General features: G+C 44.7%; 1 protein-coding gene across 2 annotated transcripts; it reads left to right on the forward strand.

The window, feature by feature from the left end:
• Window positions 1-3468: 3468 nt before the first annotated feature.
• On the forward strand, window positions 3469-81620 carry LOC119649818. 2 transcript variants are annotated; one of them, XM_038052149.1, is made up of 6 exons: window positions 3469-4021; window positions 40406-40446; window positions 73843-74420; window positions 80124-80226; window positions 80408-80430; window positions 80576-81620. In XM_038052149.1, the coding sequence occupies exons 3-6, from the start codon at window positions 74018-74020 to the stop codon at window positions 80806-80808; spliced, it is 762 nt and encodes a 253-aa protein (XP_037908077.1). In that variant the 5' UTR covers window positions 3469-4021; window positions 40406-40446; window positions 73843-74017; the 3' UTR covers window positions 80809-81620. The 2 variants fall into 2 exon arrangements, with proteins under 2 accessions (XP_037908077.1, XP_037908078.1); XM_038052150.1 differs by lacking the exon at window positions 40406-40446.
• The last annotated feature ends 62559 nt before the right edge of the window (window positions 81621-144179 follow it).

Raw genomic sequence — 144179 nt, forward strand, 5'->3', positions numbered from 1 at the left:
ATCTAGAGCAAGGTATTCCCTGATATACTGCCGTGCAGCATCCTGGTGAAGATGGTCCGAGAGTTCCAGATGTGGACGGAATTTCCGGAGTGTTGTTGTACTCCAACACATCATTCGGACATTCAGTAGGAGCAACGCCAAGCAACGCAGTTTCTTATTTAATTGCAGCGACTAAATGTACCACCGGATGCACATTTAATACAACAAAAAAATAGGTTCACTAGGTCCCTTGGCGACGGCTACCCGAATCGCAGTGCCACGTCGCCTCACAAGCTTCGACCCCCTAAGCAGACGTTGCTTCCTGATCGACACAGGCGCGGAGGGTCTCCCTGTACCCGGTCCGAACATCCTATCTAATTCCACAAAACCTTCGACTAGTGGCCGCGAGCGCCCATTCGCACCTATGACTATAGACAGGTGGACTACGCAGCACGTTTTCGTGGCATTTCGTTCTGACGGACATTCGCATCCCTATATTAGGGGCAGACAAGGCTTTCACAGACCCCGCAACCTCAGGGAAAATTTCTTCCTGCCAAAGTGACACTGTTTCGATAATTTTCGAGGATGTTGCCGAGCAGCGCTTTTGCGCACTCCTCAAAAAGTATCCCAGCATTACTGCGGAAAGTAGTTTCTTCCACCCTGTTAAGCACGATGTGCAGCACCAATTTCACTCCAGAACCTTGCAGTTGAAAAGAAATAGTTTGAAGATTTGATGAAACAGGGTATCTGTAGACCATCCAATAACTGTTGGTTCTCTCCACTTCATTTGGCCCAAATGGCAAATGGCGGCCACGCGGAGATTATAGGCGTCCGAATGCCTAGACAGTTTTAGATCGTTATCCAATTCGACTCATACATGATTTGTCTTACGAACTTTTATTTTGCCTGGATAGATGATGTTTTGGTCTCTTCCTTTTCAGAATCTAAACACTTGGAACATCTCGAGTGCATTTTTAAACGTCTCATTGAAGCCGGGCTTGTCCTAAACGTTGACAAATTCAGCTTCCTCCAGAGGCGAGTAAAATTTCTCGGCCACTTGATAGCCCCCGATGGTATCAAACCTGACTCGGAAAAGGTTGAGGCGATAAAGAGCTTTCCCCTACCTTCCACCGGAAACGATCTGCGAAGGTTCGTTCATCACCAGGGGATCCTGAACACCTACTTGTCTGAGCCCACAATTAAAGACTCCCGCGAGACTGCGTGAGTTCATGCATTTAAGTCGGTCAAACAACAGCTTGTCGATGCAACACTGCTTGCATTTCCTCAGCCAGATGCACTTGCAGCTCTGTTTGTCGATGTCTCAGATATAGCGCTCTCCACTAACGGGTGAATCAAATTTGGCAACCATTGAGCTTTTTTTTAAAACAGCCGCGCAACAGACTCGCACGGATTCAAGTATTACCTCACAATCATCGACAGGTTTACGCGATGGCCTGAATCAATACCTTTGTCTGAAAATACGGCGCAACCATGTGCCGCCGCTCTCTGTCGAGAGTTGATCCCGCGCTTTGGTGGTGCAGCCGTTATCATCACGGACCAGGGAGTGCAACTCGAATATACTCTTTTTGCGAAGCTAGAAAAGCTCTTGGGTTTCAAAGGGCATAGGACTACTACATATCATCCACAGTCTGATGGTATGCTGGAACGTTGGCACCGGACGCTGAAGGCGGCGTTATTGGCTCCCGTCGATCTGTCGTGGTCGCGGTCCTTGCCTTTCGTCCTTCTCGGCCTCCGGACAGCCAACGAGAGGAGTTCGCGGCCAGCCCCGGGGAGATCAGAGCAGAGTTAGGCGACTCCGGAATGCTGCGTGTGCAACATCGGAGGTCAACACCTCCAGGGATCTTGGAACGTGTAGACAGGTCCTCATTAGGGTGGACGCTTCAAGGAAGCACCTGTAAAGCCCCGGATTCGGCAATGATCCCATTGGCGGTAACGCGTGGAGGTTTGCCCCCCCGGAACCCCCGCGGTTTCACTTGGGGGCGGAGACGCGAACCTAAATGCCATCACGAATTTCCCTCTACCGTTGTATTGGACAGCCGTGGAAAGAGTTGACGGCCTAATAGGAGACCGAGACGAAAAATGTCAAGATGACAGAGACACCGGCGCGACAGGAGATTTATTAAAAAGTAGTCAAATAAAGAAGAGTGTATCTCCAAAGTAAAGTCAAAGTGTTGTTATTATCAGAGAACGAATTTTAAATAGATTGGGGGAAAACTTGTCCGCCAAGATACAATAAGCTATTGTCAGCTATCAATCGGGTTATATATTCAATTTGAAATTAAATTGTCATTGTTGACAAACAACAAACAAAAGTAATCGATAACAAACCCTAATTGAAAATAAAAATCGACTAAAAAAGAGTTAAATTGAATCAGAATTTGTGGAAACCTAAAAGGCACCCGCACAGCAAACAAACAAGGGGCGTCTATTTTCAATAAGAAATTGCCAGAAAAAATTCAAGGAAATTCGCTGAGGACTGAAGGTGTTTACTCGAAATGGATTCTAGGAATAGAATCTTTTCATGATTTTCTGGTAACTCAATTTGCTACTATGGCACCTCATCCTGGAAGGTCTTTTCCCACTCGTAAAAAATGCGGTATACTTTTCATCCTACTTTCCACATCCCTTCGGCTCACTGGCCCTTCCAAACGGACAAAACGCCTTTTTTTACATTACCTGATAATGAGAATATTGAAAAGATTAATTACGGGGCTAATTGACAATTTCTATCTTTTTGCCCCCACTTACTCCCACTTGCGCAGTTGTTGCCTCCTTGTAATAATTTCAACCCCTTAAATTACTTGGATCTTCTCCGTTGAATGTTTCCTTCAAGGAGCTCGCCTGGTCCTTATCACCTACCCAGAAGTGTTTAACATTATTTAATATCTAATCATATCAAGAAATATTAAAGGGGTCTAATGATGTCTTAAACTTTTGCTGCCATAATCTAACTGTGATTATCTCAGTCTTTGCTTCTTTATTGCCATCTTCATTTCGAATTTATTGGGGACAATTTCCCGCCTTAATTACAGATAAAACCAAACGTTTAAGTGTAGGTAAGCATCTTTAAGGATTATAAGATTTATTGAGTGGAAGGATAGCTACCGGGATAACGAACTTAATATAAAGCAAACAAACCAGGCCTCATTCGAACACCATTCGCAGCCTGAAAACTGTTATACAAAATGAACACTTCAGTCCCTGATGTCTCCATGTTCATTTCTCCATTTCCATCACTGGAAGTCCGCACTGGGAGAGACTCTGCAGATACTCAGGTGCGATAACACACCTGGTATCTCCTTCGTATGCGTTACTGGTTGTATCTGGCTGCCTTGTTCACCTGTACAAGGTCCCATAACAGTTTGAAGAGTGTATCTTGGTCTGCTGGTATCTGTGTATTCAGTAATGTTGTCTCTTCTAGACTTCTTGTGCCAGGTAAGTATCTGGTCGTGGTTGTGTTTGCCCAATCGAAGGTTTACCGGCTTTCCAGCGAGCACTGCAACTCCAGTTTGGCCCCAAACTTTGGTTTCTTCAGATTGGATCTCATTGAGTATTGTACGCTTGTAGAGACCGGTTCACGTCTAGGGTAATTTTGAATTTCGCGCGTTGTTTTGCCGTCGCTCTTGCGCTATCTGTGAATATAGATTTGGCTGGAAAGGATTCCTGTGGATTTGGTTTGACGATTGATTAAATGAGTTGTGAGTGTAGGTCCGGTCGTGGTATTTAGGAAGCAAATAGTATAGTCCTACTGCGGAGCAGCGGTTTTGGTTTTGGAAGTGCGTGGGTGATTTATCTGTTGAATTTGTTAATTCAGAAAAGGACGGAGTTTAGGTATATCTTCGGTTAGTGGTGTTTCTCTGGCAGTCCTAAATATCGGGGGTGACTCTATTCCTATTCCTTACTATTGCCGAAAACTTCTCGCGTAACGAAAAGTGTGTGTACTTTCTGTGATATGAAATAAGTTCTTGTGTTAATAACTTCAAGGATTAAAGAGCTCGCAGTTCCGCTAATAAATCTAAAGGTATTACCAATTTTTTTAGTAATTACAGTGGAAATTTAAATATTTTCGGATATCATTTCCTCTTTTCACTCTTTTATTCCACCTTAATTTTTCCATGGCTAAATTCTCCGAGGAACAATACCCTTTTTAGTGAAATATAAATCACCTGAATGTGCCGGTTGCCAGTAAGACCCCCTGCCGACCATGGCTTTTACGTTTTTCATTCAGATCTTGTATCTCTAATTAGTTTATCATCTGCGCTCTTGCATTTCCGTCTGAAGCCACCATTTCATTCTAATTTCGAAATTATTCAAATGGCTGTGGGTGTCTTTTCTATTATTATCGGCAGACGAGGTGTGGTAGGGTTTATCTATCTATTGTGCCAGATGTATTGTATCGTGCTGCAGCCAGTATTCATCAAAGACTGGTATTTACCTGTAACAACTAAGCTAACGAGATGTTTTCATTAGAGACGAGTTCAGGACGACTTGTGTGATAATAATGCAAAGTTTCACTAAAGTAAGGTTGAATAGAAATTTGAGCCGCACATTCAGGAATATTTGCCGTCATGTGGCGGTAATGGCAGTCATAAATTTATTCTTTTCAGTGATAACACTATGGCGTAGCAAAAACTTTAATGGCTTTATTATGAGTGTAAGTTTTGTCTACAGCTAGCCTTCAGGTTCTGCGATTTTAGATTGTCGAATATTCACAGAAAAGATAGATAAAAGTTTGGGAGATTCGTGGTCGCAGCGTGAATGGATTTTCTTAAGGGAGGAGCATAGTGTAGAAGGGCCTAAATGAAGTCTATTTTTGGAAGTTAATCCAAGCTAAAATTGGTAAATTATATATTTATTGTTCAAAGGGATTATTAGCCACATTTTCTTCTATTTCTTCAGTTTTCGTCCCGTTCACAAGCTGGGTCGGCTCGCCATGATCGGTTTCGCCATTTAGTTCTATCAAATCTCTATCCAACATATCAAGCCACTGTTGTTTCGGCCGGTCTTTCGGTCGTTTACCATCGACTTCGATGCTCAGACCAATCTTGGCAAGTGAATTCTCTTTAGCGCGAATTATATGACCATACCATCCAAGACGCCTCTCTCGCAGTTTTTCCATGATCGTTGCAACCCCATATCGATCGAGGATATCCTCATTTCGGATGTGATCAAAACATGTCATACCACTAGTCCAACGCAACATCTTCGTCCCCATTACTGCAAGACGCCGTTCATTGCTTTTTATAGTCGACCAATACTCAGACCCATAGAGAGCGACAGGACGGACGACACTGCGGTAACTTTTAGATTTGACACGTTGGTTCATATGCCGATCACAAAGAACACCAGTTGGGGAATGCCACTTCATCCAGGTTGCGTGAAGCAATTCCATAATGCAGTTCTCCATTGTCTGATACCGTTGACCTGAGTTATTTAAATCGTTAAATTCTGGGCGGGTCACTGCTGCTGACAGTGATAGTGCCTGTTTCATGGGGATTGGTCGTCAAAAACTCAGTTTCATTCAGATCCAATCTGAGACCGTGTTGCATGGGGCAATCATACCATTTTTGGACAGGTTGCTCGAGATCATTTTTGCAATAACAAGGGCAAAGAGGAGTGGAGAAAGGGCGCTTCTTTGATGAACACCAACAGAGACACGAAACGGCTCTGATACACCGGCCATACTTCGAACTTTACTTTTCGGATCGTGATGGAGCAACTGAACTCAGCGCACGAGTTTTTCTGGTACTAAGTGTTGTCGTAGAGCATACCAGATGAGTTCGTGTAGCACATGGTCAAATGCTTTCTCTAGATCCAGAGATGTAAAGAGGGCGATGCTTCTCAAGGTGTTTGTCCATGAGTAACCGCGTAGCGTGTATTGCGCCAGTAGTTCCACAGTTTTTGACAAATCCGGCGAGATCACGGTTATATCAACGATTTCCGGAATAGGGCTGTGAAGAATATGTTCAAAAATCTTCATGGTATGGGATAGTAACCGGGTCGGAGGGTAATTTGAACATTCTGCTGGACTACCTTTCTTTTTGCATATTGGAACAGTGGTACTTTCTTGCCAGTTAGATAATGTTCTTCCTTCCTGAATAACCCGATTAAATAATTCACTGAGCCACGGTGTTGGGCCCAGCTCTTCGCTCTCCAGAGCTCAGATTAGATGTCATCAGCTCTTGTGACTTTCCCCGATTTCATTCGTTTCATTGCCTCCTCGACTTCAGTTGCGCTGACATTTGCAGCTGCTCCAAAAGTCGGCAATGATTGTGGAAGTCGAGGATGAGCAAATTCTTCAGTTGAAATCTGCGCGAAGTATTCTCGCCATCTACCCGTCGCGGCTCGACGAATGGTAAGCAAATCACCGTTCCTGTCATTAACGCAACAGAAGTGTTCGATATCCTGTGTGCGTTCGTTTCGGCTTTCGACAAGTCAATACAGATCTTTCTCACCATCCCGAGTGTCCAATTTATCGTAAAGATTTTTGTAATGGTCCGCTCGGGTGACAACGACCGCTTTCTTTCCTTCCCGGTTGGTATTGTTATAAATTTGCAAATTGGTCAGTGTTTTGACGTCGAAAAAATTGTGGTAGAGGCGATTCTTTTCACGGACCTTCATTTCAAAATCCTCACTCCAAAGCCAAGTATCTCGGTTGATGCACCGCCTACCTGGCTTGGTGACCCAGGGGGTTGTAGAGGGCGCTTTGTGGATCGTGTCTTTCATTTGGTTTCACGATTTTTCCACATTCGTAATGGTTGGTAATCGCGTAAGTGAGATAATTTATTTTCTCTTCTCACGAAATCGCCACCTTTTAACGCTCGGCAGGCCAGTGCTTTCATTACGCTGTTTTATTGGTGGCTTAATTCGCAGGACGGCAATCAACGGCCGATGTTGAGGTTCGATGGTCTCTGGTGGTAGTCGATTTGCGTTTTACTATTCCCACTATAAAATGTAGGAAGATGAGACAATCTTTTGATGAATCATGTATTCATAAGTACAAGGTCATAAGTGTCCGCAAATCGATTATGCGCTCGCCACCCTCATTGCGCGCCTCAATCCCCTTTCCCCCATGGCACCTGTTACCATCTGTGTTTTCACCTACATGACCATTACGGTCGGCGGCTATGATAATATAGGCGTCAGCAGGCACATGACAAGCCTTTTTATCAAGAAGTTGCCGGAAGTAATTTTTCTCGACATCAGGTCGACATGTCTGTGGTGCGTACGCGATGAAGAAGTGAACAGTGCGATCAGCTGATATAATGGTGAGCTTCATCACCCGAACATCAAACCGTTCGATTTCTTTAATGCCGTCACGGAAACCCTCTGAGATGGCAATGCCAACACTGTATTGAGTGTTTGAACTACCAAAATAGAGACGTTTCTAGTCATTTTTACCGCGTTCGCGTTCAATGCCGCAGCTTTTGACACCAGATCATCGACTGTCTTGCAGAGCGTAGATATCAGTGCGCTTTTTCTTGCGAGTTCCTCCGTCTTTCTAGTCAGGGTGCCTACATTAAACGTGTAGACACGTATTTCTTTTGTTCAGGCTAACTTACCTACATCCTGATGCCGTCCATGCGTCAAGAACCCTTGCCCATTTCTCGACAGGGCCGAGTCGCGTTCTGCTAGGCTGGACGCCCTAGCATTTTTCTGGGGCTTATTACTCGATCCTTGGTCGGCCTTTCGCGGGACCTGTAACCAAGCGAGATCAGGTAGGATTTAGCATAGTGGAGTAACTCCAATTATAATCTATTTATCTCTTTCCCTGATCTCAGCATTTTATTTTTGTTTTTCGGAAGACAGTCAAAGTACGGTGCCTCAAATCCTCCTCCTTTACCATGGCTTGGGACCAACGTACTATGTTAACAGCATGGCGGAGCTGGAATTATGAGCCACATCTTTGGCTTCAATTTAAGAAAAAAAGATCTTCCAAATCCGTCCCTGGCCCTCTCTACGTCACAAAACCATTTGGCCCTCCGGTCAGTCTGAAACACAAGTGAGTAAAAATAGGCTAATGTTAGGGGTTCACACGAAAATGGCATGTGCTAGCTGTTATTTTCCGCGAACCACATTAAATTGTCTTTATTTTTACGCTTTGAGGAGCATCCGTCGCTTTGAAAAACGACATTTTGAGAAAAAATCGACTTAAAAAAAGGAGAAAATTCTGTATGAAAGCTTGGATAAAACGATTCTTATCAGTCTGAATCAATTCCCGGGCCGTGCAGTACATTCTCTTCGATGGCTTCCTCCTGAGTTCTTCTCCTCGCTTCTCTAAAGGAGATCCTTGGTTCTTTTGTTGCAGCTACTGCTGGGGCTTCTGACTATGTAATCCTTTTTGCATTTTTCTTTTCCATTGCACTGAAACATTGGCTTCCTATAGTCACACCTAACTCTTCCATGATCTCCATGAGAATCAAATGACCTTCATTGAGCAGACTGACAGTAATATTGCAAGCAGTTTCAACTACCACGTTGTCATTGAACAGTGACTGCTGAGTGCTGAGGGTCATTGTCAGTTGAGGTACGATGGCAATAAGTGCCAATTATGGCCTTCCTCATTTCTTCTACTTCAAAAGGGTTGCTTCTAATTGCATTTCCATAATATTTGTACAACTTGCCTATCTGCTCTCCAGTCAATTTTCAAAGAAGAGTAAAGTTTTACTAAGTTCCTAAGTTTCGAGCCCATTATTCTGCTAACATGGTTAAGATGCTCTTCTCCATATGGTTTAGCCTCAGTGATTGCTTTATGATTTTTTTGTGTCACCATCAGCTGTGTAGTCCAGAGAGCGGAAACCTTTCAAGTCCACTGACCTTTTAAAAATTTCAAAATTGCCTTTGATCTCCATCCCTCCACTGCTTCCTTCATAGTTAGTGTTGCATTCAGGCCAATGAGTATCGACGAAGTCCTTATATTCTTCAGTGCTAAATTTCTTTTAGCAAATTTCACATGCTTGCAAAACGTGCTACTCACTGAAATGTCTATCACTTTTGCAGTCAGCACTCCTATAGCAGCTACAACACCAAATAAAGAAAAAAATCCTCTCTTCATCCAGGATCGATCAATTGAAATTTCAATGTCTCCTGACTTACAACCTGGCCTCAGTATAGTTTTCTCCTTTTCCTTTATAGCAGCTTTGTTCACACAATAATCTGCAAATACGCCAGACGCTTCTCGTATCTTCTTGGAAAGCTAATAGACGCCACTTTCGGCAACTGACATGTCATCAACAACTGCGCAACAACTGGTATCCGGTCTAGGCCTGTCCCTAAAGGCTGTCTGGCGTCCTGACCAAACCATCGCTCAATCTTAAGCAGGGTCTGCCTCGTCTTCTTTTCCTACCATAGATATTGCCCTTATAGACTTTGTGGACTGGATCATCCACATCCATACTGATTAAGCGATCCGCCCGCCGCAACCTATTAAGCTGGATTTTATCCACAGCCTGACGGCTTTGGTATCGCTCATAGATTTCGTCATTCGTCCCTCTCCAACGTGCCCAAGAGTTTGCAACTCGCAGCGGACCAGCTGTCAAGCAGAAAGATCAAAGCGGACGACGCGCACTTGCAAACAAAGGACTGTTGTAGCGAGAATTTTTTGAATTCAGCGCTTGAAGTACCCGCGTTTTGTTCGAGAAGAAATAAAGATTTTTTAAGACCAAAAAAAAAATCGATTTTTTTTAACCTGTACACTGTACTCCCCTCGTAATATTCCCTTTTCATCAAAGGGAATTATTTGTTTGGGTTATGAGAGATCCTAAGCCCGTATTTGTTTGATGTTAGGCCGGACCAGATGAAGATCAATTTACTCTCACTTTTTTGGTCCACGAACCCTTCGTTTTGGCCATAGCCCCCAAGTTTTCAAAAAGTAGAAAGAATGACTATCGGGTTCGTCTAAGGCAAAGGCAGCTGGCCACACGCTGTCTCACCTATGCCCTGGGAACAGCGGGATCGAAAATGGCAATCGATGGAAATGGCTTAGGTTTAAAGTACCAGCGGCTTTAAGTTGGATATAATTCTATTGGCAGTTTAGGTCACATTGCTCCCTGGGCAGAGGTGAGGTAGCGTCTGATGAGTTGCTTCTGTCCTAAACGAAACCGTTGGTCATTCTTTATATTTTTAAAGTGGAATTCCTATTTAATTGATGAAGGGTTCATACCACTCAACATATACTAGGAAACAACCTGAACATTTCAGTTCTGCGAAAATGCGAAAAGCCAAAATAGCTTTTCCCATTTATCTTTTTGAGGGAAACTTCTGCAATCAAGAGCAGCCCTACAGTCTTTTGTAGACTTAATCCACAAGACCTCATCCATTTTAATCCTTAAATATTTCAATAATGATGTTAAAAACCTTGACATTGAGTAGTAGATCTTCTAATCCCTCGATAAGTATCTTTTGAATATTCAAAGATTTCTTCCTTCACTAGGTCTGGGTTTCCTCCGCGAATTGGAATGCTTCGGGCGTAGGTTTCGAATAATCCCAATGCGTCATTGGTAGGAATTTTTGGAAAAATCGTACCTAGTACACAACAGCAGAGTAAACATAAATAATTCCCACATCTCATTGCTGACTCAGGGAAATCTGTAATATTAAAAAAATCGTTCAGATTCTCTTATCTGCAAGTGACTGAAATCAACGATAAGCAAGATAAACATCTACATTCTCGGGAGAAATTTACAATTTATGCAATTGCTGTCGTGGGAATACAACTTATGGGTGTGTCAGTAAAGTGTCAGTTGGAGAATCCTCCGTTGATACAGATTGAAGTTTAGTGATAAGAAAAATTACGTAGGTATCTTCATTAAATTAATCAAGCTTGAAGTGTACAAAGTTTTTATTAAACAAACACCGTATTTCGGGAATCAGTTGTTCCCTTCTTCAATGTTTTCCTCGTTGATGGAAGCAACGTGCGCAAGTTGATCATGACTGTTCATTATTTGTTTATTGGCCCACCTTCTTATCGGAAGTTGATATCGGTGATGTCTTATTGACAAAAACTATCCATTTGCAATACATTCATTGCATAAGGGTTTTACGTTACTAGTGAGAGCTATGTCTCAATAATTTCCCACAAATGCGACCAATTGACCGTTTTTCAATTGTATTTCAGTTATCAATATTTACGAGCGAAGTACTCAGTTCTGGGAAAGAGTGACCTTTAAGACGTGAAAAACTGAGTTAGTTCGATTGCTGAACAGCTGTCCTCTGGTAGCGGTTGACGTAAATGAATGAGATCGATCTTTTCTGTGAACTATTCCTTGATTATCTGTCATTGATATGGTTGCGCTTTTTTAAGTATTGGCCTAATGGGGTTGACAAAAGGTAAGAAGTTTAGCGTTCTCGTCCAAAAATGAGAAAACTTTCTTGTTGCCGCACATGACAGCGTTAGGTCCCTGCTTCTCCGGTTTTTATATTCGCTTTAGTGAAGCTCCAAATTCTCAGTCACTTTTGTTTGCTTATGGTCCATTTTTTAAACATCAGACCAGACCAAATAGTCAAGACATGCAGTGCACTCAGTGTAATGAACCAAAGTTTTCCTGTTTAAGATTGCTGTACTCTGATAGGCTGAGGTGTTTTTGGATATTCGTACAACATTTTCAGGTTATCTGATGCTGCAATATCTACCGGGATGCCATGATCACTAATGTAACTGTTGCATCAAGCTGCAATCTTTGCCCCAATTTAACACGCCGTTGATTCGTCACTTAATCCACTGCCTAGTGTCGTTTTAAAGGTTTTCTGTAAAACAAAACCTTATTAAAATCGGTTTACTGTCTGCCCGTTTTTTTCCGGGGGTGGAAATCTTCCAAGGACACTGGTACACATGTTCCAGTGTGTGTGTCCAAGAACAGACCCCTGTGGAACAACCGTGAAAACAATGTATTCTTTGGTTCCATTGTCTGCGTCGTACCAGAGCCTTCTATCTGTTAACTAGCTGTCGACTAATGCAGTTAAGTAACTGGGTACACCAATCGCCGCCAATGAATTCCTTACAAGGTTCCAACTGGCAGAGTTGGAGTTCACCAAGAGGCTTACCAGGTTTAGGCAACAATACCAACCTTCCTTTTTTCCATGTTTCGAGAAAGATCCCATCCGCCAAGCATGCTTCAAGCGCTATGAATATAGGGCTTTGTTTGGTATGCCGTCGAGGCCGGGCGCTTTGTTATCTCCAAGCCTACTGCAAATTTCCAGTAATACTTTCGACGTTACGGGGGGCGTTACAGCCACATCTAAAGGTGTCTGTAGACTGTAATCGCTTGTGCTCTCCTGAGGGAACAAACCCTAAACAATTTTGATTAATTAGGTATGTGGAGACTTTATACTTAAAGATTTTAAGAAGTTGGGACTGTTCAAGAATGTAGCCGAAACAGGGCTCCCTTTCAAAGTGTCAAATGGCGTGATGGCTTCCTCAGACCAGTAAACGGACACCGATTCAATTTGACTAAAATCTTTGATACTGCCCACATTTAAAGAAATTGTTGTAGTTTTTTGACAGTTTTTGAACGCGGAGTGATCTAGCATTCGGGAGATAGCTGTGAGGTAGAGGATAAGCTTCCTCCACAGTGACACTGCTCATCTTATGCACATGAAGGTAGATACGTAATTTACCAGGCTTCACCACAAGGGTGACCGGCAAAACCCAAACACCTTGCAATTCCTCGATGTCCCCTAATGGCAGCAGGTGATCAGTTTCTGCATAGAGGAGTTTTTCGATGTCGGTAGAGACTGAAAAGTGTCTCTGCTTAATCGGTTTACTATCTTAGAAATTGATGGCATGTGCCACTGTTGCGTTAATAACAGGCTACGGAGGAACAATATGGATTCCGTTCAGTAGCAAAAAGTGACTTTGGCCGAAACTTAGCCTACTGTAGAGTGGTTAATTCCGTCGGCTGTCTTGAGATCAATGCGTAATTCCTCGTATTTGTACCGACCGTCGTTACGTCGTTAATAATTTCCTGAGCGAAGTCCGAAACCAAAGAGCTTACAGTGGCTCTACTATCGTTCAGCCTTGAAGTCGATTCACCCAAGACTATGACATCCACATATAATCATTGCCGGGGCGACTTGTGAGAACGGTAGAGTATTAAGGATGATAGTTACGCATTATTCATTGTCAATACTGGACGAATTGAAGGACCCCGAAGATTCGTTCTTTGGCCGGCTGATATTGTTGCAGTCTTAGGTACAACGGCATCAAAACTGAAATGCGGCTTCTTTGTAACTGCTGGTGGTGGAGTCATCGGATTGATTCGCCACTTTCGATATGGGTGTGAAAGATGTTGTCGCAATATCTACACAGTCCGATGAAGGACGCCGTGATGACTGGGGCTGGCCTCTGGAACTCAACATTTTGGACATAGGAGCTTAGAGGAGTCACGAAGTTCGTAACCGTTACAAAAGGCTTTGGGATCTTCCAAAGGGTCGCCGTATACAAGTCCAATCTGCCGATAATACCAGCAGCCCAAATCATAATCAAAATCTAGATATTTGGAGTGAGAATTTCCTGAGATGGACTGCATGTTCAACTCGCTCCTGATTCAGCAGAATAACTGTGCAATTAGTTCCAGAATCTGCTTGAAACACTCATCATAAATTTTTGCCCTGCTGCACTAAGCTTACCTTATTAGTCGGAAGCAGGGGAAGTTGCCTTTAAACATCGTGTTTCAACCCGTGAAGAAGCAAGTCTATCAGTTTTCCCTTCGTTGACGAATTTTCTAGTCGGACGACTAGTGAATGGACAGTGTCAAGGTAGCTGCGAAAATCTTCGGATATATTTTGAGTCCAAGGATATGACAGTCATCTAATGGGCTCTGAAACGATTGGCGAAGAGTGCAACGGAAGGAGGTCCGCTCGATCCGGCCGACCGTTTGCTGGTAATCCCAGACTCAATCTGCTGCGTTACCTCTGGAAAGAATGTGTGCACCAGTATACAGAAGCCCGAAAACCCCCTGTAGGTTTAAGTTCGTCAATGTTCCAACGTGAAACAGGAACTGATTGATGGGGAAAGATGTTGGATAGCCATTAAAAGCCAGCTCCCAGGGCTCGATTATTTTGTAGATACGATCCACTGAGATGTATTAGGCGGTCATGCATGGCCTCCAAGTAACGTATCGTCGTCCTCTAGTTCGTTGTATCCATACTAGTAGTCAGGTTCGAATCTACCGGACTTATCGCCAAGTCCGTAAAAAGTGTCAACATTCCGTTCACAGTCACGTCTGTCATTTAAATGTGGTGCATGGGTTTAGGCAATCGGATGTCGTATGGTCTAATGCATTGCGTGGGTGTCTGGATTCAAGTACTAAAGCGCCGTCAATCGCGCTTGAACCAATTCTTCAACTCGTGAAGCGATATATGCGCCTGTTTCCTTTGCGTCCTTCGTGGAAGAATTAACCCAACCCATAGGATCTGATGAAGCAATGCAAAATGCAAATGAGATCCGCCACCTTTTCCCCACTCCTACTTTCAAATCAATGTCAATTTCCCGATTTGCCTCTGCCCTGGTAAGAAACCGTAAAGCCGTCGTCGCTTGACTTTTTTTTAGTAAGAGGTTTGACCCCATGATGAGACGTTTCGTACGGAATAATTTTTGTGAGCTGAAATAGGCTCTGTTGGCTGCCAACAATCGTTTCCGGATTTCGTCGTCATAGCTGTTCCGGGTGTTGAATATCATACCAGCGCGTCTCGTATACAGTCACTTGGCTTAAGAGCAGTAAGTGCTGGTCCAAGGACTCTGTGATGCGCAGCAACTTATCTAAGTATGCGAAAACTTGATGGCTCAAGTGTGCAGTTAAGCCCATGGTGTTTAACGTCGGTACCTATCGTGGAGACTTAATCCTACGGTCCTCTTCAGACACGGATTGATTTTGTGAGTACAATCAGAGCCCCGCTGAGACAAGTAACAACGGTACCAGTCTATACCAAGTACATGGCTTAGCATTCATATTGGTGGATGCAAGAATTACCTAAATTTTTACCGAACTAAAGAGTACGGCACTCGTGTTGAAACGCAACACCACGCCGAGGCCCGACGGTCTCTTCTCGCTTGAGCACAACCACAACCACCATGAAACACCCACTAGGCCGCCAACCGCAAATAACCGAGTTGTACTAACATACAACGGAAGTTCACCCGAAATATGAGAGTCCACGGGCTTTTCCGGTTCCCATGGTACCAATATACCCCTGGTAAGGTTTCGTGACCAATTTGCCACCTCAAATGAGTCCCCGTGCAGACTCGGGTCTGATTGTTCTCAATAGGCCTTTGGAGCATTCGCCTACTGCATCACGCCGGCAAACTAAAGAGAGTACAGCGTCCCCCGGTGCCACCACTATGGAGGTTCTCCTCGGCTACTTAGTTTTGGTTTGGCCGACAGGATTGCCGCCCCGTCTTCCTCACCGCCACCTCTGAGCACCGGCTCAAGTGTGCAGGGATTACTTTGTCCATCAGTAGCTGCATAGTTTGAGGTACATTGCAAGACCCAAACGGCATGGGTATGAGCTGAGAGAGCACTCGCCTTGGAACTTTGATGTCAGTCTTATACGTAGATGCCTTATCCAGTAGAATGTGTCAAAACATTTCTTTTAGATCTAGACCTGCAATAGATTGATCATTCAATAGACTAACTATCCCATCGATGAGAGATGGATGATAAGCGTGTTTCACAATCACAACCTTTTATTAGGTTTCACCATAAGGATGATCGGCGAGGACCTGGTGCTTTGCGATTACTCGACGACTCCCAATGGCAGCATCTGATCAATCTTTGGATAGAGGGGCTTCCCAATTGCAGGATGGTTGATGCTATCGAATTTTTCGATTGCACAAACTGAATTGCAAATAAGACCTGTGTGAACTTACGCAAAAAATTTGCACCAAGGTTCAAATTTTGCATTAGCGACGGGATTGGAAGAAACGACGTCAATTTCGTCCGATCACAGAACGTGATGTCAGCCGACACTAAACCTACTATGGAGGGGATAGTACCGTCCTCTTCTGAAGATTGATGTATAATTTATCTCAATCGCATCGACCGTCGTGAATGATTTTCCTAGTAAAATCTGAATCCACAAAAATAACGGTTGCCTCGGTATCGATCAGTCCTGAGCTCCTTTCACCCAAGACTATGACATGTTGACGGATATGATTACTGGGCCGACTTGTGAGACACGGTTGAGTAGCAAAGATGACGGCCAATGCTGACATCAGCGAAGTGGTGAGTGCCTTAGTTTTTACGTCGCTACTTCTACTTCTCTAAAGATTCCTCCTCTAGCCGTTTGATGCTGTTGATATCGTAGGTGTAAAACCCTGAAAACCGAAAGCATGGTTTCCTTGAAATTATTGCTGTTGGAGCCAAATCTGTGTTAGTCAAAGTCAAAAAAACGAAGCGCTTCACCACTGTAAATTTCGGTATGAGTGTAAAAGACATGGTAGCAATATCCACTCAGTCACCTCCGTCTGATGCAGGAATGCCCTGATAACTGGGACTGGATCCTGGAATTCGACATTTTGAACATGGAAGGTTAGTTGGATCTGGAAGCCCGCAACCGTAGTAAAAGGCTTTAGGATCTGGGACTGCGCTCCTACATATGTTCAATCTACCGAGCAAAGTAAATTTGAATCAAATTCATGATCCTTAGGCAGAAGTTTTCCTGAGGTGGACTTCATGTTCACCTCCTCTCCAGTTTCAGCAAAATGGCTGTGCAATTGGTTAGAGAGCCTGCTTGAGAGACGAACCACTAAGTTTTCACTTTGCTGCATTAATTTGTGAAGCTTCGAAATACTCGCATGGACTTTGAGTGCGTCCTCGCATAAATTCCGGGGTATCCCCGTCATTTAATTGATCTTAATTGGCTGGCAAATGGCTTTACGTCCGCTCGATTCTTCCTGTAGATTGGAGGTAATTACAGTACCAATTTGCTGCTCTACCCCTGAAAAGGATGTCTGGATGAAAATACAGCAGACAAAAATCCTAATGTAGGGTGGAGTTAGTCAGTGCTTCCACGAGAAACAGGAACTAGTTGATTAGCAAAGATATTGGTGTGGGAGATTATTTGGTATGGTAGGAACTGGGATGTCCCTCTGGAAGCGCAGGTTTCACAGGAATATCCGCTCAATTTTCCGCGATATGTGTCTGCATATCTGACCTGTAATATCCTTATGTCTATTCGTTTGCAAATGCTGACGAGTACCAGAGTTTATACTTCTATACAGTAAGGAAGCCAGCTATATTTCACTCTCCTGAATATCTTCTACGTCTCTTCCTACGTACACACAATCTATCTCGACGTATCAAAGCTCACATATAAATTTTTCAACAGCTGATTTTTATCTTTATCGCTTCCATTGATTCCACCAGACAGTTTTTCGTGAAGGAAAAATTGACTTGCATACAACTGAGAGGAGTCTGCAAACTGAATTATCGTCCTTCATCCTGCTCATCCCAGCTGACTCCGTATCATCCCCGATTGTCTACATATGGCAAGAAATCGATAAGAAATCTAAACTCGAATCATGTCTATATTTGCTCTTTGTTAGTGCTAAATCTGATCTGATGAGCTCCAGGGAAAATGAAAATTGTAATATTTTCCGAAAGAAAGAAATCTGGGACATTTCTTTCTACACGGACTGGAGGGTGATGTAAAAACGAAATTCGTATGCATATATTCGGCCATCAAGAGTTCTTGTGATGGTTCTGATTCAGCGAAAATTGAGCTTCAAAATTTAATAGGTCGAAAACGCAATCATAAAATGGAAGATACACACAAGAATTTATCTATACAAATATATCATGAAAACCCTCAATCATGTTAAAGAACTTTCACAGTCTAGCAGCTCGCGTAAACGGAGGCGCCAGAAGTACTTATGGCTCCGAATACAACCATTGAATATTTTAACAAGCTCTCTTTACCGGGGGCCATCTATGCACATACAAACCTTTACGCTAATATGAATCCGTGCACCTTTTTCCCGGGATTTCATCTAAAAATTGAATGTTTTCATTTTGAGATTAAGCTACTGAGCATGCAGTTCATTCAAAGGAAAATAACACGCTTTTCATTCGCCATGGAAAGTTTGCGGTATGCATGAATGGTACACATGGTGGTGGCGAGGCGCACCCAAGGGGGTTGAGTTTTAGTGCACCACCCAACTACCCTGGTTAAATTCAGCTGTAGCAATTTATTTACTATTTATACGACGCTTTGTACTGAAACTCGGAAACTTTCAAACATCTCTCCATGTTCCTGTTGCGAGAAAGTTACGAGTTGGATAGCGTCGGGGTAGCTGGCGATACTTAAGAACCCTTTCAAGTATATTGCATTCCCTGTGTTACGTTGAATAGTGGTTCCTCGTTGAAATTACACAAGTAGAGGGCAGGACATGATTCTGGAATAAATCATATGGTTTCAGTTTAAATCTCAATTTCGCTAAGAGCTTTTCGGAGAGCGGAAATCTATGGAGGGTGGTGGGGTCGGGCGTTTTCATAGAGAACCTCTCGAGCTCAGGATGAGGAAATAAATGAACGAATTGGCTCGAATATTTTCCTTTTACCTCAGGTTACTGAGGTAGGATCCAATGAATTATAGCTGGCATTTGTATGTAATCGTTCGTATTGGAAAATATAATAACGTAATAAACCTCCCACTATTGAAGCCCTTACAAATGTACTGCCGGCTCCAAACCTTACATAAAACTTTTGAATCAAAACTTTTAATTCAATTATTTTTTCCAAAGTATGGCATCCCGCGCTGCTTCATTCATTGAACACCAAAAAAGATAACATAAATTAAATGCAATGCAAATGAAGACTAAAAAGATAGCCCGAAGCTCATTATCTTCCAGAATATCTCCATCATTCAAATCTTAGCTCCCAACTACAAAATATAGGTTAATGATTTTTTCGTAGAAGCAAAATTTCGAACCAGACGAGAAGTGGAAATAAGCAATCTTGAAAGCTTAGCAAGTGGGAAATTCACGAGAAAACTCCAAACTTTACTGGTCATCGTTGCAGAACGAGAAGATGCAGAAATAGTTCGCGAAAAAGATGCAATATTGGATTGGAGGGTATATACCCAATGAGAAAATTATATTTAGGCCAATTTTTTCGTAGAGACATATACTTCCCAGTTGTGCTTCACTAACAGCCCCGAAGCCCCTTAGGATGAACATTTTTCAAGGTGGAAGGACATCAGCCGAATTTTACCGGGATGCCTTGAAGGAGGCACATTTTTTCCGGGGATAGGGAGGTGAAATGCATTGTCTCAGACAGACTACCGGCTAAAACACCCCCTGGAGCGTCTAGGTCTCTGACCCGGAACCGTTTGACACATTACCTCAGGTCAGACCTATACAGTATTGGAACAAAACCCCGTGGATTCAGGGAGCCTCAGCTACCCTGGCATCTTTCCTATCCGCCTCCCTCTTTTCCGACTGCCGGATGCCTTGAGTGTAACGTGCCACTCGGTTGCACGTGCCTTCGCTTTGCTGTGTAGCTCAATTATGGTGTTTGGGGACCCAAGACATCCTTCCATCGAAAGGTGATGACGATGGCGCTCCCACCTTCTGGCAGGCATCATCCATCACGTCCTTGCAATAAATTCAATCAGGTGACCGTGATTCTAGCCGCAGTCTTATCTGAGATATTGCGAATCTGCTTGAAGAAACTCATCTTCGTATCTATCATGATGTCCAGGTATTTCAGCGCCAGCTTCTACAAAACCATGGTTTCACCAACCTGAATAGGAAGAACTGTGGGAACCCTCTCCTTGGTCAGCACACTAACTTCAGTTTTCTCCAGAGCGAAAGGGAATTCATGCTCACTCGCCGCACCACCATTCCCAGTGTGCACTGAGCTTTTTGAACCATGCGTCCAGTAACTAGTGCCGCAACATCGTCCGCATATTTAACCAAATGTAATTTATCAGCCATCCCGATTCGTAGAAGGCTATCGTCTAAGGCATTACAAAGGTCCGGACCAAGGATAAGTCCCTGAGCCGCCTTCGATGTTACCTTCATTCTGCGCTGGCCTTCCCGGGTCTCATTTAAATAGTCCCTAAACATCCGCAATAGGGAACTTAGAGTAGGAGACGATTTCCTAGTGCCTCATATATGACGCACTACCTCGAAGAATTATAGGCGTTTCTTACGTTGAGGGTCACAAGGAGCACCATTCGCCGACTGTGGCGACTGTGTGCCTCAGCCTGCTTTACTGCTTGGACCACTTTCTCAATAGCATCAATTGTGGATCGCCGTGCTCTCAAACCATATTGTCTCGGTGAATAATCTCCCGCAGCACATAATGCATCAGCCATTCATGGCTTGATGAGTTTCTCAAGCAGATTCCCAGCTGTGTTCAACATACTGAGCAAACGATACGCTGACGGCGTCTCTGGGCCGCCTTTTCCTTTGCTTACCAGCACAAGTCTCGCAACCTTTCACCGGGAGGAAAAATATCCACTGTCAAACATGCATAGAACGCACCGAGGAGCAAGTTCGGCTTGTATAGTATTCACATACGAGTTTCAATACTTCGCTGGGAATACCATCCGTTCCTGGCACTTTCTTGTCCTTCAGGAACATGACCGCCTCCTCTAGTTCCTTTGCAGTAAAGGGTGAGCACTCCTCAGTGCTCACTCCTTCATCGATAGCGTCAGTTCGAATGGAGTAGACAGGAAAAAGGGCCTGCACGATTTCTTCTATCTCTGCTACCATAGAAAAGGGCGACCGAAGAGCGTTGAGTTTTTTGGAAACCAGCTTATACCCAGGCCCTATAGCTGAAGGGGGTACAAAATTGATAAAAATGTTTTTGGGTTTTATTTAAATTCTAAATATATAAAACTTCAACGATGTGAGTAGTAACATTTTCTTAACTTTATTACCTGATGCAACGCTGTTGTATCAGCACTATATTGGAAAAGGGGATCGGCTAGCTGCTTGACAGCTCCATCTCTCTACAGAGAGCGCATGTTCCATGAGAAAATTTGCAAATCGTTGTTCCGTTGTCGTTACCGGGTTTGTCGTCGTAGAGTCAATTCAGTCCGAGGCTCCTTCTGTCGCTTCGTAATGGGTTTTTTTCCATGTAGGCTTATCAGCTCTTCCCGATCTCCAACCTGGAGGACCGTTGGGACAATTTGTCCCATTTTTAGGCCCGGGAGACTCGCCTCCATCCTTGTCCGTCTGCAGCTTTTCGTTAAGAAAGAGCTGCCAGCGGTTATCACGTGCAGGTGGAAATAAGGTTTGGTAGTAAAGCAGTTGGTGTTGGTTCAGCAGGCGTCTGCCAGGTTTTATGCTCTATCGTGGGTATCAATCCACGTTTTGCCGTGGGACCTATACTACCCTTTGTCCACCTCTAAATAATACTAGCAAATTATTTGAACGTATAATCGGTAACAGATAACTTCCAATTCCCGAAAAGGAAGGCGTTCCGTTTTCGAAAGGGGTGGTCTACGATGGATGCAGTTAGCTTGGTATTTAACAGAACTAAGGCGGAGGATAAATGCTGGGCAGTGATCACACTCGATGTGAAGAGCGCCTTTAATTCGACAAGATGAAGTAAAATACTTGAGTCCCTAATGAACATAGGCAGGCCAAAGTACCTGGTGTGTATCGTTGCCGACTTCCTGATCGATAGGCTTCTGTGCTGTGAATCAGATGAAGGAATGAAGTTATATCAGACCAGTTCCACAAGGGTCCCTCTTAGGCCCACTCTTGTGGGTTATTATGTATAACGCTAGACCTCCCTACTGGGATGGCCTCCATTGGTTTAACGGACGACATGTGTGATGGTTATTCTACGCCTCCTCGTCCAGCTTTGTGCTAATAAAGCAGTCTCTGACATTAACTCCTGCTGGTCTACTTCTCACAGAACATAAAAAGGAAGTAGTGCTTATTGTGATGCAGAGAAAGTGCACAACCATGTTCTGAAGATCAAAGATCAGGCTGAATAATGGACCAGAGGCTAAATTTCAAATCACATGTGGAGTGTGCAGCAACCAAGGCATATAATATTGGATCACTGATTGCGACAATGCTACCAAATATAAGTGGCCCAAGGCCGAGCCGTTGTCTCCTTATTTCTAACATGGACAGTTCGATGCTACTGTATGCAACCCCAGTATGGGCAGATGCTCTGAAAAATACAACAAATAAGAGAAAGATTGGAGCGGTGTATCGCGTGGACTCCGAAGACGTTGCGCTTACAGAACAATATTCGATCACAGGAATGATCCCCAATAGAGATTCTGGTAAGAGAAGGAAAACGAATGAAACGATCGCGTCATGGCAGCAGAAATGGGAAGAGTCAGAAAAAAAACCGCTGGTCCCAAAGAATCATATAAGATATACGCAAATGGATCGAGCGACCCCACGGTCTTTCGATTTGGGCATAATGATTCGCCATATTGTCCAAAGTGTCCGAATATTGAAGAGGACTCAAAACACGTTTTATTTGATTCTTCGCATTTCGCCGTCAAAGGACTGCATTGGCAGTTTCAACTGAGGAGCACTTTACACTCGAAAATATAATGGAACATATGTTGCGTCAAAAAGAATATGGACCGAAGTCGAAAGGGTGATGACGGCCACTGGTAAGAAGCTTAGGTAGGAAGAAGTCACCCGGGATAATGAACGAGAGATAAACATGAATATTATCACGAATGCAGAATAAATTCTGATCCAGCCCCATCACGTAATACCATGTGGGAGTCCCGCAGGGAGAGTAGAAGGAGAAGGAGGTGGTTTTATTAGGTAAGAGTCCCACATAACCGTGTTGTACGAGCCAGCGGTAGTTTTCCATCTTCTATCTCTAAAAAAAGACAGATAGACGGATGGATAGACAGACAGACAGTAAACCGATTTTAATAATTTTTTATTTTATAAAAAAAAACCTTAAAAATGCACTAGCACTCTCGCTGACTGTACTTGGGAAAGTGGGTGCGCATCCATATCTAACCCCCAATGGTTTCGAAAAGTTTTTGACTCTTGAGATTCGGTATTTGGTTTCCTCACTCAAAGGTCACAAGCAATTATTTTAGTGCATTGGTCGCTAGCATCCAGCACCGTCTCCTAATGCCCTATTCTTTACTGTGGGGGGGGGGGGGTATGCTCCTTTACAAACCCGGTACCAGACAATACCTTTATTTCCTGTACACACGCCAATGTCGCGTCGTTTGCAAGTGCATCCTTCACCCAAGTAAAGCGACCATAATTTCGGTATGGTTTACATATAAATATCTTGCCAAGGGAAGCCGCACTGCATTCTGAAAGAAGGCCTAAATGGACCTCGCAGGACGGTTAGGCTACACCTATATGCAGAGCTTGCTACCAACCAGCGGTCGCAAGCATTCTCTTTCCTGTTGTAGAACGAGCGTCTTGTATATTCAAAGTATTCCTAATGAGATGTTACGTATGTCCAGAGTGTAAGAACTGCGGAGAAGAGAGAAATCTCACCAGGGATCAGAAGGATAATGCTTTAATATGGCCGAAATTGAGGCATCTGAAGAATTTCCTTCCTGTGTCAGCATATAATCCAATCTATTCGTAATTTGTGCGCGGAAACCAATCTAACCGCTTTTTCTTCGGAATACCCCAAAATGCGTATCATCATATGTTTTCCTTTCCCCGTTTTTGACAGTTTGATCTATACCTCTAAGAGGTGCTCAAGATGTCGGCGAGAAAGACAGGGCAGCAACCTTGTCGGCTGAGCCAATATAAAAATGGCCGCTGTGTTCGCAATTATTTCCTGGCCGTGATGCAGAAAGCGAATGTCCTGAGGCCTGACATGTCGATTAACAGCCGTCTGGTACAAGGCTGTTGATAAAGTTGTCAAATGCTAGATTAATGTACTTTTACGCTTAACATATTGGGTTCATTTAGTTCTATGAACACAAATCAAGCATGAGGGTCGTATCCGGCTTGCCAGAAAAACTCCGTCTCTTCGGTGAGGAAGTTTGGCCGAAAAGTTTGGGCATTTTTTAGACGAGTGCAGTAGATGCCCTACCGTGTCCCTCTGAGAGCAGTGCCAGCCACAAGTAGTCGAAGAGCGCAATCAGACCCGGGTCTGCAAAGGACTCGTTTAAAGCGGCTCTTGCCACGAACCCTCACCGGAGATTATCTGGTACGATGGAAACCCGGATAGCTCTCTGAGAGCATATGCTCCAGGAAAATTCCTGGAGGATGTGCTCTCGGCCCGGTTTCATGGGGTAGTAGGAGTTTCACGGTGCCTGTGGCTATGTCTACATCGCAAGAGAGCTTCTTGCGAGCTGAAGCGTGGAGTTGCACTGTATAACTCGCGCGCCGTACCCCTTAGTTGCGGCAGAGGTTTTACATAGGCCTCGCATCCACTGGTATGAATGCTGAGTCTGCACTCAGTATAAACAGGTACCGCTGTGCCAGTCATGTTGGGCCTCTGATTGTGGTCGCCAAATCAATCCTTGTTCCTAGAGGACGATGGGATTATGCCTACACGACAGGTAGTCATCTTAAACCCCCAGGACCTTCATGTACCTCCAAGAGTGCAACAACCTCATCTAGTTCTTTGTATTCGATTGTAAAATTTAGCCTTCCGGTTTCAATCCCCTTTTGCTTGGATGACACTGTTTTTATCTTGCCACGAAAACTGTTCGCTTGCACCTAGTAGGATACACTCATGATAGTACAACTGTCGAACTTTCCCTTGTTCGTACGCCCCTGATGAGGAGTTTGGCCTCTTCATACAGACCTGTACATGTTACTTAATTCTAGAATTTTCACACGAGTCAAGTTTCTGTGATTTTACCCTAACATCTGTTTTCGGCATCCCGACGAAATGAATAAGACTGACTAGGCTGACCCTGACCAATGTGCGAGGCCAGATAAAAGCAGCAGGATCACTCTCAAGACCATTCGGCATCAACAATTGGTTACGGTGGGCGGGTCACTTAATCCGTATTATGGATGAGGATGATCCAGCCCGGAAAGTCTATAAGGGCAATATATATGGTAGAAAAAGAAGACGAGGCAGACCCTGTCTAAGATGGAGCGATGGCGTAGGTTAGGAAGCCAGACAGATTTTAGGGATATCGAATTGGTGGACCTGGGCGCAAAACCGGGATGTCTGGAGTTCCTTATTAAGGCAGGCCTAGACCTGATACCGGTTGTTGCGCCGTTGATAATGATGATGATGATCTGTTTTTAAATGGCTGCTATCTCTTGAATTTTACCTGCATGCTTACCCCGAAATTCGGCTCCTAATATGTTTCGCGAAACATTCTGCTCTTTACAATGGGGAAAAGTCCTACTAACCTGGAGGTTGGGCAATTTTTACTTTCTTTAATATCCTACCATTATCAGAACGGCCAGCTCACAAATTTCACAGATGCTTGCCTTTGAATGCCTATGTTGGTAATGTATTTAGCCCTCGCTGTCTCGCCGGGTCTGTCAAAAATAGCAAAGCTCCTGATGCTGCGCAGTTACGCATTGAAGATTTAAGGAAGGCCGTCGGACGTGTGTCATAAAAACCCATCTGGCATACACTTCGTACTTGAGGAACTCATTACTCTATCGCAATCCAAATGGTAAAGTTCCGACCTAGTGGATATATAAAATCGCTCCATGCTTTTGCTGGTGTTAACCAATGAAACACTCGTACGCTACTCCTCTTGTTATTGACACTGCGGCACGGGACATCTGACATTCACCGCTCTACGCACTACTCCCTGTTGATGATGTTTTCCTGTCGTCTGACAACAAAGTAGGTTTTAAGGCACTTTTGCCAACTAAGCAGTTTAAGTATATCGGATCGATGCTGTCAGCCAATGGTGTTTCAGCTCCCCGGATCAGGGCAGCCTTGCTGTAAATGAACTTCACAACTGACGTCCTTTGCGGCTGACACATAAACGACTATCTTAAATCGAAAGTTTATGGAAACGACATTCACCTTGTTATCTTCTGCGATTCTGAGACAATGAACGAATGAAGACAATGAACGCCACCTCGCGATAATGGAGACGAAAATGCTACGTTGAATCATTGGCGTAATATGCTGTGTATGATGTCTCAAATTCAGGATCCATACGTAATTTGCGCTGACGTTTAGCCTATGACCTAAAAAGGTGGGAATCGGATATCGACTAGCCAACTCCGCTACTAAAGGGAACAGAGGCTAGAGAAGTAAAAGCGAAATTTCGTCATTCTTCAGCGTGTCAACTGGAAAAATTTTTGGAGAAACGGAAAAATTTCTGTGTTTTTTGCCGAAAACAGGTAACACCAATGAAAACCTTATTGAAAGTGTAATAGAATATTTTTCATAATCCCCAGGATATTCGAAAAATGTCTCATAAAGCCAAGCACTTATCATACTCAATTTTATATAATGAACATTCAAGAACATTTCCGGAAGCTCTAACCCTCAATTTCCTCAATAAGAACAAGAATGGAAAATATGCGGGAGAGACAAACACAATTGACGAATATACAGCCATTTGCACACATCCTACATTTTATTCCTTTCCGCGGAACAAGCACGCATCGCGAGAAAATATACCACCCCAATCACCCAATAAATTTCCATCAAGGAATATAACAATCATCTCTTCAGCATCTCACAAAGAACCTTACGTACAATCAACAGTTAGGAGCCCGAGCCTTAAATGAATCGTAAATAATGCCAAAGGAATCGATATCTTCCTCCTGTTCATAAAGTAGACTTTTTGCGAAGATTGTCGGCTTTTCCTGACACCCTCTCCTTACTGATTGCCAACCGAGCACCGGAGGATAGGCTTCGTTGGATGAAGAGATAGAAAATGCTTAGAAAGAAACTTCTGCAAAGAACCGGAAGGTATCCATGCATACCGAGTTGATAAACACCCAACACATATAGCATCGCCTTAGAACGCATTATCCGCCGCTCCTCAGGATCCCTCGGGCCTTGTTGTAGTCCATTGCAGAGATTGTATCGAATGAGGTAATTTTGCGAGAGCTCCATAAATTCCATGAATGGATTTTAATTTAGGGTCTTTGCAATTTGGTTCTGAGCCTATTAGAGCCTCGAAGAATACAAGCTTCAACTGCTAATGTTAAGATAGAAATTCGCGCCCGCATCGTCCGCAAATGTGCGCCTTGGTAGAATGGCATGCGTATATCAGTACAATGTGAAGAAGCTAACAATGGGGAAGCCTAATCTCGGGGAGTGTTTAGTGCACACATGCAGCTCTATCTAGATTGGAGCCTATGCCTATCTTGTCGGCATTAGGCACTTCCTTGATAATAAATTTTCAAAGGAGTAAATCGAGGCATATACGGCGAATCTAATGCTCGTATTGTCTGACAATTTAAGATCTGGTTGGGAAGAGTGGTAGGTATGAGGCTGAGGTTTGGGTGTATCGATGCCGACACCTTACCGTGGGTTAATTTCTGTCTTTTTAAGGCTTTTATGTAAAACGAAACCTTACTAAAATTGGTTTACTGTCTGTCTTTTTTCTTTGACTGGGGGAAATCCATTATGAATATGTATCTGGTATCTAGGACATACATGCCAGACTCTTACCGACTAAAACCTCCCATATTTTCTCCACACTCTCTCCACGAGACCACCGTTCTGGTATTACTTCGCGGGGCTGTTCAGTTCTGAGCTGTTCAGCTCTGTTTCAAGCTTTCTCCTTAAGCTTTTAAATCTTAGGCAGGCCAACAAAACGTGTTTTGCATTTTTGGCTGCACCTTCACACGTAGGACAATCGGTTGATCTAGACGGAACCTATAGAGATAATTCCTGTATCCAACAATAATAACCGTGTCCGGTTAAGAACTGAGTCAGATCGTAGCTCGTCTCACCGTGGTTCCGCATAGTCCACGTACTTATGGCTGGGATAAGCCTGTGTGTTCAGCGGCCTATCTCCGCCTGGTCCCATGCTGTTTGCCATGCAGCCAATCACTTCCTGATTCTCGTACGGACGACTCGCCTCATCGGTTAAAATATCCAGTGGGATCATCCCTGCAATCACGCATGCTGTCTCATAAGATGTTCGGAGAGCGCTTAACTGATATGCAGCTTGAAGCTGTCTGCGATTTTCTCCGATTTTTATCGCCGACGCCCACACTGGTACCGCGTATAACTGGAAAGAGCTGGCGACTCGCGATAAAATAAGGTAGTTGAGAACTAATAACGTTGCCCCCCAGTTTTCTGTTTCCACGGCTTTGTAAAGGCCACCAACTCCGTCTTGTGTTCAGCAAACTCCAGCCTATGGTCTTTAAGCCAAGACTTGATCGTCCGTATAGTCTCCTTCATACTTCGTCAGGGTGACTGGATGTTATGACCACTCCAATATCATCTGCGAATCCGACAACAACGGTTTGTTAGCCATCATATATTAAGTTCCATAGCAGAGGACCCAGAACAGACTCCTGCGGAAATCCAGGCGTTATTCTATACATCTTCTACCCTTCGTCCGTATCATAAATTAGTTCCGCTGTCAGAAGTAGTCGAAAATTATATTTAATATATATTTTGGTGCTCAGAAATCAGTTCACTAACCGCTAACCGAGCCTTCCAGAAGCCAAAATGCCTATTTGAAAAATAGCCGCCACTATCAATTAATGGATATACCAGGTTATAGATTACCCGCTCGAGGAGCTTGTCTATTGTATTCAGAAGACAGATAGGTCTATAGGATGTTGGTTCACCTATCGGCTTACCTATCTTCGGGATCAATACAAGCTTTTGTATTTTCTACTATGCAAGGGAGGACCCTTATTTTAGGCAGTCTGTAAACACCCGTGCGAACATTCTTAGTACCATTCTCATTGCTAGTTTCAGCGTCTTGTTCGGGATTCGATGAATGCCGAAGGCTGCGGTTTTCCGGACCCTTTTCACTGCGTCCAAGACTTCCTCTGTGGTTACTGGAGGTTTATCTTCGGCACTCATTGGTATCATTGGGAAGACTGTTTCCTGATGTTGGTGGAATAATGTTGAAACTATAATCGTGGGCACATTATAGAAGGGGACCTTTTGCGTTTTATTGCCGACATAACCAACTTGTACACTCCTCCCCATGTATCGGAGTCTGTCTCATCACAGAGTCGCTTGAAACAATAATTTTTACTTTTCGTGATGGCCCACCGCAACTTTTTGCGTACCTATTTATATTCGAGGTACCTTTGTTCATACTTTGACGTGTTTCTTCGGGGTTGACTCCGCCTTCAAGCATTCCGTACGACGTTCGCTATTTCTGCGTTCCACCATTAGGTAGGGTTGCGTTTCCGAGAATGAGCAAAACTTGGCATGAAAGTGTCACATGCTCGGTATATCTGTTGGGACCGCTGCGATGCTTTTTCTATGGCCGTTCCAGTAAACTCTCTGTTCTACTGAATACCTCCAGAAATGTATCCTGCTCTTGATGACCAACTTGTTTCTGGTTTCTTCAGATGAGGATTTATTGTTCTGGATCCGTATGCCTGTGCATATTCTTCTCTACAGCGGAACGTAGCTCTCCACGCCTAAAAGTGTTTTCGCTTCCGATGTTAGCCAGGGTGACGTTTAGGCGGAAGAAAACCTCGAGTATGATACTTCCTCTTTCATTTGTTTTCCGTACACTCTCCTTAGGCTCTTGATGTTCGTTTCCTGCACGTCCTCCAGTTTCAATTGGTGTTTGAGCGTTGCACAAATATCCTCCTTGGTAGTGACCTCGTCAAGATCTTTACACTCTATCATAACCATTGGCCGACTTACGCGGATGGACGCCTGCTCGCCGAGCCAAGCTTGTATATTACTTCATCGGTCAACGTGATCCTTCTTCTCTTTCGATAGTTCGAAGAGCAATCTTCTTTTTTATGTTCGCCTAATTCGCGTTACATTGTTGCTAAGCTCCTTTTTGCCCTTCGTAAAATGTCAGCATAGAACATACCCTCTTTCGCTGTTATTATCAGCGCTTTTTGACGGTTTCATTTTGTAATCATTTTCCCTGCTACACCCTCCTCCTTCCTCGATTTAACTAAAGTCCAATTTGGGCCCGGATCCTTTTGACCGTTGGTTTTTTTTACTTCAGCATTGTCCTATATTTTTTCGGGGGATCCTTCCTTTTTTCGTTTGTATCTGTTGGTGTATGGATGAATCGTCAACAGGTTGCCTGACACGGTTTTGTGTTTCGTGTCTTGACTGAGAAACTATCTTCCGAAGCCTAGTTTCGGCCAGATCCTTCCTGTGAAGCAGGGTCGTTGAGGATGTTTGTGTTGGTCTATCTGGCGTCGTCTCCTTTGACAGTATAAGGCAAGCATTGCCGAGTTCCTCACGGGCTTTGCTATAAGAAGTCCGTATGACCCTCACCTAATTTTTAATGGCGTGGTGTACATTGTTCCTAGCTCCTTCCCAGCTCTATGATTAGTAAACCCAGCCTGGTAAAATCATTCATTTTGGCTGAGTTAGCGCTGGAGTTGGTTATATTCTCGCATGTTGGCCGAGTTATTTCTTTTTGCCTCGTGTCGGTTTCTTCTGTTGGTTTTTCTGTCATATTTGCTACGCTGGAAATGGAGATCTTCCTTTGGTTTGATTCTCTACTGGTTCTTGGTGGTGATCTTATTATCCTCATGCCTTTTTTATCTTCTTCTTGGCGAATTTTTAGTGAAGCTGTCAATATAGACGGAGATCATATTTACCCCCAATGTTGGAGTAGCGATCTCTACTCCGAGTTGTGTTTTGTGATCTGCCATAGTTTACTTAGTCTTCTTCTGTTCTGAGATTTACAGTCTTCGAACACTACCTGAATTGCGCTACATAAACTCTACTTCAAAAGGTTACATAAATTTCCTTTCTTCACTCGCTATCTGTCCGTCTACCTGTCACACACATTTTTCTCGGAAACGATTGATACGAAATTTGGTGGAAAGGTTCGAACTATGAACTCTCACGTATACAGTAAGTTACATCCTTTTACTTCGAATTCAAAGGAGGGTCGCCATACATACGAAAGAGGGTGTTTTCACCAAATATAATCATGTGGAGCATCAAATGAAAGGTCTCGATAAGTACTTTCCGAAGCCTTAGTTTTGACTTTTATTAAAAAGGTTTGGGGGGGTGGGGGGGAGGGGACGGCAAGTTCATCCCAGAAGTTCATCGCAGAAACACGAAATATTGCAATAATTTTGGCTATAATATATAATCCTACCAAGTTTGGTAGAAATCGCACTATTGCTAACAAAGTTATGATAGGTCAAAGTTGTCGCTTCTCCGCAAATTCAAGACTTGGAGTGCCAGGGCCCTTGAATGGGGCATGCCCCCTTCAGGCTCCAGAAAGAACTACAAATGGCGGCGAGAACTGGGCTCGTAGTTTTAAACACCGGATCCACGCCAACGTTTCGGTGCCCAGGCTGTGAAGGAAGCATTCCTAATATCACTTTCTCTGGCATCATCGGTGGACGGGTGGGGAGTCCTAGAAGACTTCTCGGTAAGCGATCACCGATGTCATAAGCATCGCCGTTTGGCACAAAGTTTGCGCGCCAAAGAGGAGGCATGCGCCATAAGAGCACCGTATAGATCAGCAAAAAGGAGACTCCGCAACGCTTGCGGGTGGTGAGGACCCGTGGGGACTTGTCACCCGGAAAATCGGGGATCTGCGGAGGCCCTGCATACTAAGTACCGATCAGATGGACCGCATTGTACGGGCATTGTTCCCCAGACATACTGCACGGGTTAATGTCAATAGCGCGCAAAACGTCAAGGATTGCTCCCTTTTCACAATGAGAGAGCCGGAAGAAGCGGTTTTCACTATGAAAAACAAAAATAACAAAAAGGCGCCAGGTCCTGATGGCATTCCGGCAGAAGTATGCAAACTGGTGTTCCGACAATGGCCAGAATTGCTGCTTGAGGCGTTCAACGCTTGCTTCAATTTGGGCATTTTTCCTTGTTACTGGAAAGTTGCCAGTAAAGGAGACCCGAAGCTCCCGGCTGGATACCGACCGCTCTGTATGCTTGACAGGGCCGGGAAAGTGCTCGAGAAGCTCATCAGGAGTAGACTCGTTGAAGCGATCCTCACTGCCGGGGAGTTATCCCCAAGGCAGTTCGGATTCAGAGCAGGGAGATACACAGTGGATGGTACTATGAAGGTCGTAGATGCGGTCCATCGAGTCGCGGCAAACAGCCGCCGATTTCGACGGATAGTGCTCCTCATAACGCTTGATGTCAGAAATGCCTAGGCACATTAGAAAACTCGTTCCACGTCCAAGCTATCTCTTCCGGATATCGAGGGATTATTTGAAAGACCGGTCTCTGCTCTTTGGGGTGCAGGAGGATGGAAATCACGTCGGGAGTAGCACAGGGATCATCCTAGGGCCGGACCTCTGGAACGCTTCTTATGATAGTCTGCAGAGACTCGCTATGCCCGAAGACTCGTTCCTGGTCGGTTATGCAGACGACGTTGCGGCACTTATTTCCGGACGCACTGTTGAACAGGCGCCAAGCAAAGTTGGTATATTGATGTGACGGGTAAGCGGATGGATGACTATTACGGTTAAGTACCTTCGTTTAATGCTCGACTCCAAGATGAGCTTGTTCGAGCAAATCAAAGCAATTGGGGCCGGGTGGCAAGGGGTTCCCTGAACTAACAGCTCCCTTCCTCACCGCCCCTCCCGTTGGTGACAGGATTTCCCTGACTTGAAGGCTCCCTAAGCCGGGAGGGCTCGCCCGAAGTAATGTGTCAAATGGTTCCGGGCTGGTTCTCTGATGACAGGGAAGGGTTTATTTGGTAACCCGACAGCGTACTGTTGCGGGAGTCCAACATTCTGTGCCTAAACGCATTCAGCTACCCTACTCCAAAAAAAAATATCATTTAAGAGACAGCTTTGGCCAAATCATGAATGTAACGAGCGAATTCCTTCGTAATCAACAGCCGATTTTTTGGATATTTTTTGGGCTCCTGAGCATATCTTTGAGTATAATCCACTTTTTAACTATCTACGAGTGCCGATAGCATTTTGTTCATCCTCTGCATCAGGAACTTGTAACCATAATCAACATAAAATATCGTCGATGCTAATCGTGCTACATCCCTACACTTTGCTCTGAAGCCCACACCAAAAGGCTCTAGTGCTATATGCTCCCAGAGATGACAAAAAAAAAGTTGGAAAAGCAGAGAAGTGGCCTTACCGCTGGCTATTAGCTAGATCTTTGAATTCGCATTAACAGAAGAGCAGCCAACTTCTCCCGATGCTTATCAACCTCGTCATCATCCCTTTCAACATGGACTCTTCATCGTACAATGCACAACGGGGCCTATCGAGATTGTCGTAAACATTGTGCACGTATGCCCGAGATATGAAGTGTCTGTGTCACCCCGGAGCGAAGGATTTGGAGAGCCGACGAAGTTCACAGTCGTCGACGACTAAATACACCTAATAGTCCATGTTCCTTCATGTTCAACGAACTGTTCAGCCCACATTGTTCCCGGGATTATATGTTTACATGGATCGAGATTTCAGTCACTAAATCTCCTTTCTAATTCTAGACAAGAATCCATGCCGTACGTGTAAGCGAGGCTGAAGTGGGATTCTTAGAACCACAGAAGGATGTGAAATGCGCCCTGGGTGCCCTGAACAATTGCCCTTAATCGTATGTTTTGCGTGGTTTGTGGTTTAACCCTGCTGGAGTCACTTTTGAACAACGATTATGTGGTTAATTTGATTTGTGTGCGATGTGGGCTATCTGTTTGTTATCGTCCCATCGGATATCTTTTCAGCTCCGGATAAAACCGTACGTAAAGATTCCTAGCGTGAATTATAAATGGATAGAGTTATTCAATAAAATTTCCATTTAACGATCTGGATGGTGAAATTTAATGCTTGAGTTTGTCAGAGATACTCGAGTCTATCTTTTCCTCAACCCATCACAGAACGGGTTAATCTGCACCGAGCAGAGCCAAATATCTCATATTCAGGATGTCTTCAGTGTATCACTATGAAGTGATATGAAAGTGGAGAGCGTTGTTTGCTCCAAGAAAGCCATACGCTCCCGAGACGGTATCCTAGCTATCCGAAGGCTCCGCCTGTCCCAAGTGTATTGTACTGAGCCTACACAGTATGCATAACACCCAAGCCACGTCTCCGGAGACATACCCTATGATAGCACAATTAGATATTGTCTTGCGGAAGCCTTTAATTTCAGTCCTTCCACGTGCATGCTTCCCCAACGAAATTGTTTATGTGTCGCACTAATTGATGCTGCTACTTCTGATAAATCGCCTGAATCCAGTTACAAGACAAGTGGGTGGCACCGTGCTCGGGATTTATTGCCAACCATACGATGATACCTGGCTGGAAGCCGAGGGAAGCTGACAACAAATCCAAGACTGTTAGGACACGACTGAAAGAAACATTAATTTGGTAGCTGATGGCATTCAGGGTGAGGAACACTATGGTGATAGTCACAGTTGTGTCAACTTAATTTGTGAGGTGGGTGGCGTAGATAGACACTTAGACTTTTGGTTTCTTTGATAGTGTTGCAATTAAAATTTCCGCAAGAGTCGTAAGGATACGTACTTGGGAGCTGTAATCACAAATGTGCGGCACGCATAAATATTGTTTTGCTTAATTTTAACGAATTTATTCATAAAATGGCGTTGGGTAACTTCCTTCTTGTCAGTAAATCAAAGGTGTTCACTCTGGGCTTTCGCTAGTCAGAAATAAAAGTGGGGACTACGTAACTGAGCCAAATGCCTTTCAAAATTTACTTTGACGTTGTAAAAGGACTAAATGAAGGCGGTTGTCATCGTTCTCAAGATGAATTTTAGTCGTTGGCATTCATTAAAAAACATTGAATTATCGCAGAGTATTTTTAGAGTCAGAGGATAGTAGTCTAAAGCTAGGAAGGAAACGAGATAGGCTGTGTGGAATAGAGGTGAGAAGAAGTAACGCAGTCTGTAGCTAGCGTTCCTAAAAGTCAAGTCAAAGGGGGGGGTTTAACGTGAGTACCTGCCATGTAGGCATAATCACACGGTCTTCTTCGGACACGGATTGATTTTGGGACCACAATTAGAGCCCCGCCATGCAAGCACAGCGGTCCTGGTTTATACTGAGTGCAGGCTCAGCATTCATACCAGTAGATGCGAGGCCTACTAACACCTCTGCCGCAACTAAGGGGTACGGCACCCGAGTTGTACAGCGCAGCTCCGAGGAGCTGTGCCCGCGATGTGGGCATAACCACAACCACCATGAAACTTCCACTAGGGGTCCAACCCCAAATAACCGGGCCAAGAACACGTCGTCCAGGAATTCTCCTGGAGTATATGCTCTCAGATAGCCATCCCGATTCCCATGGTACTAGATAACCTCTAGTGAGGCTTCATGGCAGAGCTACTTCAGATGAGTCCCTTGCAGACTCGGGTCTGATCGCCCTCCTCGAGTACATGGGGACGGAACTCCCCAACGGTCTAACTGGAAGATACTTTTGTAATGTAGGAAATCTCTAATCGCTCTAGCTCATACAAGAAGGAATGCAAAGGATATTGACCCGACCCTTTGCTGCAGAACCCAAGGAGTGCACCATGACCTCAAATCCCCAAGCAAAAATTTAGCTTAGACCCTGCTTAGGCCTTAACAAGGCGGTTTTACGTCCAATATGATTGGCATTCACGTCGAGCAGTAAAAATAGACCAATTACTACCTATAGCCATTTAGGGATCAGATTCGTTTCCCTTCTAATGGGCGGGCAATGAAAAGGACACCTTGCAATTTCATGGTGCTAAAATGAACATAAGGGGTTCTGCAGTTAATTACAAAAAATTATAGTATTATACTATTATTAACTTTATTTGAAGGAATATCGGTCTGGAGGGTATTTTGGAGCCTAGGTATCATATAGTGGCAGCCTCTTGATTTTTTTTCAGATTTTTCGGTTGGGTAGTTTCTGAGAATGAGTCTGTGAAAGAAATGATCATTGTTGACCCCTGCACTCCCCAGCTTTCCAGCAAATGTTAAAGCTAGCACCCGCCTCGGAAAGTACTTCTTGAGACCTTTCATTTGATAACCTACATGACTACATTTGGTGAAACAAATTTATACCCCCATTTTGTATTGATACCCTCTGCCCCCCCCCCCCCCCCGCCTTCAATTCAACGCTGAATAATATAACTGAGAGTTCCTACCTTTCCACCAAATTTGGGGTCAATCGCCCCACGCGTTTCCGAGAGAAATGCGTGTGACAGACATGCAGACAGACAGGTAAGCCTTTGATGGTGGATTACCTGGCCACTACTGCATCGAATACTACAAATAGCCTGGAGAAACAGGCATTTAAAAGGGGCATATCACTCCCGGGCACGGCTACTCCAAAAACACGGAAAGATTTCTTCAGTTATGTGTGTCGTTTTTTCGACCTATTTTATAATGAAAATAAGTTTTTACTGCTCACATTCCGGTATTTCAAGGACCAGTTGCCCCCTTCCCCAGTGACGAAAGATGCTTCACAAACTAGCCATTCATTAGACAATAGTGGGTCAACGTTTGTACATAAAGGAAATCAGGGAAGGCTAATAAAGGTGGAAGTGCCCAGTGGGAAAACCAAGCAAAGCAGCAGTGTCAGAAAACGGACGAATCATCGTTTGCCCTACTCGGAGGACAAGTAGTTATCCGAATTCATAAAGGACAAACACAATGTGCACCAGGCCATCAAAAATAAGGTCCGAGCAATTCATGTACTGTTAAATAGTGCCAAGGGCGAAAAAATGCGTTGAAGAAAGCAATCGTCACTCAGGCAACATAAGTGGATACCCCTCGAAATCCAAAGTCGGTAAGCTTGAAAAGAGGATTATAGAGCGCGCAAACGATCTTTTTGGTACTCCGCAGGACACGGAAAGGCAAAAAGGCCTCCCACCAGTAACGTGTGGGCTGTTGATTGGAGCAGTCGAACTACGAACACCCAGGCCCGTAGATTTGGTGGTAACAAAGCTCTCGGTATGGATGCTCTTTTAAACTCGCTGTTAAGATGACACCCGCCTGGCTTATTAGTGTATTTGAAACAGGCATGATAGAAGGAATTTCCCTCGCTCGGCGGAGGATGCCAAAACTAGTTTTGCTCCCAAAGCCGAATAAGCAACCAGGACATCCATAATCGTACCGCCCGATTTGCCTTATCGATACGATAGGAACGATGCTCGAAAAGCCCCTTTACACTAGACTCCTCCCTATCATTGAATATAAGTGTGGACTATCGGATTTATAATTTTGATTTCGGCAAGCCCACTCAACGATCGACGCCGTAGATTTTGTTTTGAAGCTGGCTCGAGATGTCGTCCAATAAATGTTGTGCTGTGGTGACGTTAAAAATACGTTCAATTCATCCAGCTGTGGGTGGATAGAAAGGTGAACGGACGTCCTAGCTATTTGACAAAGCTCCTCAAAAGTCACCTCTAGGAGAAGACACCCTGGTACGATACGGATGAGGAATCCAAGCAGTACACCTTCACGGCAAGAGTACCACAGGGCTCAGTGTTGGGTCCGCTCCTGTGGAACGTCATGTTCAATAGGATTCTTGTCTTTCCCGTGGAGGCCACGAAATTCGGTTTCGCAGGTTATCTAATCGTGGTTGCCGACCCGAAACAATCTGAAGCCGTTGAAGTGTACGCTAATGAAACTATTAGCGCCGTTAAAGCCTGGTTGGAGACGGTTTAGCTTGAACTTGTGGAACAAAATATGGAGGCGATCTTGATTACCAACCGGAGGATGAGGAATACGGTTAATATTATCACTTTGAAGCCAGTTATTCAATACCTGCTGGTGATGGTTGACGCTAAAATCAATTTCAAGGGACTCATGGCCTATGGCTGTGAGAAAGCGGCAAATGATGCCTAACATTGGAAGTCTAACAACCAGTCTTAGGTTACTTGTGGCCGGGGTGGTTTGCTCCACACTATTATAGTGGAACCAGTATAGAGGTAGAGGGTAAACATGACTTACCGCTTAGTGGCGCTAAGGGTGTGCAGCGCCTTTAAAACCATATAAGGCGGGGCAGCGTATGTTATTGCGGAAATGATCCCGATGGACATTTTGGCAAGTGACGCATGCTGCTTGTACGGTAAAAGGAGAATGAATACACTGAAAAGGATACAGAATACCGAAAGGCGGCAATGTGAGAGTCGCTGAAAAAGTGGCAGCAACGGTGGATGAATCGCAAAGGGGTCGTTGGAGCCACACTTGGATTCTCCGTATTGAGGAGTTCAGTAAAAAAAACTACCATCTGACGTAATTCCTGTCAGGCCATGGTGGTTACAGAAAGTATCTGCAACAAATTCAGGTTGGATAATTCTCCCTCTTGTTCTGAATCTGGTTGCACTCCTGAGGACCTGGGGAATGTTATGTTCCAGTCTCCACAATTTTACTCAGAGAGCAGGAGCGTGGGAAACTCTAAAAATCAGCATAAGTGCACAGAATATCGCCGGGGAAATGGTGCAGTCGGAGGGAACTGGTGTACGGTGAACCCCGCAATCAAAGGTATACCGAAGGAACTTGCAATGCGGAGCGCGGAATGAGGATGCGAAGAACGGGAGGGTTGGTTTCTTAAAGCGTAATCCTCGCCGCAAAGTAATGCTTTCCGGCGGTCCCGCGGGGAAGGAAGAAGGAGAAAGTGGGGGTGGTTTTAGTGGGTGAGAATTCCACACACTGCTGCAACCTGGCGCGGCAGCCTAAAACCAGATTTGATCACACTGCTCCCAGGGCAGTGATAAGACCATGAATGAAACCGTCAGCCATCCTCGACCTTACCATATATTTAAATGCTTAGTCCAGAAAGAGGGGTCCGTCGGCCAGAATAAAAGTGGGAGTAAGCTGCTTTCTAATTGGTTCGCGAACATGTATCGGTAGCCTACTTTGCTAAGCCCCGGATTGCTGATGACCAAAGGAACACCTTTGTAGAAGTGTGTGGTTTGCAGGACATAATTCAAAGAGTTTGACAATGAACTTAAATGCTTATGCCAAAGATAGCGTTTCATCACCATTGCCGCATACAAGAGGATTAGTCAATGGAGAAGGCAACATAGATTGACATGCTGATTTTATCGTCTACAACATCATATCCGCAAAAGGTTGAAAAGGACTTCCTGCAAGTAACGGGGTTTCTGACTTCCCTAGCCAGCACTATTTACGTAGAGTATAATCCGCATCAAATGGGTGGAGGAACCATTGGTGGAGCATCAACTGTGCAGAAAGTTTCTGTATTCTCTGCTTCAAAAGTGGATAGAGGTGCAGTTTTTAGCTGTGCCCGCTGCCATAGACTTTACGAAGATAGGCAAATGAAGGGGTTGTTCCTTGCCTCGCAGATTAATCATTTGGAATTTTTGCCTACCATCGCGCGGGGCCGAATGATCGACAGCTTTGCCACTGCCGAATCTGTTTACTCATGTTCGGCCAAAGTAAACCAAGGTGCGGTCCTTCCTGTTAATCGGCTTCGAAAAAGGCATTAAAGACAACTAAACAAATGCTCGCTCTATGGCTCTCTTGTTTCGCCTTCGCTGTGAAGAAAGGCTTTCAGGTCCGCAGCGATCTCGTGTGCGGAGTAAATGTCTAGAAGACGAATGATTTGGGATGTGGTTATTCCCAGTGGTTGGCTGTATGTAAAGAACCTTCCCTGGTTCTTCACGAGGAAATTCCTATTCACCACGTACCCCTCCTTGCTCTTGAGTAGCATTCGATTTCCCCGATTTATGGGCCAAGTAGTCCTTATTAATGGAATGCTTGATAAAGCTTTTCGTGGCCGTAAAATTTTGAGCTAGTTCGACTATCAAGATTAAAGAAATTTTAGTACTACCCAGTGTCCTCGGCGGTGTCAGCTGCCCCTAGCTTTCCCTTGGTCATGCTGACGTGGCAGGTGCCTGTTTCTCAGGATTGTTGCTACGGTTGTAGTGGCTGTGGTGGTTAGCGCTACTGTGGCGGATGTCGAGGTTGCGGTGGCTGACAACGATGCGGTGTCAGTGGGTTGTTTATATTCTAGGGGCAGGATCGCTCGAACGCCGGGTTGCTAACTGCCCTTATTTGGACAGTTGTCGCTTGCAGATCATAGGTCATCCAGTAACTTGTTTTTTCCGAGACCATAGTCTAGCGTGGGGAAGAGGCTATTATTTTGCCTTCCTTGGAAATCAATTTCTTGTCAGAGGGGCTGACGTTAGCCGGTTTACTCTTGACGTTTCTTAATTCTGAGACTTGGCTCTGTCAAAATTAGACTCATACGATGCCCCACAGAATTTAAACCGACCTCATTGTATATTACATCCCATAAACATACATAATATTAGCTCCACCTTATCGACTGTATCCGAAGTGCATTTAGTATTTACTCCAGTAATTAAAATTGATTACATTAGGGTTAATCATATGCGTAGCGTTATTTGTTAAAATAATGATAATAGTCAATAACGTAATTACTTAAAACACATTAAAATTATCTCTTTCCAGGCGCATTTGGGGCAAATTCGAATTATCAACCAACCAAGAAGGTAATAATTTCTTTAACTTTATGTATTGCTTTTTTCTTGTCGCCATCTGTTTCTTTGAAAGTCTCTTGGAAAGGGTACCTATAAAGTAAGCGGAAATCGTTCTGTGCGGTGGTAAGACTATAGGAGCCTGCTCACCTGATTCGATCCGGGGCTCTCTGCTCTCCCTTGTTTTTACTCAGAAGTACGTTAAATTGATCACGCCCCTCCCAATCTTTTATTGGTATTTCGAAGTGGATCGATAGAGAAGGTACCAACAGACACTGGGATTTTTCCAAACCCCAATTGAAATTCGATCTTCTTATATTTTCCGAAAATAGAGTGTTTAAAACATTCTTCATACTAAGAAAGGGCGAGAACTCCCTTGCTGGCTATGCCATGCGGTGGAATCCAGAGATTTCGATGACTGATTTGGCTCAGGTACCCATTCACAGCTGAGTCGACTGGTATCCGACGTCAAATCACGATACAAATCCCACTGCCACCAGTGAGATTCGAACCACTACCTTCCGTACGACAGGCTTCTGCTCTAACCGCGCAGCTATCCACGGACACGGCTAGATAAAAAGCCGTCGAAATCATCCGATGGGTGACAAAGCATGCGATGCTGCTATGACCAGAAGGCGATTGCTTCGCAGTCGATAACCCACCTACTGGTAGAACAACGAAATAGCATGTTTCCGGGCTACGAGGCTTTATCAGAGGCTCAGGGAAAGTCCGGTGGTGACGGTCAAGGGAGGGACACAGACAATTCCGTGGCCGCCTAGAAGAGTAAGAAGAGCTGCTTCAAACAGCTGTGTGACTATGCCGACATAAACCCTGTCCCCAGGCCTACAGAGTACTAATGAAAAGGCTGCGGAAATCACCCCAAGTGACCTGTCCGCGCTTCCGGAAACAGAATGTTACCACTCTGTTCCCTTACCACAAAAAATAAGGGAAGGCAAACGATTGTCTAGCTAAATTAGGGCATAATACCTCCAGTAACTGGAGGGGAGCTGCGGAAAATATGTGATAGGATGAGTGACAATAGGGCCCCAGGTTTGGATGGCATCCCCAATCGAGCTTTGAAACTAGCAATGAAGACTAGGTTCGATCTTCTTGCCAACACTTTCGAGACGTGTCTAAAGGAATATTCCTGTCCAGTGGAAAAAGCAAAAGCTGGGAATGCTTTCCAAACCTAACAAGCTTCTTGGAGTTCCAGTATCATAACGACCTATCTGCATGCTGGATCCAATGGGGATGGAGGGAGTCATCGACAACAGACTTCTACCCAACGTCGAAAATAGCAATGGCTTGTCGGAGCGCCAGTTGTGTTTCCGGTATGTCCCCTCTACGCTGTATTCAATAAGCATGGTAGTGAATCTGGCAAAAGACGCACTGATTTTTGGCGGCTACTGTGACGTGTTGGCGGTAGATGTCAAAAATGCATTCAACTCGGGCAACTGGTACATAATTAAGGATGTGGAGGTCTACGCGACGGAAATTGTTAGAGCGGTAAAATCATGGCTTGAAAGAGCCGAACTGACCTTGACAAACGCGAAAACGGAAGCGATCTTAATACCGAACCGCAGGGAACAAACGCTATGAAGGCGGAAGTCTGTAGTCGTGGGGTGATAATTGACACCTGATTGAGCTTTAGGGAACACATAGAGTATACATGTCAAAAGGAGTTGGTGCCGTGGCAGAACTTGCAAAAATTTGGCCGAAATTCGGTGGGTCGAAACACTGTCGAAGGTTGCTTCTAGCTGGAGTGGTGCGATCCACCCTGCTTTACTCGTCACCTGTGTGGGCAGTGGCACTTGCAAGCTCTCAGATGTGGAATGAGGTGAACTCGGTTTACCGACTGAGGGTTTTGTGAGTTTGCAGTGCATTTACAATCAACATCAGATGCGGCAGTACTGGTGGTGGCGGTCATGATCCCTGTCGACAATCTGGCGAAAGAATTGAGAGGGTTGTACCATGAAAGACGTATGGAGGGGCACACAGAACGTAGGAATGCGGTAAGGTTAAAGTCGGATGATCTTTGGCAACGCAGATGTATGAGTTTACGTAGGTTCGGTGGACGCGCATGCTCATTCCCAACATTAGGGTGTGGCTTGAGCGGAAACATGGGGAGGCCAACTACCACACCGCCCAGTTCGTCACGGGACACGGTGGTTGCTACAGGCGGTATTTCCACTGCTTTGGGTTGGATGATTCTTCTAATTGTCCTAGATGGGGTGGAATACCGAAGGATCCAGAGCATGTGATGTTTCACTGCCCAAGGTTTCGTAATGGAGAGGAGGAACCTAAGCCAAGCGTTAGGTAGGAGCGTAATCCCGGATAACTTAGTTGCGGAGATGCTGAGGTCCGAGGAGGACTGGCTTACGGTTTGCTCCGCAACCGTGGAAAGACAGGAGGAGTTTCTGATGGAACAAAAAAAGGAGGAAAACCGAAAGGACAGATAAACCGGTGCCAAAGGGCAAACCCATCGTGCGAAGTAACACTTAAATGGTGGTCCCACGGTGCTGGGGATGAAAAGACAGAGGATGGCTTTTAGTGAGTGCAAACTGCACAAGCGCTCTAGCTTCATTGAAAAACTGCAAACTAAACTTATGAAAGGCGGCCCTAATATACCATAATAGTGATTATTTTTTAACCTTTTAATAGTGCCTCCCTCAATTTTACTGTATCGAGCAAAACAACATAATTACATGCCTCAGATGAATAATATTTCGTTTGCCAGAATCCAAAAAAAAGAACAATTACAAAGTTTTACCGCAATTATACGCCAATTCCCAATAACCTAGATGCTCACTGAAATGTTAACTCCATCCAGAATGCGAGAATAAGCTCGAAACTATGTTAAATAGCACAAAAAAAACCTGAACGGAAAATGTAGAAATGTTTTAATTATAGAATGAGGCAAAAGTACAATAATGATGTTGGCGGTTCCGCAACTCATTATTGAGTTTAAAAACTGAATTTCCATTGGACATTTAACGACATACGAAACTCTCGCTTGTTAGCGTCCTCAATCCTCAGTGCATGAACGGATCAACTTTTAATTGGATCGCTAATTTATATTAGAATGTGTTGGGGGAAATGGAATTCAATTAACACTAGCTTTTAGAAGCAGGAGCTAGTTAGCAACTTTGCATTGTTAAGCGTTCCAAATAGACTGCGTAATATTCAAACATGGAGCTAACTCGCTTCAAAATCAAGGGGATCGGAAGCCCCTTTTGAATTGGATACTGCGAACACTGATTTGGTTGAACTTTCGGAAAACAAGGAAGTTTAACTTGTCAACGGTTCGAAAAGTTGTTGATTATATTCTTGACGCTATGGAAACCCAATTCACTGAGGGGGAATGGCATAGATACGATTCATACATTTATAGATACTTTACGTAGCTGGAACACAAGCCACAAGTTAACTCTGAAATAACGTGCCTAGTTCTGTATATACTGTCATGTCATCCGACATCTAATTAGATACGCTCTTCAATCCTCATTTCTACCCTCAAAAACGAAGGACTTAAATCACAAGAAGAGATATCACATGATTTATCACAGCAATTATGGCCAGTTAAAAGTAGCATCGTAGCTACTTAAAGACCATGTTCAGGAAATTATGTTTTAATGTCGCCAACACACGCACCTGCAGAGCTAACCACTGAAGGTAAGTAGCAGGGTCCACCTTTGGTAGCAATAATCCACAACATACATAGGTGTTGAGCGATGTTGAAATGTCGTTTAAAGCAATGTTTTCACCACCTACCTAGGAACGCTTCTTACTGAATGCACATATGCGTTATATAATATAAATATTTCCAAGGATATGTTAGGACGTAAGTACTGGAATCGTTTACTGGAGAATTATTACGACAGGAAGGAATCAATAAAACGCTTGAGATAATTTCTAACGACTTTATCTTGGAGGGTGAACAATAGATAATTGAAACCTGAGGTAATAAATAGTTGTTTGACTCCTTTGTAATTTGGCATTTTTATTGGGGATCTAATTTTGTATTATGGAATAGGTTTTTTCGAACTGAGTCAATGCTAGTCCTGAATTAGCTCTATATTTCTTGTGAAATGCTCAGTGCTCATAAGGAGTTTACGAATTATCTATCGCTGAGACCGAGTACGAGCTCTGCTAGTCATCATCCTTAGGTAGCGGGCATTATTTTGGGTGATAGACGGAATTAGTCCTTGTTTTCTTGGATGAAACGTCAGGATCCTCCGGCCCAATAGATTTTGACGAGCACTAGGTTGTTTGGCCGCAGTATTCATTTATTCCGGAACCATTTTGCCCCTTGTTGCAGCCGCGTCCTTAAAGAACTATTGCGTAGATACCCTAGTCTCTACCGTTACCGAAATTGCTGTTGGATAAGTATCCATTGTCTGCTCACGTTATCCTCCGCGGCTCCGATAGGTAGGTTCGAATAAGTTTTCGTCAGTGAGGTTACATCCTGGTATTAGAACGTTAAGATCTTTTCGGTCTCTGTTTACGGGTGTCAACGGTGTGGAATTGAGACACGCTTCAGTCTGGGCTAACAGCGTGTACATATTCTCCACCTTCCGATCACTTTTAGTAGATATCGCTTTGTGGATTTCACGACTGCTCCCAAATAATTCCAAAATGGAAACTTCTTGTTGGGACGTAGACGTCTTTTTTCAAATTTTGTTTGACGATTGAGAAAATCCTAGGGCAGAGGTGAGGCAACATCTGATGAGTTGCCTCAGTTGCCCTCAGTCATTCTCTTTTAGCCGTTTGTCAGCACTAATGAAGTTAGTTCCGCTATCACTTAGGAATGTCGCTAGCTTGAACCTTCCTGGCGAACACTAGAGCCCAAACTTCGCCCATCTTCCGTGCTTCATCAGGAGAGGCTACTGTTCACCCACCGATATCTCCGATAGCTCGAGAGCTCCGTAGCTCCTCCCGTAGCAGCTAACTCATCTTTAGTACGCTATCTTTCCATCGGATTTTCAATGCCTTCCGTCGCAGTACACCAGACATCAGCCGCCTTTATTCCGAGCTCTTTTCCCATGCGGTAGGGTGGCCCTTTCCTGCAAGTTGAATCACCGCCTAAGCAACTTTTCGTTACCAAACTCGCCTATTCTACCTCTTCTGATGAAGTTCATAATTACATCAGAAGTAAAGGTGGTTTATCTCCGTTGCCTCTTCCGTGCGTGAAACTGATGAAGGATAGCTCCTCCTACTACTCCTACTTTTTGGGAGAATCTTCTGAATTTTGTCAAAATTTATGAACTGTGGCGAAAATCTGTTCCTGAAGCGTTTGTGCCGATGGTGGGGTTTCTATTGCTGGTATCACCAAAAGTTAGACCATCACAAGTAGCGTGGGTAATTCTCATTAGATGCTTCATAGATTCATCGATTGTAGCATTCGGAATCTGATGAGACACAGGTAGGGGGATATCCTCTACTTGCATTTTGAGGTTTTAGTTGAAACGTTGCCAGTTAATCTTGTGAAACTCAGGGGTCAGAGCGAGGGGGGGGGGGGGGAGTAATTATCCTGAACAGTTTGAAAGTCAAGAATGACGGCATCATTCTAGTGGTTGTCTCCAGAAAAGGAGAGGTATTTGGGCTTGGGATGCTTGTGAAATATATGGAAATTAGGAAGTGATCTAAGTAAGGGTGGTAGTTGAAGCCAAGGGAAGTTTGGAGGGCAGGAATCTAACGCGAAATGTTCCGGACAGAAGAATGAAAGATGCCAGTGGTAGAGTTGATGACAATGGAGGTTTGAATACTGACGAAGCCAGGAAAAGTGTTTGGGGTTTAGGTCTGAGAGCTCAGGGTTTTGCGACATCACGTGGTTAGTGGAGCAGAAAAAAGATTATGTTGGACAGGTTAGTGTAGTTACTGGCGTAATAGATGATCGTATTATATTCCACTTGACCACTTTCAATGGAGATGAGGATGAGTTCAATGGATTGGAAATAGTCAAACGGTAGGTAATGTTAGGTTAAGTGGTATTTCTTAGAGATTGGGATCACAGTTCCACTTGCATTAGGAGAACCAGGCTACAGTTCTTAGAAATGATCTGTCTGGAAGAGATTGAAGTTGAAGGCGGCAGATTTCAGAGTGTTTTGTCTGGAGTTGGCGGTAGTTAATGCATTTTGGATTATCCTCATTCCCTTAGAACGTACTGCTGGTAGATACTTCTGCTCGCATTTCACGTAGCTGTAATCCGGACTTCAATTTGATGCAGGTTGTCATCACTTTAGCAGTTTTTGCACTGCAAGATTACTTTAGTCCTATTCGCTTTGAAAAATGAAATCGTCCGAATTTTTTTGTTAGTTGATTCTCTGAAAAGGAAGTGTCAGAGGATTTGGAGGGATTCGGGGCGAGCCTCTTTAACAAGGAAGTGATTATGGAAAGACTTCTCATGGATAGCAGATTAATCATTAACCGGGGGGATTTGAGGCCATTAGGGCCATGAAAATTTGGTTGCAGATCGCTGAGTTTGATCTAGTAAAATAAAAGGCAGAGTCAGTCTTTATTATCAACAATAGAAAAATGGGTGCGGTTTGTATTAGGGTTTGCGGCCCCACTATTATTTCAGAGTCGTCCAGCGTATAAGGATGTGTCTCCTAATGGCTTCTTTATGGAACATAGCGCATTAAACTAATCGCTTTTTTCTTGGTGATATTATATGGTTGCAATAATAAGGTACGGCGCGTCCACCACATCTAGGTGCCATTACTTTCGCTTCCTGATAATGTGTTTCATCTCCCCCACTATTTTTCAAGAAGCTTGGACTCCTCCCCAAATGTTCTACCGAAATTAGCTCTAGGGTAGCCCATTCGTCGGTGAGTTTCATAGGGTTGTCAGTGTGCCACAACGATACTTTCGCCTTCTCAACAAGGACGAAGCAGAAGACCCGGATGACATGACGCAGATATGACTCAATGAAAGTTTGGAATTTCCGTGTAACAAGATCGGTCACTTTCTATGTACCACTTCAATATAGTGGAGAATAGGCACAGTTACTATCAGCGTCACTATTTATGGTTCTGAGTGTTGGCTGACTATAAAAGACAATGAACGGTGTCTGGCAGTAGTGAAGACGAAGATGTTGCGTTGGACTAGTGGCGTGACACATTTTGATCACATCGGAAATAAGGATATCCGCAATCGATATGGGGTTGCCCGGATCGTGCGAGAGAGGCATCTTAGATGGTATGGTCACGTAATTTGCGAGAACGAGAATCCACTTACCAAGGTTGGTCTGAACATCGAAGTCGATGGTAAACGACCAAAAGGCCGGCCGAAACAACGGTGGCTTCATCCGCTCTGGATGGGCATTTGAAAGCCAGGCTTTTGATAATACCAAATGGCGAAACCGATCACGACGAGCCGACTCGGCTTCTGAACGGGACAAATGTTAAAGAAACAGAAGAAAAACTCTCTCCAGGACCTTGCTAATGATCGGGAGAAGCGTCATGGCGCTGTATGGCCGATCATTACTCAATGGCTTTTCTTGTGACTTCAGAAGCGCTGCAACCCTGGCAGTCTGCCAGAAAGCAAGGAAATAGCCCTCCCGTTTACGACATGGTATGGCCTGCCAGATGGCTTTTCATATTTTTCCAGTCATCCCATCTAAGCCAGGTGACTTCTGAGACCTGAAACTAGCCGTGTTCCCGTCTTCTTCGGCAAGATTGGTTAGCCACACCGTGGTCTCGGATCTCGGAAACAGTACATCTCGCAAGACACAAACACCTTTACCTTTATGCTAGCAAGGGTCATCGCTATTTTCACAGATGAAACGCGGATTCCTTTGAATGCCTAAACAGAAGTCGGAAGTTGAGATGAAGAAAGGAAGAGATTGTAGAAAAGGAAAGAATGAAAAAGGTTAGCTGCCGTCTCTGGGGGTATTCGGTTTGAGGTATATAATGTTATGAAGCATAATGATCATTGAAGTGAATCACAGTTCACATGTTCGTGACCGAAGATGCGGTTGACGCTTAATGGATGAAGAATTTTTGTGGGAATTGGCTAAGGATCAGAGATAAATCCTCAACGCAGTCGTATGTATCTGTTAACAAGAGGATTTGGTTAGATGCTTCTTTTGGCAAACAGGATTCAGGTTCATCTCCAGATAGTAAAGAAGTGGACGTTGAAGATGTGGTTGGAGTCGATAGGAACGGACTGGCAGTTTTCGCACACTTTTTAGAGAATATCATCATTTATCATTCTGGATTTGACCAAGGATCAAGGAGTGTGGTGCCAAAGTTAAAAAGAGAATTTGAAATTGTACTAGTAGTATGGTGTCACTGCTCGATAATATGTGTGGTTCGCAACGGTTTGATCAATCTGTGTGTGATCAACTTCTGTTTTGAGAGAAGACTTTTGTAGGGCGTGTTACAGGAACTGACGATGGTTAGGAGTGTTATAGGAACTGACGAACGACCGTTTTTTCCCGGTGAGAAATATTTTGGGAGCTGAGATGGAGCGTTCTCCATGTCCTGGCGAAGTGTTTGCATTTATATAACTCGCGGTTTCATTCAGAAAATTGTGGGAGCCCAGAGAGTTGGGAAGCAACTTATTTCCATGTGTTTGTTGATTTATATAAGGTAGCAAATACCACCTTGTACTCACTCTGGTCACCTCAGAACAGAGGTTAAGCAACGCTTGATAAGTTCCCTCTGCCCTGAACGAAACCACAGGCCACATAATTTGAAACTAGGGTGCTTGGGCTACATATGGTGGAAGTAATGGCTTCCAGGTCCAATCTGCCATCATCCTAAACAAAATCTTGCTTGTATCTGGTTTGACACTTGCTGGGTAAGGGTTCATGTGGTCGAAATAGCGCCAATTCTTTCTCTGATCGAGAGACTTTAGCCGAAAATTTCTATGTATAAGGCGCGGAACTGTAGCGAGAATTTGGTCCTTAGAGGGTCTGGGCTGACGGCGGATCAGAAAGGGAAATCGCAGGATAGTTTCGCCAGCAGTTGATTCAAACAATTTATTGGGAATAGATTGAGGTTGGTAAAAGTAAGGCTTTGAGCATTTTGCGTGAACGCTACTTTGGTGAAGATCCTACAATTACGATATTGACCGGATACTCGTCCTTATTGCTTTTGGCGAATACTGTTGGATGCATCTGGTCACATTTCACCCAGCGGTAATGCAGAAAGTGATTTAGGGCAGTGTGGTCGATCCTTTGGTACTAATAGCTTCCCAGTTGAGGTTTATAATAATGAAGTCATGCAGAGAGATTTCTCAACGGTGGCTTTTGTGACCAAGAAATCACTAAGGAGCTTCCAGTGATAGAGGAAAAATCTTGCATCCATTAATGATGGATGTTTGGATGTTTGGAAATTCCGAGTAAAGCGGCAGAGATTTTCTATCTACATTTACGGAAGACATGCCATTTTCTTAATCAGATCGTTGCAAGGCATATATGCTAGTCAGCTTTTGTTCTGTCAAAGATGTAAGTTCGTTACTGGCAGCTCGGTGCAACAACCTTTGCTCATAATTTTCGACGTGTGGATGAGAGTTACTCGCCTCATAACAACCTGACCATGAAGGCGGTTGCGAGTTGTACCTGCATGTCTTGCAGATATTTGGGAACCGTTTCGGTCACATTGCTGCCAGGGTAAAAGTGAGGCATAGTCTTGCGAGCTGCCTCTGCTTTGGACAAGACCACACTTCGTAAGTATTTGCAAAAGAAGCCCAGAAAGGGAGGTTCGCAGATCAGTAGAATTGGAAAAGCGTCTCTTCGGTAATTCCTTAATCTATACTCAAAAAAAAACCAATACCGGCTCAGAGTCTAGGACCAACTTGCGAAAAGCTCTAATGGGTCATCAGAGAAATACCAGCCAATATCAGAAGTAAGATCCTATGAAAGGTCACTCACATAGGGTCGTATGTCGATGATTACTCAAAGGAGATATTTTCAGACCTAGCTTCCGCAATGAGGGAATTCGGATTTGAAATCAATGAATCTAAAGCAAAGCTCCTTCTCCAAACTCAAGGTAGAAGGCTATTCAGGGTTGGACCTGACGCTGGGAGGAAGTGTAATTAGGTGCCGAACCCAAAACATATTATTCAGCTTTCCCTACAAAGAGGAAATTAAGGCACAGGATAAAAAATTCCATACGTAATTTGAAAATTTGACAGATGTCAGCCTGTGCATTCCTAGATAAAACAGAAAAGGGGAAGACATAAGACACAAAGGGGAGGGCATATTTTACGAGCTATCCTCTGATCACTATCGTCTCTTGTAAGGAATATAGAATTCCTAAATTGCGAGAGAGAAGAGCTAAGTTGAAGTTGGAATAGAAGTTATCTACGTAGTTTAGCCCACAGAATATATGTAGATGGTGTAAGATTTTTATTGTATCCACAATTTTTGGCTGTTTTACGTTAGATAGAAACATTTCTGCGAAAGTTAAGCAGCTCTCCTTCGATTTAATTGCCAGTTTCCGAAGCCATGGAACTCAAGGAATGCAAAAGATTGCGGAAGTATTTGGATCAGCTTCAACCAAAGCAAGGAGTTACCTTTTTGCTGCTTACCAACTTAGATCCAATGTCAATCTAGAAATACAAAAATTCACTTTTTGCCCACATACAAGTACACGGTACCTTGTAAACCATATTATCAACCGTAACGATCATAGACTTCTTTCCACCTTTTTGAGCTCCAGCCTTCTGTGAGCTGCCAATTTTTTTTACCTGACGGAGCGATGTGACGGCTCCTCTTCCAGTCTGGAACTTGACAATATCAGCTTGAAATGGCACTGCAACTAGATCATATCAATGTGTATGAGATCTGGCTTAACCATATCCATCACTCCGTGAGATACAATGAAAAAAGTTGAGTTGTAAACAGTGGACGATTCATAACATTTATAAAAACAAGTCCTGGATGTGGAAAGCCTAAAAAGATTTCACAGTAAGAAGATACAAGTAGTATGTTAGTATTTTATTTAGTACAATCACTTGACAAGATCGATTCATTTCGCTGGAGTCAGTGGTTGCCGCCTGAGCCGATTCAGGCCATTTCTTGGGGATCATGGTCATTATTCTCGTGACAGACAAGTGATATTCATTGTATAATGGATGTAGCTGCCGGGAGTCAACCTGAAAGATCGATGACCATAGTGAAATTATAATCACGTCACCTCGGCTAATGGTTTAATTGATACAAATTAATAATTGATTTAATTTTAAGTATGAAGTGATGTATGACTTGTCAGTCTAAATATAGCGCATTGTTGGGGTAATTGCTAGCTTTCTTCAGGTCGGCTGGTCAGAGGGAGTAATACAGTCACTTTCACATGCTCTTTCTTTGCTAAAGGTCCATAGTAATTTTGTAATGTTAGACTCTTTTATAACAGGGGGAAGGGCTTCAATACTGAGAAGATCGAGTGAATAATCATTGCAAAAACAACTCCAGACGTTCCACTATCGAAACGCTTCCATTGGTAGCTCCCTAATAACTACTTAGTGAATATTGTGCTACTGAGCTGTCCGGGCTGAGAGGAATGATTAATTAGAAAACACTAACGATAATCGCTCTGGAAAGATTCGCAGCTTATCTGATCGCCTAGATATCATTATCAGATTACCCGATCAACATGCAAGAATAATTAGTCAGTGCTGACTTGGAGTGATACCGGTATAAGTGGCTCAGTGAATTGCTACACATCTAACATTCCGAATAACGATCTTAATTTTCCCTGTTTTCGCTTTGTAACGTCACGGTTCAGGTGTCAGACCTTTTATTATGAGATGGAATGTGTATTGTACGTTTTGGGTTTTTGATGAGATTTGGGGTTGGCTTCCACATTTTAAATTTATATGAGGTTTTAGAATATCTTAAGATAAATGTGATATAGGCATTCGACCATAGATGTAATTATTGACATTCCGTTTTAAAATATTAACAAGGTTAATTGTATCTTAGACCATTATATGACTACAGAACTCATAAAGAGCAGATCACCCCTATCCCGGTTTTGCCCCGAGGACCAGTTGCGATTATATTTAAATGAAGCGATTAGCATTTGTCGTTACTTTCGGTCACGTTGCCCCCAAGGCAGAGGTGAGGCAGCGTCTGATGAGTTCCCTCTGTTCTAGGCGAAACCGCCAGTCAACCTTTTTTGAAAACTTGGGTGTTTAATCGAAAAAAGAGGAGTTGTTGTTTAATGCATTCCAGGATGATTTAAGCTTTCCTCCTCCAATTTCGCCCTCTTCCACTCAACGCAAACGAAACCGGGAAACCATAAAGTGACGGTTTTGCTCGAGAGCATTACCAGCACCACTATTATTTTTCACATCCAGAAGACAACTCCTAAATCTACTGCTGACCACGATATGATTAGCCCGATGCCGGTCGGTTGAGACCCAACTGAATAATGGCAAACGCAGTACTTGAGGAATGTGCCACCATTGGCAAAGCTTCAGAACATTGAAAAAGGTTTCCCCTCACCACTGTCGTTACAGTCGATAAGACCGTGTCTCCTCATCACATATTTGAGCAAGGTGGTGTTATATTCGGATCTTTCAGCATGTTTGCAATCTCCCCTCTCCTGGATTGCCTTCGGTTGCTAAAAGAAAGCTTTCTTCTTCCCTGCATCGGAAGACTCCCTTGGTATGTAATGCTGCACTGTTGAAATGTTTCACATCCTGCACTGAAATCTCGTAGTTAGTATTCTGACTGGTACCAGGAGAGGATGTTTCATCTAGCGGATGCGGTAAGCATCAATCAATCTCACCTTTTTTCATCAAACTTGTTGGAATCAGCACAGTACAACAAAAAATAAAAAAATTACAAACCCTTGGCCGTGTTCGAGAGAAGAATCCTCCTAAGAATTTTTGGCCCCCTACATGAGGATGAACGATTCCGTAGCCTACAAAATCTTTGAGCGATACCACGACGGTCTGGTTGTGTATAAAATTCGGTTCAACAGGTTGCGTTGGGCGGGTCACTTATTCCGTGTGGATGAGGATGATCCCGCCCGGATAGTCTATAAGGGCGTAGGTCAGGACGCTCTTAGGGATATCGAATTATGGGAGTTCTGCGCAAAACCAGGATGTCTGGAGTTCCTTATTGAGGCAGGCCTAAACCGGGTACCGGTTGCTCCGTTGATGATGATGAAAAGTCAAATCATTTAAACCGGTTCCTGAAATATGGTAATTACAAAATAAAGTCGGTTTTTTAGCGAAAAGAGGGTGTCATCCTGTACTAAACCGAAAGCAATTTTTAAGGTTTTGTGTGCTGTTTTGTGTAAACCAAAACCTTATTAAAATCGATTCAATGTCTGCCTGTCTGTCACACCCGATTTACTCGGAAACGGCTGAATCAATTGCCACAAAATTTGATGAGACAGTATGGTATGTAAATCCCTTTACATAGAGCAAATGATGCCATTTTGTGTTGAGTTTGAGAGGGGCTTCCCATACATGAAAAAGGGGGAATACCACTCACTTCTATGGTGGAACGGATAAGTTTGCCTCGTGACAACCAAGGTAGAGGCGTATTTGATAGTACGACACAACATCGCCTTGAATTCTGCTCGCTGTACGCTTGTTTTGTTGCAAATGAGATAGAAAGCTTACATCACTTAGCTTGAAGAAGAATTTTTCAGTACTCTGAATGGGATGAAGACGAACCAGGAGCGAATCAGTGAGATAAGACCGGTACATACCAAGCATCTTCATACATTTTGAGTGTGAAAATATAGCGATGTCAATAACGAACAGAATTTATTATTTCAGCTGGTTTTAGTAGGTTACAATACACAACATCAGTTTGGTCCCTCCCGAACCGATTTGATTTCACGTTGGTTAAGTCATTCGAACATAATTACTTTGCACCTAGTGCTAACATAGCGTTGGGTAGTATTTGTCTACAAACCGAAATTGTTATATCCCGAAAGTAATAAACACGAAGATATTGTTTGGATGTCACAGAGGATAGATTATTCACATGGGCGAAATGGAAGGACAATGTTGAAAAGTGTCCTCTTTCAAACAATTCAAAGCTTTCATTAATGGTCACTGCATCCATGAAATGAGTCAAAGTTTTCCTGCTGTTACTGGATCACCGTATATGAAGGTTCAAATAGTTTACGGTCATATCTACTGCGTCAGTGGAACCGGTTTTTTATGTCCTAACTCCCTGACTATATTGACCACGCTACTCAGGGAATTATGTTTTAAAAATGCGCCGGGTTGTTTGGTAGCTGATAGCTCCAAGGAAAAGACAGTATCCCTAACCGGCATATTAGTGCCTGAAAATTGGTGGCGAAACTTAAGCTCCAATATTAATTTTGGTCCAATCATTCTAACATCGTTCGAAGGAATTGTACCAAAACGAAAAATTTTTCCTAATGTGGAAAGAATTGAAAATTCTTCATATCAATTGAAAACTGACTCCCGGTGTGTGTATGTGTATGGTTGGGGAGAAGCTTCAGCGTCTGAGCACTCGGGCCGTGCTAGCCCATTGTACTCGCCACCTCTGTCTAGCGAAATATTCCGGATTCGTTAATCTATCCTAGGATTTCTGTTAATGGATGTGACGCTACCCGTCGAAATTGGAGAACATCGGGACCCAAAAACCTGATGCCTAATGCGTCCATTGACGGGGCATTCACATAGGAAATGCTCCGTCGATTCCGCTTCCTCATCACAGGAGGGACACGTATCATCTTGAGTAATTCCGATTCTGAACATATGCCCAGCTAGAGAATTATGGGCTGCCAGAATGCCCACAATACACCTGCATGTCTTCCTGCTTTTCGACAAGATAAACTTTGCGGTCCGCATGTTCGGTTCTGGCAAGAAAAGTTTGGTGTGTCGAGCAGCATTTAGGCTCTGCCACCTGTTATTGTAGGAAGCTTGTTCCCAGTTTTTGAAAACAGACTTATCCAATGCTACTGATACTCCAATTGCTGGCTCCGCTCCCGGCATAGAGGAGACTGATCCCTCTTACGCTATCGCATCCGAGATTTAATTTTCCCTCTACGCCACAGTGTATATAGATAGTGTTCAAACGGTTTCTGCATTCCTGAACGATTTTCGAGTTGATCAAAGGACTACTCAATGCATAAACCTCGGCTTGAAAAGCTGTTGCATATTGTCCCAAAGGGAAAGCCCACTTCTCGTGTTTATTCGAGAGGTAGACTCCAATTCCAGAACCTTCTTCTGTTTTTGGGCAATCGGTGTAGAAGACTTCCGTATATTCCGCCATGCTTTCCTCTGAGTCTTCCCAGTCCTCTCTCTCTTCAGAGTAACTTCATATCTTCTACCAAACAGATGTATGGGGACACGATAATCGGAAGGCATTGTAAGAACTGGATTCAGTCCTCCTAGTAGCTCTTCCAATGCTCCGTGCCCCCACATCCGTTGTTTCCCCATAGATCTAATCGAATTAGTCTATGAGCTGCTCTCACTGCAGTGCTTTAAATAAATATATCCAGGGGCTGCAAATTTAGTAGTGCATTCAGAGCTGCACTGGATGTCGTGCTCATGGCACCAGTGATACCCAGACACATAGTTCTTTGCAGCGCGGCTAGTTTACGGTGAAAACCTTTTTGTCTCACCTTAACTCACCACACTACGGATGCATATGCGAACTTCGGGCTAATGATGGCAACGTATATCGACATTACCACATGACGCCTGAGTCCCCATGTGGGGGCAAAGGTCCATCTGCACAACCCATAAGCTGTGAGAGCTCGTTTCATCTTTACCTCTACATGTTTGTTCCAAAGAAGTTTTTTATCTAGAGTAACTCCTAGATATTTCACTTCTTCGAAGAGTTGAAGGATAGTACCCCTCATCTCAAGGAGGCGAAGTCCATCCAGTTTTCTCCTTTTTGTAAATAAAACAATTGTGGTTTTATTTCGATTAATTGACAGACCATGTCTGAGGCACCAACTGTCTATCAAATCAATGGCACGTTGTATATTTCTACATAGGGTTCCAAAATCCCGATCAACAGCAAGCACAGCCACGTCGTCAGCATAAGCTTGAGTGTATATTGGCAAATTTTGGAGTTCGCATAGTAGTGAGTCGATCAGCATGCTCCACAGAAGTGGCGAAAGCACACCTCTTTGAGGGCAACCCTTCGTTGCTTATGCAGCCAGGTGGCGATCGACACCCACCTTTGCGCACAGCAATCTCCGGGTTAGCATAGCATGGATCCACTTAATTAAAGCAACATCAACACCATGCGCTCTGGTGGCATCACAGAGTTTTTGAAAAGGCGCACAGTCATAAGCCCCTTCAATATCCACGTACTCACCATTCAGAGTTGCTTCCTCTACTCACAGGACTTTCCACGCTGGTAAGCTTGTTGGTTTTCACTAAGTGGGTGTGACTTTAAGTGCGTTTCCACGAATGTGACGCTCCAAACCTTTCAGCAAGAATGAAGTCAAGCTGATCTGTCTGAAGTTGTTTGGAGTAGAATAGTCATCTTTCCCAGGTTTCGGTGTGAAGACTACGTTAACCTATTGCTAAGAAGAAGGCACGTAGCCCAGAGCAAGACATCCTCGAAAAATATTTCTTAGAGGTCGCTCTAAATGCTCCATACTCTCCTTTAGCATTGCCGGATAGATGCCATTCATGCCAGGTGCTTTGAAATGTTCAAAGGACAGTATGGCAGCTCTCACCTTTTCATGAGTAACAACCGCTTTCGCAGTGTTCCAGTTCCCCTTGCAGCATTTGCGTGTTGAAGGGGTTGCAAGAACCGTCAACTCTCCCCCTGCCACTTCTCTCACCCGTTCCCCCGGGTGTTGTATTTCCAGCAGCGTCTGTACTGAATCCCGTCTGGAGCACGTGGAAGTACCGTCGGGTTTTCTAAGAGAGTCCAACTTGGCCGACTCATCCCTTTTGAGGACTCTGCACAGCCTTGACGTCTCCCTTTCGCCTTCCAGTTCCTCACAGTACGCTCTAAAGGAGTCTCGTTTCGAGCACCTCACGAGCCTCTTATATTCACGTTGTGAGTTCCTGAAATTTAACCAGTCTTCGTTCTTGTTACTTTTGCAAGCACGATTTAGAAGTCGCCTGGTTGATTTTCTGAGTTTTTGCAGTTCTCGGTTCCACCAAGGAACCGTTTTACCGCTTTGGCCTCGGGAAATAGGACAAGCCTCTTCATAGCACTCTAAAAGTGTGCAGTTCAGAGTTTTTAATTCATCTTCCAGCACCAAAGGAGTCCTTAGTCGCCTAGGGAACTGTACTTTATTGCCAAGAAGTTCATTGAACTTTGCCCAATCCGTTTTCCTAGGGTTCCGTCTTTGTACTGCAGACTGTTCGCCCGCAATAGTCAGATTGAATTCTAGATATCGGTGATCTGACAGTGAGACCTCGTCTAGCACTCGCCAGTGTGTAATCAACTCTAACAATTTTGGGGTACAGATTGTTAGGTCAATTACTTCGCTTCTTCTCGGTCCCACAAACGTAGGGGCGCACCCTACGTTTGCAGTCATAAGACCAGTTGAAGTGATGAAATCAAATAGCTTCTCTCCTCTTGGATTGCATTTGCTACTGCCCCAACATATATGTTGAGCATTCGCATCGCAACCTATTAAGAGCTCGAGACCACTTGATGCTGCATACCCCACCAGATCACTAAGCTCTTGCGTCGGTGGAGGATACAAAGAATCATAGGGTAAATAAACGGAGGCAACTATGATGTTTTTCCTCTCACCTTTTATCTGGTATTGTATGATGACCGTAACTAAGTTCTGGGAACAATACCGTCTCAGCATAGTTGCCTCTAACCGTCTTGACATCAGGATGCAAGCTCTCGGTCTTATGGATCTTTCATCGTAGACGATCCTAACCCCCTTTGCCGATACAATGCTACAGATTCTGTTAAATCCAACCCACGGTTCTTGTACCAGAAAGATGTAGGGGAAACCCTGTAGCTTTGTCGTTCTCGCTGGCAATAGGTAGGAGGGAGCTTTGGCATGCTGCAGGTTGATTTGACCAATCTTAATGTTTTTCGCCATAAACTTAGTCTATTGTGTTATGGAAAACAGCTAGAAGCGTATGCGATAGTCCGCATGTGACAAGTTTCCCCCACACTGTACCGCCAGAGACTCGATCCCCTCGTGTTTGATACGATACTTTCGAGATATAAGCCTTTTTTAGCGAAAAAAGGAGTACCTTCTTATACTGAAAGGAAGGCACTTTTTGCTTTTTTAGGGGTCACGATAAAAAATGGAGCGGAATAATTTAACACTACAAAAACTAACTATGCGATCTTTAAACTATGCCTTGTTGTTTATTGAGCACAACATCGTAGCCAACAAGCAGGTACTGGATGGGCCACAATGGGAAGAATCTGCCGGAATATTTATTGAAAAACCCTGAAACATAATACGTATCAAATTGATCGTTTCCTATCGTCTTCCATTCCTTACTGAGAAGTCAATAGACTCTAAATCTATGCTTATTTCTGCATAATTAATTATAGTTCTTTCAAAAAAACGTTCCTAGTGACCTTACTTTCGCATCGCATGCCTCCATCCACTTAAAACTGTTTCTTCTTCTCCCTTTATCCATGGTTTTCACTCTCAAGATACATTCACGCTAGTCCAGCTGACCAACTGAGTACTTCAAGATCCGCTATCTAATAATGGATTAGTTCCACTATCTTTGGATTATAAAACACTGCGGCCAGTGGAACCGGAACGAATCGAATACTGTCACTCTGCCACGTACCTGAAGTACCTACACTTCTAGTGTTTCACGATCAAGGTTAGCGAACTCGTTTTTTACTTCGATCCAGAGAATTCGAACGCTGCGTTTTGTCCGGTGGGAATAGTCTGGAGATCCTCCTATTCCCCCGACAATTTCAATTAATTGATGAACAGTTTGGAATGATGCAAATTAAGCGAGAAAACCGTAGCTTTCATTGAGGATTACATGCCCACTTATGCAGCCAGCCCCGCATAATGTAATTGTCTTAACGACGGACGATGAAAAGGCAAAACAGTAGCCACGACCGCGGAGGCCGCGAAAAACAATTTAAGATCATTTTATTGATCAGATTCGAATTAAAGCTGGGTAATTTGCAAATCTCCGGTCAATTGTCTGAATCCAGCAACAATTTCCAGTCGATTTTGTAATTATAAGATTTGCACACAAGCTACGCAATTTGAATATAACGAGCCATCCACACCATGAATGATGGAAATCTTGAGAAGCTCCCATTCTTCCAACGGAATCCAGCTCCAGCCCTATCATTATGGCTGTTCTAGAAAATTTAGCCAGAATTTCTTAGGCTAATATGGCCGAATTATCTATTCCTATTTGTTTCCCATTGAAATGCGCGGAATCATCCTAAACTCTGAATGCTGCAGTGAAAAGATGAATGCCCACTTCTAAAAGGTATTTATGCCGAGAAAAATGTAAAGTTGGTGCCGATGAAAAAAAAAAAAAGATTTCTACTCATCACGATTTTCAGTTGGAAGAATGGATGGGAAAGAAAAAGTCCCGGCGCGGATTAAAAGATATTTTTTTCCGAAATCACTATTGTGGCCACGTTGATTACAAACAATTCCATTAATAATGATATCTGCTGAGCTGTCATTTTTAAAGAATGATCTATTTGCTCGGTGAAATCCATCGTTGATTTACATAATAAGGTGAAAAGCGCAGTTTTCCAGCAACTGAATTGGATTTTTCGGGTTTGTTTAGATTGTTAATGAAAAGATATAGAAATATGATATGGAAGCGCTGCACATGATCATGTTTCCCGACTCCTCAAGTGTTGTGTTTAGGATTTGATTATGGTGGGCGAATGTGTTGCCTGTCGGCGCTCAAAGTATCGGGTTTTGACTGGGCCCCAGCAGTTCATCTCAAGCATTTATTAGCCTCATTTCCCATTTAACATGTTTTCTTCTCATCATTCAGTTAATACCGGGCCCTGCTTCGGGCTTGGTCTGGGGCTCAGTACTTCAAACCCTACGACAATCTTTGATTCTTGCTTGGATATATTACATGGCATAATGTTCAGAGATTACAGAGATCCCATGGACATACATATCTCATGTAGTCGAAGACATCCTACCTCCCATCGAAGCGTACGTGCACTATGTTACCACATGGAGCACTTCATATGTTAGGCATATGCCGTACACAGGAAAAAAGCATCAGAGCTCAGATCATAGATTGTAGTTTGTTATTGTCAGAGGTCGTTTTATGTCCACCTCTGCTTTTTTGGGATCCGATACTTTCTTGGCGCGAGTTCGCGAATATGGCAAGGTTAGTTCTTTTACTCGGATCCAATCTTCTCCAACTCGTTAGTTGAATGGCTGACCAGCTCGCTTCAACCAGCTTGTATGAAACGTGTCCGTGTGGTCAATTACTTTGCATAGCATATGGGAGACGATATTTCGTAATTCTATTCACAAAGCTCTAAGTCTTCGTTAGTGCTCGCACTCATATGTTGCCTTGGGAATAGTAAGTTACCGCGGGGGGAATGCAACGAAAACGCGTCGACCATAATGTGATACTCAACCGGGAAATATGGATGTGTCCCAAGTATAAGATGAAGCGAGTACCTTGTTATCGGATAATATAAATTAGCGAGATCCCGGGGGGAGGAAAAATGAAATAAGTGCACAGACGCTGAGGAAGATGCACCAAGAGTTCAATCAACCAGTCGAATACATGAATGAACGCTTGATGAGGTATCAAAGCCGGTGGAAAACCCATATCCCAAGCATTTTCAAATTTCGATTATCCCCCAATCTATCTAAAATGAAAGTAGATGTATTCGAAAAGCTAGAAGAGATGGGTCCGTCGGAGGCTCTTCACGACTTCCCATAAATGCAGCAAAGGAGGCTAGAACAATTGACCCAAATTACCTCTTTAATATGAACCAATGATGTTCTGGGCATATGTGGCTATCTGACATATCAAGATAGCTATATGCTCAGTAACCTGATGGGTAGGTGTTCTCACGCCACAAACTCCTAAGACCGTGACTGCTGTTACGAGAGCAGAGAAGCAGAATCTAGTCACACGGATCTTAGCGTCAGCCCGTAGCGTTAACGAAGGAAAGCAGCTCTCCCACCCTGCAACCAAAAATCTTTTTAAGGTCCCCAAAAAACGGTTTGCCCAGTGTCCGTAGCCTGACCCTAGCTAGAGCAGGGCAATCGCAGAGAAACTGCATCAGACTTCCCTTCCTTCTCTGAAGCTTAGGCTATGCTGACCATAGCGGCATGGTCCCCTATGGACCAGTGCCCCGTACAGATCGTCGTAATCTTGAATCCATTTGCTGCGTCTGCCATAGGAGCTCTCGTGATCGGACTATATTTTAAGCGGACTAAATTCTCCTTGACTTGGCACAGCTCATAAGTCTTCTCCATCTAAAGCCTGCGGTTGCCAGGTAGTGCGAGTAGACTCCGCTCCTGATAGTCGCCAACGAGACATCGACTGTATTCACCGAAGGGCTGCCAAGTGCAGAGCCTCGCTTGGCCAATCCGTCAGCCCGCTCATTCCTCTCTATATTTCTATGCCCGGGAACCCAGAGGAGGGTGATTTTGAGCGTGCCGGCCAGACGTTTCAGCGCATCTCTGTACTATCCCACCAGCCTGGAAGATGTCGTCGCTGAGTACAGGGCCATGATGGCCGCTTGGCTGTCGATCTGCATGGCTATATTACTCTTGGGGCTCGAATTTCGCTCCAGCCATCGACAGACTTCTAATATCGCTAGTACTTCCACTTGGAATACACTGACGAAACCTGGGAGACCACACGACTTGGTGTGTATTTGCGAAAACCCCCGCGCCGACTCCACAAGCCGTCTTTGATCCATCGGTAAAGAATACTGAGGCATAATCCTGCAACACGCCGCGGTCTTCCACTTTGCCCTGGTTGGAAAGTTCACAGCAAAGTTTCTCGTGAAGTTCAGTTTGCGTATGGCATAGTCCATGGGGAATGCCCAGATTTCCCGAAGTACTTCGTCTTGAATGTTACTGTGGCCGTAGGACTTCACTGGCCAGCATCCGAACTCACGTAGTATGACAATCGTCGCGGCCGGAGATCCCATTTCTTTTCAAAGGTTCTCTTGCTTGCATAAAAGACTATACAGGCCTTCTTAACCCTCAGTTCTATATTCAATCTCCAACTTAGCTTTGGATCCAGGATTACACCCAGATACTTTACACTCGAGGAAAGAACCAACGTTTGTTCATGCAGCTCTGGCCAGTGGAATTCAGGTATCAGGTGAATAGCATCAGTTCCGTTTTGATTGGGTTTATGCCGAGTCCGCATTTTGCCTTTCGCAACCCTTCTTCCATGCTGGCGCTCATAATGGACGGAAACATCCCTGACATTAATATCACCAAGTCGTCGGCATACGCCATTACCTTCACCCCGTTGCTCTCCAATGTTCGTAAAATTTCGCCCATTACTATTAACCAGAGCACCGGAGAGATGGCGCGACGTTGGGGTGTGCCTGTGTTTACAGCTCTGGTCAAGTGGTTGCTCCTAGATCCGACGGGATTATCCTGGTACCTAGCATGGCTATAATCCAATGCGTAAGATACCCCTCCAATCCAATGCTGGTCAGGGCTTCCTTGATGGCGTTGGTATTAACGTTGTTGAAAGCTCTCTCTATATCCAAGAAGGCAGCTAGGGTATACTGCTTGTACTGCAGTGACCAGTCAACCGTGCCAATTACCTCGTGGAGGGAGATTTCGGTGGATTTTCTTTGAGGTAGGCATGGTTGGATTTAGAGAAAGGCACTATTTCCATAATCGTCCTTAAGTGGATATCCAAGGCGTCTTCTAGGGTCTTCAGCACGAAAGAGGTGAGGCTGTTTGGTCGAACGTCCTTCGCGGACTCATGACCGCGCCTGCCCGCTTTCGGTATGAAAACCCCTCGTGTGCGTCTCCAGGACTGTGGTACGTATCCTAAAGAGATGCAGTTCCGGTAAATTTCAACAAGACACGGCACAACCCTTTCCTGCTGTTTCGGAAGCATAACTGGCATTACGCCATGTGAGCCTGGAGATTTATATACGGGAAAGCTGTTTATAGCTCAGCCGATCTTATCCTCGTTAATTTTCGATTTGAAGGTCTCGCACAACTGGGGTGGCCGCAAACGCTCAAAGCAAGATTCTGAGTTACAGCCCTCCTCGCTGACGGGAAAGTGCGTCTGAACCAGCAGCTCTAAGGTTTCACCAGAAGATTCCGTCCAGGAGCCTTCTGACCCTTTAAGAAAGGATGGGCTCTTATGTTTCTTGGACAGAATCTTACTGAGCCTCGCCAATTCACTGGTGCTTTCGATGTTCTGACAATAGTCCAACCAAGACCGCCTGTTGGCGTTCCTGATGGCCGACCTGTACTTCTTCAGGCAGTCCTTGTATGGCGGCTAATATTTATACCTGTCGATGTCGATCCTTTCCAGTGCCTTCAAGCACTCTTCATTTATACGGAGTAGAAAAGGTTTGTTTGTTTGTCTGGGGTGCCCCCCTCCTTGATAACAACCTTGTCCTCCTTGGCAATACCGTGGTTTTGAAGACGCAGGATTGGACGAACTTGTCCTTATCCATGCGGATCTTCGTGCGAGTGACTGGTCTCCGGGGAATTTCGTCGTGAGGGATGACATTGAGCTTTACGCCCTCCCAGCCATTGCTGATCTTAGGGAAGCACGAACGAAAATCCATAGAGAATTGGTCCTCGCAAGCTATGACATGGAACCCACGGACCTTCTGATAAGAATCTAAGCAGGTGTCCAGGAGATGCTCAATGACCATATCCGACAGCCTGGCCTCAACACTGGTCCACACCTCCACCGCTAGTTTGCCGCTAGCGGAATTACCATCTGCCAGCGCTACAGGTAAGTGACTCCTTTCCGTTGAAGGGTTTCGCAATTCGTGGCCGGGCGGCTGGCTGTTACTGCGTACTTCTCTTCGGCTGCTGTTTAGCGTCTGAGCTATTGTTCGATCTTGTTCGACCTCGTCTTGAGATCGATTGCGTTTCAGAGCGATGAGCTCCGCCTTCTGCCAGTCAGCCAGGCGTTTGCTATTGTATGCATCAACAATCGCCTGATATTTAGCGAAGTCTTTTTCATCCCGCTCGACGACAGTATCGGCCTCCTTATTCCTAGCAATCTTGCTGAGAATATGCATGGCTATCTGGTACTGGGTCTTGAGCAGGACACCAGTGGACTTTCGCTTCGTAGTCGGTTTCTGGCGACCGACGTTCTTAACAGCTTGCACTTTTTAGGGATCCCCTGACATCGAGGGTTTCGGGTTAGGAATACTATGTTTGGTACTCGCTACATCCAGTTTGACGGCAGTGAATTGCAGATTGAAAACCACTAGTGCGTCTGCCGCCCCGCCCCGGAAGATCTCTGCGGTTGTTTTCAGTACAGCGGTGCTACGATTGGCACTGAGTATACTGCTCTCAACGACTACTGTCTCCTGGCTGGATGCCAGCAGCTCGTCCTACGATGATGCGCCTGGCATCAACCCCTCTTCTTCTATTGTCGTTATTTTTTTAATATTGAGTCCATATCTTGGTCCCACGAGTAGTCCGGGAAGAATGTCCATCCTGACTGACCCGGCTACCAGGGTAAGGATTTTATTTGAAACTGAAGGTGCCCAAAGTATTCAGAGTTCGCATACTAAAGACCAAGCTCCCCATTGGCCCCACAGCCCTCGACTAATGCTGTTTCACCTTGGCTTGGGGTCCTATTAGCACCTTCTCCAGTGCAGGGAGGACGATCTCCGGGCAGTTGCTACGGTCCATCCCCCCGCCAGATCTACTTGCTCCTAACACATGACCAGCAGACAAGCAGATCCTCGTCAGTTGGATGAGCCAACTCCCAGTCCGGCCCTACACACTCTTGGCCCGTCCGAATACGGTTTCCGGCGGCCACCACGAGGAGATCGTGTGAGGACTTGCCGAATTATGCAACTTTAACCTCAAGCATAATCAGACCAGACTGCCTAGCAGGGTGTTGTGCCTTTTGCCGTATTCAAGGACAATTTCTGCCCTGCACTGTGCACTTCGATGTCCTTCGCGCAGACAGTTCAAGTTTTAGCTACCCGACCTTGAAGGCTTCACATGTGTAGATTCGATGGCCTCCCTTATAATTCTTGTACTGTAAAGGTTGACTGTTCTTGATGGATTTTAGGATCGAGGTCTAGTTGCTTCTACATTTGTTTTGTGTCGTAACGACTGAAAGCGTCTTTCCAAAAACGGAAGAAATGCATCAACTGGCTGCCATTCATGCAATGAAGTCGGGGTTTGTTCGTATAAGGCGTGCGTAAAATATATAGTAGGAAGGGATCCCAACTCTCTACCTTGATGTGGAAGTTCTTGAGTCCCGCTAGACATTTCTTCGTAACATCATGGAGTTTTTTCAATGCATTTTAGGAGTCTGGAGGTTGCTGTGTTAGCCTATCCAATAGCGCGGATATTATCAAACGTTGATTGCTGTAGCGGTTGTTTAGCGTCCTCCATGCTATGTCCCTTATCTTAGCTTCTTGAAATATGGGTGATCTGGAACATACTGTGCTAGCTCTTGGAGCTCTTCATTTCTCTCCGAAAAGACTGTCCAGAAATTCTCTAGATGATCTAATCTCGACGTAAGATATTCTCTTGCCTTCCGAGCTACCGGATCCTTCGCTCAAGATGCGTTGAATTTTCTGGCCCGTCACATCTTGTTGGCGCGTGACCTTATTCACCTTCTCAAGTATAGCCTCCATTATTGGCTGAGATGAATTCGCTTATATCTTGTAACCCTGCTTACTTGCTACTTAGAAAATACCATGCAAGAACATTCACCTTTGATCGATATGCAAATATTCTTTGCGGATGCGCGACCTCTTATAGATACTACCTGACCAATGTACTCGAAAGGCTAGAAAAGATGATTCTTCGGGGGCTCTTCACACCTTCTCATAAATACATCAAAGGAGGCCAAAACAATTGACCCAAATTACCTCAAAAACAACTCTTTTGAAAGAAGCAAATATTCAAGAGCTAATCGTCTCATTAAATAATTTCCATTATTTGCAAATCACCCACCAATAGCTCCATCCCCTAGGTCCCCTCAATGAAAATGTGCGGCTTTCCTTCACCGGTCAATGAGTGGAATTGCAAGTGACTGTTAATGCTCTTCTTTCTTTGCATTCGATTAATTTGCTGTTGTGCCTGCGTGCCACACTTGATAATCCGATTAAATACAACGACGACGATAAATAATCTTGACTGAATGTGAGCGGTCTGGGCCGGAAAATTTCCTTCTCGTCACAGCAGGATTCATATAAAATGTCGGATTTACTTAAGGCTATTCGTTGCGTCAAGTTTTAGTGCGCAGGACGTCAACATTGAGACGAATATGCTGGGAAGGAAATTTAAATTAAATTGAAAGTTGATAATTGAATAAATTTTTGAAATGAAATTGAAATATGTAGAGATAAAGGAGGAGAGGATAATTCAGTGGGGCGGAAGTTGTCAATCTGTGGATTTACCCACAAGTTAAGTCGATCCTGATAACTTGAAACCAGTTCATAGGCAGATGCAATATTTAATCCTGCATCTGTTTTCATGAAAAGATACTTTTGCTTTCGGCGTCACTGGTAGATACGTTCGCATGTGCTATGAGTTGGGAGTCACAAGCGCTTCCATGGTAATTGATCCATTCGCCTCGTGGCTTTCATAGAAAAAGGTCCTGCAAAGCGAGGTTCCACATTAAAAGGATGGAATTTTTTTCATGATAACCCTCATTCCAATGCCGTTCTGAATCTTTTGAGAGCACCAATCAATTGTTTACAACCACTCAGGAGATTTTAAGAAACAGTATTATACGCTACTGAGGAAAGTTTAGTTATTGCAAGGACTTGTCAAATGTCAAATGAGTAAGCAAGTCAGCAAGGTCTAGTTCACACAATTACATTCCGCTCTCTCTAATTGGTCTCTTGACAGGTTGTGCTCCCCCTCAAAGCATTCGTCAACGCCCCGCAACATAACTCCGCCCCTAGCTGAAACCTAGGAGCTTCAGCGAGAGAACCCATGAGGAGGCAACTCTGCTGTGGTCGTTTGGCAAACGTCAAAACGGACGTGTTGCTTCCGCCTCCTTCCAGTGCCTCTGTTTGCCACCGATGCTCAGACAAAACGAGTGCTCTCACAATCGAGGACTTTGCAGTGGATTTCGTATGGTGGTGTGGCTACAGAGACTTCCGGAGTGCATCAGTCGTCTCCAGAACTTGGGTATAAACTTCAAGTCCCCAAGGATGTGGACCGCCAGCTGCGTGTGATGAGATTGTGAAGGCGGCATTAATTAGGGAACGGCCTCTCGTAGTAGGGGTAACAAACCGACCTCTCCAAGACCATCTCTCTTGTCAAGGACCAGGTCGCCAAGGAGTAGAAAGTTCTCCCTGTACACCAGCTCAGTAGGGCTGGCAGCAAACTCCTCGTGGACGGCTGTGCGCAGGCCAAGCAAAACGAAAAGGAAGACTTGTGGTCTTAGATGGTTCGTCGTGAGCCATAATGAATGAGAGCATACGATGCCAACGTTCTAACATCCCATTGAACTGCTGACTTCTGAATCCTTGGAACTTTTCGAGCTATGAGAAGAGAGTAGATTAAAATTCCATTCTCTGGTGTGTGATAATGACGGCGGGAATACTAAAGAACCCATTCTCGATAAAGGACCTCAACACATGAATGTGTTTCTATGCCCTTCAGAGGTATTGCCTACTTCCTTCCTAGCATGTCTAGTGACTTTAAACTTTTGACATGCGATGCACTCTTTGTCTCAAGAGTTTACGTTCTTTTTCATGGACGGCCAGAAGTACTTGCTGGAGATTAGCCGATTCCTTACGAAAAGCGCCGGGAACATATGATCTAGGTCCCCTTTCAGAGATCTTGTAGTCGGAATGTGAGCCGAAAATAGGAAACTCCTTGAACTTGCATTTGGAGTCTGACAAAGCGTACACGAGAAAGTTATCTTTACCGGACACATGCTGAATGTCCGATGTGAACTGGCTGATGTAAGCCGAAGTTGATAAATGGACGCGAATTACGGCTCCAATTAGGGAAACCATGCCTCGGGGTTTCGCCGCCAAAACGGTGGTACCCTGACCGAAATGGTGATTAGGAGGGCAAAAGGCGCCCAAACATATTTCCTTTCGCGTGGCATTATTAGCGCAGTAAAACCAAAAGAACTCGGAAGAACCGCCCTGTTCCGAGTTCTTCTACAGCACCTTTTGACCTGGAAAGAAAGAGGCAGTGTTGAAACCCCCGCCCAACGTGTTTTATTTCTGAATGTTTATACGTAAAAACTATGTTGAAAATATATACAAGCAGAGTGAATATTTTTATACCAAACTAGTGATGAGAACTGTGATATCATTTTTTATCTTCGAGGTTGATGTAGCCCCGTTTGTGTCGCCTGTTTCTAGGCTTGGATACTCCGCCATCAAATCCTGGTCCTGTTGATATTTCCTTTCGCTCGACTTGCGCCAATGGAAAGACATCTATCTATCCAAATGTGCCCTGTGCCCACAATGTCACCACAATGGAGTTCAAGGCTCTCTTTCAGATTTCAAATAGCGGAGAGTGAAGTCGGTATCATCACATTGTCACATCAGTTCAAAAACGAAGACTGGAAAAAGATTCGTCCAGCAATATTATGCAATGTTCAATAACCCAGTGTTGCGGGCCAGTGTGTTCATTAGATCGCCAAAAAGCGGTTTTTGGCACGTCCACTGCCGATTACATTGTGGGAACTAGTTCCACACGCTCTAATTGGCCTCGTCACAAGTTGCGCTCCGGCATAAACAGGTAATATACCAGATAACGGTTTACTGTCTGTCTGTTCGTCTGTCCGTCTGTTTGTCTTTTTTTAAGGAGATGGAAATCTTCAAAAGAGTCTGGCCTGGCCAAGCCAGAGTATGGGATTTTTACCCACTAAAACCACCCCCAACTCCCCCCCTACCTTTAGGTAGTATTACATGACGCGGCGGAATTGGCTAACTTTAGCTAGGTCTCCTTCCGTCTCCGGGGGCTTCGTAACTGCGCTTTCCTCACTTCTTCTGCTTTTCGCAGTTTATCCTGGATTGCGGTGATCATGGAATTGATCGCATCCCAGTCTTCCTGGTAAGCTACCATTCTCCGGACAAAATTTTCTGGTGATAGCAATTCACCTAGAGTTTCCTCTAGGTTGCTCTTTTCTTCCACGAACCTAGGACATTGGAAGAATACGTCGGCTTTTTCACCTACGATAAGAGAGAGATGGACCTGGTGTTATAAATGTTCATCGCGTTTCCCCAAACTGGGAGCAAGTATGCTCTAGGTGCTGCTTAAAATCGAGTTTTCCGTCTGTCATCACCCCCAAGTATTTGATGGCCGACTTGGAAGTGATAATATGATTCCCAATTCTAATGCAGGCGTAATTTCTTTTGCGGCGCTTAGTGATGAGGACCGTTTCCGTCTTTTCCTCCGCGAGTGCCAGTCCAACACCCTCTAGCCAAGCCTTAACAACACTGATTGCTTTGCTTGAGTACAACTCAGCATCCTCGAGATGCTTTGCGACCACAACCAGTGCTATATCATCGGCGTAACCCACCACCGTGGCCTCCTCCGGAACCGGAAGGTTAAGTACATCATTATACATAATGTTCCACAGTAGTGGGCCCAGTACAGAGCCCTATGGGGCATCCGCGGAGACAACGTACTCCTTGTGTCCATCATCGGTATTATACCAGAGTGTTCGCTCATGCAAGTAGCTATCGATAATAGCGGCGAGGTAGGTGGGAACATCAATCGTCGCCAGAGATTTTCGAATAAGGTTCCAATTGGCCAAATTGAATGCATTCCTCACATCCAGGGTCACCACTACACAATATTTGCTGGTACAACTCCTACCGTGAATTGGATTTTCGGCCAAGCCAGTAACCATTTTGATGGCATCAATGGTTGATCTGGCTTTGTGGAATACATACTGCCCATTTCAAAGGCCCCCGTGGCTCTCGACCACTGGCACTAATCTAGTATAAATAATCCACTCCAACATTTTCCCCATAGTGTCTAGAAGACATATGGGTCTATAGGATGACGGTTCCCCTGGCGGTTTCCCAGCCTTAGGCAGGAGCACCAGCTTCTGCCGCTTCCATGGTACAGGAAAGGCACTCTCTCGGATATGCAGGTTTCGAACAGTTCCGCGAACATATCCGGTCTACATTTGACGGCAAGTTTGAGGGTCTTATTGGGTATGCCGTCACGACTCGAGGCTTTGCTGTCGCCTATTCGACTGCAGATCTCCAACAACTCGTCCCTGGTGAATGGTGGAATCGACGTTACATTCAGCGAACGTTGAAAAGTGTCAGTACCCTCCTCTTGTTCGGGAAATAACCCCTGGATTATTCTCAACAAGAGCATAGAGCACGTGATATGCGGAAATGATCCTTCCCCACCCTACGGATTTGTGTCCACTTCTAAATAGAGCTCCTTAAAACATTCCCTCTTACTCCACTGAATGGCGAACTTAGGGTTCTTGAGAGCTTCCCTATAGGCATGCTCCTTTTTCCCTTGATCGATCCTACCTATTGCCCTCTGAGCCGTTCGTCTGACTCTGTGGCAAATTGATCGAAGGCTGGAAAGTTCACTATTCTACCAATAATGGGGTCTTCTAGTGGGGAATGAGTATCTCCTAGGCATCGACGCGTCACATGCTTTAGAGACGCTTTATGCAACATGGAGAGCTCTATCGGTGGAGGTGCCTGCTTTGCTAGCCACATTTCCATGAATGTTTGCTCATCCATCGCTTTTGCATACCATCCTGGTGTTCTTTTGGATTTTGGCTTCTGGGGTGCGGATCTCCTGCCATGTGGCTCAATCCTTAGTTCAAAGGTGATTGCCTGGTGGTCCCTGTACGTGAAGTCCTCGCTAACTTGCCAGGACATGTCATGTGCTAGCGCAGGGCTGACAAAAGTCAGATCTACAATTGAACCAGTTCCCCGGTTCCGATGAGTGTTTACATCGCCTTCGTTGGCCAGAACTACATCCAACTGGGCAAATGCTTCTAATAAGCACCACCCTCTTTCGTTAGTCGCTTTGCTGCCCCACTCGATAACCCACGCATTGAAGTCGATGACTATCACCTTTGGAGCTCGTCTCCTTGCGTCGTGAACAAGATCATCTTACAGGTCTTCAAACTCCGGCAGTGTGAGGCTCGGTGGGGCGTAGCAGCTTTATACAAATATACCGCTTATTTTTACCCACACAAAGCCACTAGCCGCCTGACGCATGCTATATTGTATGGCTTGACGACCGCACGCCCATATCGCCAGTCCACCAAACAAATCTGTGAACCATACACCACCGTAGAGATTTCTCCGTCTGTCCGTCTGTCTGTCTGTCACATGCACTTTTCTCGGAGATGGTTTTAGCGATTGACACCAAATTTGGTGGAAATGTGGGAACTGTAACGCTCACACATGCAGTGAGTTATATTATTCCACATCAAATTTAAGGGGGCCCCATATATGCAGTAGGAAGGAGTAGATTTTTTTTCACCCAATATAGTCATGTGCGGTATCAAACGAAAGGTCTCAATTGGTACTTTCCGAAGCCAGTTTTAACATTTGTTGGAAAGGTAGGCAATGCGGAGGGTCGAAAGTAATCATTTCATTAACGGACCCATTCCCTGAAACTCCCCAACCCAATCTGAAATCGGTAAAAATCTGCTATCGTGAAATAACCCTTCATACCGTTTCCCCATGAAAAATCCTCTATTGTATCCCCTAATTTTGAGCTCTATTTTTCCCAGAAAAGAAAATTATATTTCTGGATCCCAAATTATACGTAAAATTAAGTACTAGGATGTGACTTTTAAGGTCTCAATTTTATAATATTAAAGTTGTTTTTCATTGCAAGTTGTCAACGCTGAACTAAATTGGTTGGTCGTTCAAAAGTAACAGTTTCGTAGCGTTTAAAGTACCATTTTGATTCATTTCATATTGTGTGTGTTGAACTGGCTATGAAAATGCTATGTAAACATTTTTGGGGGCGCATATATTTCCTTCAGACCAAGGAGATTACATATAGGAGATTTGTCTTCCCGTGCACTGCTTGAATTTGGATGGTGGATGAAAAGCATTGCGCATATTTGATGTTCTTCACTCACTTGCGTCAGTTAGCTACCTCTTATCTAACCCGCGTATTTGCAATGGTATTCTAAGACGCCTTGTGAAATGAGAAAAAAAGTCCGACTATCTGACAAAACCTGATCGCTTGCTAAGTTCATAGTATTCCGCCTACCACCCCTTGTCCCCATTAAATCAAAATCAATTGGCGTTAGATAAACAGTTTCTATCATTACCGCATTCGCTATACTAATAGCTTTTTGCACTTTATTATTTACTTTTCTAACTCATTACTCTCTTAGTTTCCCGCAAATGGCTCCTTCTTAGTCAACCAACAAAGCAAAAAACACAATGACAATGGACGTCTTTTTGAGCACAATCAACTTCCTATGCACCCAGTGTTCCATACAGACTGCAAATAGGGAGTCCTTGTAAAATTAATTTCAAACGTTCCGTGGCACATGGAGCACGACTGCATTCCGACAGTTGCACTGAACACGAAAGGTGCAGATGGTGTTGCAGGGAGGAGCTGAGATGGGCCCAGACAAGAAAGTCTGACGTCCATGTTCAGCTCAAATTGCTACTCGTAACGTTGAATTTTGAAGTTATGAATGCAGTGGTACGTGAACGCTTCACATTTATCATAACTCAGGTGAAGATGTACATCTCTGCACATCTTCCTGGCATATCTTTGACCATCATCTTTCATTTGGATTCCGGACGCGAGGTACACCTAGAAAAGTTGTAGAAATTATTTATAGCTGCGGAGATGTTTCTCAGGTTACCTTGCAGCCACTGTAGCTTCTTGCTATGTAGTCGTCGTATCTTTTCTCCAATATGCGATTATCTGTTGGGAATTTCAGTCTTACATACACGCGAAGTTCGCTTCTCTGCAAATTGACGAAAATTGTGCTTAAAATGATGTGATTTCGCCGAATCTTACTTGGAAAGAAAATAAGAGCAGCAGGTTGTTGTGCAAGTTGACTTAGGGGCTCTCGAAAATTAGCCCCAATTATATCATCCGTTATAGAATCTTTTTCAACGGAAAATTTTGGAAGCTGGAAATTCTATGAAAACGCAGTTGAAGGTAATCATGAAGTGAACCGATTAGTCAGATGAACCCGAGATCACATCCCCGGTTCATCCCTTGCATGCATTATTAAGTCTGATTATTCATGGAGGCCTTTAGAGATCATGTTAGTACCTCGATGAGATTTCTATCTGCCATAGCTTATCCTCTACTATGACTTGTGTGTAATTTTTGCAGGTTAATATCTGACCAAGGAACGACACTCTATATGCGTTTTTCTCATAAATCATTTCAGATGTGCGTCCGTGTCAGCGAAATTTAAGGTGTTTGGAGTCGCGGTCGTGCGGCGTAGCACGCAAACTTTACAGGACCTGGTCGCTAACTGGGAGGCACGCCAGCGAGTCAGGTGAATTCAGGTGTCAACAGCTTAAAAGGCCACGTTAAATTAGTAGTCAGGAATTGTGTGCATAATGCCAGCAATAGTTGTTGAGGACGTTGCCCTCAACTATACCTCCGTGGCCAGTGCAGCTTTCCCTTCTGCAACAGACGTGTTTGCGCTCCCATTTCCGTTAGCCACTTCAGCAGCGAACGATAGCGATGATCTTTGGTCTAGACAGTTTTCGGCGGATGATGATACATATCACGGAATAGGAACATCTTTTCTGGGGTTTTACGATGATGATGATGACGACTTTGGATCACCTATGCCCTTCGATGCTAGTGAAAATGGGTTATGGAATGGAAGATTCGTCCCACCGCCACCTCGACCTCCATTCTTGGAGGAGTCGATAATTGCCGATGGAATTACCACCTGTGATTTATGCTCGTGGGCAAGACCCACAAAGACATCGTTTACATTCGATGGAACTATTGGTAAGTCATTTTAACCTCACTATTAAGTATCAGAATTTGCTTCACATGAATTACCATTTAAGTTAAGTAAGCCATCTAAAACCATACAAACAATCTATTTGACGGTTGATAGTAATATTCCCTCTGCCCTGGTGCCAAACCGGAGCCGTCTTTGTCCCTCTTTTGATTTTTTAACTTTGGGTGTTAAAATCAAGAAGAGGAGTCCGTGGACCATAAAGAGTGGGACTAAGTTGCTCTCCATATGGTCTGGCCCGACATCGGACTTAGGACTCCTCAATCCCTGAACAAAAAAAGGACAATCAGCATATTCGATTGCATCGATAATAAATAGATGAATGGAATGAAAATAGATTTCGAGCTCCGCGAAGGACGCACCGAAAATATCAGCGTTATGCGTGTTGTAGGACGCGTTGCGAAGAATGCTATCAGCAGAGGCGAAGCAGACCATTAGGCCGGTAGAGAGTTTGAAGAAGGTGCAAAAATCCAGGAAGATTCTTCGTTGTTGGAGGTAAGGGAGACGAAAGGTACGTAGGAAGGTGGGATAGTCAATACGGGGGAGGTTTGTCTTGAAGAAGAGCGAGCGGGTGAATTTGCGCTGTATCTTCTCTAGGATAAGACAATCACAATTTCGGAGGGGCGACCAAATCACGGAACAACACTCAAGGATACCTCTTACGAGGGAATTAAAAAGCATTATGGAGGGTTGGATCGAGGTGAAATCAGTGCAGGAATGTAGTATCAAACCAGACATATTGGAAACACAGTTGGTGATATCGAAGCAGTGGCTCTCAAAACGGAATTTATCGTCGAAGTTTACGCACAGGTTGAGGGTAGAGTTCAGATAGAACAGAGAAGAACCGCCAAGAGAGAAGCAGAAAGGAGTGGGAGAGCTTTTAAGCGAGTAACACATCGAGTGGCATTTGCTGACATTAAGAGCCACCTTATTAATGGGCCAATGGGCCAAAGTATCCAGATTTGCCTTGGGGGGCTTATTTCCACAGGCTGGGAGAATGACACTTTTAGAGGGTTTTATTGAAAATAATGCAGTGGGGAAGGGAAATAAACTTAGAAATTTTAATCAGAAAGAGGTTCGAAAGACCATCGAGGCCGGGTTTGACATTGGCATCAAGGTTGTCAATGAGGTACGCCACCAAGGAAGGAGTAAGGAGGAAAATGGTAGGAGATACGGAAGAAGCTGCAGCCAAAAGAGGGAGAGGGGAAGAAGAGGGAAAGGAGTTATGAGCCGAGGAGAAGTAATTGGAAAATAAATCATAGGATAGCTAAGGGGGACCAGAGAATTCGTTGAAAGTAGGAGAGGACTGGGAAGCATTGCAGGTGTTACGGATGTGAGACCAGAAAAGCTTCAAGTCACTACGCGTAAATTCAACTTCAACACTGTTCAGATAATCCTTGCTAGACTTAACTATCAGCAAATTAACTCAAGATCGCAGAGCACTGAAATGGTCAAAATCTGCACGGCCTCGGGTGGATAAAAACTTTTTCCTTGCAGCTTGCTTCAGACGAAGTTTTTTATGAATTTTAGTGGTGAACCATAATGGGTAGGAGGGATTTCGGAAGGAACGTAACTAGGAAGAAGGTTGGACAGAATGGAAGAACAGGAGAGGATGGCTTGGTTGCAGGTTAATAGTGAGAGAATGGGAGCCCAGTTGAATGACGCAGAGCTAAGTTCAAGAGCAGGATGATGGGCATCACAAGCAACATAGGGAAGAAGAAGAGGAGATTGAGAAGCCATTCTGGCATGTTAGCGAGGATAATTTGTGGTGTGGTTGAACTGAAGAGCAGCACAGGTGTTCATAAAAGTTAATAAAGTGGCCGACGGATGGACGGAACAAATTGAAAGTTTTGGTGGGCCGGGAATATTACGTCAAGAGAGCAGAGAAAGGGTAAAGCCACACCGTTTGCAAGTCACAAGCCACAGTTTACAAAGAATACAATTCATACTCATGTAATGTTTATGAATTATATATAAAGGAAGCAAACAACATCTGGTAACCACTTCGGAACAATGCTCCTAGAGAAGAGAGGAAGCAGAGTGTGATGAGTTACTTCTGAACTAGACGAAACCGAAAGTTGTCTATATTTTGTTAAAAACTTGATTTCCAGGCCAAAGTGAGAGCTTTGTGGGCTAGAAGCAAAGCGAGAAAGTTTCTCTTCAATTTGTCGGATTTGCCGTCAAGTGGATGGCAGGGTCTATCATCCACTTGATAGACCCAGGTCTCTTCTCCCTAAAAAAAGTTAGGAAGGATTTGTTTACATTGGTGAGCAGTCTGTTAACGATCTTGATGATTTCAGGCTTAGTTTCAATATCGCAGAGCCAGGGAGGTTGAGAAAGACTTCAATTAGTTTAACTACATCAGCTTCGAATGATAGAGCGGGAACCCTTCAACTATCTGTCGTCTTCGTCTTCTTCTATTGGCTTTTGTTCCTTTCAGTAGTGGCATTTTCCTTAGCTTCCCTTCATCCGAATCACGCCTTTTGGTCGTTCCCACTCAACTTCGATACTCGGACCAATCTTAGCTACTGAGTTAACGTCAGCGGTGCAACCCTAACTGCAAGACGTCGCCCATTGTCTTTGAAAGTCAGTCAGCGCTTAGACGCGTTAAAGGCGATAGAGTGGCGACACTACAGCAAATTTTGGAAATGAGGCATTCGTTGACGCATCGATCACAAGAATTGTCACTTCACCCGAATTGCGTTGATACGTCATGAAATTTGATAGCGCAGTTCACCGTTGGCATTGATCCGAGAGACTTAAATCGTTAATTTTGGGACAGGTTGCTTCCACTGACCAGTGATAGTGCCTGTTTCATAGAGGCTGATCGTCAAAATAACCTCAGTAATACTTCCAGTTTGCTTTAGTCAAATAGCTTTGGATTTGGGAAAGGAGGCAAAGAAAACTTGATACTCAAAACGCATTAATAGCGTTAATTCCGCATTCGCTGTTTTGTCCAAAATGTAGAGATGCAACTTTCACAACTTAACCATTATTTCGGTGTTATTGGGAGCAGCACTTGGTAATCACCACTATTATCGGACGACTCCAAGCCTCCGTCAAGACTTGTTTGATTTTTATCATCATGGAGACCAAATTCCCATCGAGATATTGATGCGACAGCAGAGTTCGCATCGGATATTATAACACATAGAGAAAGGCGTCAACTTCATTGCTGGCTAATAGTCAACGAATGGCCCCTGGAGGGGTGCGGGGTGTTTTGACGGCTAAAGCAAGGCGCGCTCTCTCGACCTGGGAACCAGTTTATGACAGACTCCTGACTGCTAGATTTCGATCCAGGTTAAGAAGCATCACGATTCAACAATGCCACTCATCAGCGGAGACATCCGACATAGTGGAGCAAATAAACGCGCTTTAGGGCTCGTTTTCCGAAGGTGGCATTGTGATTGTGATGGGTGATCTGAATGTCAAGGTGGGATCTAACTAAACCTTCCTTGGACATTTGATGGGGAAGCTTGGTCTTGGCAACCGTAATGATAATGGTGGGAGATTCATGGATTTCTGCAACTGTTACAACCTCGCCATTGGTGGCAAACTGTTCGAGCACAGAGCCTGCCATTCAGTTGGGTGCCAATAGACCGACGCCGTACAAGCAGTGTATTTAGGAGTTGGCTTCTGGAAGTGCGTAACAAGAGAAGCGCTGACATTGGCCTCGAAAAAGATTACCATCTGATGGTCGCTTACGTTCGCTTGTGTGTTGCGTCCGCCAGTTCTCGCAGCGTTGGGGAGCTGCGACTCCCTAAGTTCAACATCGACCGCTTGTACGACACAGTTGTCGCTCGGTAGTGGGAGAGCTATCTTGGTCAGATCTACTGAGTAACGCTCCTAGGAATATCGATGTGCATCGGCCTACCATTAAAAATGCTACTTTCTCGGGTGCTGCACAGGACGTCTGCTACGATCGGAAAGGATGTCATAAGATTTGCCAGACCGCGGAGTCGTGGAAGCGGATCGATGAACGGAAAGGGTTGAAGGTTCTACTGGTCTCTGGGAGTAATGTCGGGCGTGATGGGCTCAAACTCCGTTAGGAAAGCGGAATATGCCGCAGATCGCAATGATTTCAGAACTCTATATCGAATCACGAAAGAGCCCACATGTGGTCGCAAATTTTTCGAAATTCCTGCAAAGGAGGTTAACGATCGACCTCTCATCCACCATGATGAACAACAGAAAAGGTAGAAGATCACTTCGCCAGGGTCCTTAACCATCTTACATCCCGTTAGGTTCATCCTCTTGTGGATGAAATGGCTAGTCATCGTAATATGCGGATACGGACTGTTCCTCCAACCAGATGAGAAATCATTTCGTCCATCAATGCATTCAAACGGAGTTAAGCCGTTGGGATTGACGGTCCCCCCGCAGAATTATTTATCGCCGCATCTGCAGTTACTACGGATCTGCTGCTTGCACTCGTATGGAAATCTGAGGAATCCGAAAACTATCCGAGAGAGAGGAAGAAGGAGATGATCGTTAAAATTCCAAAAAGGGCGCCCGTTTTGGGTGTGGCAATTGGAGGGGTGTCTGCGTACTCCCTGCCATCGCAAAGATAATAGATAAGATAATCCTGGAAGTTATCAAAGAACATCTTCAAAGCTTTATCGACAGATACCAGAATGATTTTCGCTGCTATCCTTTAGCGATCATTTTGAAACAGGGTGTGGAGTTTAGATGTTCACTTCACGATAGCGTGAACAAGGAGTATATCTGGAGTGCTATACGCTGGAGGAACATTTCAGAGAAACTAATAGCTATTGTCAGAGCGACATGTGATATCACGTGCTGCACCGAGGTAAAATCTCAGACGATTTTGAGGTCCACAGTGGAACCTCCCAGGGTTGCATCCTTTCATCGATATTACTTCTTCTTGTTATCGGTGACGTTCTATATGCTGCCCTGTCCGGAGGACTGGGAGGATTTCAATGGACAATGACATATTTCCTCAAACACCTCGACTACGCTGATGACATCTATTTGCTATCTCACCGGGTCATGGACCTTGGCCAAATGGTTCTGAATTTGGAAAGAGAGACAAGTAAAATTGGACTGAAGATAAACACCAACAAAACCAAAATTCTTAGTCTGACGGGTCGTCGTACTCTCCCTATAGACAGAGTATCAAAAGCGTCGATCAATTTCTATATCTAGGAAGCGTGACTTCTGGCTACGGTGGCACCGCATTAGATGTTACCCGGCCGCCAGATCTGCTGGGCCATATCGTCAGAATGCGCTAGCCTGATACCATCTCAAACGAACAGCTTGGTCGGCGTACAGTCTTGGTGCTCCTATGTGATGTGATTGGAAGGCGGGAGCGGCAGTGGATAGGTCACACATTCAGGAGGGTCGGCAATTGCATTGTGGGCAATGTCAGGCAGTGGAATCTGCTCCCCCACGATGGCCGACGATTTGGTCGCTTCAAGAACACCACGTGCTCAGACAGTAGAGGAGGAGTGCGAGCGTCACGGGAAGTCTTGGGGGAGCTGGAGCGCATTTCAGAGAACTGCGGTTGGTAGCAGTGCTTGACGCGCTATACCTCACCAACGGATGAAGGCGAACATGTAATAACTAGTTCCATTTATATTTCGTTTTAGGATTTTGTTTTTTTGCTAAGCACATAAGGCTCAAAGATGGTATCGACTTTATTAACCAAATTTCTTGTTTTTTTCTTCCAGAACGGGCATCAGAATTAGGTTGGCCACTAGCTATAATAATCGTTTCGCTCCTGTCCGCAATAATAGGTGCAATACTAATGATCACTATCGTTCGGTACAAACGGTAAGTGCACTTTACTCAGTCTTTAGTTACAGCAGTACCTGTTCACATCTATCACTTAAATGACACTACACTTACTATAAAGATAGGAAGAAGTTCATTTTTAGAATAAGTACATATCTCCTGTCTGCGAATGATTCTAACTACAGATTTTCTCTTTTCTTTCTCCCCCACCCACCAACAGGAAAAAATCATCAAATAGAAATGGTAAGTGTGCCAACCGAGAGCTACCTCCACTTCCCAATCACCCATACCCCTATTACCCCCATGTCGTCTATCCTCATCGAACATTGCGTTCTAGTCCACCAGTTCGTTGACCATAAAACCAACATTTCGAATCCGACAATTGCAGAAACGAATGCAGTCCAGTGGTGGTCAAGGAACAAGCAGCGTCCCCACACACAGTCCATACGGAGAAACAACATATACACCGGCAACCCGTCCGATAGCATCCGCGGCCTGCATCACAATATCCATCACAATCATCATCATCTTCACCATCATAACAACAACCACAACAATAACAACCACGGGGTCGAATCGTGCAATTGGCCAAACGTAACGAGTTTTGTGGTGAACAGCTGAAAGTAAAGGAAACCGATATCGCCACCACGCAGCCACAACACTGCCTGTGTCCTGTGGGAAGCCAAAGGGTTGGAGTTCTCTTTCTTTCCATGTCGATTTCGACGACTATCAAAGCGCTTTTGTTCTAAATGGAAAATTATTTTTGGGAGTGCGAGACCCCCCAACAAAGCGGAGGCTTGTTTGCACTAGTGCCATGTTAGCGGACTGAAGTTTCCTAGGACGGGCTCCTCGCGATGTCGCAGGACTCCCGTGCGATTTGAACTGATCCTGCCCATTCACTCTTGTTACTCTTCTATTCTGGTTAAACATCCGTCACGGGGCTTAGCCGGGGCCACGGGGCACAACAGCAATTCAATGAGTCGCCATCCCTCACCGTGCCCCTTTCATTCAACGCTGCTTCAGGATGTGGTCAATTGTCATGTCCGCTGGTGCGTCGGGAGTGGACTGCAGAACTGACGCCGCCACCGCCGCAATCCAAGGGTGTATCCTGCTTCTGTCGAGGCCGCCGATTGCAGATAGTTTAAGTTTGAAATACAATTTTGTAAATATTTCCCATGGAACAGTTGCCTATGGCCAACTCTCAGCAGGAAACACGAAAAGCCTTTTTTGAGTTTCCCTTGTACAGTTTTTAGTCGATGCCAAAGATTAGAATGTAAAACGATATACGAGACGGTATTAAGGAGAGGTTGGGAGGAGACGTTGTATGCAAATGTAATTTTATAGACTACGAGTACGTAATTGTTTTTTTTTTGTGGAGCAAAAAAATCGAATTGAGAGGAGAAAATAAAGGAGGAATGAAACTGATAATTGAATTTGCTGAGTTTTATTTAGGCTTCCAGTGTTTAGGACGAAGAGTGAAGGGGGAAGATGAAAACATGGTGAGTTGTTAGATTGTTTTGGCCTATTGGCTTCAGGAGGATTTGCCAGCGATTGCCGGAAGGGCTAAGACTGCTAGGACATGCTTCCATCAGGGTAAGTGTTTGTACACACGTGAGTATACCAGTCTAGTATGTAACATGATATCAGCCCAGGATATCATGATTGGACTTAGGCACTTTCAGCGGAATCAATATCTACAATGGACGGCAAGCAATCATCCTTCTGATTCGCTTCAAGCTATATCCACAAAATATGTATTAGTATAAAAGTCAATATTTGTTATGCTTTCATATTCAGCAAAAAGGATTTCAGCCCCAACTCAGTGGCTCACTTGCGAAAATAAATCGCCACTTCTAATAGCAACCGTACAAACAGGAGTTCTCCGAAAATACATCAAAGAGTGATCCTTACTGGTCAAAGTCATAAATACCAACTCATAAAATACGGGCCGACAAAATAACTTTTCTAGCTCCGTCATGGCGCTCCTTACTTCGTCGATTGTGGAAGTTTCGCAAGTTGCCGACAATAAGGAAACGAGTGGGTTGTGTGTTACTAGGACACTGGATGCTCTTCTAAGTGAATGCTCGTTTTAAAATAAGTTGGACGTCTTCAGAGCAGAACATACTCGAATATACGCTAGGAATTTAGGGGCTCGTAAAAGTCCACCACAAAATAAGCATCTGCCCATTCAATGTTCTGCAGGGAGAGATGGCCCGTGGGATTCTCCAAGTTGAGAATACACGATTACATGGGTAGGTATTATGTATTTCAGTATTTTATTCCTGCCTTCCAGTAAGTAGTGTCATCGTAGGTGAACATTTCTTGGAATAAACCGCTTTTCAGTTTTTAGTGAGCAATGAGTATTAAATTTGCAGGATTGGTTTTATGTCCCATTGAAAAAAAGACATACGCGTAAACAATTGGAGCTGAGTTGAAACAGCCTCCTCCAATGTCTACAGGCTTAGATAGAAGTGTGATGGTTAAGAGGAGGGGGGCAATCCTGATATGTCATACCTCCGCTTCCCAAAAGAGGCGTTACGTGTTACAGGATTTTGTATCAGCGGAATAGAGTAAGGTATCCACTTCTTCAATTTGACGGGGGACAGTTTGATCTTATGCGAGATTATGGGACAAATCTCAGAAAAGGCATGTGAGTGTGTATGTGTTTGAGGTGACAGGAAAAGTTTGGGGTGTCTAGCAGCATTAAGGCTTCGTCACCTGTCATTATGGAAAACTTCTTCCCAGTTTATGATAGCAGCATCAGGCAATGCTACCGCCACCCCTATTGCTGATTCCAGTCCGAGCATGGGGAAAATTGAAGCCTCTTTTGCTAAGGCATCCGTAATTTTATTTCCCTCTACACCACAATGACCTAGTACCCAGAGTATATCCACCGTATTGAATCTAGAAACAGAATTCAATCGGTTTCTACATTCCTTAACGATTTTTGAAGTGATCAAAGTACCACGCAACGCCCTTAATGCAGTGGGACTATCGCTACAGATTGCGATGCGCCTGCCATTCAACCGCTCGTCAATCATCCAGGTTGCTGCCCTTAGGATCGCATACACTTCAGCCTTAAAGACCATTGTGTATTGTCTCAAAGAAAAAGCCTACTTCTCGTTTTTATTCGAGACGTAGACTCCTGCTCCAGAACCATTTTCTGTCTTTGAGCCATCGGTGTAGAAGACGTCAGTATATCCTGACACACATTCTTCTGGTTCGCCCCAGTTTTTTCTCCGTTTCAAGATAAGATCATAGTTTCTACTAAACAAATGTATGGGGCTCTGAGAATCGAAAGGCATTGTGAAAACTAAATTCAGTTCTTCCAAAGACTCTTCCAATGCTCTGTGTCTCTCACGTCCATTGTTTTCCCACAGATACAAAAGAATTATTCTATGAGCTGCTCTCATTGTAGTGCTCTGAATAAACAAATCCAAGGGCTGCAAATTGAATAATGCATTCAGAGCTGCGTCGGATGTGGTGCTCATGGCACCAGTGATACCCAGAAACACAGTTCTTTTCAGTGTGGCAAATTTATAGTGGAAACTCTTTTGTTTTACCTTAAGCCACTACACTACGGATGCATAAGCAAACATCGGCCTAATGATAGCAAGATGTATCCACATTACTACCTGAGGCTTAAGTCCCCATGTCGAAACAAAGGTCCGCCTACACAGCCCAAAGCTGTGAGAGCTCATTTTATCTTTGTCTACATATTTGTTCCAAAGAAGCTTCTTGTGTAGAATAACTCCCAGATATTTCACTTCTTCGTAGAGTTGAAGCGTTATACCCCTTATCTCTGGAAGGCAAAGACCATTCACATTCCTCCTTTTCATAAACAATACCATTGTGGTTCTATTTGGATTTACTGAAAGTCCGCGCCTGAGACACCAACTGTCAATCAAATCAACACTGCGTTGTGCGTTTCTACACACCATTCCGAGATCTCGACTAACAGCCAGCACAGCCACGTTATCCGCATAAGGTGTGCACTGGCAGATTTTGCAGTTCGCATAGTAGTGAGTCGATCAGCATACTCCACGGAAGTGGCGATAGCACACCTTCTTGAGGGCAGCCTTTCGTCGCTTTCGTTGTTAGGCAGCGATCGACAGCCACTTCAGCACACAACAGTCTCTGCGGTAGATCTACCTAATTAAATTTTCATCAACACCTTGCTCTCTGGCGGCATCACAGAGCTTTTGGAAGGGCGCACAGTTGAAAGCCCTTTCAATGTTCACAAACACGTACATGCGTATTCACCCTTCATAGATGCATCCTCTATTTTTGAAACCAAAGAATAAAGAGCAAACTCACAGGACATTCCACGTTGGTGAGCTTAGCTTAGCACTTTCTCGCGAATGTGACGCTCAACCAGTCTCTCCAGACATTCCAACGAAAGTGATATTATACTGATTTGCCTGAAGTTCTTTGGATTTGAATGGTCATCTTTCCAGGCTTCGGTATGAAGACTCCCGTCACCTTCTGTGAAAAGGAAGGTACGTAGCCCAGAGCAAGATATCCTGGAAAAATATTTTTTAAAAGTTGCTCTAAGTGCTCTATACCGTCCTTTAGCATCTCTGGGTAAATGCCATCCAAGCCAGGTGCTCTCACCTTTTCATAGGTAACAACCGCTTTCGCAGTGTTCCAGTTGCTCTTGCAGCACTTGTGTGTAGAAGGAGTTGCAAGAACCGTTAATTAGCCCCCTATGACGGTTCAGAGGTCGCCCGGTTGATTTCCTGAATTTTCAGAGTTCCCGGTTCCCCCAAGGGACCGTTTTACGGCTTTCATCTCCGGAAATAGGACAAGCCTCTTCATAGTACTCTGAAAGTGTGCAGTTCAGAGTGTCCAATTCATCTTCCAGCGGCAAAGGAGTCATTACTCGCGTAGGGAACTGTACTTTGTTGCCATAAAGTTTAGCGAACTTTGTCCAATCGGTTTTCCAAGGGTTCCGACTTTGTACTGCAGACTGTTTGCCCGCAATAGTCAGATTGAATTCTAGGTGTCGGTGATCTGACAGTGAGACCGCGTCCGGTACCCGCGTCTAACACTTTTGAGATGCAGATTGTTAGGACAATTAGTTTGCTTCTTCTCGGTTCCACGAACGTAGGGGTGCACCCTACGTTTGCAGTCATGAGACCAGTTCAAGTGATGAACCAAATAGCTTCTCTTTTCATCCGCCGGTTTGGGGCCTTTCCAGGTTCGTGGTGTCCAGGGCGCTTGAATCCATTTCCAAATACTATCGTTAAACCAGTAGCGTTCACGTCATCTGTTTCCCTTTCTTCTGTTCTTCCCGGTAAGGGTGAATTAGAAGATTCTGACAGGCAGGATTCAGCCTGTAGTCCTCCCTCCTTAGTGGCGGAAGTTCCTTTCTGCCGAGCCTTCCTCTTCCGATTTCGGGTAGATTTGGGCTGTAGTACCACGGACGCGCCGGACGTAGTCGGATTTCCAGTTTCCCCCAAGTTAAGAGTTACCGTACTTTCCTATCTGGCTAACTTCGCCGTAGGCACTAAATGAAAGCTTTCCACTGAGTCGGAAAGCATGCCTTCTACAGATTTATCTTTAGAGAGGTATGAACGACATGATTGCTCATGGTGGCGGGTGGATTCGAAGTCTGTGATTTCTCGCCAGTTGGAGAGTTTTAATAGTTCGTTTCCATATTCATATTTTGGACACCCTTAATATGACTAGTCCAGCCTCACTACTAGACCCAATGAAGTTTTTCGTCGAATCGGGCACTTTAAGAGCGCGCGCTCTAGCACTTCACTGCAGCTAAATTTACGCAGCGGCAGATTTTATTACAGTGGCGGTCTCTACAGCGCTCCACTCGCAGCTGACAATAGGGGGCTTCAGCAAAAGGCCGAGGCGTAACTTCTACAGCTCGGCAAATTTGACTGGAAATGCCGCTCACGTTTTCCCCTGGGAGTATTCCCGGAAGAAAGGTTTTCGGCCAGGTATCGAGCGAGACCTTCTTGAACGCGCCTCCAATGTCGAGGTTAAAGTAGTGGGACCTCGCTACAAGACTTTGTGAGGTCCGTCCTGTGGCGGCTGCAACGGCCTCCATGAGGTTCTTATTAAGACGACTCAAGACGCATAGTTCGTAGCTGGCAGTGGTTTGATCCGGCTTACGGCATCTCTGAGCAGAAGCAACAGGCGAGTTGCATGCTCGCCCGCACGTCGAGAACTGGGTCGCTGGGGGATCACAAGTTCCGGGGGGTTGCAGCAAACTCCTCGCGGCTGAATGTCCGTAGGCTAAGTAAGACGAGAGGCAGGGCTTGCGACCAGGAAAGATCGTTTTGTGACATTATAGCGGTCTTTAACATCCTCTGCCATCTTTTGAGCATTCCGTTGGACTGAGGATGGTAGGCAGTTGTCCGGTGCCATTTGAAGTCAAGGAAAAAGAGGGGATTCAAACTGCATTCCCTGGTCAGTGGTGATGATCACCGCGACACCAAAGCGTGGAATCTACTCTCGACATAGGGTCTCGACGCATGATAGTGCCGTAATGTCTTTAAGCGGAATCGCCACAGGCCACCACGTGAACCTATCGATGATTCTGAGGTAATACCTGAAACCGTGCGAGTCTCGCAAAGGGCCAATAATGTCTAGGTGGATGGTGTGGAAGCGCTTGGTGGGCCTGGAAAACAAACCTACTTACGGGTTTGAAGGGTCTGGGTTCGAAGTTAAGTTTGACATGAGAATAGACCCCCTTTGCTATGAATTTTCGAGGGGCGAAGACCGTTAAAATTCTTCAAAGCCAGTTGAACGGGGGACCTTCTTCTTTCATCTTTATATCCTCTTCATCCTCTCTTCTTGTCTGGGTTACGTTGAAAATTCAAACTTGATCGTGATGATATCAAAAAACCCCACTTTGAGGGACCATTACTTGTTGTGGTTTGGGTGTTCGCGGCTAGACGCCAAACGCAGTTGAAAAGATTGGCGATTTTCCAACCGCCTAAATAGAGCACTTGGGCGTCCGAACAGTGGATTTTCTGTTCAGAATGAAAGTGGATGCCGTTAACTGGTGATATCTATTTATACTGCCTCTCTTTACGATTAGTATCATCTTTCTCTGTGCTTTCAAACAGGTGTTGGCATATGAGGGTCTTTACTTTGCAAAGGAAGCGCAGACTACGCGATATAGTCAGCAAAATTATCATATTTTTTTGAAAACATATGCACGTGTATACCATGTGGTGCTTCCATAAATGGTTGACATAAACCCATATGAATGTATCTTAGTTCGCCAAAGAGTTTCTTGAAAAGATTTAATTAATCTTCCACTATTCTATATCATGTAGCACCAGGACCACCCATTTGTTAGCCATCCTGAGGTTTATCCCCTGCTTTGATTCCTTTCAGTTGGTACATGGGTTCCACATTATAGCTTGCGAGGACCAATTCTCTATGAATTTGCTCGGTTCGTGCGTCGCTAAAATCAATGGCGCCTGGGAGGATATAAAGTTCAATGTCATCCCCTGCGAGGAGATTCCCAAGAGACCGGTCGCTCGCATCTGGTTCCCGAAGATCCGCATGGATAAGGAGAACCTGGTCTAATCCCTACGAATTCCAAACCCCAGAATTCACATGGACGAGAGGGTTGTTATCAAGGAGGAGGAACCCCAGACAAAAAGCCAGCCTTTTATGCTCCGGACATATGGAGAGGGTCTGGAAGCACTGGAAAAGTTCGACTGTAAAGTGCAGTTTGGATTCAGGAACGCAAACATAAAAATGCTCCGCTTTGCAGAACCGAACGACAACCTAGATCGAATCGACGAGGATCGACGGCCCGACGGGGACTGACGAAAACGGCCTCGGCTAATCTGCTTGTCTTCCTCCTACAGAAGGCATCAACTTCTCACTAATATAGCAGCCCTAGGTCGGTGGCGATCGAATCAGCTTGGGAGCAAATATTTTAATTTATTCCACAGCATTGGAGACATACCTAGAACATGTATCCTCGCGAGGAAGAGTCTGCACGATTTTCTGTGTCCGGACCAGAATTGCAGCAACCTAGTCGTGGTCAAGCTGGAGCAGGTGCGAGAAGAGAAGGTGTATTATTCTTCAGCTTACATAGCTCACGACCGATTAGCTCTGCCAGAAGAACTACACCATCTGACGAACACCATAGCAACAAAGAAGGCCAACCTGTTGATAGGCTCCGATGCCAATGCAAGGCATACTATTTGGGGCAGTCCGGAAATTAACGAGAGGGGCGAGTGATTTCTTGATTTTATTATCGCTTCAAACCTAACGGCGTGTAACAGGGACAGTACTCCAACCTTCCATTTCCCCAGCTCAGAGAACTGTGACGGTTGGGAGGAGGTCGTTGATATTACCCTTACAACCGACAAGAGGATTCTTAGGGTGGAGGACTGGGGAGGGACTGAACACAAATCCTCCTCAGATTAGAGTTAAATACTTTTCAGTCTCTTTTAGATCTCGCCGCAGAGGTCCTCAAACCCTTCAGAGGCCCCAGCGCGATCGACTGAAGAAAGTTTGATTAAGTAACTAAGGACAAACTCTCCAGTGAGCAAATTGGTAAGATTGACACGACAGACGAACGCGAGTCAAAGGCGGGGGCTCTGAAGGGCACTCGATACCGCCTTTGAAGTCTCGTGCCCTACCAAGTACAGCAAAAGGCACTGCCACCGTGGTGGAATGAAGATCTCTTCAACCTCAGGAAGCAGACCAGAGAAATCGTCAATGTCTGCTTCAGGTTAAAATATTGGCCTGAAGAAGTACAAGTTGGCCATCGAGACCGCCAAGAGGTGGTTTTGGTTGGACTATTGTCAGAACATTGAAAGCACCAATGAATCCGCAAGACTCAGTAAGATTCTGCCCGAGGAGCATAAAAACCGATTCTTTCTTAAAAAATCGGAAGACTCGTGAAAGTTTTAGTGAAACCTTGGAGCTGTTGGTTCAAAGACACTTTCCCGTCAGCGAGGAAGACTGTGAGCCAGATTGGCTAGGTTATATACAGCTTCTCCGCATATAAATCTCCAGGCCCAGATGGCATAATGCTTGTTATGCTACAGAAGCAGCAGAAAAGGGTTGTGCCGTGGCTTGTTGAGATTTACCGGAGCTACATCTCTTTAGGATACGTAGCACAGCCCTGGAGACGCGCAACGAGTGGTTTTCATAACGAAAGCGCGAAGGACTTTCGACCAATCAGCATCATCCCTTTCGTGCTGAAGACCCTAGGACACGTCCTGGACATCCACTTAAGGACGATTATCGGGAGAATGCCCCTCTCTAAGTAATAGCATGCCTACCTTAAAGGAAAATCCACAGAAACCGCTCTCCATGAAGTAATTGGCGCGGTAGAGCGGTAGCTGCAGTACAAACAGTATACTTGAATTCCATCTACCACGGCTGAATGAACAAAGATTGCTTCTTTCTTCTAATGCAAAGTGTATGTGTGTAATCCTAGACCCAAAGCTGAATTGGAGGTAGAATATAGAACTGAGAATTAAGAAGGCCTGTATAGCCTTCTATGGCTGCAAGAGAAACTTTGCAAAGAACTGGGGTCTCCGGCCGCGGATGTAGTGCCGAGCTTCGCTCTTCGCAGCCCTTCGGAGAATACTGTCGGTGTTTCGCTGGCGCTGCCAGGAGGGAGTCAGCTTGCACTACTTAGCAGCCGCAGACCTTAGAGGCCTACGACCGGTGCCAAGCAAAGGAGTATTTGGCCCGTTATAACATAGCCCGATCACGAGAGCTCCTGTGCCAGACGCGTGCAAATGCATTCAAGATTATGACGGTCTGTACGGAGCACTGCCCCATAGAGGACCATGCCGCCAGGCTCGGAATACTCTACGATTCGCATTGCCGAAGCTACGAAGAAGGAAAGGAAACTCTCATGCACTTTCTATACGATTGCCCAGGTTTAGCTTTAATCAGGCCTACGGACACTGGGTAACCCATTCTTTGGGGACCTCAGTGAGATTTTTAGCTTCGTGAATGCTACAGGCTGGCTTTGAAGATCCAAGCTGGGTGGACCCTATCTCCCTGCTCTTATAACAGCAGTCACGGTCTTAGGAGTTTGTGGCATCAAAACCGCGCATCGCAGTGCTAATTGGGCTCCCCGAGACGACTACTGATAACTACCCTGCCTACCTACCTACCATGGATTTTGCAAGTTAAATTCAGAGTTTTCTAAACAAATTCAGAATTTTTCAAATTAATTTCAGAATTTTTCAAATTAATTTCAGAATTTTTCAAACTAAATTCAGACTTTTACAAGTCAATTTTAAAATTTTTCGTTTCAAATTCACATTTTTATATTTCCAATTCAGAATTTATTCAATATTTTACTACCAAGTTTTATACTAACTTTCTACCACTGGATAAGGGTCGAGCTGGGGTTCTTTCCCCATCCTAGAGGATGACATTGGACCATTATATTCCCAAACTGGTTCATTGAACCAAATAATGATAAGTTGCTCAGATTTTCTTGAAAGAACCCCAACTCCCTCCTTATCTGGTGGTAAAAAGTTGGTATAGAGCTTGATAGCGAAAGATTGAAAATGTTCTGAAAAGTCTGAATTTGAAATGGAAAATTCTGAATTTGACTTGGAAAACCTGTTGATCGCAAAAATCATTTTTATGTAACCATAAATATTCTCTTAAAATGTCAAGTGAATCATACAACATTTGTCCGAGTTATGAGTTGGGTCAACTTGGAAAATGTAGTTTCGAGGACGACGCGTCTGAAGTTTTCGGTATTTTGAAATTAAATAAACATGGTTTACGCCAAGTCTCAAGATAAAAGTGTTTAGACATTTTCCCCCATTTTAACCGTTTGTCTTTAGATATCAGGGCATTCCTTCTGCAGAAAAAAAAGGCATAGATTTTTTTAAATTTCTACAGTGGCCTAACCCCATAAATATCATATACCACTAATGGGGGGTTGAAGCTACTTTTGCTTCCTGAGAATTAAACATTAATTGCAGACAGGTCAGGAATGTCAGCAGAGTTACAGGATCTAGGGCACTAGAATTCGATAGATCCAGTCCACCGCCATTTTTAATGTATCTGTGATCTTGACCAGATAAATTCCGATACTAGTCCGTCTTGCAAGCGTTCCTTCATTTTGAGAATGATGGGGTCCTAAGTCCTCATCAACTTAATGCTGGACCGGACCAAATGGGGAGCAACTTACTTCCTCTTTCCTGGTCCACGGACCCCTCGCTTAGAGCTTGCACCCAAACTTTTAAAAGTTTGGCAGAGGTGGGGCCGCGTCTGACGATTTGCCTCTGCCCTGGTAAGAAACCGTAAAGCCGTCGTCGCTTGACTTTTTTTTAAAGCGTTCCTTGTACAAATTCTTGAAGATACTGATGACGTTACCTTTCTTTTGAATATAAACTTTAACTGTTCGTACAATCAAAAAGCACTAGATTGTGTTTGAATGTCTGCATATGTTTGGATGCACTAAGCAACCTACGCGCACTCTCCAAGTGTAACCTTTTGATGATTCATCATTTAAGATATCAGCGCGGTATTCACATCTAAGTCGTAAGAACTTTTTGTTTTCTTACTCAACATTTTCTTCAACTCCTAAATAAGATGTTATTCTAATTTGTCGTTTACCAGTAGTGGCATCCGCCGCCACGATATCACCACTAGTGTTATTAAGATAAGACTTAATGTAGTCGCCACTATGAAACTTCGTTAATCTCCTCCTCTGCCTGGGATTTCTTAGCAGCATTTTTTCTTCATTATGTTTTTTTTTCTGGTTTGATTTTTTTTCTATTTGGTTTTCCTATACACAACGCCCAGACGCAGCCTAAAAAGTAACCGGCCGTCGGCCGGCCAAATCAAATCTTGGCGACATTATGGTCACTAATGAGTCTCTCACCTTATCTTTGAACCTGTAGAAGCCGAGTACTATGCCAACCTTGCAGTTAACTATGTTAGTTAGTGGATTTTTTTTCTTAGATACTTTGGAATGGATGTGTTACAGGCCGGGCAACTGGATTCCCGAATTCTTCTTGATGACCATCTTGGAAGTAGTAAGTGACATTGCATTTTAATGAAGTTCTCGTTTGGGCATTTCTTCGAGAGCCTGTAAAAGTGTTGATGTTTCATTAAGTGGTCCATTTGGTCACTATTAAAATTCAATTTTCCTAGAAATCGATAACTGTTGAGGTAGTGAATAATGAAGTAATTTTGAGCTGATTAAGGTCTTGATCAGCGCGGTTGAAAACTATCTCGAGGTATAGAAGAACGCTAAATGATGGAATAGCCCTTTTGGAACTCATTTCTTCTAAATTATTTCATTACGGTTTCATTTGGTAAAACTACAAACAAGATTTTGAAGAAATACTACTTTGCCTAGTTCCACTCTCTCCTGCATATTTGAGATTATATATAATACAAATAAGGTCATTAGTGAAAAAGGTGTCAGCTCATTATTATTTAAATATATGTTCAGAAAAACACCTCCGCGGGCGCTTAAAATTTTCCGAATAATTGTTTGTTTGTTCAAGCCTCCAATTGAGGGCGGACCTCGCCAATTAGACAGAAAGGATCTTCTATCTTTTTAGTGAAAAACATCCGTTTTTCACAATTTGTGTGGATTTTCACCCAGGCAAAGGTAAATCGTTAACAGACGCTCCTAACCCAATACTATAGAACAGCGTGGTCGCAAGGAGGATATAAAATTATAAAGAGAGGATGAGCTCATGACGTCGGACTTGAAGGTTCATTTTCTAACTTTGAGCTCAATTGTCAGGAAAGTTCACTCTCAATGACATTTAAGGTGACGCCTTCAATGTTGGTGCAGCATGTGGGATACGTTGGAAATTTTATGTTCAAATCATAAACGTTGGAGTTTATGTACAAAAGGACATTGCAAATTGTGTGAACATCTGTTAGAAAACTCCAATGCCAATTTACAATTACGTTTCCCTTCGAATTGAAGAGCGTTCACTTTCATGTCAAAGTCCGGAAATGATCCCCGTTTGGTAACTACAAAATAACTACTTGTATACCAGGTGTACAACTATCAAATGTGGATTTAAGAAAGCATATGGTTAATTAATGCAGTGTGCGGTATCAAGATACTTTTCGCAAAAGGCGGCTAAGGTAGCTAGGTATCAGTGGCCGCTTGAAGTAGTCCAATTAGCGCTGTGGTGCGCAGTTTTGATGTTGAGGCTAGGACTGCTGTGGAAGAGCAAGGAGACACAACCAGCCGGCCGATATCTTTATAGCCAGCCCGTAGCATCTACGAAGGAGAGCAGCTCTCTCATCATGCAGATAGAGATCTCTCTGAGGTCCTCAAACGGTAGTATCCGTAGCAAGGTTCTAGGTAGAGCTGGCCAGTCGGAAAGGGAGTGCCTGAGGGTTTCTTCCTCTTCTCCGCAGTTTCGGCAATGCGAATTGTAAAGTATCCCGAGTCGGGCGGCATAATCCCCTATAGGCCAGTGCCCCTTACATACCGCCCTAATCTTGTATACATTTGTACGTATGAGGGACAAGAACTCTCGCTATCGGGTTTTGTTATAGACGGGCCAAGTCCTCTTTGACTTGATACAGGTGGTGAGACTTTTTCATCTGAGGTCCGCGGTAAGTAACTTTCACCCTTGGAAATCATCAGCGGGACACAAACTGTACCTGCTGAGGAAATGCCACGAGCAGAGCCTCGCTTCGCCAAGCCGTCAGCCCGTTCGTTCCCCTCGATGTTCCTATGGCGGGGAACACAGAGGAGGATTACCTTGAGGGTGCGGCCCAGTCTTTTCAATGCATTTCTGCACAGGCGCACCACCCTGGAGTATGCCACCACTGAGTACAAAGCCTTAATGGCCCCTTCGTTGTTGGTTGGAGTGGCTATGATACGCTTGGAGCTCAGATCATGCTCAAGCCATTGGCAGGCTTCTAAGATCGCCAGTAATTCCGCTTCGGATATAATGCCGAAACCTGAGAGATCGTACTCCTTGGATACACTTTGTGTATTCGAGAAAACTCCCGCAGTACTGCACAGACCATTTTTGATCCGTTGGTGAAGAATATGGTGTTACAGCCTTTCAACATGCCGCCGGTCTTCCACTGTGCCCTGGCGGCAAACTTAACAACAAAGTTTTCTTGAAGTTCAGCTTGCGTGCAGCATAGTCCGCATGGAATGCCCAGATTTCCCGAAGTACATCGTCTAGGATGTTATTATTGCCGTAGGGCTTCGATGTCCAGCATCCGAAATTAGATAGTCTAACAGCACTGCACATTACAACGTTCTTAATATGGAGGTCTAGGGAAGAGTATGCTGGAATACACTGAGAGCATCTGACGGGCAGGACTGCAGAGCCCGGGTGGCACCTGCACACGCGGTTCATTAAATCGCTCTATTGAAGCACTATTCATTGAATCACTCTGTCTCTATAAACCTGCCACCATATAATAGAGCCCTACGTTAGGATGGAACGCAACATAACTGCGTACGTCCAAGGAGCCATCCCCGGCTGGAGACCCGATTTCTTTGAAAAGCTTCTCTTTCAGATACAGAAGGCTAAACAGGCTTCTTAATCCACAGTTCTCTGTTCAATCTTCAAATTAGGTTTAAATCCAGGTTTAAATTTAAATAATTTACATTGAAGGAAAGAACTAATCTTTGCTCATTCAGCTCCGGAGGTGGAATTCGATGACCCTTGCCTTGGTGGTAAATAGCATCAGCTCCGTTTTGGTTGGATTTATGCTGAGTCCGCATTTTGCGGGGCAAAGCTACACCTTTCCCAAAGCTGTCTCCACGGTGTCGTTAAAAGGATACAGAATGGAGAAATGCGGCAAGGCAGGAGTGGCAACAACGGTGGCCGCAAAGGGGTCGCTGGGCTCGCACTCTCATTTCCTGTATTGAGAAGTGGATTTAGTGACGACACGCGAGATTAGCTAGCACCTGGTTCAATTTGTGTCAAGGCATTGTTGCTACAGGAAGTATCTGTACTGATTCAGGTTGGTTTCATGCTTGTGCCCTAAATGTAGTTTCATATTTGATAGCCTTGAACATGTCATGTTCTGCTGTCCACGGTTTTGCCCAAAGAGGAGGAGCGTGGGGGACTTTCTTGAAATGAGCAAAAGCTCTCAGAATATTGCCGGGGAAATGATAAAATCGGGGGCAAACTGGTGCGCGATGAATTCCGCAATCAAAGGATGCAAACCAAACTTGGAAAAACGGAATGCGCAAGGTCGGCGCGAACAGCAAAGGGCTTGGTCGCTTAAAGCACAGACTTCCCCGCAAAGTAATGTTTTCCGGCGGCCCCGCGCGAAAGGAAGAAGGAGAAAGTGGGGGTAGTTTTAATGTGTGACAATCCCAAGCTCTGCTACAATCTGGCGCGGCAAAAAAAAGGTTTTGTCGTGCGAAATAATAAAATCGATAATTGCGAAGGATTGAAGCAGCTGGTGGTTTATGATGACTGTAATTCTACGCATATTGGATAAGGGCAGGGTTAAGGTAATGGCATAATCGGACGACTTTTGACCATGTTTGCCTCCACAATACGGAGCTGATGCTTTTCTCCGCCAAGTCAGTGGCATTCCAATTCCATCTTCCACGGTTAAATGCACAAAGATTTGTTCTTTGCTTCAATGTGATTGATGTGATTCTGGATACTAGAATGAACATGGAACTCAGAGTTAAAACTGTCTGATAGTCTTTTACGCCTGCAAGAGAACCCTTGTAAGGAAATACGGTCATCGACTGGTTCATCGAATGGATCATCCTGCTCTATTGTGTGGTGGCAAGCGTATACAGTGGAACCGACCTTAATATAATCCAAGGAATTGCATATACAATGCTACTTGTGCTCCGCAGTCAAGGGCGGCAGATGCCCTCAATGCACCCCCTCCCTAGAGACTTTCAAATTAGATACGTGCAGTGCTGCCAGATATCTTAGACAAACCACCTTGGGAGCTGTGGACATTCACAATGGACTACCACTCACGGAAGTCAAGGTTTAAGGGAAATATTTCTGTAGGTTTCTAGACTACGGTAGGATATGTTGTAAGGCCGCGACAGAGTGTTCTTCATTGACGAATCAAAGATGGCCTGACGGGTCGGCGCGGGAGCTTTCTCAAGTAGGTAGTCTTCCAAGATTCGCCAATATATTTCATGCAAGCAATATTGAAGACCAGTTGATGACTGGGACATTTGAGCGTCAAACGTAACATAGATTGAGCAACAGTCAAATGGCCATTAAGGCTTCATACGCTGGGGCGACATCATTCAGGCAGGGCAGAGGCGCATCAAATAGACTAGGAGGCATGCTCAAATTCACCACCATCTAATGTTCCAGTCACAGGAACATCGAGGGGAATGAGCGGGATGGGTAGGCGGAGCTTAGCTTTTAAAAGTCCTTTGGTGGCGCAGTCAGCGTTCTGCTAGCACTGCAAAGGGTGAAATCTATTCGCACTACTTGACAACCGCTGATTACAGATGGTGGAAACTTACGTGGGTCAAGGTGAAGAGGTTTTGGCCTCCTAGAACAAGGCTCGATAGTGTGGTTTTTTGGGCGTATAAGATCACTGCGGTGCACTTATGCGTTAATCACTCCCTTCAATTCCCAAATCCTAACAGCAACTGTATGTCGGATCCACGCATCTTTTTCGTGGTTTTCACTGTGATCTTGGGTTTTAAGTTCTACCCTTTATCTTGTGGTTGTGGGATTTTGGACTGTCTATGTGGTCCATATAGACAGGCAACTGCAGCTTATGAAGTTTGACTGGAATAAATGCTGCTGGATTGTCAAATATTTGGCGCAAATCCACATTGTACCTGTTTTTCGAGTCTGAACAAACCCCTCATATCTGACCGAGTGTAAGTCACAAAACTCGGCACTCAAAGATGTTTACAACATTTTCAGATGCTTTCGTCATGGCCCTGATTTCAGAACCGAATAATAACGCAGGTCTGATGATAGTCCAGTGGATGTGTAATTCTCTGCTCCTGTGATTTCAAAACTTTGATAGTAAAATTTAAAAGGTCGCCTATTTCAGGGCTAAATATGCGATTTGTTCTCATTTTTGGAGAAGGTTGAGAATTTCATTGCTGTTTCTTCAAAACGTCCAAACTTAATACTTCTGGAATTGTTGCGCTATCAAAAAATCCCCAATGCCTCCAGCAATTCATACCCGTAAAAATGCAAAAAAGATTTTGCAACTCCAAGAGATCTTCAAAGATCTGCGATGTCCCACTGCACAACAAACACTCCTTGGGGCCAAATGTTGAGCATTCCAATATTTTGACAAAGTGGTCAAAAGAACTCTCCCTTTGATATGATCCGTGACAAATATACTGATGTGCAATACACGTCGGACCTTGAGAAAGTCTTGGGGCTCATAAATCAATTGGAGCCGGGGCTGGTGTTGGTCAGGTTGAAGAGATACAAGATACGTGCTTGGAATCAAATGGAGCGAGTCAAGTCGTTGTTTATAAACTCGGATGTCTTCTAAGTACGCGAGTGTGCTTTATTTGTAAATTAATGGGTAATGGGAAAATAACGAGGTGTTCAACCATACCCCAAACCGCTCATTATTAAGGTAGTAGAGATATTAGGTGCTTTAACTACGCCAATTAGATGGTGAGGAAGAAGAAATGGCTCGAATGGGCCCGTGACATGACATCCAGTCATCGACTCAGGTTTGGAATTTAGACGGCTGTTGAACCTTTCATTTTGACTCTGCAACGGTACAGACTATCAATTAGATGGGTCCATATAGGTAACTCGATGTAGTATCTACATGCAGACAAGATTTCCGACAGTCAACAAGCGGTTCCCTGTCGTGTTTCATGTGATTTAAGTGAGCGACAACGATTGATTCTGACTCGACTCTTTTTTCCTCGAGTTGCCCAAGTTTTGATTGAGTGTCTGTCCATTTGTCCGTTGGGGTGATGCCTTGAATTTTTTAAAACTTCTGCTGGGCTAGAAAAAAGCGCTCTCAGGAAAATTCCCATTGTCTTTTCTCCGGTTCGAGTGGCTAATAAATGACATACGTACAGGTAATGGTCGACATTACTGTTGTTCTTTGAAGGTTTACTCGCCTACAATTTCTAACTAGGGGCAGAAGTATCCAATCTGAATGCGCCGAGCACAGAGCAGAGAAGACCAATTTCTATTAGTCTCATAGGCGAGGAGGCTACTTCAGTTACTGCCGATCCACAGAGCATCCCCAGTTACCAAAGGCTAGAGAGCACTGTCCCGAAAATAGAAACAATAGGCTACATAGCTCAAGAACTAGCACTTGCTGTTTTAAATGCAAAGCAGCTACCGGAGCCTTTCCTTTAGAATTCATGGTAACAGGCACCAAGGTTTTTACCCTGCTTGGTGCGGTCAACCCCCAAAAACCTGGAATTTTAACTAATTCTGATATCACGTGCACTATTCGCCGGGACGTTTTCCAAGAATTCAGGCTGGCATTGAAATGTTCAAGTATCTACTATTGAAGCTACTCAGTACTTTTGGACGGACAAGGTCCGCAGGCCGGGCCCATCTGGATGATATACAAGTTCTTGAATCTAATTTATAGTCTAACAATGAAGTGGCCACTTGTACTTGTAAGACATTTCGCTAATGTTACTCTGTGCGCTACTGCCACTTGGCCCCCGGAATAACCGCTCAGGTATTCTTGTAAACAAGATGTTCAATTTGGTCTGTGCTGAGAATTCCATCGGGGCCGTCATTGGAGCTCTCGAAAAAATCCACGATTCATTACTGCTACTGAATTTTAAAAGTAAATTTAAATTATTTCAGATAGTTTTCGTGTGTGGAGAGCTTAAGGTGGTACCCTCCACGGTGGCAGTCAGGGATACTAGGGCGGAGAGGTTGTTATTGTTCTTTTCGCGAAATGCTTGAGAGATTAATAAACCATAAATGGGAGCCGAGTGGGAGGCTCTGCAAACGCTGCTACTCAGGAAGTGTGAGGTATCGTCACTGTCAAGTACTGCTAATGGTTGTTTGCATAAAATTTACCAGCTCCACAAATACTCACATTTGTTTTTGATGATGAGTGTTTGTCTTTTAAATGGGGAGAATGAAATGCTTTTCTTTCTGGCTGTCCTAATTTTTTCAAAAGGGGAGCATATTACTCTTACCTGTCATATTTTTGCACACATGGGATGCTTCCAACTCACGTGAATGTGGGTCAGCGAACAAGCAACGGAGATATGAAAAAGCGGAATGCGGTGGAGTTAGAATTTCAAACACTTTTTGGTACTAACTATTTGAATCTGAAGTGGTGCAGATTCGTCTTTATTATTAATCACTTTGCCCTTCTAGAGGAGTTTAATGGATAATCCATTACTGACCGAAGAGACCTTTCCGGGATATGAAAACAAAACCATCACGAATGTCTTACTTCCATATAAGTGGACAATAATTAAAACTAGGAGTCCTGCCAATGTGATCTCCTCGATAAAGAGAGAGCTGCCTCCGCGAAGATTACCTAGTGAATGAAAAAGTATTGACTTAGTGAAAAAAATGGTCACATCCAATCAGCCGGATCCACTAAACTAACTTGTCTATAGAAGTAAAATCAGATTCGTAAATTGGATCAATACAATCATGATGGGAGATTCATTGAAAGTCCTCAGGCTTGTCCAGTAACCGTCATAGATTGGCCTACTTCGGAAAAAGGCTGCGACATTTTGATTAGTGACATATGAACATTTTGCTCGCCAGAACACAAACGTTTTCCATTAGAGTATAGTATTTCCGCCTCAAATTAATGACATTACAGATGAAATTAATACTTTTCCAAATCAAATTCACGGTCTTCCAAATTAAGTTTAACATTTGTCCAAATCAGATCCAAATCAAAATTCTAAGCTTTTCCAGGGCGACCCCCATCCAACGGCAACAAAACAAAAGTATGGTGCATGTAGGCTGAACAGTCTGAGGCCGACGAGCCGTTATTTCTTCTTGCGACTGAACAAAAAGAGATGAAAACGCTAGAAGAGTTTTTGACGGGCTACTGCCTCCTAAACTATTAAATGAAGAAATTCATGCTGGTGGCTTGTTTCAAAGAAAAATCTGCACACTTTCTGCCTATCGGCGACATTCTCAGTAAAACTATTAAAAGGAAAAGTTTCCAGTTTAACTATAGATTTATTGTTTTTCTAAGAATTGCATAATACATAACCCCCTTAATCTCAAAGTTGAAAGCTGTCACTCACTTCATGTCTGGCCGTTCATAATTTTCACCTTCTCATCAAATTTCGTGTCAATCGGTATAGTCGTTTCTGAGAAAATTGCGTGTGACTGACAGACAGATAGACAGACTGATATAGTACGTTGGTCAACGAAATAACGTCCACCCAAATTGAATGAGTAGTATGCAGGGTATGAATCCGGATAGTCCCCATCAAGTGCTGCAGATGTCTCGACTATAGACACACGTCAGAAGCTTGCAAGGGACCGAACAGGAGGACAGCATGCCGGAAATGCGGACGACGCTGAACACACCTTTTTCTTTTGCGAGAGGTGGGACGGCTTTCGTCAGGAACTTTATGCAGGCACAGGGGAACTCTCTCCAGGCAACATTGTCGGAGAGATGCTGAAGTGCGCTGGTAGGTGGGATCGTGTTTCGCATTATGTTCGGGCTCTTCTTATTGCGAAGAAGATTGAACTCCACCAGCGGAGGGACCGATTGGTAAGGGGTTTCCTGAACTAACAACTCCCTTTATCCCCTCCCCTCTCGTTGGTGAAAGAAATTCTCTGACTTGAAGGCTCCCAAAGCCGGGAGAGCGGGAGGGCTAGCCCGTAGTAATGTGTCAAACAGTTCCAGGCTAGTTGTCTGATGACAGGAAGGTGTTTAGTTGGTAGTCCAACAGCCTGCTGTTGGAGGAGTCCGACACTCTGCTCCTAAGTGCATCCACCTACCCTATATAAAAAAACGTCCATCATGCTAACAAAGACCAGATGTATTCTATTTGGGAGACCTACTTTAAGGCTAAAGGGGGAGCAAAAGCACGCGAAGAAGGTATAGTTCCGACCAGCCAACGGAAAGTGGTGGTAGTAACACAAATTACTGCTTTTTGACAAAGAAGGTATCCAAGATGAAAGGGACATCTCAGCAATGCCCAATAAGCGGCAAAGAGATCTCAACGAGGAAGTACAATTATCCCAACGGACAGCAAAAGGAGAAACCAATGCCACCGCAACCTAGGAAGACGGAAGCTTATCGGCCATCCGGAGAAGGCCACTAACCGCACCAAAGACTCTACTGGGACCAAAGTAGAAAGTAAGAAACGGTTGCAAAGGAGAGCCAGGCCGGACGTGCTGATTATAATAAAAACCAGCGAGCTGACAGGACAAAGCGTTAGCTACTAAGTTGTCTTTACCGGACACATGTTGAATGTTCGATGTGAACTGGCTAATGCGAGCTAAGTTCCAAAGTTGGCAAGGGAACGCTTTGTCGGGCTTCTGCCGTAAACCAAAAATCAGAGACTTATGATCCGTGATCGCCTTCCCGTCAAGAGAATAACGGAAGTGCTTTATACTCAGACACGCGGCTAATACTTCCGTTGAGCGAGCTTCACCTGCTTTGAAAAGAAACCCATCGGTTGCCAGCTTCGATTCATCTTTTAGTGAAAAGTAGCGCCTACTGCTGTATCTGAGGCATCGAAAAACTTGGCTTGAAGAGCATCTTGTTAAGGGAATTCTAAAAGAGTAGCGTCTACCAACTGCTGCTTGGTGGTTTCAAACGCTTGGATGGTTTCTGGAGGTCACAAAGCACATGTAAATCCTTGGTCTTAAGACAATACAAGAAGGTGTTAAGTAATTCTTGATGGTGGGCGTCTTTAGTCATAAAACGACGGTAGAAGTTTACTATGACTTCTAAAGCCTTTGACTGCAGCGGAAAGCGCGCAATGGCCTGCACTTTGATTGGGTCGGGTTGATTGCCTTCAGGGGTAATGGAGTTGCCTAGAAGTTTCACCTGCTGCTTGAGAAACTTGCCTTTGTCAAAGTTGAGGGGGGAGGAGGCCTTGCAAAGGCACTCGAGATGTGCCAAATGCTCAGATTCGCTGGAAGATGTGGAGGTCACTCAAATAGACGGAATATAAGTTCAAGTTCCTTAGAATAGAGTGGATGAATCTCTGCAAGGCTTGCGTCGCATTGAACAGGCCAAAATTCACCTTTGTAAACTTGAAGATCGGTGTGAAAATTGCTGTCTTTGAAATATCTTTCGGAGCTACAGAGATTTTTTTGTAGGCTTTGGCGAAATCCAAGGTTGAGAAAACACGCAGTTTGCCAAAAAATGCGCAAAGTCCTGGATGAGTAGAAGACAACTCCATACCATTACCCCAACTAGTGTGGAATCTTCTGAGCAGTCAGGCGTCTATAATCTGTATAAGGTTGCCACTAGCCATTGGGTTTGGGGCTCAAATGGAGAGAAGATGACCAACTGCTGTTGGAAGGTCTGCATATACCATAAGTAGTAGTTGTGGTAGTTGTTCAAACCCTTTCCACGCAACGGCGAGCTTCTGGAGTGGTAGAGGATGCACCTTGACAGAGTCGGTTTGAATGCCCTCAGGGGTGGTGAAATGACCTCGAAATTCCATTGGCTGCTGCAGAAATTTGCGATTGTCAACGTTGAGAATTGGGCCATTTTCAAGACGGCGTTGTTTGTGCCAAATGCTCAGACTTGGTGCAAGATGCGACCAATATGTCATTCAAGTAGACGAAAAAGAAGTCCAGAAGTTTTTTCTTGGTCTAAAGTAGATGAATCTCTAGAAAGTTTGCATTGCATTGCACAGGCCAAAAGTCATCCGTGTGAACTCAAAGAGATCAAAAGTTGTTCAAATTGCTGTCTTTGGAGTATCTGCGGGAGCTCCAGGGATTTGATGGTAAGCCTTGGCGACTATCCACAGTCGAGAAAACACGACAGGTTGCCAAATAATACGCAAAGTCTTGGATGAGCGAAACGGGATCGTCTAACCATTCAGGCATCTATAGTCTCCACAAGGGGCTTAGGAACCAAATGGAGTGAAAATGACCAACTGCTGTTAGAAATTCGGCACCTCCGCACTATCCCCTTTGAGTCCACCCAACTACTAGCCTATGCTGACGATATTGACATCATGCGAAGAACAACCCGAGATGTACAGTCTACCTACATCCAGATCGAGCAGGCGGCCTTCGGCGCGAGATCTTGGGCTGCACGTTAATGATAGCAAGACGAAATACATGGTGGCAGCGTTAGCGCGTCTGGAGTTCCTTATTAAGGCAGCTTTAGACCGGTTACCGATTGTTGCGCCGTTGATGATGATTATGACGATTCTGGGCCTAAGCGAAGTCGGATGGTGGGACTCTGGTGAGTCCTTCACTTCCTCTTCCGGCAAGATGCTTTTGTACTCTTGAAAGACAAGTGATATCAGTCGTAAATCCGGTGTCGGATTGCTTCTCAGGCGAATTCTCTGGACTTGGGACCCGCTTTGTAACAGACTTTTAACTGCAAGATTCCTTTTCAGGTAAACCAACGGTGACTTCCAATATAGAAGAGTGCAATTATGCACAGTTCAGGGGAGGCTTCCTAAAGGTAACATTGTGATTGTGATGCAATCAGCACGATATACATAACAAGAGAGGTGCTGACGTCGACCTAGAAAGGGATCACTATCTGATGGTCCTTTACATTTGCTTGCGTATTGCGTTCACCACGTCTCGCAGGGTGGGGGAGCTGCCACCTCCTAATTTCAACATCGACCGCTTGTATGACTCAGCTGTTGCTCGACCGTTGGAGAGCCATCTTGCTTATAGGTCGGCGAAGATCCTGGGAATATTGATGAACCCTGAGCTGCCATGAAAAATGCTCTTTTGTCGGCTTCTACACAGGTCACCGGCCGTGTCCCGAGGGGAATCATAAGATCAAGCTGACTACAGAATCATGGAAGTAGATCGACGAATGGAAGGAGTTGAGAGCTCTATTAACTGCTGCGTAGGATGGCGGGCATGCCGCGCTTGAACTCCGATCGTGCGAAATACCGAGAAGTTCAGCGTAGTGTACACCGTGACAACAGAGAATTGGCTATTGTGCTGGTCAGGGAAATGGTAGATGCCACAGAACGCAATTATTTCAGAAGTGTATATTGGATCACGGAAGAGCTTGAATGTGGTCACAAATGTGTCGATAGTCCTGTAAAGGACGTTAACAGTCGACTTAGCATCGACGATAACGAGCAACTGTCCTTAAATAGAGCCGCTGGAATTGACGCAGATCTACCGCTCTCAGTCGTACCCAGATTCTGGGAATCCGAAACTTTTCAAAGAAACTGGAGGAAGGGGATAATCGTTAAGATTCCAGAAATGAGCACCCCTTTTGAGTGTGACAATTGGAGTGTATCTGCGTTGAAGAAGTAGTAGCTAAAATAAACTCGGAACGCATCAAAGAATATTTCGGAAGCTTGATCGGCAGAGTGCCAGCAGGTTTCTGCACCGGATCCTCCTGCATTAACCACCCAACATCCCTTTTGGAATAGTTCGCGGAGTTCAGATCTTCGTTACACTTGCTCGTCATTTATTTCGAGAAAGCTTTCGATGGCGTGAACAGGGAGTCTGTCTGGAGTGCTCTAGGCAGCAGGGGTATTCCGCAGGAACTAATACCTACTATCAGAGCGTCGTATGATTGCGCAAAGTGTCACGTGCTGCACCCGGGTAAAATCTATGAGGAGGTCCAAAGCGGAGTACGTCAGGGTTGCATCCTGTTAACGATATTATTTCACGGTCTTCACGCTACCTTGTCCAGAGGATGTGGAGGAAATCAACGGACGATGGCATTTATCCTAAAATGCCTCGACCACGTTGATGACATCGAATATCTAGTCTCCGCCGACGGTGGTACCGAACTGCATGTGGTCATGATTCGCTGGCTTGCCTAAAGTCTAGAAATGCTGTTCTGGGCTGTTTGTGTTTTTTTTTTGTGTTGCTATATGGGAGTAACACGTGGAAAGTGAACTCCACTGTTACTCTAATCGAAGTACGCTGGCCTGATACTGTCACAAATGAAGAACCTGGCCGGACTGTGATCGGGAGCCGTAAGTGGCAGTGAATAGGTCACACACATTAAGGAGGGGCTACAATTGCATTGCTGGCTACTGAATGCAGTGGAATCCACTCTCCCAGAACGGCGGGTGGGTAAGTTGGATGACGGTACGGGGCAGATGACGTACTGTTATCAATCATTAGGTATTGAGTTGCTGACTCAAACTTTCAGCCTTAGGTGATGGGCTGCTTCGTGAAACTAGCCGCTTCCATATTTTCCCAGTTTCGGTTCAACGCTGCTGCAAGAAGAGGAGGTTCTGTAAACGAAGGCATGAGGGGTAGTTCACAGTAGGAAAAGTTCTCTTAAACAAGAGGGAATGGAATGCGTTGCATTTACGAGAGAATTTCTCACGAGGGAGTTGAGGAGAGTTAAAGAGAGTTGGACGCAGTCAAAATCAGAGGATGAGCGAAGTATAAAGCCCGACAATGTTGTTGCTCGATTGGTGACTTCGTGGCAGTTGGTGTCCAAGTGGAGCTTATTGTCAAAAGTCTCTCCGAGGTCTTGAGTGGAGTTGTATGATAACGAATATCCGCGAATAGAGTAGGGAAAGAAATATGTTAGGAATTGAATGAGTAACACATAGAATGACACTTTCTGACGTTTAGCGCGAAACCATTAACAAAGAGCAGCAGTGAACCAGAATGTCAAGGTTTGATTAAAGGGATACATAGTCCATACGTTACGATATAGCGGGGGATATGCAGCCATTGAAAGAGATGTGGCTAGATTCATTGGAAAGGTAAGAGGTAATCGATGAAACAAGTGGTATGGAAGCCCTTAGAGGTTGAATAGAAGTATCTTCTGATTTGCAGTATAGAGTAGGGAAGGCTTTAGCAAAGTCAGTGTAAATAGTATGCACTTCTTCTCGTGAATTTACAGTTGGTGAATTCGATCAGGTTCGAAGCAGTGGACCTACAATTGAAAAAGCGGTATAGCGCTATAATGTGGTCAAAGTGGGCGAGCAACCAGTCAGCGATAGGCCTATCCAAGTTTTTGAAACAGCAGGAGAGGAGCGAAATAGAGCAGGCTGGGAAAATGGTTTTCTGCTAGGGTCTCGTTGAAACTAATGGAGAGGGAAGGGAGGTGGACCCACCAGTTTTAAGCAAAAAGAGTTTAAGAAAACTGCCGATATCAACATCAAGCTTGCCAGTGAGGTATTCGACAAGGAGGGACGTATGAAACGGGGAGAGGGGCTAAATCCATGAGTAGGAGAGAAGGGGAGTTGCCTGAGAATTTAATGGAAAAAGAAATAGTAGGATGGGACTGCGTGAGTTGCGAATGTAGGACCTAGGTATTAAGTTCTTCCTAAGGGTGTGTTTTTGTACAAAGTTTCTTGTGGACTTCAACAGTAAATCAGACAGGGTGAAACAACAGTGGCTTAGGAGAGGAAGGCACGCAACAGGGAGGAAGATCCGGTAAACTGGTGTAGAAGGTGTTGAGTGCTTGGTCACACGTTAATGAACAGAGGAGGGAGCCCAGCTGCTTATCGCCAGGGCTGAGTTCAGACCTTCGACGTTTTGCCTTACGAAAGTTTAACTAGCGCTCCACAGGGGATTGAAGTCGGGAGATCTGAGCAGGAAGCTTTTTTTTCATATTAATCGAAAGCGTCCAAAGAAGGTGAGTGGATCTATCGTGATCCTCAGTTTTTTTAAACGCACAATAGGTAGATGGCTTTCCCTTGTATTCTCGTGCCTGATTTTGAAAGGAAAGCTCCCTCATAGAAAGTTGTGGAAACAATGCTGAGTTGCAACAACAATAGTTTTCAAAAGACTGCATTTTTCCTTTTATGTCCCAGATAAACCTTTTCGACTATCAATTCAATAAATGTACAATAAAATTGAATATCACTTTTCATTTGCACGCTAAAATTAAGTAATCAAGCATCAATTTCTACATCAATGAGCTTCCAAATTTCAAATAGTGTCGTGACTGCAGTAATCACAGTATTCAATGAGAGAATAGCCGGGAAAGTTGCAAGTCAGCCCGTACAAGTTTCTTACCGAGTCCGCACAAGATTATGACCATTTCAAGCTGGAGGTTAGAGTCATGTTTTTATATGTATGTAACCCAATAACTCCACGAAGATCCACTCAAAATTCGGCCGAAAATTCCATTTGACAAACGTTTTTCGGCTGCTTCCAAAAAGTTTCTCACACCAGTGAATTGCCATGAAATCGAAATCTTAGATCTTGTAATTTTCAACAATAACAACATTGTTGGGTTTTACGGTAGAGGTAAAACAGTGTGATTTGAGAAAAAGATATTATTATAGATGATAGATACATTATACGTGAATGAGATCATTCCCCATGGAAGCAGGAGTAAAACTTCTGAAATTTTGTCATGACCTTCAAGACCAAATTTGAAAAATCTTTCTTAAGAGCTTCTTAGCAAAGGGTTTTCGATACCCTAAAAGCGGGGGTGGTTCTGACCCCTTTAATTAAAATCTTTAAAAGTTGACCAATTTTTTGCAGGTTTTGGCTAGTTAGTCCCAACATAGATACACATATTCCAAGCGATAAGCTCGCCAAATGAGAAATAGATACTTTCAAAAAATGTCCCAAAATCAAGGTTTTCCCCTAGTGGCTCTAAGGGTTTCAATCCAAATAAAAAGATAAATTAAACATTTTATGAATCTACTTAGCGCGAGGGCACTTGTGCCGAAAAAATTGGATAACAGTCGACGGCAGCACGAGAGCCACGAACCTTTTGAGATTTGGGTGAAGGCATTTGCGATAGCCCCTCATAAGTATCTCTAATATGCAATAGGTAACGATCGATATCGCAATACTACTCGTAATAGTTGATAATTGTTAAAAATAATTTCTTGGAGGACAGATGACTCTCTCGACCTGACCGTGATGAATTTCGTTTAATTTATGTAATTTGCGGGATGACTTAGCGTTTGGCTATCTGGTAATCGGTAACTGATCTGCACGCTAATGCGATTCAACCTCGCGATCATAATTGTTGCTCGGCATACGGGGTCTGATATTGTAAATAATGCTTTGATAAATTAAACACTACATGCTGCCGAGTGTATGGCGTAATTAAATTGACTTGGGCTAACAGTTGATGCTGAACAATGAAGAGGAATCCACAAGCAACTCTTATCCAAATGGAAGTCGATAGTAATCAATGTGAGATCTGCCGAGGGTGGCGAAATCTAACTATGTAGATACATTCATGGGAGCGTTTGGCAGCCCAGAAAGGTTAATTATATGCTGTACACGCAAGTTTTCTTTACGATTCAGCAATTTTTACGGGGCCGAATTATGAAGTGAAGAATAGAAGGTGTTTTACCGGACGTATCGCCAATTAGACGGATTAGAATAGAACAAGTCAGAAACCTGCTTAGATTCTATATGGGGGCGCCACCATGAGTTTTTTGAGAATTTTCCGATAGGTAACTTCTAAGAAGAGGTTCTGCCTCAAGTTTGTACTTTAAATAATCGACAACTTTCGCTTTATAACCAAAGTAATCATCATGAAGCACACAGATGAAAGAAATTTTCAATGAGATGATAGTTGTCATTGCCGCCGTACCATGCAAAGACCATAAGTTTAACAATTGCATTTGCATTGAATATGTCCGGCTAGTCACATTTTCTGTGTAAGACCGAAGGTATTTCACCGAAAGAGGCAATTTTGAGGTCCAAAAATACTGTTAATAAAAGTAGGATTTCCACCAAACTTTCTAGAATGATGTCCCAATTAGGTGCCTAAATTAATTCGTGGTTCTGGAATGAGCATTTCTGTGCCTTTTTGTAAAGTGCTGTTCAAGACCTGATAACTCACAAAGTTACTTTCGTGAAAAAAATACCATCTCCTTTTGCATAAATAAGGATAACGTCTAGAGCCCTCCCCTTAAAATCCAACGTAGGACCAGGTCATGCATACACCTTTATGTGAGTTTACACTTCCAGTGCCAAATATCGTGTTAATAGCCAAAGTCATTTCTGAGAAAAGTGTATGAAAGTCCTGGGGGAAACTCATTCAAGCTACCATGCCCCGTCAGGAGGAAGCCTGTCTGAAACCTAAAGTGCACAACGGAACTTCCTCTGGCAGACACATATCTAACGTACTTATATGTGACCCGACCTTTCCCACATTCGTTCCATCTAAGCTGCCACTTAGATGTTACACTCTCGTCTAACACCTTTTTGACCGCAGGCGGCTCTAGCCCTTCAACCTGATTAGCCTTAACTAAATCGGTTTGCAGCAAAGGTGCGCCCCTCCTGATCCTGTAGGCCGTGGCACACCGGACTACCTCCAGATCAAGAGGAGGAACACCCAACAAGACCTGCATGGCGTCGGTCGAGACCGTACGATATACAGGAAGACACGATGACAACGCCACTCGCTGACAAGCGTAGAGCAGCTGCCTGCCCTGCGCCGTCAACGCAAAATCATACAACAAAGGGGACCCATACGTACAACATGCAAAAAAGAGTCCCACATAAATGGATCTAGCAGCTCTCCTGCGTAGAACCCCATTCATACCTCATTACATGCCTCAACATACACACCAATTCAAACGTGGCTTGAGCTCGCGCAGGTGCGGAGCCTAGTACATGCGTTCCGCGATTGTGACTCCCAAGTATGTCACTTTCTTCCGGTATTTCAATGGAACCCCACGACGTACGACGTAAGTAACCTTTCAGCATCATCGCGACGGTTTTTTTCCGTTGAGACCGCGACACCGACTTTTAAAGACCACGAGTTAACGATGCGCATGTACTCAGTACCCTGTTGCTCGACCTCACGTCAAGTGTTCCACTCAACAAGAATGAGATCATCCGCGTAGGCAATACCCAACAGTTCATCCATGAGAAAAGTGTATATGACAAGCAAACAAACATACCGACAGATGACAGACAGACCTGTGAGAAACGTGGGCGAACTTCTTGATATCAGACTCAACCCCAGCCAGAGGATAGGGGCATACCTCTTCATGTTGAAATAAGTGTTTATATACTTTCTTTTGAGATTGTGTATGGGAAAGTGGCATCTTACCTTTCTTCCGTGTCGTAAACTGGCTATGGGGGGGGGGGGATAGAATGCCGACTGCAAAACTAAAATGGAAGACGGGATAAGGCCTAGACTTACGGTATAGGCGCCCGGCACTCTAGTACGGGGTCTTTTGAGAGTTTCTAAGCAAGTTTCCGGCCGCCGATACTTCTTCACCGCAGGACTTCGATAGGGGACAAGTCACCCACCGCGACACCCTAATGCTACAAGTGATCTAAATTTGTAAAAATCAGGATTCAAATTAATTAGGAGCATACTGAGAATACCAGCAACAAAACCGAAGAAAGATAAGCTAAAAGCAGATCGCTGAACGACAAAAATAAAAACATCTACCGCGCGGCGACAAGTGGTACTCCAAGCCCAAGAGAAAGACTCATTTAGGTGACGCTCTCGTCAGTCTTCATATCTCTATAAACGTCAAAGACCGTAAGGGCTAAAAGGCGGCGCGTTATGGCAATAACATTCATTTACTGCGAAATAAATGAAAATGGGAAAAGAAAAATCCAATGAGGAATCAGAAGATGACGAATCGAAGAAGAGGCATACTAGTAATTTCTAAAAGCGGAACTTAAGGTTGTGGTGGAGAAACCAGGTATTCCAATTGTAGATATTGTCAAGTAAAGTGAAACGATCGGGCTAGATCATCCTTATCCATACGGATTAAGTGACCCGCCCACCGCAATCTGTTGAGTCGGATTTTATCCACAACCGGACGGTCGTTTTATCGCTTATAGATTTCGTCGTTATGTAGGCTTGATGAATGTCTGAACATATATGGGGGCCAATATAGACCCGGATCACTATCCCGTTGGTATAGGGCTCCGGGCTCGAGAGACAATCTATAATCTCCAGTGAAAATTACGTGGGAGTGAATGCTGAACCGATTCATAACACAACCCTCCGTAACACCTGTAAGGGAGGAATGGTTGCCGTAATAACCGCAGTCAACAAATGTCCTGGAGTTGAAGTATCAACAAATGATCTCTACAATCATTCGAAGAGCATCATCATGGATACGGTCACAAACATATGATGTTCGATAAATGTAAGCTTGCAATGGAACTGAAGAATGCTGCATACCAAATAATCTTGCATTCTCAAAGAACGCAAGGACTTATCACGAACTCCGTCGAGCGGAGAAGCGACTTCACAGACGGAAAAAGATAGCCTGGTAAAATCAACAGGTCTGTGAACTCGAAAAGTACAGGGAGCAACCGCACCAGGCGCGGAAGTTTTACCAACAAGTCAGCAGGATGAAGCCTTATACACCCCGATGCTCATCCTGCCGAGACAAAGATCTGATTCCTGACAGAATGGGCATATTGGAGCGATGGGTTTAGTATTTAGATGAACTGCTCAACAATCAAAATATGGGCGAGTTGGGTCCCGCCTCATACCAAAGAGGCTTCACTCCAGGTAAATCAGGAACAGATCAGATTTTTCCTTTGCAGCAAGTGATAAAAAAACTGTTGGAATATGGTCATCAGTTGCGCCACCTTTTCGTCTACTTCAGGGCCACCCATGATAGCATAACCAGGGTATAACTGTACACGACCATGAGAGAATTCGGTGTCCCGACGAAATTGATAGGTTGATAACACTGACTAGTCTGGCCCTGACCAACGTGCGAGGCCAGATAAAAGCAGCAGGATCACTTTCGAGACCATTCAACATCAACAACGATCTAAGACAAGGGGATACCCTATCATTTGTCCTCTTTAACCTGACCCTCGAGATAGTGATTCGCGAAGCAGATGTGAATGTGAGAGGCAGCATCCTCTTCAGGTCCACGCAACTACTGATCTAAGCTGACTATATTGACATTATGGGAAGAACAACCCGAAATGTACAGTCTTCAGAGGCTAAAACTTTGAGACCGTTGAAAATTTCTCCCATCTAGGGTCGAAAATCACAACTGATAACAGCTACGACGATGAAATCTGCGGACGATTCTTGGCTACTAGTAGAGCTATATATATTTATTTACAAAAGATGTTCGACTCGAAAGTTCTCACCATAGGGTCAAAGCTCTTACTGTGCGAGACAATGATCGTGCTAGTCCTTATGTACTCCTCGGAAACCTGGGTTCTTAGCAAGAAAGATTGCAATTAATCCCCCGAAGAATTTTGGGTCCCCTACATGAGGATGGATGATTCCGTAACCTACATAGCGACGAAATCTATAAGCGATACCCTGACTTTCTGGTTGTGGTTAAAATCCGGCTCAATAGGTTGCGGTGGGTGGATCACTTAAACCGTATGGATGAGGATGATCTAGCCCAGAAAGTTGTAGACTATGGACCTATGGTAGAAAAAGAAGACGAGGGAGACCTTGTCTCAGATGGAGCGATAGTTTGAGCCTGGACGCTTTTAGGGACATCGAATTGGTGGACTTCGGCGGAAAACCGGGATATCTGGAGTTCCCTAATAAAGTAGGTCCAGACCGGATACCGGTTGTTGCACCGTTGATGATGATGATTCCACAACAGAGGATGCTGTATCGATCGCTGTGGTACCCCCACTATAACGATGCTCTCTTTGGCGCTTGCATCCATCCCATAACAGAGACTTCTCTCTGGAAGGTAATTTTCGATCAGACCCGCTAAATACCAGTGGACATTTATGTCATTCAACGCTTTTTAATTCGGTTCCAATTAGCTGACTTGAATAAGTTTTTGATGTTCATTGCAACTCCGGCCCCTCAGCCGCTAGGAGCCAGTGCACGTTTTGCCTTTAACGACCATGCTTTGTGCATTCACTGTAGAGCACACATGAAGAAACATACTGGCGCTCCGACAGGCCATTGCTAACTTCAACGATGGGAAGGAGCTTGTTGATTCCCTCCACCATCTTCCCCATTGTATCAATCAGGCATATCGGGTAGTTATGATGCTGAGTCCCCAAGTAGCTTGTTGGAATTTGAAAGTATCACCAACTTTTGCTTTTTGCACTGAGCATGGAATATTCTTTCTTTTAGTCACGCTTCGAAGGTGGTGGCAAAAAGGTCGGGCATAGTCTTCAAAGCTAGTTTCGAAGCTCTTTTAGGGATGCTACCCAAACCCGGGGTTTTATTGTCGCCGATCTTATCGCAAATTTCCCGCAGGTTCTTCTTTGTTACCGGAGGTATTATGCACTCATTGAGCTGTACAACCGATTACCTTCTGCTGTTTTTGTATTGAGGAAATCGAGTAGAAACAGCCTCTTTCTGGAGGCTCAGTCAGGTCACCTGAGGCGATCTTCGCAGTCTTTTCATTATTGCCCTGCAGGCTGCATCCCAATGGTTTATATCGGACTGGTTTGAAGCAGTTTTTTATGGGATTTCTTGGTGGTTACTATGGTATAGTCATCATTGACTTGCAAAGCGACTCTACCGGTTACAGCGGGCTCACGTATGTCATGTCGATTATAGACCTCAGGCTCCTACCCCTGAAAGCATATGAGGTCCAAACATTCGCGAATACTATGTATAGCTCCGCGAATAATTCGAGCAGAATACGTCCTCTCACATTCTTTGCCTGGCTGCCTCATTAAAGAATACACGTATCAAAACCACCTGCTATGATTATCGGCCAATGTTCCCTTGAACCCAAAACCAGAGGCTTAGCATCGGCTCATACTCGCAAGTGCAACGCTAGGTGGAGGATAGCAACGATATATGGACTCTTTTCACCTTCCTTCTAATGTAGGTCTCCTCCGGGTGCTCTATTGTTTGCTGGAAGTCTTCTTCTCCGCACACCCATAGCGTTGCTTGGCCTGTTTGGTCTTTGGCCTAAACGTCACCGCCGTGATTTAATTGATTTATTTGTACCAATCTCATCTTCAATTTGCTTGGAGGGATCTCTTGTATTCCGGGCGCCTGCTGTCTGCAATATACCCATGGTTCACACACTTCTACTCTATGCACAGTAGGCAATTTGAACTAGACACAGTCCTTGCTGATATGACCTTCCGTCATTCGGTCTGATGCGTGCTTTCGTAATGTGATTGAAATCAAAGCGTTTGAAGCATTGCTTTAGGGTCACGTGTTTCCTAAGCCGACACATAATCCAACCTCTCCCTGCTGCCAGCAGTTTGAGCGCTATCTCCAATGGTAGCCTGATGATGTTTGTTTTGCCCATACGTTGTTTTTAGCGTTTTTACTGCTGACCCTCGCAATCCGATAAGGTCGAACTGCTTTTCCAAGTCCTCGCGAACCTTCTCCTTCGTTGTGATTTCATCTACATTTTTGCAGGTTTTAGTGATCTCCGGCCTGCTTGCTCTTAAGTCGGTCTCCTATTCTAACGACCTTCGAATTTGCTGATGAATTTGTGCGCTGTTATGTCCTTAGATTTCTTTAACTCTAACAGCAGGTCTTCTTTTTGGGATTGTCTGATTAGGCTAACATTCTCTCCCAAATTGATGAGTTCAGGATCTGCCTCCAGTTTCTTGAGAATGTCAGGATATGAGCTTCCTCCGATCTTTCCTTTTTCGACGGCGCTTCAGCTGACGCGAACATATGACAGTGTCGTAATGCATTATAGCTTTGCCGCTTAGGTTCTTGGCCCTATTCTTTAATAGGACGCTTTTCAGTTTCTCTTCCTAATGGGGATCAAATTTAGCTGTACATAAATGAATATCTCAAGAAATGCTTCGGATAAATAAAAGGCAGGTGCGAAGTCAAAATTGAAAACCAATCGAGGGCTCTATGGTCTCTGATTTTTTTGTTTTAACTTCAACCCTTGTCAATCTTGTTAAATTAAAAGGTAACAAAGTCACCGGCAACTCTAAGCTTGTTTCGTTTTAACTAAGCTATTTTTCCATATTTTCAATATAACAATACAATTCAACTAAAATGCGATTGGGATGAATGAATAACGACTGCTCAAAGGCACGGTGAAATTAGGCACTTACCTAGAAAGGTATACCATTACACAACCCCATGGAGTACCGACTATGCCGACTGCTGATCGAATGAATCAATCTTGCAAGTAACCATTTCCAAAAGTAGTTCAATTACAAAACTTTTCTCTAAGAAACCTTTCTGAAAGGACCACACCTTCAGAAAATTTTTCAAAAGTCAGTTACTATCGCCGATGACAATCAGATATCGTGCAGACTTAATTATGAAATTTCAGGCGATACCTGAATCCAGATAATCTGGAACCATGATCAGCATCTCTCACGTCGATAGTGAGTACGCAATCACAAATCAAACGCTACAAAACCATAGTTTGAAATGTCAACGTTTTTCCAGCCAATAAATCACTCGAATGCGGGTGGCAGGTTTCAAGGCTAGGTGCTGATCGATTAGGACCCGATCGGCAAAGGTACTTGGGTACCATAATTTGCGGCCAAATTGGAACCACCAGTCACACCGAAACCCTACATTAACACTAATCCGGCTAATCATGGTACCCAAACCTGCGTCGAACATTTCTTTACATGCGATAGTGCGAAACTCCAAGGCGTCGACGGGGGTACTGTCTGGAAATGAGCCTGCATAACGTTATTAACCTGGACCCTGACATGATGTAATCGATAGAGACATATCGTCTTGAATTGCAATAGTTTATCAATGGAGAAAACGGCATAAATCACAGGGGCCAGCTTCGGCCTATTCATGGGGAGACTGTGCTAGGAATCGCATGTGCTGGCTTGGTTCAGGCTGTGGCTTTCAGCCATCACGATTTATCTGGAGTCAAAACATCTTAGTTATCTGCTGGTGAGCAAGTACGAGATGCACATCTTCGTATGTAGTCGCTCAACTATTGTTGACTAATGATGCACTTTGCGCATCGCTAATGAAAAGTGAAAGGAAAATGTATTGTACTTAACCCAAAGATTGAGTAGCTGTTTGGAAAAATCTTCCTTCCTAAAGGAATCTTTTAGCAAAAAATAAAAGTATCTTCAACAAAAACGAATAAATAGAATGTGTACATATAAGAGGGAGCGCGCCTCCCAAAAAGGGTTCGTAAATTTTCAGAAATGTATGCAATTTGTATCTCACTTTGTTTATCTTCCAGGGGTTAAGGGCTATAAAATAAAGCTCGTGATTAATGTATTGATTGAAGCAAGGAGATAAGTAATTAATATTTTACAGCTGCAAAGAATTCAAGTTACCGGATGCAATTATCAGACTGAGTAATGACTCGTTTCGGTTTGTTTTAGTGCTGCCAACAAGGCTAACGAGTGTTCTCTCTAATTTTCGTCACCCATATTGACAGAAATGTTCAAGTAATGAAATGGAGTACAGTCGTGGAGCCAGCTTCAATCTTAATAGGGATGAGGGATGTGTTTTTCATGGATGGAGATATTTTGGTTCAGCATTCCGATTTTATATGCAACAATATCAGGTTTTTAGAAAGCTAACGAAAAGTAAATCGACTATGGTAGGTAGGTAGGTATTAGTTGCCGCTCCCAGGAGCTCTATTAGCGCTATGGTGCGCCGTTTTTGATTCCACAAACTCCTAGACCGTGACTGCTGTTATAAGAGCAGGGAGACAGAGTCCAGTGGGCTCACTTCTTCAGAGAAGTTTCTGACAATTTCTCCTCTTCTCCCCAACTTCGGGAATGCGAATTGTAGAGTATGCCGAGCCAGGCAACATGGTCCCTATTGCATGCATGCATCTGACACAGAAGCTCTCGTGATCGGGTTTTGTTATAAGTGGGCCAAATTCTCCTTGACTTGGCACTGGTGGTAAGCCTTCGCCATCTAAGGCCCGCGGCTTCTGTCCTTGACAGTCGCCAGCGAGACACCGACTATACCCGCCGGAAGACTACCAAGAGCACAACCCACCTGAGCAATCCGTCAGTCCGCTCATTTCCCTCTAAGTTCCTTAGGCCGGGAACCCAAGAGGGGGTGATCTTGCGCGGGCCCCCCAGATAGTCCTGGGCGTTTCTGCACTACCAGACCAGCGTGGAGGATGTCGTCGTATAAGACCTTAATGCCCGCTTGGCTGTCGTTCAGAATGGATATGTAACACTTGGAGCTCGGACCATGCACCAGCCATCGACAGGTTTCCAGTATCGCCAGTACTTTCACTTGAAATACGCTGGCGAAACCTGAGAGACCATATGACTAGTATACACTGTGTGTATTCTAGAAAACCCCCGCACCGACTTCACAGACCATCTTTGATCCATTGGTAAAGAATATTGTGTCATAACCTTGCAACACGCCGGCGGTCCTTCACTCTGTAAAGGATGAAAAATCCACAGCAAAGTTTCTTGTAAGGTTCAGCTTGCGTGTTTCTTAGTTCGTGGAGAATGCTCAGATCTCCGAGGTAGTTCGTCTAGGATGTTAATATGGCTGTAAGACTACACTGTCCACCATCTGGACTCACATAGTCTCATGGCACTGCACGCTACAACGTATTTGATGAGAAGGTCTATGGAGAGGAGATGCAGGAGTTCTGCAGACTATTGGGGGTCTGCACCTGCACATGCGGTTCTTTGAATCTTATTAAGCTTCGTTCCATTGCGCTTTTTGCTCAAAGCCAATCACCTCAACTGTGTACATCCAGAGAACCATCCTCGGCAGTTTTTTTTTTTTTTTTTTTGGAGTAGGGTAGGTGAATGCGTTTACGCACAGAGTGTTGGACTCCCGCAACAGCACGCTGGCGGACTACCAACTAAACACCTCCCTGTCATCAGAGAACTAGCCTGGAACCGTTTGACACATTACTTCGGGCTAGCCCTCCCGCTCTCCCGGCTTTGGGAGCCTTCAAGTCAGGGAATTCCTTTCACCAACGGGAGGGGAGGGGAGGAAGGGAGTTGTTAGTTCAGGGAACCCCTTACCGTCCGATCCCTCTGCCGGTCGAGTTCAATCTTCTTCGTAGTAAGAAGAGCCCGAACATAATGCGCAATACGATTCCAGCTGCCAGCGCTCTTCAGCATCTCTCTGACAATGTTGTCTGGAGAGAGCTCCCCTGTATTTGCATAAAGCTGCTGGCGGAGGCCATCCCACCTCTCGCAAGAGAAAAAGGTGTGTTCAGCGTCATCCGGCACTCTATTGCAGAACACACAATCAGGAGATCGCGCCTTCCCAACCCTGTGCAGGTAAGACTGAAAACCTCCATGCCCACTTAGAAGTTGGGTAAGGAAGTAATCAATCTCACCGTGCTTTCTGTTCAACCATGGGTCTAATTTGTCGATGAGCCGCGCAGTCCACTTGCCCCTTGGCTCATTTTGCCAAGAAACTTGCCACTCGTTAAGGGTGCGTTGACGTTCTTCACGGGCAACCACTTCTCTTAAGTTTTCGCCCTTACGGCGATAGATAGCTTTGCGCTCCTTGGCAAGGAGGGCAACGGGGATCACTCCCGCAATCACCATCACAGCCGGTTCGGAGACAGTGCGATAAGCAGACGCCACTCGCAAAGCTCCCCGCCTCTGCACTTGAGCTAGGCGTTTACGATGCACCTCCTTGTCAAGGGCATCAGCCCATACCTCCGCACCATAGAGAAGGACGGACTGCGTTGCTCCCATGAGGAGACGTCTCCTAGTTGATATAGGGCCGCCCACATTCGCCATTAGCCGACTCAAGGCCGCGACTCCTGCTGCAGCCCTGTCCGCGGCTGCTTTGATTTGCTCGAAGAAGCTCATCTTCGAGTCGAGCACTAAACCAAGGTATTTAACCGCTGGTTTTGACTCTATAGTCAACTCGCCGATCGATATGGGACGCAAGGTCGGGATTCTCCTTCTGGTCAGGATGACTACTTCGGTTTTCTCCAGCGCAAGGTTGAAACCGTGAGCAGTCATCCATCCGCTTACCCGTCGCATCAATATGCCAAGTCTGCTTTGCGCCTGTTCAACAGTGCGTCCGGCAACAAGTGACGCAACGTCGTCTGCATAACCGACCAGGCGCGACTCTTCAGGCATATCGAGTCTCAGCAGACTATCGTAGGAAGCGTTCCAGAGGTCCGGCCCTAGGATGGATCCCTGCGCTACTCCCGACGTGATTTCCATCCTCCTCTGGCCCTCTAGCGTCTCATAGAACAGGGAGCGGTCTTTCAGATAATCCCTCAATATCCGCAAGAGATAGCTTGGCACGTGAAAGGAGTTCTCTAGTGTGCCCAGCATATCTGTCCATCTTACGGAATTGAAGGCATTTCTGACGTCGAGCGTTATGAGGAGCACTATCCGTCGAGATCGGCGGCTGTGCGCCCCGGCTCGATTAAACGCATCTACGACCTCCATAACAGCATCCACTGTAGATTTCCCTGTTCTAAACCCGAACTGCCTTGCGGATAAGTCCCCGGCAGCACGGATCGCTTCAGCGAGTCTACCCCTGATGAGCTTCTCGAGCACTTTTCCGGCCGTGTCAAGCATACACAGCGGTCGGTATGCAGACGGGAGCTCCGGATCTCCTTTACCCTTACGGATCAACACGAGTCTGGCCACTTTCCAGCGAGAAGGAAAAATGCCCTCCTTCAAGCAACCATCCTCGGCAGTGGACCCCGTTACTATGCAAAGGTTCGAATCTGTTCCGACAGTCGGGCGGCATTATCAGCACTAAATGGCAACAACATATCAAGCCAGTTGGTATGGAGTTGTCATCAGGTGCTGCTGAAACTTGGCCGACTGAACGAAACATTCCTGATGTGGGTGCCGGGGCACTCCAACATCGCCGGTAATGAGGAGGCTGATAGACTGGCTCGCCGAGGGTTTGGATCCACAATGATGGGGCAGAGCCATCTCTTGGATTCCGACCATCTACTGTCAAGTCTACTCTGAAGGGTGAAATTGCAAGGATTCAGGCAACCGAGTGGAGAAATTTAGACTTTTGCCGGCAAGCGAAAATCCTTGTGAAGGAGCCTAGGGCCACTAGAGCGGCAGTTTTGTTGTCCCTTAAGAAGTGTGACATGAAAACCCTAGTAGGGATTTTGACAGGACACTGCCCCTTAAACTACCATATGGAAAAGATTGCGGTAGTAGTTTCGGCCGTGTGCAGCCAATTTGAGGAGGAGGAGGAGACGGCCCTGCACTTTTTATGCAGCTTTCCGGCGTCTTCAGATCTCAGACGAAGACACCTTAGCAAGGTTTTCTTCAATGAAGAATCTGCACTCTCTCTGCCTCTGGAGAATGTTCTAAGATTCGCTAAAGCCTGCGAACACCGTACGCGGGAAACCATTGAAAAGGTAACTTACGGGGATAATACAATGGGCCTAACAATGGCCTGAATGCTCGGAGCTGCGGATCCCCCCAGTTAACTAAACTAAACTAAAATGCAAAGGTTCCCTTGCAGGTATAGGAGGCTATACAGGCTTTCCCAACCCTTAGTTCTATGCTCAATCGCTAATTTATTTAGTTTTGGATGCAGGATTACATCCAGATACTTTACATTGGCAGAAAGAATCAATCTTTGTTGAGTCAACCGTAGTTGATGGAATTCAGCCAACTTTGTCTTGGTGGTGAATAGCATCAGTTTCGTTTTTGTTGGGTTTATGCCGAGTTCACATCTTGCGGAACACCTTTCACAACGCTCCTTCCATGATTCCGGATAAACGGAAACATCTCTGACACTAATATCACCAACTGGTAGGCATACACACTATCTTCCCCCCACTGCTGTCCAATATTCATAAAAATGTCATCCATCACTATTAACCAGAGCAGAGGAGAGATGGGACCACCCTGGGGCGTGCTTCTGTTCACAACTCTGATCAAGTGGTTGCCTCCCAAATCCGACTGGATAATCCTAGTACTTAACATCGATATAATCCAATGCATAAGCTACCTCTCCAATCCAATACTGGTCAAGGCTTCCTTGAGGGCGTTGGTACTAACGTTGGTGAATGCTCCCTCTATATCCAAGAAGGTAGCTAGGGTATACTGCTTGTACTACAGTGACCGCTCAACCGTGCTAATTACCTCGTGGAGGGCGGTTTCTGTGGATTTTCCTTTGAGGTGACCATGCTCGAACTTAGATAAGGGCGTTTTCTCCATAATCATCCTTAAGTGGATGTCCAGGACGCGCTCTAGGGCATTCAACACGAACGAGGTGAAGTTGATTGATAGAAAGTCCTTTGTGGATTCATGGACGCGTCTGCCCGCTTTCGCTATGAAAATCATTCTCCAGGATTATGATACGTATCCTAAAGAGATACAGCTCCGGTAAATCTCAGTAACCCACGGCTCAACCCTTTCCTGCTGCTTCTTTAGCATGACTGGCATTATGCCATCTGGACCCAGAGATTTACGTGCGGAGAAGCTGTTTATATCCCAGTCGATCTTATCTTCGATCATTACCGATTTGATAGTCTCGGACGGCTGGAGTGGCCACGAACCTTCCAAGCAAAGCTCTGACTCACAGTCTTCCTCGCTGGCATGAAAGTGCGTCTGAACCAGCAGCTTCAAGGTTTCACTAGAAGATTCCGTCCAGGAGCCTTCCGACTTTTTAAGAAAGGATAGGCTCTTATGTTCTTTGGACAGAATCTTACTGATCCTCGCGGATTCGCTGATGCTTTCGATGTTCTGACAATAGTCCAACCAAGGCCACGTCTTGGCGGTCTTGATGCCACCTTGCTCTTCTTCGGGTAGTTTTTGAATGTCTGTCAATATTTATGCCTGTAGCAGATGTTGAAGATTTTTCTGGTCAACTTCATGAAGCTGGAGAGATCTTCATTCCACCATGGCGGCAGTGTCTTCTTCCTGTATTTAGCAGAGCATCACTCTTTAAAGACGATATCGAATGCCTTTTTCCAGAGTCCCGGTCTTTGACCTCAGTTCGTCTGTCGTGGCAATCTTGCCAATCTACGCACCGGAAAATTTGTTCTAAATTACTTCACCAACCTTTTTCCAGTCGATCATACTGGGTTCTCTGAAGGGTTTGGAGACATCTGCGGCGAGAACTAAACCGAAAAGTATCCAACTGTGATCTGAGACGGATCTCTCGTCAGACACTCTCCAGTTCTCCACTCTAAGAATCCCATTGTTAGTTAGCAGGGTAATATCAAGGGCCTCCTTCCAGCTTCTCCGAGCTGGGAACATGGAAGGTTGGTGTACTGCCTCTGTTACACATCGTTAGGTTTGCATCAATAATAAAATCAAAGAATGACCCACCTCCCTCGTTGATTTCCGAGCTGCCCCAAAGCCTTGCATTGGCGTCGCAGTGTATCAACAAGTTGGCCTCCTTTATTGCTATGGTGCTCGTGAAATGTTGCAGTTCTTCTGGCGGAGCTGATCAGTCATGAGCCATGCAAACCGAGGAAATATATACGTTCTCTGTCCCCGCCTGCTCCCATTTGAGTACGATTAGGTCGCTGGAACTCAGATCCGGACATACTCGTAAGAATACATGCTCTAGGTCAGTCCTGATCAGCGTCTCTTATGCTATGGAATAAAGTATAATATCTGCTTTGGAGCCCTTTGATGGTTCGGTCGCCTCCGAAACAAGGCTTCTATATTAGTGTGACGTCGATGTCTTCCTCTAGGAGGAAAAGCAAATTAGCCGAGGAGCACTTTAAGTACTGCAGATTTATCTGCGCTACCCTCAGCATGATCTGCTTGCGTGGGAGGGGTCAGTCCCCGTCGAACCGTCGATCTACATCCCCTCCAAAAGCCGGTTGTCGTCGTCCATTAGATTCAGGTCGTCGTCCGGTTTTGCGGAGCAGAACACTTTCATCTTTGCATTCCCGACTCCCAACCGCACTTTATAGTCGAGCTATTCCAGTGCCTCTAGGCACTTTCTATTTATACGGAGCAGAAAAGTCTGACTGTTTTTCTGGTGTTATTCCTCCTTGATAATTACCCAGCCGTCCATGGGAATCCTAGAGTTTTGGAGGGAAGAACTTCTCCTTATTCGTGCGGATCTTTCGCAGCCAGATGTGAGCGACCGGTCTCCTGGGAATCTCGTCGTAGGGAAAGACGTTCACATCTCGCAGACGTTGCTGATCTTAGCGACACACAAACAGAAAAATTCTCTGGAGAATTGGTCCTCGCAAGCTATAATGTGAAACCCACAGACCACATGACAGGAATCAAAGCAGGGAATGGATCCCGCGTGCTCAATGCTAAATGACCATCTCCGAGTGCTTGGCCTCAACACTGGTCCACACTTCTGGCACTAGTTTGTCGGTGGTGGAATTGCTACCCCCCAGCGCCACATGTAAGTGGCTCTCGGCCACGTTGCTGAAGGGTTTAGCAGTTCGTGGCTCATTGGCTTGCTGTTGCTGGTTGCTTTTCTGCAGAGGTTGCTTAGCATCCGAGCTCTTGCCCGCTCTGCTCCGCTTGGGTTTATTTCCTTCGACCTTGTCTTTAATTCGATTAGGTTCCAGAGCGGCGGGTTTCGCTTTCTGTTCGTCTACCTAGTGTTTGCTGTTATATTCCTCAAAAATTGCCTAGTATTTGGCGCAGCCCTTTGCATCCCGATTGTTGATAGTACAGTAGTGATTCTTAGCAATCTTGCTGAGAATATTCATGGCCTTCTGGTACTGGCTCTTGAGCAGAACACCAGTGGATCTTCGGTTCTTAGCCGGTTTCCGGTGACAGAGATTCTTGCCTGCCTTTACTTTTGAGGGATCCCCCGACGTCGACGGTTTTGGGTTAAGGGTACTATGTCAGTTACTCACATCTAGCTTGGCGGCAGTGAATTCCAAGCTGGAACCACTAGTTCGTCTGTTGGTGGGGACATCCTTACAGTTGGTTTCAGCACAGCGGTGATACAGCTGGCACCGATTGTGCTCTTCTGGATGGCAGCAGCTCGTGCTCCGATGATGTGCCTGACATCACCATCACCACCTCTTCTTCTACCTCTTCTTCAACAAGGGTCCAACACTGTCATGTGTCCTCCTTAACCTGGCCCTGGAAAAAGTGACTCGCGATGCAGATGTAAATACGAGAAGCACCACCCTCTTTAAGTCCACCTAACTGCTGGCCTACGTTGGCGACATGAAAGGAACGGCCCGAGGTGTACAGTCCACCTTCCTTCCTTCCTTCTTTTATATCGAGCAGGCGATGAATGACGCGAGATCTTGGGCTGCACATTAATGAAGGCAACACGAAACACATATTGGAAACGTCAACATAACAACTACGATGATGAAATCCGCGCACGGTTGTTGGCAGCCAATAGAGCCTATTTCAGCTTGCAATAGGGTCAAAGCTCCTACTGTACAAGACTATGATCTTGCCAGTCCTCATGTATTCCTCGAAGACTTGGGTTCTTAGCAAGAGGAATTGCGAACTCTTGGCCGCATTCGAGAGAAGAATCCTCCGAAGAATTTTTGCCCCTATACGTGAGGATGGACGATTCCGTAGCTTACATAACGACGAAATCTATAAGCGATACCATGACCGCCAGGTTGTGGATAAAATCCGGCTCAATAGGTTATGGTGGACGGGTCACTTAATTCGTATGGATGAGGATGATCCAGCCCGGAAAGTCTATAACGTCAATATCTACAATAGAAAAAGAAGACGAGGCAGACTCTGCCAGAGATGGAGCGAAGGCGTAGGTGACGGCGCCAGATAGTTTTTAGGGATATCGAATTGGTGGACCTCGACGCAAAACGAGGATATCTGGAGTTCCTTATCAAGGCAGGTCTAGACCCAATACCGGTTGTTGCGCCCTTGATGATGATGATGATAGAAAGTACTTCATCTTCACTATCCTCAGACGTGATCCTTTAGTAGATCTCGCGTAGGACTTGTGCCTTTTCGTTCCGACGGTATAGTTCTTCTTTATTTCCTTACCTTCTCCTTTGTTGTCGTACCATTCGTATCTGCTTTGAGTATAGACAGCCGGCTTTCAACCCTTCTTTGTCTCTTTATTATGCCCTGGGGACCTAAAGATGCTCGTGCCTTGTTTCGCGACGGATTATCCGTGGTCCGTTTGGCGCTTAAGGCACTTTTAGTGGGAAGTGTGGTTTCTTCTGGTTTTGTGTGTCTACTGTTCTTGTGCTGGTCCACCAGCAGAAAAAAATACAGTTCAAGAGTTTTTCTAATTCCAGCTGCTCATTTTTTGCATCTTTGCTGACTTTTTTGGTTAAAGGTTGCATACCGCAGCCTCTCACAAGTACAGCGCATTTTCTGATAAGCATTTTCTCTTGAGCACTGCCAAGGGGTCTCGGCTCGACCTATGTCCATCTGGGTTTCTTTTCAAAACTGGATTATTACAGAGTGTTGGAGTTGCTGTCCTCCACCGGCGACCATATCACTTTACCAGGCATCCTCTGTATTTGGTCGTACGCTCCCTAAGGTCTCATCGGGTATTTCAACCATTGATATTTCCTTCGTTGAGCGTTGCGACGGGCGACTTATACTGGCAGTATGTAAAAAAGCAGCCAGTTCTTTTTCTTCCCATATTATTGCATTTAATTCTCTCGGATTTCTTCCCAGCGCATCGTGGGTAAGGAGAAAGCTGCAATAATTGGGGACGGGTATACCCTCGGATAAAGCCCTTATTTCAATTCATAGAAGCCTAGCTTATGGATCAGCGCTCACTCGGGGCGACATGTTCTACTAATACCTATTCAATGCACATTATCTGATTAGAGTCCCGTATGTGCTGACCTCTGATGACATACAGCTATTACCTTGACAGAGCAAGGCTCACATCATGCAATCACCTTCAGCAGAAAACTGTCGATGGCCTCGGGGTCTCCCAGTATGTACCGACATTTGTTGGTTACCCATGGCTTGCTCCTTCCTCAAGGCTATTACGTAGGAGGCAGATATAATGCCACCTAGGGGGTTAGAGCTCCTTGGGCTTCTTTGGAGACAACTATAACAATAACATAACAACTTTATGACTGTTAAATGATCTTTTCCAGTAGACTTAAAATTGGAAATGTTCAAACTAGTCATCACCCACCAGGAAGCACAAGGATTTATTTCCAGCAATAGAACTTATCTGACAATTATCGTTGTTTGTTATCCTCAAAGAAGAAGACTCTGAAATGAGATTTGTATCCAATTACAATCTTCATTACTCTGTGGGAACCTTTCGATGTTTGTCTATGGATCCCTTTGAAGTTCTTCCATGGTTGATTGGAAACCATCAAGAAATTTAAGTGCTCTTGATTGGATGCTCCTCAATTCGCAAGTTTCATGTTACGCTGAGATTACTGCTATCAACCTCTACTTCTTGGTAATCGTTGTATGCGCTCATTATCGCATTTATGAATTACTAGCCACCGGTCTCTTGATCAAACCGCAATTATTTGTCCACAACAGTTGACAACTGGTAATTAAATCCGAACAAGGAATGACCGCCACAATTACAGGAATCCTTGACTAGCTTCAGGGCATGTCGTACTACCCAGAACATCCTATTTTATGCGACATGGGCGCGGGGTTCAAAAAGAAAATTGGACAACAGACAATCTAAATTGTCCACCTTGTCACTGACCAGCGTCCGTAGCTTATTCTCCAAACACCAAGTCGATTGGTATGTTGATTAGAACTAGGCCTAGAAATTGTGTGATTTAGTAGCGCGGAAATATCTTCGATTATGTATGACAAAGAGATCGCTGGGTATTCGGATATTGAGAGGAAAGTGTAGCATCGATTTTCCAGTCAGTGGAGTTGATCCGACAAGAAGGCAGCAGTTGCGCAACTTGGGGGACTGGGGCTGATTTTTTTGGAATAAGCCGATTCAGAGCTTAACTGTTCCAAAAGTATAAAATGTAAATTGAAGATATTATCTGACCAGGGAGTTGCCATGGATATACACGAGGATCATTTCCCAGAAGTGCGTGGAGCCATTCGATACCTGTTTCACATCTCTCACAAATCCTTCCCTGGTATCACCAGCCATCAACTACCGATAACACATAGGAAGTCTGCACATGCTTGATTGGCGCTCTACGACGTTGTTAACATTAGACATGGAAAATTGCTTATATCGATTCCTTAATGAAGTCCAAGAAAGTTGATATGTTTTCGCGAAGTTGTTCGGCATATGCGCCAACGAGCAAATAGCGGCAGCATCAATGGTCGCCCGGATTCGAGACCATGCTCTGCAACGAATGACATAGACCATGTTAAAGAATTATGTTTTGTGCCTAGAAGGCTTCTGTGCACTTAGCCAGTTTGATTCAGTCGCAGGCCAACAATAATGTTTGATCCTTTGCGAGCTTGAGCGTTCACTTGCTCTGGCGGACATGTTCCCGGGACCTAGTAATTGTGTTTGATGCATTGTGAGAATGGAAAACCACAACAAGTATGAATTACAACCCAACGTTCTCGTCATCGTCATACCGCCAGTGTGTTGTCCGTTGTTGTCGCTAGAACTTCTTCTGTGGCTACCACATTGTTGGGATATCGACTTACCCAGGGATTTGATTTGCCATTATCAAGCTGCGGATGGATGCAAGTACCACAGCCTATGAATGGCTTGTATCCGCTGAACACACTCGAGTTGGAAGTGTTCATAATGGGGCTCGGTGAGTTACTATCGCCCCCAATGCAATCCATAACATGACCAAGTCAGTGATGTAGCCAAAAAGTGCTCCAGTTGCCAATTTCAAACTTTCCTGGTCATATCCAAACGAAAGAGGAACCTCTTCCACTCCAATCTGCTATCTGTTTGGTCCCCAACTATCCATCAAACAAACCCAAAAACTGAGTCAATATTCCCACCGACCTGGGTTCTTTGACTGAAAAGTAACTTAATTAATCATGCTGCAGCGGAGCAGCGTTACCAACCGAGGGGGACGCTCCTTGGAAGCGAAGCTAATAAAAACCATTAATCTCCAATTTCCCTTCTCAATGTAGTGCAACAATAATTAATAACGACAACAGGAAGCCATAAATATTCTTACAGCTCCAACAACTTGACGAGATGTTGGAAATTATGATTTTCTGTAATTCCCTGCAAAGGGGCATCCACGTTGGAGTGTTGTTTGTAAACAAAGCGCGGGGCCATTTTCGTGGTCGTTAATTTAATCAGGTCTCAAGATTCATTCACCTATTTGCATAAATTTTATGATAACAGACACTGAGTAGTCATTGCGCTAGAATTATGTGCGCTTTAAGGTGTAAATATTTCATTCGATTGACTAAGCTGGATTTGGGTCAAACGTGAGGGAACGCTTTGGATATGTCTGAAATTTCTTAGACCACAGTCATACTTAGCCTTTCTTTTCAAATCAATGAAAGCTATATTTGCCCAGCGAGAGAGCACTATCTACATACAATTAAGTTAATATCCTTAAATATTTGTCAGCAAACCTTGCTCGCTCCGATATCAGAAATAATCTGACACCGTTTGTGAAAGTAGGAGAGACGAGTCACCATAGCACCACCGCACCTCCTTCTCCTTCTCTTACCACGTGGGACTGGCATTTCCGTACCCCATCGCGGGGCAGAATCAGTTACTAATCAGCTCCCTATAAAGGCCCTCCTTCCTCAGAATTTTGCGGATCGCACGCTACTCAGATGCAACTATGTGGTTCACGATATTCCCGGGAGACGCCCCGGTGATAATTCCTACTTCCGTTAAATATCGGATCACATCTAGATTCTCGGCGATCATATCACCTGTCGGAAAATGGGAGGGAGTTATCACACCCGAAGCGGTCAAACTATCCTCGATACCCTTCGTGTCTGCTTAGGAATCGGATTATGATGTAGCAAATTTTCTACATGTCGTCGTTTAATTTACTCTGAGACATCTGTTGGGACATAAAAGCGTCAACCCTCGTTCTCCAAGATGTCGATGGGGACATCCTTTGTCATGGTGATGAAGCTCGGTAAGAGTGATCCTTTGGAGAAGCCAAGGTGTCACTACCGTGCCAAGGGCTGAATGGTCACAGGGGTTAAAAGCTAAATTCTAGCAGCCACCAGTTTCCACTTGCCCCTAGAAAAAAGGCCTCCGCTAAAAACAACTTACTTTCCTCTCTAAAACTAAGGCCATGCCAATCGGGAAACAAAACCTAAAGGAAAACACTAATTAACTAAATTTTGGTAGTGACGTTCCAAATCTGAGTGATTCTCTGCTTATTCAAGTTGGAACCAATCCAATCCCAGTTCTTAACGAGCGAGCCGAATGAGCACCCTTCAGTCAGCACCCCTAACGCCAGGCTCCAATCGCCACCACCTGTTGGGATTAAAGCGTTGCCTGCGAGTAGGTATCTATCTTCGGACAGTAAACAGTTTTCGGGCAAACCACCTTTTGCCATAACAATGCCTCTGAGAAAACCGCCTTCAGGTAAACCGCCTCCGGGCAAACCACATCCGGGCACTATGATAACACCAATCAATCCGGTTACAATACCGAGCAGTGCAAACAGCTTAGGAGAAAACTCCTTCCACCTGTAAGGTGGTCGGTCGAAGTACACTGTAAATTGCTACGGTTAAACTTTGACGGCGAAAACACAAACGAGTAGCTCAGGCAGTAGTGCACCTTCCTCAAGGATGTGTAGGAGGTTGTCCAACTAACCCTGAAAAGGATCTTTAAGTTGCCATCGTTCAAAGACTGCTTCCTCTGATGTTTTGGAACAACTTGGTTTCCAGAATAATCTCAGCAGTTTATCTTGATGCTTCTATGCTACAAAGCAAGAGAAAGGGCCCTACGGGCTTTGAACTGTCACATTGCAAGTGTAGGTTCCTAAATTCATTGAGGGGGACGTGCTTCCCACGGCATTTTCATCTAAAGCGTAGACTAAATGCCACATTTTTCAAATAAATTTGGAACATTGCACTGCAATCGTCGGATCAATAGCTGCAAAACATTGACCAACCCCATACAAGAATCTTGGGTTGTTAGTGGGGAAGTCGCGGGTATAAATGTTCGGCACACTGGCCTGTCGTTTGCCAATGGAAGTTTTAAAGCCGGTGTTCGCAGTAGCACATTCATCAGAGCTATTCAATTTGCCAAAAGTAAAGGCATGGGGGTAATAGCAGGATGTGACGTCAACCCTCACCACATATGCTTTGGAGCCAACGACGTCAATGTAAGAGGATCGAGACTATTAGAGTATCAAGCAGGAATCGATCTGCAAATCCTCAATTTGGATAATGAGCCCACTTCTTGCAACATGGTCAGGCGAAAGGTGATCGACATCACGGTGGCATCCTGGAGACGCTTTTGGGAAGAGACTAACTCTTTTGAGGCAGCCTCAAAGCTGAAGCGAATCCTTGTTATCCAGAAGCTGGGTTAGCTACATTTACAGAGCTGGAGGTACACAGAAAGCAATGAACAAACGGCAAGTCAGCTACACTTTATTCACTTTAGCAGTGCCAAAAATCCAGCTGGTACAAACAGTCAAATATTTAGGAGTACTTTTCGACTCGAAGCTAACGTGGAGGCATCATATTCAGAAGATAAGTACCTGAAATTTGCTAACAGCTGGTAACTGCCGACCCAATTTCAAAGGCTAGGTTGCCTTAGTATTGCTGGAGCAATGAATACTACGCCAACCGTAGCACTCGAAGCTATCCTCAACCTACCCCTCATTTCTTTGGAGGTGAAACGCAAGGCATCCAACGATGTATGTAGACTTGACACCATTGGCCCGTTCAAAGGTGGTTAATCATATGGTCAACCTTCCATCTAGAAATGCCTGATACCAGTCGATCATATGGTCTGAATGCTCTGTCGTAATCGACAAAAGAGAAGGATGGTTAATAAATGGCCACGAGTCTTTTTAGGGTTACAGAGCTTCACCGAGGGGTGCTGTAACGTCAATATTCTGTGAGTGTAATTATGCGGTGTTTCCAGCGATTAGTTATTTGAAATAATAAAAAACTTGTTTTTTATTAATTCTAGTCAACATTCTGTCGCACATTATCACCACACCACGATATGTTTGAGGTCGATCGTCCTAACCATAGCACGACAGTCTCCTCAGGAGAAATTCTTTGACAATATGCACCAGATATTTCGGAGCCTCTAACTTATCCACTCCTGGAGAGGATGGGTGTAGCGAGTACAAGATATAGTACTCCTAACCTGAAACCCTTGACGTTAGGGAATCCATCAAAAATAAAGACCGACAAGAACGTCCGTCACCGGAAACCAACTAAGAAACAAAGGTCCACTGGGGTCCTGCTCAAGAGCTAGTACCAGAAGGCCATGCATGTTCTCCGCAAGATTGCTGAAGGCCGGTATTGTCAACGTGGACGGGATGAAAAAGACTTCTGCAATTCTCCAAAAACTTTCTCGGTTCGCTACGATCAGCGGGCCTATGAGGACGTAAAGCTCAAAGTTATCCCTACCCAGAAGATTGGTCGCTTACACCTGGTTGCTGAAGATCCGCATGGATAAGGACAAACTCGTTTAATCTCTGCGCCTTCAAAATCCCAAGATTCCCGTGAAGACTGAGTTGTTATCAAGGAGGACCAACCCCAAACTAACAACCAACTTTTTTTGCTCCGTATAAACGGAGAGTGTCTGGTTGCACTGGAAAAGGTCGATTATACAGTGCGGTTCGGAGTCAGGAACGCAAAGGTGGAAGTGTTCGGCTCTGCAAAACCGGACAACAACTTGGAACCAATGTTGGAGGAGATGAGGATCATGCTGAGGGCAACGCAGATATATCTGCATCCCCTTCTTGAAGAAGACATCAACATCGCACTAATACAGGAGCCTTTGTCAGGGGCGGCCCAACAATCAAAGGGCTTCAAAGTAAATATTTTAATTTATTCCACAGCGCAGAAGATGCTGATCAGAGCAGACAGGACCTAGAGCATGTATCCTCGCGAAAACACGACATTCGCTTTTCTGTGTCCTGAGTTCCAACGACCTAGTCGTGGTCCAACTGGAGTAGGCGGCGCAAAGAAAGTACATTGCTCGGTCAGCTCCACCAGAAGAATTACAACATTTGACGAGAACCATAGCAACCAAGAAGGCCAACCTGTTGGTAGGCTGCGACGCCAATGCAAGGCATACGCTTTGGGGCAGCTCGGAAATCAATGAGAGAGGTGAGTCATTATTTGATTTTAATATTACTGCAAACCTATCTGTGTGTAACAAGGGCAGTATATCACTCTACTAATAGACAATGGGATTCTTAGGGTGAAAAACTGGAGAGTGTCTGGCCAGAGATCCTTCTCAGATCACAATTGGTTACTTTTCAGTCTTTTGTAAATCTTGCCGCAGAGGTTTCCAAACCCTGCAAAGACCCCAGGAGGGTCGACTGGAGAAAGTTTGGTCAAGTAATTAAGAACAAACTCTCCGGCGCCCAAATTGGCACAGGAGACGAACTGGAGTCAAAGATCGGTCGGAAATGGCATGGAATGACGCTCTCTCCAGCCTCAGGGAAATCTTCAATATCTGCTACATGCTAAATATTGACAGCCATGCAAGGGCTGCCTGAAGAATTGTAAGTTGACCATCAAGACCACCAAGAGGTAGTTATGGTTGGACTATTGTCAGAATATCGATAGCACCAGCAAATCCACGATGCTCAGTCTGTCCGAAGAACATAAGAGCCCATCCTTTTTTCAAAAGTCGAAGGCGCGGCTGGGATATAAACAGCTTCTCCGCATATAAATTTCCGGGCCTAGAAGGCATAATACCAGGAAAGGATTGTGCCATGGCTTATTGAGATTTACCGGAGTTGAATCTCTTTATGATACGTACCACAGTCCTGGAGACGCGCACAGGTGGTTCATACCGAAAGCGAGCAGGCGCGGCCATGAGTCCGCGATTAACTTTCGACCAATCAGCCTGACATCCTTCGTCTTGAAGACCCTAGAGCTCGTCCTGGAGTTCCACTTAGGGGCAATTATAGAGAGAATGCCTACACCTCAACGTCTTCAGGTTGTTTCGCGACGACAATCACAGCTAGATCATCTGCGAAACCGATTATTGTCCCCTCCTTTGGCACGGGAAGGAGAAGGAGGACCCAACACTGAGCCCTGAGGTACTTCTACGGTGACGGTGTACTGCTTGGATCCCTTATCCGTATGGCACCAAAGTGTGCTCTCCGATAGGTAATTTTCGAGAAGCTTAGTCAAATAACTAGGAACACCAATTTTAGCCAGTGAGCTTTCTATCCTCTCCTAGCTAGCGGAATTGACTGCATTGAATGCATGCGTCCAACGTCACCACGGCACAGCATTTATTAGACGACATCGCGTCTAGATCCAGCTTCAAAACAAAGTTTACGGCTTCGACCGTCGAGTAGGCATGTCAAAAACCAAATTGCCGCTCCGATGGTCCACCCTTCTATTCAATGATGTGGAGCAGTCTATTGTAGATGGCCCTTTCGAGCATTTTTCCTACCGTGTCGTTGAAGCAAATCGTGCCGTATGATGATGGATGTCCTGGGTGTTTATTCGGCTCCAGGAGCAAAACTAGTTTTCGCCTCTTCTACTCCCTCATCTACTCCTTCTACCATGCAAGTTTCAAATACGCTGATGAACCAGTCGGGTCTTGCCTTAACTGCGAGTTTAAAAGCTCTATTGAAAACAACTGGTTGCTTTGTTATCATCAATTTTCCGGAAAATTTGTGCAAGTTCCTCCTCAGTTACCGCAGGTATGGTGTAGACGTCCAATGCTTGCTTGTGTTATCCAATGCTTGCTTGTGTTATTCGGGGTGAAGAGCGCCATCGCGATATCGAGCAGAAGATGCGGGCAGGTCAGTTGCGGTGTTCGCCCTCGCATCTTCTTCATAACCACCTTGTACGCTGTTCTCCAGGGGCTTTGGTCTGCCTCTGCGCAAAGCTTAAGCCTACCTCAAAGGTTCGCATATACTATCCATTTCTCGTCGAGGTCAGTCTGTCTGTCTGCCACATGCATTTTTTTCGTAGATGGTTTTAAGCGATTGACACCAAATTTGGTGAAAAGATGGGAACTGTAGACACCCACACATACAGTGAGTTACGTAATTCTACGTCAAATTTAAGGGGGGGTGTAATTTTTTTTCATCAAATATAGTCATGTAGGCTATCAACTGAAAGGTCTAGATTAGTATTTTCGAGAGCCGGCCCTAGTTTTGACATTTGTTGGAAAGGTGGGGAGTGCGGGGTTCGAAAATTATCGTTTCTTTCACGGACCCATTCTCAGAAGCTACCCAACCGACAAATCTAAAAAAAATCAGAATGCTACCACTATACCACCCAGCATCCCTACCTCAAAAGCATATACCCTAGCTGCCTTCTTGGATTTAGAGGGGACATTCAACAATGTTAGTACCAACGCTATCGAGGAAGCCTTAAGTGTCAGGATAATCCAGTTGGATCTGGTAGGTAACCACTTGGCCAGAGCTGTGAACAGTTAATAATGATTGACCAAATTTGACCAATATTGGACAGTAGCAGGGTGTTTCCGTCCATTGTGAGCGTATAAGCGTTGCGAAAGGTGTGCCTGTGACCCGAAAGATGCAAACTCGGCATAAACCTTACTAAAACGGAACTGATGCTATTTATCAGCAAGATAAGGGTACCTGAATTCCAACTACGGTGGCTGAATGATAATCTTTCCTTCCATGTAAAGTATCTGGGTGTAATCGTGGATCCAATGTTAATTGGAGATTGAACATTCAACTAAGGATTAAGCAAGGCTATAAAATCTTCTATGCCTGCAAAGTTAGTTAGTTTAGTTAACTGGGGGAACCGCAGCACCGAGCACTCAGGCTATTGTTAGGCCCATTGTACTATCCCCGTAAGTTGCCTATTCAATGGCTTCCCGCCTACGGTGTTCGTAGGCTTTAGCGAATCTTAGAACATTCTCCAGAGGCAGAGAGTGTGCAGATTCTTCATTGAAGAAAACCTTGCCAAGGTGCCTTCGTCTAAGATCTGATGATGCCGGGCAACTGCATAAAAAGTGCAGGACCGTCTCCTCCTCCTCACATTGGCTGCACATAGCTGAAACGACTACCCCAACTTTTTCCATACATACGCCTGCAAAAGAACTTTTGCAAAGAAATGGGGTCTCCTACAGAGGATGGTTCTCTGGATGTACATAGCTGTGCTGCGTCCAATCCTAATGTACGGCTTTATTGTATGGTGGCAGACTTTGAGCAAAAGTACAATAGAGCGCAGCTTAATAGAATTCTACGAACCATGTGTGCGGGTGCTACTGGGGCTCGCCATTGTGGCCGGCAGAGGGGAATGAGCGGGCTGATGGATTGGTCAAACGGGCTCTCATTTTGGCAGTACTTCGGCAGGTACAATTGTTGAGACGCGGTGGCTGTCAAAAATTTGTCCCGCTTATAACGTAGGCTGATTACTAGATATCTTGCGCCAGGCGCGTGCAAATGCATACAAGATTGCTGCGCTCTGCACGAGGTACTGGCCCATAGGGTACTGCCAGGCTCGGCATACCGGGGGAAACCTTCAGGCACTTTCTTTCTGGTTATCCAACTCTAGCTAGAGTCAGGCCAGGGACACTGGGTAAACCATTCTTTGAGGACATCGAAGAGATTTCTAGCTGCAGGGTGGGAGAGCTGTTTTCCTTCGTGAATGCTACGGGCTGGCTCTAAAGATCTGAGCCGGCTTAACTCCGGCTCTTACAATATCAATCACCGTCTTAGGAGTTTGTGTCATCAAAACGGCCCACCACAGCGCTAATTGGGCTCCTCGGACCGGGCGCTGATAACTACCTATTCAAGCTTTCCAAAACTTGGCTTTAGACTGGGGGAAGTTAACGCCGTTCATGAAACATTCTCTTAGGAACGAGGAGAGAGGGTTGCTTTTTGGCGTTCCCTTCAGATTCTCATAAAAGTAGTCCCTAAAGGCTCTTTAGTTTCTTCTATGTAGATTCTGACCTGCTTCAAGTATTTCTTTTACCTTATCTTTCAATTGTGGACCATTCAGTTGTTGTTGGAGCCGGTTTTCTACTAGGATGGTCACTTTTTTAATTGGGAGAGGCTGGAAAAGGCAGTGAGGACTTACGTGAATTCTTGATCGGTTTGGCCTCAAATTGTTTTTCGATATTGTAGACTTCCTTAACTATTTAACTATTATATTTGTTGGGAGAGTGCATTTCAGCGGAAAGGATTTGCCTCATCTCCTCGTCTGGTTTATGTGCTTTGAAATGTCCATACTAGCAGTAGGTCTGACATTTTTAGTCTGTTGTTTCCCAAGATTATTTGGCACCTCTTGATGTATATTTGTCGACGCGTTTCACTAGTCGTGGTCGAGGATCGGTCCTACGATTTTTCAATGGTCCAATGTCGAGCTTGTCCATCATCCTGCTCTTGTATTTCTTTTTGCCTAATGTAACCAATGTACTCTCTTTCTCCGGTTTAATGTAATAAACTGTGTTCCTCATCTATGTGGTTTTGGTGTTTCTATCTTGCCTATGTTACTTTCGTTGATGGAATCTCTTGTTGTAGTTATGATCCACTCCTTTTGTTCTATAGTTATCGATAATTTCGGGGATTGTGCACATATTTCCGGTTCGATGTCGCTGATGAGTGGGACGTCTACTCGATTTTGGACGGCCAAATTTAGCTCCTTTGTTAATCCATAAAGGATTGCGAAGTCTGATTCACCACGAAGCCGCCGATTTGATGAGCACAGGCTCCAGGTACTGTTTTCGGCTTACCTTCTTATCGAGAAGTTGTCTCCTCCTTCCGATTTCGCATTTGTCAACTTATGAGAAACTATTTGACTAAAATGGGCTTCAACTGCGGATAAAGCAATTGGTCTATGTATTTTGACAAGTATCCAACAATAGACCACTGAAAATAAATTTTAGAGGCAGAATGGATTCATCTTGAGGGTTTTATGAGGCGCAACTGTTGGAACAGTCTTTCTTAGAGAACCAACTCCCCGAGGGACGAAAAACATCCAAAGAATAGCAGCTGTTGAAACTCAAAGAATAAAATTGCTTCTTCTATTTGAAGTATGCATTATTGTCACTCACTGGTTCCAGCATCCAATGATATGATAACTCTCCCATTTCCACATTTCTTCAATGTCTTTTCGGCACATGTGTACATTTGGTAGTCCTTTATTTGTTCAGGTGACCACAAGTCAATGAAGATGTGCCTTCATTTATGCCTGAGGCTTACCCTTGATCACTTGCTTCCACATTCAAAATGTACATATCTTCAAATTTGTTATCATTAATCGCCTTTATTTCTTTTGCTTCCATTCTCCACCCAAAAAGCTTCTCACATAATGTAATAAGTTGAATAAGTTAAAATGGGACCCCCCAGAAGACTGTCCCGGGAGAGTGATCTGTGAATCAATCCTTTCGCATTCCGGATATGTGTGCGCAATTCATCTCATGAAGTACACATATTTTAAGAGATCTATAAAAACTTCAATTTTTTTATCGTGTTTGCGTTGGATTTTTTTTTCTCTCCACATCTTCAAACGATTTAATGCATATGACAGATGAGATACGAGATCCTCTGATCTTCACGAGCACGATCGTTAAATATTTTTGTAATTACAAACATAAAACACTCAGTTTGATGTCATTTACAAAAAAAGTTTGTTACAGTGATCATTCCACGATCGCAAGGTAGGAACGGTCCTTCAGCAAACATATGTGGATGTACGCTTGCACTAAGAAAAAGAAGGTCTATCGGGAAGATATCCAAGGGGAGAAAAGATCAGTTGACGGTAGTGATGCTGCGATCACTCGATCATTATTTGTTCGTTCTACGTATGGTCAAGCTCTCTCCCCATGATTCACTTTGTTCGTTAAACGATTGATCCATCGATTACCGCGCGGACCGATCGATTCGCTATATCAAACTACAGGTGAGTAAATGCATACAACGATTTACGACATCCAACATTTTTGTTGAACGCCGGTATTTCGACATGATCAATATGTGTTCTGTGGGGTTTTTTGCTCTTCGAATTTTCACGATTCCTAACTGGGATCCTCGCTCTACAATAGAACCTCACTAGTTGCGAGCTCTACATGGAGGTACCTAATGGGTTGCCACATGTGTTAGCGGAAGGCAACTTGCAGGTATGAGACGCGGAAACTCAATCATTGTCCTGGTCGTCCCCACAGATTCCGTGCAAATGAAAAACCCAGGTCTGCAACCAGAATGGAATTCTTGCCTCCATTGTGCGTGCGGTTCAGAAATGACTATGGGAAACAACCTCAGATTAATGGCCGGCTTTATAAACACATGGTCGGACGAATCAAGGGTCACTTCCTCAATAAATTCACCTGAAATTGGCAATACCTGGCACTATTAACACTGATCCATTGAGGAAAGAAAAACTTTTCGCCGTGAACACATTGCAATCGGCTTTAGAACCTGTTAGGTATCTGCGAGTATCTATCTGACTCGATAGCAACATCAATCTTTCTAAAACAACGGATTAATGTCTAATTCGTAGGTTGTGAAGATGAAAATGATCGATAGAGTCGATCGTCTTCTCCATCGTTTCTGGGGCTTTACGTTCTTTCATCGAGATTGGGTAATTGCTATTTAAACTTATCTCCAGGCACATTTACGAAACAATTATTTGAGAGCGTGGCGGCAACGAGCATGATCCTCATTGCTATTGGGTAGCGTCAACTTCAGATACTTAGATACCAAGGCTCAGTTGCTCCACTATGCGCCGCGGAAAGCTGCAGATGCACCTCGTTGCGAATACCTACTTTTCCGGAATAATGGTGGTGGATGATAGGTCCATTAATTTTCCATTTTCTGCGAATTTAATATTGTTTATAATAATATGTGGAAGGAGAAGCGGAAAATTGCTCGGTAAGCACAACTATCTTGTTAGGCAACCATTCATCTTTTTGTAATTTGCTATGTGTAAATAACTTCTGTGCCCATTCCTGCTATTAACGTAGCGAAGAGGCTCTATTGTGGCCATTCGCGTAGCTGCTGTTGTGGGATTAACGACATTATTAATTCGATTAGAGTAAATTGTTTTGGTCTATTCAGAAAAGATTAGGATATATGGTGGTTGCCTAAGTTTAATGTTTACGCATATTTAATGATGCACCTTGAAAGGAAGAGGGAAATTACCATGATTACCCGGATTACTCTATAATTGAGTGGGTAAGGGATGCTGATGAGTTTAATGAATATATTCATATGATTAATCGATAAGGTCGAATGATCAAACATGAAAATCAAATAACAAAGCGTAGGCATAAGAATGGATAAACAAAGAGAAAACTAGTTAGAATTATTGCTACTCATCTGTATATCCTGTTTGTTGGAGGGTACAAGGCATGCGTAATTTTTGTTCACAATCTTTGCACTTTCCAAGTTGGCCATATCGACACACACGGAATACTCTGCAACTGGAGTGGTGGAAATTTTTCTTTTGCTAGAGTGGGACTAGCTAAAACCAGGTTGCGGTCATTTGGTAAACAATTCTTTAGCAATCTGAAAAAGATCCCTAGTTGACGGATGCCTATCCTGCCTCCCTTATTTTTCTTCCAGCAGACATGGTCTTAGGAGTCTGTAATACCAAAATGACGCATCATAGTGTTAATCGGTTTCTTCGGAGCGGCCTCATATACGCATCTTGCCTACCCTGAAGGAAAATAAATGCTTAAAATCTTTCCTCAAGCCCTGATCAGTAAAAAGGGATAAATTTATCAGTGAATGGTAGGTAGGTATCAGTAACCGCTCCGAGGAGCTATGGTGCCCGGCTTTGATGCCACAAACTTCTCAGACCGTGACTGCTGTTATGAGAGCAGGGAAACAGAATCCAGTCGGCTCAGATCTCCAGAGCCAGCCGGTAGCATCCACCCTGCAGCTACAAATCTCTCTGAGGTCCGTAACGAATTGTTTATCTGTTGTCCGTAGCCTGACTCTAGCTAGAGGTGACCAATCGCAAAGGAAGTTCCTGAGGGCTTTTCCCTCTTCTCCACAGCTTCGGTAATTTGAATTGTAGAGTTTGCCCAGCCTGACGGCATGGACCCCTATGGGCCAGTGCCCCCTGCTGAGCGCTGTAATCTTGTATGAATTTGCGTGCATCTGGCATAGGAGCTCTCGTCATCGGATTTTGTTATAAGCGGGCCTTCGCCATTTAAGGCCCGCGGCTGGTAAGTAGTGTGAGTATATTCCGCCGCCCGCTAGCGGGTCACCGACTATACCCACCGAAGGACTGCTAAGAGCAGAGTCCCACCTAGCCAATCCGTCAGCCCACTGATTCCCTGTGACCGAGAACTAGAGGAGGGTGACTTTGAGCGTGCCCCTCAGATAGTCCAGTGCATTTCTGTACTGCCCCACCAGTTTGGAGGATGTCGACGCTGAGTACAAAGCCTTTATGGTCGCTTAGCTGTCGTTGAAATAGGCTATGTTACGCTTGAGACTTGAGGATCATGCTCCAGCCATCGACAGACTTCCAATCGCGCCAGTACTTCCACCACACATTGGCGAAACCTGGGAGACCATATAACTCGGATGCACTGTACGTATTTCAGAAAACTCCCGCACCGAATTCACTGACCATCTTTTTCCCATCGTTGAAGAATATTTTGTCATAGCCTTGCAACACGCCGCCGGCCTTCCACTTTGCGCTGGTTTTAAAGTCCGCATCAAATTTCACGTTCAGCTTGCGTTTGACATAGTCCTTGGAGAATGCCCAGATTTCCGGAGGTACTTCCTCTAGGATGTTGCTATGGCTGTTGGGCTTCGCTGCCCAGCATCCGGGATCACGTAGTGTGTCAACACTACACTCTACAACCTATTTAATGTTGAGGTCTAGGGGAAAGATATACAGGAGTACATTGAGAGTATCTGCCGGGCAGAACTGTAGAACCCCGGTAGCACCTGCACACGGGGTTCTTTGAATCCTATTAAGCTTCTTTCTATTGAATGCTTCCAGCCTGCCACTTTTTGCTACGCTTCTTCCATTATGCCGCTCATTATAGACGGAAACATCCCTGACTCTAATATCACCCAATCGTTGGTATGGGCCACCACGTTTGCCCCGTTGTTGTTCAATATTCGGAAAATTTCGTCCATCACTATTAACCAGAGTACCAAAGAGATGGCGCCACCAGGGGCATGCCTCTGGTCACAGCTCTGGCCAAGTAGTTGCCTCCCAAAACCGACTCGATTGTCCTGGTTCTTAGCATGGATATAATTCAGTGCGTAAGATACCCCTCCAATCCAATACTAATCGAGGCATTGTTCAATGCTCGCTCTGTATTTAAAAAGGCAGCTAGGGTATATTGCTTTTACTGTAGTAACTACCCAACCGTGCCAATTGCCTCGTGAAGATGTGGCGCGGCAGGATTCGCAGCATTCGAAATTTATTTCGAGTGTTGCGAATGCGAACAAATAGATGAACCTCGAGTTCTGTTTCGTATATTTGGATGATGTTTTGGTCGCTTCTTCCACTGAGTCTGAGCACTTAGCCCATCTCGAGTGTATTTTTCAATGTCTCCTTGAGGCCGGTTTAGTCCTAAACGTTGAGAAATGCAAATTTCTCCAAAAACAGGTGAGATTCCTCGGCCATTTCATTTCCCCTGAAGGATAACAAGCTTCCCGCGTCCAAAGACAGTGAGGGAGTTGAGGAGTTTCTTGGGCATGCTAAACTTCTACCGTCGTTTCCTGCCCAAGGCCGCCCATCACCAGTCCATTTTGAACGCGTACTTGTCTGGCCCCAAAACTAAGGACACACGAGAGATCGTGTGGTCTGAAGAGGCTATCCGCGCGTTTGACAAATCCCGTGAACAACTGGCCGACGCTACACTCTTGCATTCCCTCTGCAAGATGCACCCCTAGCCGTTTTTGTTGATGCCTCTGACATCGCAGTAGGTGCTGCCCTTCACCAAAAGGTGGATCAAGTTTGGCAGCCGTTGAGCTTCTTCTCGAAGCAGTTGAATTCCGCTCAACGGAACTACAGTACCTACGATCGCGAACTGCTCGCCGCGTACTTGAGCATGAAATACTTCCGTTTCTCCCTAGAAGGCAGGCCGTTCACAGTGTTCACGGACCATAAGCCTCTAACGTATGCTTTGAAACAGAAGCCCGACAAAGCGTCCCCTCGTCAGCTTCGACACCTGAGCTTTATAAGCCAGTTTACGTCAGATATCCAGCACGTGGACAATATAGTTGCTGACGCTTTGTCTCGTGTCTCCAAGGTTAACATCCTCACCTCACTCGATTTCTCGGCTATTGCCAAGGCGCAGGAGGATGACGCAGCACTTCAGAGCCTCAAATCCAACCCCAAATACAAATTTCGGGAGTTGCCCATCTTCGGCTCAAACCTCTCTCTCTGCTGCGAAGACTCGGAAAAGGGACCTCGACCATACATTCCGGCCACTTTTCGCAAGGAAGTGTTTCACGCAGTTCACGACTTAGCGCATCCAGGCATCAGGACAACAAATCGGCTAGTCACCGAGAAATACTTCTGGCCCTCTATGAATAAGGATGTCAATTCCCGGGCCAGAAGTGCATCGCATGCCAAAAGTGTAAAGTCTCCAGGCATGTAAGGAAAGAAGCGGGCTCATTCCCCCGCACTACCAAGCGTTTCCACACAATACACCTCGAGACTCGCACGGTTATAGGTATTGTCTCACAATCATCGACAGGTTTACGCGGTGGCCTGAGGCAACAGCTCTGAAAGACATTACGACGCAATCTTGTGCCGAAGCCCTCTGTCGAGAGTGGATACCTCGCTTTGGCGTCCCTGCAGTGGTTATCACTGACCAGGGAATACAATTTGAGTCCACCCTTTTCTCCGAGTTAGGCAAACTCCTTGGTTTTAAACGCCAGCGGACTACTGCATACCACCCGCAATCCAATGGGATGCTAGAACGTTCGCACCGGAAGCTGAAAGCCGCCATTATGGCACGCGACGATCCGTCCTGGTCCCAAGTCTTGCCTCTCGTCCTACTCGGCCTACGTACAACCCGACGAGAGGAATTTGCTGCCAGCCCCGCAGAGCTGGTATACGGGGAGAACCCGAGACTCCCAAGCGATCCGGTCTTCGACAAGAGATCGGGTCTCACAGAGTCGGGGTTGGTGCGTCTGCTGAGAGACAATCTCCAACGCATAAAAGCCACACCACCCACCCGACACTCGTCCATACCTGCCTGTTTGCCCAAGGAACTGGACACGTGCACGCACGTTCTGGTCAGGACGGATGCCGTCCGCAAGCCGCTGCAGCCTCCATATGAGGGCCCGTGCCGCGTTCTCGAGCGGGGAGAACATTTCTTCCAGCTCGAGATCGGTGGACACAGGAAGGCGGTCTCTCTGTCCAGGCTGAAACCTGTGTCCGCCCCGAAGCAGCGTCGTGTCCCTTTTGTGGATTGACGGTGAACGAAGTTCCGGGGTCAGTCGCCGAAACCCCTAGGTTTCATCTGGGGGCGGAGTGATGTGGCGCGGCAGGATTCGCAGCATTCGAAATTTATTTCGAATGTTGCGAATGCGAACAAATAGATGGCGCGGAACTATCCACTTTGTAGAGCTCGCCACGGGAGTGGAAGACTAGCGAGAAAAGTGTGCCATGAGTTAGGGACAGAAAAGAAACACATGAAGCGAGATAATTCTCTTCTGCCTCTAACGAGTAAATAGTCAGTTCACTCTTTCTTCATTCTTTAAATAAATTAATTAATAAAGTCTAATTGTTAAATCTATCGAGTATTGATTGTAAAAACCTAGCCTATGTTCCGGTGTACCTAAAAATTGTGGTTTGCAAAGAATTGGACTATTAAAGTTAAAAAGAGCAGTTTCTGTGGATTTGCCTTTGGGGTAGGCATGTTGGGACTTTGAGAAAGGCATTCTCTCCATAATCGCCATGGATATTTAGGATGAAGCGCCTGCTCGCTTTTGGTATGAAAACCCCCCGTGCACATTTCCAAACTGCACGTATTCTGAATACATACAACCCTGGTACATCTAGACAAACCACGGAACAACCGTTTCCTGCTACTTTTAGCAAAGCCGATCTTATACTTGGTAATCGCTGACTTGATTATCTTGCGCGGCTCGGATAGCTACAAACCCTTCAAGCAAGGCTCTTGCTCACAGTCCTCCTCGCTGGCGGGAAAGTGCATCTGAACCAGCAGCTCCAAGGTTTCACCAGGAGCTTTCCGACTTTTTAAAAAACGGTTGCAGTGTCTTCTTGCTATATTTACAGGATAGGAGGCTTTATTGAATGCCTTCAACAGGTTGA

This window comes from Hermetia illucens, chromosome 2 (assembly GCF_905115235.1).
Source record: "Hermetia illucens chromosome 2, iHerIll2.2.curated.20191125, whole genome shotgun sequence".
Taxonomy (NCBI): domain Eukaryota; kingdom Metazoa; phylum Arthropoda; class Insecta; order Diptera; family Stratiomyidae; genus Hermetia; species Hermetia illucens.

What these genes read in the sequence shown, in the direction of transcription:
- LOC119649818 (XM_038052149.1), top strand. Translation starts at nt 74,018, where the DNA reads ATGCCAGCAATAGTTGTTGAGGACGTTGCCCTCAACTATACCTCCGTG. An exon ending in TACATTCGATGGAACTATTG is followed by an intron (nt 74,421 to 80,123) that starts GTAAGTCATTTT and finishes TTTTTCTTCCAG; the next exon opens with AACGGGCATCAGAATTAGGT. An exon ending in AAAATCATCAAATAGAAATG is followed by an intron (nt 80,431 to 80,575) that starts GTAAGTGTGCCA and finishes CGACAATTGCAG; the next exon opens with AAACGAATGCAGTCCAGTGG.